The sequence below is a fragment of the Pleurodeles waltl genome, chromosome 8 (assembly GCF_031143425.1).
Source record: "Pleurodeles waltl isolate 20211129_DDA chromosome 8, aPleWal1.hap1.20221129, whole genome shotgun sequence".
NCBI lineage: Eukaryota > Metazoa > Chordata > Amphibia > Caudata > Salamandridae > Pleurodeles > Pleurodeles waltl.
The window spans coordinates 1225938074-1226082252 of record NC_090447.1 but is presented as its reverse complement, the minus strand read 5'-3'; positions in this window follow the sequence as shown (position 1 = coordinate 1226082252).

Here is a 144179-nt window from a genome sequence, read left to right as displayed (position 1 = left end):
AAATTGTCACTAACAGGCTAGTGACCAATTTTACCAATTCACATTGGCATACTGGAACACCCTTATAATTCCCTAGTATATGGTACTGAGGTACCCAGCGTATTGGGGTTCCAGGAGATCCCTATGGGCTGCAGCATTTCTTTTGCCACCCATAGGGAGCTCTGACAATTCTTACACAGGCCTGCCACTGCAGCCTGAGTGAAATAATGCACACATTATTTCACAGCCATTTTTCACTGCACTTATGTAACTTATAAGTCACCTATATGTCTAACCTTTACTTAGTAAAGGTTGGGTGCTAAGTTACTTAGTGTGAGGGCACCCTGGCACTAGCCAGAGTGCCCCCACGTCGTTCAGGGCAAATTCCCCGGACTTTGTGAGTGCGGGGACACCATTACATGCGAGCACTACACATAGGTCACTACCTATGTGTAGCTTCACAATGGTAACTCCGAATATGGCCATGTAACATGTCTAAGATCATGGAATTGCCCCCTCTATGCCATCCTGGCATTGTTGGTACAATCCCATGATCCCACGGGTCTGTAGCTCAGACCCGGGTACTGCCAAACTGCCTTTTCAGGGGTTTCACTGCAGCTACTGCTGCTGCCAACCCCTCAGACAGGTTTCTGCCCTCCTGGGGTCCAGCCAGGCTTGGCCCAGGAAGGCAGAACAAAGGACTTCCTCAGAGAGAGGGTGTTACACCCTCTCCCTTTGGAAAAAGGTGTGAAGGCAGGGGAGGAGTAGCCTCCCCCAGCCTCTGGAAATGCTTTCATGGGCACAGATGGTGCCCATTTCTGCATAAGCCAGTCTACACCGGTTCAGGGACCCCTTAGCCCTGCTCTGGCGCGAAACTGGACAAAGAAAAGGGGAGTGACCACTCCCCTGACCTGCACCTCCCCTGGGAGGTGTCCAGAGCTCCTCCAGTGTGCTCCAGACCTCTGCCATCTTGGAAACAGAGGTGCTGCGGGCACACTGGACTGCTCTGAGTGGCCAGTGCCACCAGGTGAGGTCAGAGACTCCTTCTGATAGGCTCCTTCAGGTGTTGCTAGCCTATCCTCTCTCCTAGGTAGCCAAACCCTCTTTTCTGGCTATTTAGGGTCTCTGTCTCTGGGGATTCCTTAGATAACGAATGCAATGTGAGAAGGTAGCCTCTTTCTAGCCTTGTTACCCCCACTTTTGGCCTGTTTGTGAGTGTATGTCAGGGTGTTTGTCACTGTTTTCACTGTCTCACTGGGATCCTGATAGCCAGGCCTCAGTGCTCATAGTGAAAACACTATGTTTTCAGTATGTTTGTTATGTGTCACTGGGATCCTGCTGGTCAGGACCCCAGTGCTCATAGGTTTGTGGCCTATATGTATGTGTCACTGGGACCCTGTCACACAGGGCCCCAGTGCTCATAGCTGTGCATGTATATGTTCCCTGTGTGGTGCCTAACTGTCTCACTGAGGCTCTGCTAACCAGAACCTCAGTGGTTATGCTCTCTCATTTCTTTCCAAATTGTCACTGACAGGCTAGTGACCATTTTTACCAATTTACATTGGCTTACTGGAACACCCTTATAATTCCCTAGTATATGGTACTGAGGTACCCAGGGTATTGGGGTTCCAGGAGATCCCTGTGGGCTGCAGCATTTCTTTTGCCACCCATAGGGAGCTCTGACAATTCTTACACAGGCCTGCCACTGCAGCCTGAGTGAAATAACGTCCACGTTATTTCACAGCCATTTTACACTGCACTTAAGTAACTTATAAGTCACCTATATGTCTAACCTTTACCTGGTAAAGGTTAGGTGCAAAGTTACTTAGTGTGAGGGCACCCTGGCACTAGCCAAGGTGCCCCCACATTGTTCAGAGCCAATTCCCTGAACTTTGTGAGTGCGGGGACACCATTACACGCGTGCACTACATATAGGTCACTACCTATATGTAGCTTCACAATGGTAACTCCGAATATGGCCATGTAACATGTCTATGATCATGGAATTGCCCCCTCTATGCCATCCTGGCATTGTTGGTACAATTCCATGATCCCAGTGGTCTGTAGCACAGACCCTGGTACTGCCAAACTGCCCTTCCTGGGGTTTCACTGCAGCTGCTGCTGCTGCCAACCCCTCAGACAGGCATCTGCCCTCCTGGGGTCCAGCCAGGCCTGGCCCAGGATGGCAGAACAAAGAACTTCCTCTGAGAGAGGGTGTGACACCCTCTCCCTTTGGAAAATGGTGTGAAGGCAGGGGAGGAGTAGCCTCCCCCAGCCTCTGGAAATGCTTTGTTGGGCACAGAGGTGCCCAATTCTGCATAAGCCAGTCTACACCGGTTCAGGGACCCCTTAGCCCCTGCTCTGGCGCGAAACTGGACAAAGGAAAGGGGAGTGACCACTCCCCTGACCTGCACCTCCCCTGGGAGGTGTCCAGAGCTCCTCCAGTGTGCTCCAGACCTCTGCCATCTTGGAAACAGAGGTGCTGCTGGCACACTGGACTGCTCTGAGTGGCCAGTGCCACCAGGTGACGTCAGAGACTCCTGCTGATAGGCTCCTTCAGGTGTTAGTAGCCTATCCTCTCTCCTAGGTAGCCAAACCCTCTTTTCTGGCTATTTAGGGTCTCTGTCTCTGGGGAAACTTTAGATAACGAATGCATGAGCTCAGCCGAGTTCCTCTGCATCTCTCTCTTCACCTTCTGATAAGGAATCGACTGCTGACCGCGCTGGAAGCCTGCAAACCTGCAACATAGTAGCAAAGACGACTACTGCAACTCTGTAACGCTGATCCTGCCGCCTTCTCGACTGTTTTCCTGCTTGTGCATGCTGTGGGGGTAGCCTGCCTCCTCTCTGCACCAGAAGCTCCGAAGAAATCTCCCGTGGGTCGACGGAATCTTCCCCCTGCAACCACAGGCACCAAAAAGCTGCATTACCGGTCCCTTGGGTCTCCTCTCAGCACGACGAGCGAGGTCCCTCGAATCCAGCAACTCTGTCCAAGTGACCCCCACAGTCCAGTGACTCTTCAGTCCAAGTTTGGTGGAGGTAAGTCCTTGCCTCACCTCGCTGGGCTGCATTGCTGGGAACCGCGACTTTGCAGCTACTCCGGCCCCTGTGCACTTCCGGCGGAAATCCTTTGTGCACAGCCAAGCCTGGGTCCACGGCACTCTAACCTGCATTGCACGACTTTCTAAGTTGGTCTCCGGCGACGTGGGACTCCTTTGTGCAACTTCGGCGAGCACCGTTTCACACATCCTCGTAGTGCCTGTTTCTGGCACTTCTCCGGGTGCTACCTGCTTCAGTGAGGGCTCTTTGTCTTGCTCGACGTCCCCTCTCTCTTCAGGTCCAATTTGCGACCTCCTGGTCCCTCCTGGGCCCCAGCAGCGTCCAATAACGCCAAACGCACAATTTGCGTCTAGCAAGGCTTGTTGGCGTCCTTTCGGCGGGAAAACACTTCTGCACGACTCTCCTAGGCAAGAGGGATCCGTCCACCAAAGGGGAAGTCTCTAGCCCTTTTCGTTCCTGCAGAAACCTCAGCTTCTTCTGTCCAGTAGAAGCTTCTTTGCACCCGCAGCTGGCATTTCCTGGGCATCTGCCCATCTCCGACTTGCTTGTGACTTTTGGACTTGGTCCCCTTGTTCCACAGGTACCCTAGATTGGAAATCCACAGTGTTGCATTGCTGGTTTGTGTCTTTCCTGCATTATTCCTCTAACACGACTTCTTTGTCCTTAGGGGAACTTTAGTGCACTTTGCACTCACTTTTCAGGGTCTTGGGGAGGGTTATTTTTCTAACTCTCACTATTTTCTAATAGTCCCAGCGACCCTCTACAAGGTCACATAGGTTTGGGGTCCATTCGTGGTTCGCATTCCACTTTTGGAGTATATGGTTTGTGTTGCCCCTATCCCTATGTTTCCCCATTGCATCCTATTGTAACTATACATTGTTTGCACTGTTTTCTAAGACTATACTGCATATTTTTGCTATTGTGTATATATATCTTGTGTATATTTCCTATCCTCTCACTGAGGGTACACTCTAAGATACTTTGGCATATTGTCATAAAAATAAAGTACCTTTATTTTTAGTATAACTGTGTATTGTGTTTTCTTATGATATTGTGCATATGACACTAGGTGGTACTGTAGTAGCTTCACACGTCTCCTAGTTCAGCCTAAGCTGCTCTGCTAAGCTACCATTATCTATCAGCCTAAGCTGCTAGACACCCTATACACTAATAAGGGATAACTGGGCCTGGTGCAAGGTGCAAGTACCCCTTGGTACTCACTACAAGCCAGTCCAGCCTCCTACATTGGTTGTGCAGTGGTGGGATAAGTGCTTGAGACTACTTACCACTCTTGTCATTGTACTTTTCATAAGAGAAAAATATACAAAACAAGGTCAGTGTATATACACATAGCCAAAAAGTTTTGCATTTCCTCTTTTCACTCTTTTCTAAGTGCTGAAAAGTACTTCTAAACTTTCAAAAAGTTCTTAAAAGTTTAAAAAGTTTTTTTTCTGTCTTTCCAAAAAGTTCTGAAAAGTTTTTTCTCTTTTTCTATCACTTTAACTCTCTCTAAAAATGTCTGGCACAGGCCAAAATGTTGATCTGTCCAAACTTGTATATGACAACCTTAGCTGGAAAAGAGCAAGGAGTCTCTGTATAGAGAGAGGTTTGAGTGTAGGGAAGAATCCTTCCTTGGAACTGTTACTTAACATGCTTAGAGAACAGGATAAGGCCATAGGTGCCTCATCTGTTGAAAAAGTACCTAATAGTTCTCAATCTGATTCAGGGACTCCCCCAGGAAAAGATTCAGGAAAGAAACTTCCTAGCCTGCCCATTACTAGACAGTCTAGCATAGTTGGTAATGATGATGAGCCACACCATACAAATAGTGTTATCTCACATCATAGCAAAAGCATTTATTCTCACCATACTGGTAGTAATGTTTCTGTTAACCAAGCTGTTAGGGTGGCTTCTGTAAGGGACAGGTCTCCTTCTGTTCATTCCCATCATAGCTCTGTTTCTAGGAATGTCCCTCCCACCAACCCTGATGACAGAATGTTAGAGAGGGAACTCAATAAGTTGAGGGTGGAACAAACCAGACTGAAGCTTAAAAAGCAACAGCTGGATTTGGATAGACAGTCTTTTGAATTAGACAAGGAAAGACAGAAGTTGGGTTTAGATACCCATGGTGGCAGCAGCAGTATTCCCCATAGTCATCCTGCAAAAGAGCATGATTCCAGGAATCTGCACAAGATAGTTCCCCCTTATAAGGAGGGGGATGACATTAACAAGTGGTTTGCTGCACTTGAGAGGGCCTGTGTTGTACAGGATGTCCCTCAAAGGCAGTGGGCTGCTATCCTATGGCTATCATTTAGTGGAAAGGGTAGGGATAGACTCCTTACTGTGAAAGAAAATGATGCCAATAATTTTACAGTTCTTAAGAATGCACTCCTGGATGGTTATGGCTTAACCACTGAACAATACAGGATAAAGTTCAGAGAGACCAAAAAGGAGTCTTCACAAGACTGGGTTGATTTCATTGACCATTCAGTGAAGGCCTTGGAGGGGTGGTTACATGGCAGTAAAGTTACTGATTATGAAAGCCTGTATAACACAATCCTGAGAGAGCATATACTTAATAATTGTGTGTCTGATTTGTTGCACCAGTACCTGGTAGACTCTGATCTGACCTCTCCCCAAGAATTGGGAAAGAAGGCAGACAAATGGGTCAGAACAAGGGTGAACAGAAAAGTTCATACAGGGGGTGACAAAGATGGCAATAAGAAGAAAGATGGTGAAAAATCTCAAGATAAGCATGGGGATAAGGGTAAATCCAAAGATCCCACTTCAAATCTTAAACACTCTTCAGAGGGTGGGGATAAAACAAATTCTTCCTCTTCTTCCCAACCTGCACACATTAAAAAGCCTTGGTGCTTTGTGTGTAAAAACAGAGGCCATAGGCCAGGGGATAAGTCCTGTCCAGGTAAACCCCCTGAGCCTACCACCACTAATACATCAAGCTCTAGTGCCCCTAGCAGTAGTGGTACTTGTGGTGGGACTGCTGGCAACAGTCAAGCAAAGGGTGTAGTTGGGTTCACTTATGGGTCCATAGTGGAAACTGGGGTAATCAGTCCCAAGACAGTTTCTGTCACACCTAGTGGCATTGGCCTTGCCACACTGGCTGCTTGTCCCCTTACAATGGATAAGTACAGGCAGACAGTTTCAATAAATGGTGTTGAGGCCTTGGCCTACAGGGACACAGATGCCAGTTTCACTTTGGTGACTGAAAACCTAGTGGCTCCTGAACAACACATCATTGGACAACAGTATAAGATTATTGATGTCCATAACTCCACTAAGTTTCTTCCCTTAGCTATAATTCAGGTTAGTTGGGGTGGAGTTACTGGCCCTAAGCAGGTGGTAGTATCACCTAGCTTACCTGTAGACTGTCTCTTAGGTAATGACCTAGAGGCCTCAGGTTGGGCTGATGTAGAGTTTTATGCCCATGCAGCCATGCTGGGCATCCCTGAGGAATTGTTCCCTCTCATTTCAAGTGAAATGAAAAAGCAAAGGAGAGAAGGCCTGAAAACTCAGGATCCCTCTCCATCAACAGGTAAAAAGGGTATCACAGTATCCCCTAACCACCCTACCATTCAGGATACCATTCCTGTGGTGGGAGAAACCTCTCCTGGGGTGGCACCTGTTCCAAGGGAATCATCAGCTGGCAAAGCTGTACTCCCTGAGGTGGAAGTACCTCTCTGCGGGATAACTAACATTGGTGAGAAAAAGAGCACCATTTTAGTTAACATGGAGCATCCCTCCAACCCTCCCAGAGAAACTTTAGTGCAGAAACCCTGCACTGCCTCACAACACTTAGGACAGCATCCCTGCCCTAGTGTGGAGCTCATAGGACAGCAACCCTGCCCTGCTCCAACTCAAGAGAAACAGCATCCCTGTTCTCTCTTCCAGCCATATGGACAAAGTTTTTGCCCAGCTATGGCTTTTCTGAGACAGCATCCCTGTCTGGCATTTCCATCACTACAAATAGGTTCAGTGGACAATTCCCACTGCTCTAAACTAAAACTTACTGATAGAAACTCTGAAAATACATCTTCACATTGTTGCTTAGCTAAAAAACTTCAAACAGGGTGGTTTACATCCCCACAGGGAAGTAACCATATAGTGGATGATAAAGGGAGTAACCAGTCTATTGCAGAGCTACTCTCTACTTATCACCACTTAGACAATAAAGTCTCAACTGGCCAAGGTTAGCCTTATTGTCCTTCGTTTGGGGGGGGGGTTGTGTGAGAAGGTAGCCTCTTTCTAGCCTTGTTACCCCCACTTTTGGCCTGTTTGTGAGTGTATGTCAGGGTGTTTGTCACTGTTTTCACTGTCTCACTGGGATCCTGATAGCCAGGCCTCAGTGCTCATAGTGAAAACACTATGTTTTCAGTATGTTTGTTATGTGTCACTGGGATCCTGCTGGTCAGGACCCCAGTGCTCATAGGTTTGTGGCCTATATGTATGTGTCACTGGGACCCTGTCACACAGGGCCCCAGTGCTCATAGCTGTGCATGTATATGTTCCCTGTGTGGTGCCTAACTGTCTCACTGAGGCTCTGCTAACCAGAACCTCAGTGGTTATGCTCTCTCATTTCTTTCCAAATTGTCACTGACAGGCTAGTGACCATTTTTACCAATTTACATTGGCTTACTGGAACACCCTTATAATTCCCTAGTATATGGTACTGAGGTACCCAGGGTATTGGGGTTCCAGGAGATCCCTATGGGCTGCAGCATTTCTTTTGCCACCCATAGGGAGCTCTGACAATTCTTACACAGGCCTGCCACTGCAGCCTGAGTGAAATAACGTCCACGTTATTTCACAGCCATTTTACACTGCACTTAAGTAACTTATAAGTCACCTATATGTCTAACCTTTACCTGGTAAAGGTTAGGTGCAAAGTTACTTAGTGTGAGGGCACCCTGGCACTAGCCAAGGTGCGCCCACATTGTTCAGAGCCAATTCCCTGAACTTTGTGAGTGCGGGGACACCATTATACGCGTGCACTACATATAGGTCACTACCTATATGTAGCTTCACAATGGTAACTCCGAATATGGCCATGTAACATGTCTATGATCATGGAATTGCCCCTCTATGCCATCCTGGCATTGTTGGTACAATTCCATGATCCCAGTGGTCTGTAGCACAGACCCTGGTACTGCCAAACTGCCCTTCCTGGGGTTTCACTGCAGCTGCTGCTGCTGCCAACCCCTCAGACAGGCATCTGCCCTCCTGGGGTCCAGCCAGGCCTGGCCCAGGATGGCAGAACAAAGAACTTCCTCTGAGAGAGGGTGTGACACCCTCTCCCTTTGGAAAATGGTGTGAAGGCAGGGGAGGAGTAGCCTCCCCCAGCCTCTGGAAATGCTTTGTTGGGCACAGAGGTGCCCAATTCTGCATAAGCCAGTCTACACCGGTTCAGGGACCCCTTAGCCCCTGCTCTGGCGCGAAACTGGACAAAGGAAAGGGGAGTGACCACTCCCCTGACCTGCACCTCCCCTGGGAGGTGTCCAGAGCTCCTCCAGTGTGCTCCAGACCTCTGCCATCTTGGAAACAGAGGTGCTGCTGGCACACTGGACTGCTCTGAGTGGCCAGTGCCACCAGGTGACGTCAGAGACTCCTGCTGATAGGCTCCTTCAGGTGTTAGTAGCCTATCCTCTCTCCTAGGTAGCCAAACCCACTTTTCTGGCTATTTAGGGTCTCTGTCTCTGGGGAAACTTTAGATAACGAATGCATGAGCTCAGCCGAGTTCCTCTGCATCTCTCTCTTCACCTTCTGATAAGGAATCGACTGCTGACCGCGCTGGAAGCCTGCAAACCTGCAACATAGTAGCAAAGACGACTACTGCAACTCTGTAACGCTGATCCTGCCGCCTTCTCGACTGTTTTCCTGCTTGTGCATGCTGTGGGGGTAGCCTGCCTCCTCTCTGCACCAGAAGCTCCGAAGAAATCTCCCGTGGGTCGACGGAATCTTCCCCCTGCAACCGCAGGCACCAAAAAGCTGCATTACCGGTCCCTTGGGTCTCCTCTCAGCACGACGAGCGAGGTCCCTCGAATCCAGCAACTCTGTCCAAGTGACCCGCACAGTCCAGTGACTCTTCAGTCCAAGTTTGGTGGAGGTAAGTCCTTGCTTCACCTCGCTGGGCTGCATTGCTGGGAACCGCGACTTTGCAGCTACTCCGGCCCCTGTGCACTTCCGGCGGAAATCCTTTGTGCACAGCCAAGCCTGGGTCCACGGCACTCTAACCTGCATTGCACGACTTTCTAAGTTGGTCTCCGGCGACGTGGGACTCCTTTGTGCAACTTCGGCGAGCACCGTTTCACGCATCCTCGTAGTGCCTGTTTCTGGCACTTCTCCGGGTGCTACCTGCTTCAGTGAGGGCTCTTTGTCTTGCTCGACGTCCCCTCTCTCTTCAGGTCCAATTTGCGACCTCCTGGTCCCTCCTGGGCCCCAGCAGCGTCCAAAAACGCCAAACGCACGATTTGCATCTAGCAAGGCTTGTTGGCGTCCTTTCGGCGGGAAAACACTTCTGCACGACTCTCCTAGGCGAGATGGATCCGTCCACCAAAGGGGAAGTCTCTAGCCCTTTTCGTTCCTGCAGAAACCTCAGCTTCTTCTGTCCAGTAGAAGCTTCTTTGCACCCGCAGCTGGCATTTCCTGGGCATCTGCCCATCTCCGACTTGCTTGTGACTTTTGGACTTGGTCCCCTTGTTCCACAGGTACTTTAGATTGGAAATCCACAGTGTTGCATTGCTGGTTTGTGTCTTTCCTGCATTATTCCTCTAACACAACTTCTTTGTCCTTAGGGGAACTTTAGTGCACTTTGCACTCACTTTTCAGGGTCTTGGGGAGGGTTATTTTTCTAACTCTCACTATTTTCTAATAGTCCCAGCGACCCTCTACAAGGTCACATAGGTTTGGGGTCCATTCGTGGTTCGCATTCCACTTTTGGAGTATATGGTTTGTGTTGCCCCTATCCCTATGTTTCCCCATTGCATCCTATTGTAACTATACATTGTTTGCACTGTTTTCTAAGACTATACTGCATATTTTTGCTATTGTGTGTATATATCTTGTGTATATTTCCTATCCTCTCACTGAGGGTACACTCTAAGATACTTTGGCATATTGTCATAAAAATAAAGTACCTTTATTTTTGTATAACTGTGTATTGTGTTTTCTTATGATATTGTGCATATGACACTAGGTGGTACTGTAGTAGCTTCACACGTCTCCTAGTTCAGCCTAAGCTGCTCTGCTAAGCTACCATTATCTATCAGCCTAAGCTGCTAGACACCCTATACACTAATAAGGGATAACTGGGCCTAGTGCAAGGTGCAAGTACCCCTTGGTACTCACTACAAGCCAGTCCAGCCTCCTACATGCAAGAGCTCATCAGAGTTCCTCTGCATCTCTCTCTTCACCTTCTGCCAAGGAATCAACTGCTGACCGCGCTGGAAGCCTGCAAAACTGCAACAAAGTAGCAAAGACGACTACTGCAACTCTGTAACGCTGATCCTGCCGCCTTCTCGACTGTTTTCCTGGTGGTGCATGCTGTGGGGGTAGTCTGCCTCCTCTCTGCACTAGAAGCTCCGAAGAAATCTCCCGTGGGTCGACGGAATCTTCCCCCTGCAACCGCAGGCACCAAAGAACTGCATTACCGGTACTCTGGGTCTCCTCTCAGCACGACGAGCGAGGTCCCTTGATTCCAGCAACTCTGTCCAAGTGACTCCCACAGTCCAGTGACTCTTCAGTCCAAGTTTGGTGGAGGTAAGTGCTTGCCTCCCCACGCCAGACTGCATTGCTGAGAACCGCGACTTTTGCAGCTACTCCGGCTTCCGTGCACTTCCGGCGGAAATCTTTTGTGCGCAGCCAAGCATGGGTCTACAGCACTCTAACCTGCATTGCACGACTTTCTAAGTTGTCCTCCGGCGGCGTGGGACTCCTTTGTGCAACTTCGGGTGAACACCGTTTCACTCTTCTTCGAAGTGCCTGTTCCGACACTTCTGCGTGTGCTGCCTGCTTCTGAGAGGGCTCCTTGTCTTGCTCGATGCCCCTTCTGTCCCCAGACGCAATTGGCGATATCCTGGTCCTTCCTGGGCCACAGCAGCATGCAAAAACCCTTACCGCACGATTTGCAGCTAGCAAGGCTTGTTGGCTGTATTTCCACAGGAAAACACTTCTGCACGACTCTCCACGGCGTGGGGAATCCATCCTCCAAAGGGGAAGTTTCTAGCCCTTGTCGTTCCTGCAGAATCCTAAGTTTCTACTATCCAGTAGCAACTTCTTTGCATCCACCGTTGGCATTTCTTGGGCATCTGCCCACCTCCGACTTGCTTGTGACTTTTGGACTTGGTCCCCTTGTTCCACAGGTACCCTCGTTTGGAAATCCATTGTTGTTGCATTGCTGGTTTGTGTCTTTCCTGCAGAATTCCCCTATCACGACTTCTTTGTCCTTTGGGGAACTTTAGTGCACTTTGCACTCACTTTTCAGGGTCTTGGGGTGTGCTATTTTTCTAACCCTTACCATTTTCTAATAGTCCCAGCGACCCTCTACAAGGTCACATAGGTTTGGGGTCCATTCGTGGTTCGCATTCCACTTTTGGAGTATATGGTTTGTGTTGCCCCTATCCCTATGTGTCCCCATTGCATCCTATTGTAACTATACATTGTTTGCACTGTTTTCTAAGACTATACTGCATATTTTTGGTATTGTGTACATATATCTTGTGTATATTTGCTATCCTCATACTGAGAGTACTCACTGAGATACTTTGGCATATTGTCATAAAAATAAAGTACCTTTATTTTTAGTATATCGGTGTATTGTGTTTTCTTATGATATTGTGCAAGTGACACTAGTGGTACTGTAGGAGCTTCACTCGTCTCCTAGTTCAGCCTAAGCTGCTCTGCTAAGCTACCATTATCTATCAGCCTAAGCTGCTAGACACCCTATACACTAATAAGGGATAACTGGGCCTGGTGCAAGGTGCAAGTACCCCTTGGTACTCACTACAAGCCAGTCCAGCCTCCTACAATGATTTTTTCGGTCAGTTTGGCTGCGGTTCATCATGTGTTTTCCCCTCCTCTTAACAGTTAGATTGATATCATTGAAGCCAAGCTATATGTTATGTTCATCAACTCAAAAGTTTGTAGTGTATTGATTTGTGGTGTATGTGATCTGTTCTTTCATGCTCCCAAGTGAGAATGTTGCAATTTATCCTCTCGTCAATAGTAACTTTTTCCCTTTACCTTTTATTTATGCAGCTTTCTCAAACTCAAGTAGACAACGACGAGGTCAAACAAGAGGTGAGTCCAGATGCATTGCTTCGTGTTGAGCTCTCAAGTTAATGTTTTACAAATGTTGACAGGCCATCCTGTGTGAACAGGTTAAGCGCTTTAAGTACTTTCAATGTGAAAGTTTGATTTACAACTATAATGGAGTATTACCAGGGCCTTTGGAACTATGCGGTAGGGAACGACCAAATTATGAGGCAGATTATGCTAAATTACCCTACAAAAAATATGAATTATCTTGCTCATTTTGTGATAGTACTACTCCATTATTTTGACATTTTTACACTGTAGGAAAGTAGCCTCTTTCTAGCCTTGTTACCCCCACTTATGGCCTGTTTGTGAGTATATGTCAGGGTGTTTTCACTGTCTCACTGTGATCCTGCTAGCCAGGGCCCAGTGCTCATAGTGAAAACCCTATGTTGTCAGTGTGTTTGTTATGTGTCACTGGGATCCTGCTAGCCAGGACCCCAGTACTCATAAGTTTGTGACCTATATGTGTTCCCTGTGTGGTGCCTAACCGTTTCACTGAGGCTCTGCTAACCAGAACCTCAGTGGTTATGCTCTCTCTGCTTTCCAAGTTTGTCACTAACAGGCTAGGGACTAAATTTACCAATTCACATTGGCACACTGGTACACCCATATAATTCCCTTGTGTATGTACTGAGGTACCCAGGGTATTGGGGTTCCAGGAGGTCCCTATGGGCTGCAGCATTTCTTTTGCCACCCATAGGGAGCTCTGACAATTCTTACACAGGCCTGCCACTGCAGCCTGCATGGAATAACGTCCATGTTATTTCACAGCCATTTACCACTGCACATAAGTAACTTATAAGTCACTTATATGTCTAACCTTCACCTAGTGAATGTTGGGTGCCAAGTTACTTGGTGTGTTGCACCCCGGCACTAGCCAAGGTGCCCCCACATTGTTCAGGGCTAATTCCCCAGACTTTGTGAGTGCGGGGACACCATTACACGCGTGCACTATACATAGGTCACTACCTATGTATAGCGTCACAATGGTAACTCCGAACATGGCCATGTAAAATGTCTAAGATCATGGAATTGTCACCCCAATACCATTCTGGTATTGGGGGGACAATTCCATGATCCCCCGGGTCTCTAGTACAGAACCCAGGTACTGCCAAACTGCCTTTTTGGGGTCTCCACTGCAGCTGCTGCTGCTGTCAACTCCTCAGAGAGGTTTCTGCACTCCTGGGGTCCAGGCAGGCCTGGCCCAGGAAGGCAGAACAAAGGATTTCCTCTGAGGGGGTGTTACACCCTCTCCTTTTGGAAATAGGTGTGAAGGGCTGGGGAGGAGTAGCCTCCCCGAGCCTCTGCAAATGCTTTGATGGGCACAGATGGTGCCCATCTCTGCATAAGCCAGTCTACACCGGTTCAGGGATCCCCCAGCCCTGCTCTGGTGCGAAACTGGACAAAGGAAAGGGGAGTGACCACTCCCCTGACCAGTACCTCCCAGGGGAGGTGCCCAGAGCTCCTCCAGTGTGTCCCAGACCTCTGCCATCTTGGAAACAGAAGTGTTGGGGGCACACTGGACTGCTCTGAGTGGCCAGTGCCAGCAGGTGACGTCAGAGGCTCCTTCTGATAGGCTCTTACCTCTCTTGATAGCCAATCCTCCTAACCTGGTAGCCAAACCTCCTTTTCTGGCTATTTAGGGTCTCTGCTTTGGGGAATTCTTCAGATAACGAATGCAAGAGCTCACCAGAGTTCCTCTGCATCTCCCTCTTCACCTTCTACCAAGGATCGACCGCTGACTGCTCCAGGACGCCTGCAAAACCGCAACAAAGTAGCAAGACGACTACCAGCAACATTGTAGCGCCTAATCCTGCCGGCTTTCTTGACTGTTTCCAGGTGGTGCATGCTCTGGGGGTAGCCTGCCTTCACCCTGCACCAGAAGCTCCGAAAAAATCTCCCGTGGGTCGACGGAATCTTCCCCCTGCTAACGCAGGCACCAAAAGACTGCAACACTGGTCCTCTGGGTCCCCTCTCATCCTGACGAGAGTGGTCCCTGGAACACAGCAACTCTGTCCAAGTGACTCCCATAGTCCAGTGACTCTTCAGTCCAAGTTTGGTGGAGGTAAGTCCTTGCCTCCCTACGCTAGACTGCAAAGCTGTCTACCGCATGATTTGCAGCTGCTCCGGCTCCTGTGCATTCTTCCAGGATTTCCTTCATGCACAGCCAAGCCTGGGTCCCCGGCACTCCATCCTGCAGTGCACAATCTTCTGAGTTGTCCTCCGGCATCGTGGGACTCCCTTTTGTGACTTCATGTGGACTCAGATTCACTTTTCTTCTAAGTGCCTGTTGGGGTACTTCTTAAGATGCTGCCTGTTTCTGTGAGTGCTCCATGGGTTGCTGGGCATCCCCTCTGTCTCCTCCTCCAAAAGGCGACATCCTGGTCCCTCCTGGGCCACAGCAGTACCCAAAAACCTCTACCGCAACCCTTGCAGCTAGCAAGGCTTGTTTGCAATCTTTCTGCGTGGGAATACCTCTGCAAGCTTCACTGCGACGTGGGACATTTGTCTTCCAAAGGAGAAGTCCCTAGTCCTCTTCTTTCTTGCAGAACTCCAAGCTTCTTCCAACCGGTGGCAGCTTCCTTGCATCTACAGCTAGCATTTCCTGGGCTCCTGCCCACTCTCAACACTGTCGCGACTATTGGACTTGGTCTCCTTGTCTTACAGGTACTCAGGTCCGGAAATCCACTGTTGTTGCATTGCTGGTGTTTGTTCTTCCTGCAGAATCCCCCTATCACGACTTCTGTGCTCTCTGTGGGTAGTAGGTGTACTTTACTCCTACTTTTCAGGGTCTTCGGGAGGGGTATTTTTCTAACCCTCACTGTTTTCTTACAGTGCCAGCGAATCTCTACAAGCTCACATAGGTCTGGGGTCCATTCGTGGTTCGCATTCCACTTTTGGAGTATATGGTTTGTGTTGCCCCTATACCTATGTGCTCTTATTGCAACCTATTGTAATTCTACACTGTTTGCATTACTTTTCTTGCTCTTACTTACCTAATTTTGGTTTGTGTACATATAACTTGTGTATATACCTTATCCTCTTACTGAGGATACTCACTGAGATATTTTTGTCATATTGTCATAAAAATAAAGTACCTTATTTTTTGTAACTCTGTGTATTGTGTTTTCTTATGATATTGTGCATGTGATATAGTGGTATAGTAGGAGCTTTACATGTCTCCTAGTTCAGCCTAAGCTGCTTTGCCATAGCTACCTTCTATCAGCCTAAGCTGCTAGAAACACCTCTTCTACACTAATAAGGGATAACTGGACCTGGCACAAGGTGTAAGTACCTCTGGTACCCACTACAAGCCAGGCCAGCCTCCTACATTGGTTGTGCAGCGGTGGGATAAGTACTTGTAACTACATACCACTTTGTCATTGTGTACTTTTCATAAGAGAATCATATACAAAACAGTTCAGTGTATGTACTCTTAACCAAAAAGTTTTGCTTTTCTTCTGTACAACGTTTCACAAAGTTCTGAAAAGTTTTCTAAAACTTCTAAAAGTTTTCTAAAAGTTAGAAAAGTTTTTTTCTCTGTTCTTTAAAAAGTTCTGAAACTTTTTCTTCCTTCTCACTATCTCTAAACCTTTTGCTATCATGTCTGTGGTAGATTCAGCTCTTAAAACTGTCAATACAACTTATGACAATTTGAGTTAAAACAGCCTAAGGAGTCTCTGCTTAGATAGAGGTTTAGTGATAGCAAAGAACCCTACAAAAGAGTTTCTCTTTAACATGCTTATTGTAAAGGATGAGTCCCAAGCAGGCCCATCAGATGAGAGGTTAATAGAAGGTTCCCAGTCTGACTCAGGGGAACACCTCGAGGAAGGTGGGGAGGGTTCTGAACAGGATATGCCCCTAGCAGGACACCCAGTAATGTTGGTAGTAATGGAGGTTCCCATCACAGTAGGGCATCCTTTATTCCTAGAGGCCAAGTTACCAGGGTCCAGGCAGTTAGGGACAGACCCCCCTCTGTAGTTTCCAACTTGCCTTCTGTGTCGAAGCATTTCCAACTCACCCACCCTGAGGATAACTTGTTAGAAAGGGAACTCAAAACGTTGAGGGTTGAAGAGACCAGACTGAAGCTTAAACAGCAACAGCTGGCCTTAGATACGGAATCCCTAGACATTGAGAAGGAGAGACAGAGGTTGGGGTTAGGACCCCATGGTGGCAGCAGCAGTATTCCTGATGGTAATCCTGTTAGAGAGCATGATTCCAGGAATCTGCACAAGATAGTCCCCCCTTACAAGGAGGGGGATGACATCAACAAGTGGTTTGCTGCACCTGAGAGGGCCTGTATGGTACAGGGGGTCCCTCAAAGGCAGTGGGCTGCTATATTGTGGCCACCTTTCACTGGAAAGGTTAGGGTTAGGCTCCTTACTGTTAGAGAAGTGAAGCTAACAATTTTACAGTTTTGAAGGATGCACTCTTGGATGGATTTGGCTTAACCACTGAACAATACAGGATTAAGTTCAGAGACACCAGAAAAGAGTCCTCTCAACACTGGATAGACTTTGTGGACTGTTCAGTGAAGGCCTTGGAAGGGTGGTTACATGGCAGTAAGGTATCTGATTATGAAAGCCTGTAAAATCTTATTCTGAGAGAGCATATTCTGAATAACTGTGTGTCTGAGTTGTTACATCAGTACTTGATAGACTCAGATCTGACCTCTCCCCAAGAACTGGGAAAGAAGGCAGACAAATGGGTCAGAACAAGAGTGAACAGAAAAGTTCATAAAGGAGGTGACAAGGATGGCAAGAAGAAAGATGGTGAGAAATCCCAGGATAAGCATGGGGATAAGGGTAAAACCAAAGATCCTTCTTCAAATCCTAAACACTCTTCAGGGGGTGGGGATAAAACAAATTCTTCCTCTTCTTCACAACACACACACTTCAAAAAGCCTTGGTGCTTTGTGTGTAAAAATAAGGGCCATAGGCCAGGGGATAAGTCCTATCCAGGTAAACCCCCTGAGCCTACCACCACTAATACATCAAACTCTAGTGCCCTTAGCAGTAGTGGTAATAGTGGTGGGACTGCTGGCAACAGTCAAAGTAAGGGCGTAGTTGGGTTCACTTATGGGTCCATCATAGAAACTGGGGTAGTCAGTCCCAAGACAGTTTCTGTCACACCTGGTGGCATTGGCCTTGCCACGCTGGCTGCTTGTCCCCTTACAATGGATAAGTACAGGCAGACAGTTTCAATAAATGGTGTTGAGGCCCAGGCCTACAAGGACACAGGTGCCAGTATAACTTTGGTGACTGAAAACCTAGTGTCTCCTGAACAGCTCATCATTGGACAACAGTGTAGGAAAGTACCATCTTGCCTGGCATGTTACCCCCATTTTTTACTGTATATATGTTGTTTTAGTTGTATGTGTCACTGGGACCCTGCCAGCCAGGGCCCCAGTGCTCATAAGTGTGCCTGACTGTGTTACCTGTGTATATGACTAACTGTCTCACTGAGGCTCTGCTATCCAGAACCTCAGTGGTTATGCTCTCTCATTTCTTTCCAAATTGTCACTAACAGGCTAGTGACCAATTTTACCAATTCACATTGGCATACTGGAACACCCTTATAATTCCCTAGTATATGGTACTGAGGTACCCAGGGTATTGGGGTTCCAGGAGATCCCTAGGGGCTGCAGCATTTCTTTTGCCACCCATAGGGAGCTCTGACAATTCTTACACAGGCCTGCCACTGCAGCCTGAGTGAAATAATGCACACATTATTTCACAGCCATTTTCACTGCACTTAAGTAACTTATAAGTCACCTATATGTCTAACCTTTACTTAGTAAAGGTTGGGTGCTAAGTTACTTAGTGTGTGGGCACCCTGGCACTAGCCAAGGTGCTCCCACATCGTTCAGGGCAAATTCCCCGGACTTTGTGAGTGCGGGGACACCATTACACACGTGCACTACACATAGGTCACTACCTATGTGTAGCTTCACAATGGTAACTCCGAATATGGCCATGTAACATGTCTAAGATCATGGAATTGCCCCCTCTATGCCATCCTGGCATTGTTGGCACAATCCCATGATCCCACGGGTCTGTAGCTCAGACCCGGGTACTGCCAAACTGCCTTTTCAGGGGTTTCACTGCAGCTGCTGCCAACCCCTCAGACAGGTTTCTGCCCTCCTGGGGTCCAGCCAGGCCTGGCCCAGGAAGGCAGAACAAAGGACTTCCTCAGAGAGAGGGTGTTACACCCTCTCCCTTTGGAAAAAGGTGTGAAGGCAGGGGAGGAGTAGCCTCCCCCAGCCTCTGGAAATGCCTTCATGGGCACAGATGGTGCCCATTTCTGCATAAGCCAGTCTACACCGGTTCAGGGACCCCTCAGCCCTGCTCTGGCGTGAAACTGGACAAAGGAAAGGGGAGTGACCACTCCCCTGACCTGCACCTCCCCTGGGAGGTGCCCAGAGCTCCTCCAGTGTGCTCCAGACCTCTGCCATCTTGGAAACAGAGGTGCTGCTGGCACACTGGACTGCTCTGAGTGGCCAGTGCCATAAGGTGACGTCAGAGACTCCTTCTGATAGGCTCCTTCAGGTGTTGCTAGCCTATCCTCTCTCCTAAGTAGCCAAACCCTCTTTTCTGGCTATTTAGGGTCTCTGTCTCTGGGAATTCCTTAGATAACGAATGCAAGAGCTCATCAGAGTTCCTCTGCATCTCTCTCTTCACCTTCTGCCAAGGAATCGACTGCTGCCCGCGCTGGAAGCCTGCAAAACTGCAACAAAGTAGCAAAGACGACTACTGCGACCTTGTAACGCTGATCCTGCCGCCTTCTCGACTGTTTTCCTGGGGGTGCATGCTGTGGGGGTAGTCTGCCTCCTCTCTGCACTAGAAGCTCCATTGAATCCAGCAACTCTGTCCAAGTGACTCCCACAGTCCAGTGACTCTTCAGTCCAAGTTTGGTGGAGGTAAGTCCTTGCCTCCCCACGCCAGACTGCATTGCTGAGAACCGCGTCTTTTGCAGCTACTCCGGCTCCTGTGCACTTTTCCAGGATTTCCTTTGTGCACAGCCAAGCCTGGGTCCACGGCACTCTAACCTGCATTGCACGACCTCCTGAGTTGTCCTCCGGCGGCGTGGGACTCTCTTGTGCAACTTTCACTCCACTTCCTAGTGCCTGTTCCAGCACTTCTCCGGGTGCTGCTTGCTTCTGACTGGGCTCCTTCTCTTGCTGGGCGCCCCCTCTGTCCTCTGACGCAATTGGCGACACCCTGGTCCCTCCTGGGCCACAGCAGCATCCAAAAACCCTAACCGCAAGCTTTGCAGCTAGCAAGGCTTGTTTGCGGTCTTTCTTCAGGAAAACACTTCTGCACGACTCTTCACGACGTGCCACATCCATCCTCCAAAGGGGAAGTTTCTAGCCCTTGTCGTTCTTGCAGAATCCTCAGCTTCTACCGTCCGGTGGCAGCTTCTTTGCACGCACAGCTGGCATTTCCTGGGCATCTGCCCACTCCCGACTTGATCATGACTTTTGGACTTGGTCCCCTTGTTCCACAGGTACTCTCGTCTGGAAATCCATCGTTGTTGCATTGCTGGTGTCAGTCTTTCCTGCAGAATTCCCCTATCACGACTTCTGTGCTCTTTAGGGAACTTCAGTGCACTTTGCACTCACTTTTCAGGGTCTTGGGGTGGGCTATTTTTCTAACCCTCACTGTTTTCTTACAGTCCCAGCGACCCTCTACAAGGTCACACAGGTTTGGGGTCCATTCGTGGTTCGCATTCCACTTCTAGAGTATATGGTTTGTGTTGCCCCAATCCCTATGTGCTCCTATTGCATCCTATTGTGACTATACATTGTTTGCACTGTTTTCTATTGCTATTACTGTATATTTTTGTGTGGTGTACATATATCTTGTGTATATTTGCTATCCTCATACTGAGGGTACTCACTGAGATACTTTGGCATATTGTCATAAAAGTAAAGTACCTTTATTTTTAGTATATCTGTGTATTGTGTTTTCTTATGATATTGTGCAAGTGACACTAGTGGTACTGTAGGAGCTTCACTTGTCTCCTAGTTCAGCCTAAGCTGCTCTGCTAAGCTACCTTTTCTATCAGCCTAAGCTGCTAGACACCCCTATACACTAATGAGGGATACCTGGGCCTGGTGCAAGGTGTAAGTACCCCTTGGTACTCACTACAAGCCAGTCCAGCCTCCTACAATAGGGATCTCCTGGAACCCCAATACCCTGGGTACCTCAGTACCATATACTAGGGAATTATAAGGGTGTTCCAGTATGCCAATGTGAATTGGTGAAATTGGTCACCTGCCTGTTAGTGACAATTTGTATAGAGAGAGCATAACCACTGCGGTTCTGGTTAGCAGCCTCAGTGAGACAGTTAGGCATCACACAGGGAACACATACATATAGGTCACAAACTTATGAGCACTGGGGTCCTGGCTAGCAGGGTCCCAGTGACACATACCAAACATACTGAAAACATAGGGTTTTCATTATGAGCACTGGGCCCTGGCTGGCAGGATCCCAGTGAGATAGTGAAAACACCCTGACATACACTCACAAACAGGCCAAAAGTGGGGGTAACAAGGCTAGAAAGAGGCTACTTTCTCACAGTTGACCTCTGAAGGTTCAAGGTAGGTGACAGGTGTCAAAGCAGTCCTTCCAGGTACAGTAGCAGTGCGGTAGAATGCACAGCAGGTCACAGCAGCAGGCAGTCCTCTGAGAGCCCTCCAACAGGACTAGTGGTGAACTAAAGAGTGGGCCTGAGAGCCCTATTTTTATACCCTGGTGCCCTGCGCCTAGAAACTGGGAGAAGTTTCCAGAAGGGTTCTTTAAAGTTCCAGGAGTTTTCTGCTTCCCCCTGCCTGGCTTCTAGCTGGCTGCAGTGAAAATACAGGGTCATTAAGCCTATTGTGTGGTGGCCTATTAAGGTGTAAGTGGGGCCATGCTTAGTTCCGCCCTCCCATCAAGTCAGTTAATGACTCATTCAAGCTCTGCTAATCCCACTATTGTATGACCACCTGGGGTGAAGTCACAGTCTCCACTGTCAGTTACACCCAGTCAGCTGACCTAGGGCAGGCTACAGGCCCTGAAGGGTAAGGACAGGAAAATGTCAGGTTTCTAAAAGTGGCATTTTCAAACTTGCAATGATAAATTTGATTTTACCATTAACGGGGGGTTATCGTTACATGTTCACAGATATCAAATACAACATATCTACCACCTTTGGTTTAGGAATTAGAACTTATTAAATCTAATAAGGAATCCCCATTGCTACCGTATGGGAGGGATAGGCCCCACAGTCGTGAAAAAATTAATTTGGGAGTTTTTCACCACCAGGACATGTAAATCTAAAAAGTACATGTCCCACATGTAAGAAAGTAACAACTTTCTTGGCATGTTACCCCCATTTTTTACCTGTATGTCAGTATGTTTTTGCCTGTCTCACTGGGATCCTGCTGGTCAGGACCCCAGTGCTCATAGTTTATGGCCCAATGTGTGTGTGTATGTATAGTGCTTGACTGTGTCACTGAGGCTCTGCTAATCTAAACCTCAGTGCTTATGCTCTCTCTGCTTTTAAATTTGTCACTATAGGCTAGTGACTTCATTTACCAATTTCAGTTGGCACACTCGACCCCCCTTATAAGTCCATAGTATATGGTACCCAGGGCATTGGGGTTCCAGGAGATCTTTATGGGCTGCAGCATTTCTTTTGCCACCCATAAGGAGCTCAGACAAACCCTTTCACAGGACTGCCACTGCAGCCTGCGTGAAATAACGCACGTTATTTCACAGCCATTTTCACTGCACTTAAGTAACTTATAAGTCACCTATATGTCTAACCTTCACTTGCTGAAGGTTAGGTGCAAAGTTACTTAGTGTGAGGGCACCCTTGCACCAGCAAAGGTGACCCCACATAGTTCAGGGCCATTTCCCGGGACTTTGTGAGTGCGGGGACACCATTACATGTGTGCACTACATATAGGTCAATACCTATATGTAGCTTCACAATGGTAATTCCTAATATGGCCATGTAAGGTAGATCATGAAATTGTCCCCCCATTACAAATCTGATATTGGGGAGCCAAATCCATGCATCCTGGGGGCTCCATTATGGACCCCCAGTACTGCCAAACCAATTATCTGAGGCTTGCACTGCAGCTACACCTGCTGCCAACTCACAAACAGGGTTCTGCCCTCCAGGGGGTGGGGCAAGCCAGTCTCAGGAAGGCAGAATCAAGCATTTTCTCTGAGAGCAGGGTGTTACACCCTCTCCCTTTGGAAATAAGAGTTACAGGCTGGGGAGGGGTAGCCTCCCCCAGCCTCTGGAAATGCTTTGAAGGGCACAGATGGTGCTCTCCTTGCATAAGCCAATCTACACCAGTTCAGGGACCCCTTGTCCCCTGCTCTGGTGCAAAACTGGACAAAGGAAAGGGGAGTGACCACTCCCCTGTCCATCACCACCGTAGGGGTGGTGCCCGGAGCTCCTTCAATGTGTCCCAGACTTCAGCCATCTTGCTTTGCAAGGTGTGGGGGCACTCTGGAGGGCTCTCAGTGGCCAGTGCCAGCAGGTGATGTCAGAGACCCCTCCTGATAGGTCCTTACCTGATAAGGTAGCCAATCCCCCTCTCAGGGCTATTTAGGGTCTCTCCTGTGGGTTCTCTTCAGATTCTACTTGCAAGTTTCCAGCAGGAATTCTCTGCAGCTACTGCTTCATCTTCTGTCCTCGGATCAACCACAGCCTGCTCCAGGAACCACTGTAACAGCAACAAAGTATCCACAAGGGATACTTTTCTTCTCCAACTTCAGCTTCAGCCAGCAACTGCAACAGTTTCCACGGTTTGCATGCTCTGAGGGCTCCCTGTCTTCACCCTGCACCAGAAGGACCAAAGAAATCTCCTGTGGGGTGACGGAGTCACTCCCATGCTCACGCAGGCACCTTCTAAGTCAACGACCAGTACTCTTGGACTCCTCTCACAGCGACGAGCATGCTCATTGGAACACAGAAGGTGGACCCCATCGACATAGAGTGTCCTGAGGTCCTGCTGACGTAATTTGTAGGAGGTAAGACCTTGCCTTCCCTGAGAGCAACAGTACCCCTGTGCACCACGCCTTCTTCACCTCCTGAGGCCTCTGTGCACTGTTTGCTAAATTCCTTCGTGCACAGCCTGGCCCAGGACCCCAGCACACTATCCTGTGATGCTCAACTCACTGATTTGACCTCTGGTGGCGTGGACCCTTCTTTACAGTGCTGCACCAACCGCATTTTGCCCCTCCTTTGTCCCCGTGTCCTGGGACTCCTGTGGGTGCAGTCTGGTGTCCTGAGGGCTCTTTAAAATGCTGAGAACCCCTGCTTCCTCCTCACAGAGAGTTGAGGCCCCCAGGTGCCTCCTGGGTCCAGCCAACGCCATTTTGATGCAAAATGCAACTTTGTCGTAACCAAGGCTTGTTGGTGACTTCCAACACAAAATCACATCTGCATCTAGCTTCACATCGTGGGACATCCTTTGCATCATGCAGGAACCTGCTGGCATCTTCCTAGGGTGCATTTCTGCATCCAACCGGGCACTCCTGCCCTTCCTGGAACTTCTTTCGACTTCTGAACTTAGTCCCCTTCTTTTGCAGGAATCCAGCAGCTGCTGTTTGCAGACTTGGTTGGTTATTTCAGTAATCCCAATCACAAGGTGTAGTGTGTCCTAAGGAAACTTGCAGTGCTTTACTCCTGCTTTTCTGGGCTCTGGGTTGGGGTAATTTACTTACCTTTACTGTAGTCTTACTCTTCCAGCGATTCTGCACACACTGCACTTGTCTAGGAGGGAATTTGTGATTCGCACTCCACTTTCTTAGTATATGGTTTGTGTTGCTCCTAGACCTATTTTCTCCCATTGTATTCGGTAGCAGTTCCTATTGTTTGCACTATCCTATGTCTAATTACTTACTTTATTTTGGTGCTAGTGTATATATTGTGTATAATACTTACCTCCAGGTGGAGTATTGCCTCTAAGATATTTTTGGTACTGTGTCACCCAAATAAACTACCTTTATTTTTGGTCACACTGAGTATTGTCTTTACTTGTGTATAAGTACTGTGTTACTATAAGTGGTATTGCAGGAGCTTTGCATGTCTCCTAGTTCAGCCTAAGCTGCTCTGCTATAGCTACCTCTATCAACCTAAGCTGCTAGAACACTACTACATTTCACTAATAAAGGATAACTGGACCTGTTATAAGGTGTAAGTACCCAAGGTACCCACTACAAACCAGGCCAGCCTCCTACACCACCCTTTAGTTACACAGCACTCTGCCCTATGGGCTACCTAGGGCCTACCTTAGAGATGGCTTACATGTAATAAAAGGGGATTTTAAGGATTGGCAAGTGGTGTTAAATGCCACGGCAACATGGCAGTGGGATACTGCCTTCAGGCTGCAATGTCAGGCCTTAGACATTTTTAAAAGGCTATAAAAAGTAGTTGGCACAATAAGTGCTGCAGACCCACTGGTAGCATTTAATTTACAAGCCCTGCGTATATGTTATACCACTTTATAAGGGACGTAAATGTAAATTAAATATGCTAATCAGGTATATGCCAATCAAACCATGTTTTTTTTGGGGGGGGGGAGCACAAACACTTTAGTACTGGTTAGCAGTGGTAAAGTGCACAGAGTCCTAAGGTCAACAAGCAAAGATTCAGTAAAAAGTAGGATGAGGAATGCAAAAAGTTTGGTGCTGATACTGTATAGAGGGCCATTTCCAACAACAAGGTTTAGTGAAAAATCTTTTGAGAAGAGGTGCTTCAGTAAAGGATGTCAATAATGAAATGTGACTATTACTTGAAGCTTATAGAAGGAACCACTCTACTTTATCCTTAAAAGATGTTCAACCGTTGCATGCTCGGGATAGAAATGTACTTGAATTAAATAAAAACTTATTTTTTAGAGTTAATTGGAAATTGATGATAAAGATATTCACATTGGGGGATTCACAGCAATCCTGGCTTTTTGTAGTTAATCAAATAGCTTGTGCTAATCTGATATCCATAGTATGTGAGGTAAACCATAAATTTCCTTACTACTATCTACCCTCACAATAGCAAAAAAGGGGCTGCCTTCTAAGCATCCAAACTTCTTTGATGAGTCAGGGTGTAGTTTCAGAACAATAGTAAACGTGAAGCTGGCTCTGACAGTGTACCACCCAATTTTTTTTTGTAAAGTTCAGTATGGTGTGGTCAACTTTTCAGGGTCAGCTCCCTGAAAATTCAGCCAATATTTAGATCATTTTCAAAAGGTGTATTTATGATGACATGGATAATTATAGGATTTTGTTAATTTTAGACACTATTCTAATTTTATTAAGACAATTCTGCTGAAAAGACTCTTCAGCCATTGTACAGTAAGTTTCTGTAGGGGCACTATCACAGACCAGAAATTTTGGGACGAGGCATTCTTTCAGTCAAACCACGAGACTTTAGGTCATTGTTTCACACTATGGGTAATCACTCAGAGGTAGTTCAGTCTTCATTGTGCTCTTTTGTGGACATCTGGGCAGCCTTTCATAGGATAGAACATTCAGCTTTGAGGAGCAAATTACATTTTTTGGCCATTTCACAGGGGCTGCTTTGTATTTTGCTAATTTTTGGAACAGCTGATGAAAGTCAGCTGTCCCATTGTAATTCTATCAGTAATGGCCTAAAACAGGGATCTTCTGGCTCCTTCCTTGTATGCCTGTATTTAGCAGACCTGCCAGAACCTATTAATGTAAAATCAATGTTTTTTCCCCCAAAACGAATTTTAAACACATAGCCTTTGATTGAGAGCAAGGAATCTGTCTTTTGTACTCCATGTTTCCCACACCCACTGACAGATGAGATTTTCTCTCATTTCATGCATTATTGCTGAGGGAATCCTGGTTGGTTTATTTTCCTATGCTTAGTAGTATGATTAAATTGAGCAGGTTGACATGTCTGATCTGAAGTTGCAATCGAATGCTGAAGTGTAGGGAGCCAAACGGATTCTGATGGTGTAGTTTTTCTGGACAAGGGTCCCTCTTCACATTGGGGCCAGGTCAATGTGCTGATTCCCAAATTGGAGACAGAAGTCTGTGCGTGAGAGTCAAAACCAGCACCCATGGGGGTTGCAGAGTGGCCACAATACCTCAGTCTTGAAGTGGATGTCTGAGGTGGTGTATGCGGGCAGCCATGGGACACTACTGTGATGTGAAGCACTCTGCCAGATACCCAGGACAGCCTGGGCACTTTCCTGCCTCACTGGTGCTGGGGGGTGTCAATCATACTAGTTGGTTCTTCTGCAACAGGACTGATGGGTGCTGTAACGGTGATCCAGGTCTACTCATGTGGTCTTGGGGATGAAGGCAGTGAAGTCCCAAGCCATGGTAAGAGATGCTGGAGCCCATCACAGATGGTGGGAACCAGCCCTCAATGCCTTACCCCTTGTTCTGCTTTGCTTCAGACTGTGACGTAACAAAGCCAAAGGAATGCAAAGAATGCAGCACTCTTAGTCTGAATAATGAATGTATTAAGGCACTTCCCAGGTTTTATATACAATAACATGAGTGTTAGAAATGGGGTTTCTGGTTGGCTAGGGTATGCACCTCAGCCAGGCAGAACCTACCCACTCTAATCAGGGCAAGGGATTTACACGTCCAAGATAACCCCTACTCACCCCTTGGTAGCTTGGCACGAGCAGTCAGGCCTATCCCAGAGGCAATGTGTAAAGCGTTTGCACAACACACACAACACACGTGACTCAAAATGTACACCACAAAGTGAACACGACACTGAGCTATGTAAAAATAATCTGTATTGCACAAAACATAATTAGACCAACATTACACGTAAGTAATACCCTGCTACCTTAGCAGTTGTCAGATCGTTACACAGGTTACTAATACTCTGCAAGAATATGCAGTTGTCACTATAGACCACGTAAGTACTCAGGATTCTGCAACATAAGCAGTAGTCAGGAATTACAATAAGAATTATATGCACTTGTCATGAACTGTTCCTAAATACCCATAAGTGGAACTTTAGAGAGTATCTCACAAGTCATACAGATACATATCAGCTAGGCATGCCCGTAAAAGGAACATCAGCACATATATGTAGTGGTAGAAAACACGTAGGAAATCTAAAAACCTCCAAAAGTCTAAACTAGGCTCCTGGAGCCCAGATTCCCTAGAAAGTCCATGATTTCCATAGTAGAGTCACTCCCAGTGCCTAGAAGATAGCCAATGGGGCCCCCGGTGCTCCTATGCGCAAAATGGGGGCCTCTGAGATCTCTTGGGAGAGAGGGGCTGTCTGCACCCTCTCTACAGTGGAAAGAACGGGCCCCTCCAGGGACCAGTTTTCCTGGTGGGGCCCCCCTGGCCTCTAATGGCCCTCGTCAAAGGGGGGAAGGCTAAAGCACCAAAGATTCGAGCAGTAGGGGCTATCGCACCCCTAGCGCAGTGACCGGGGGAAAGGGAACTCCCTTTCTTCCTCACGTTCTGCTTGGAGGGAGGCAGCTGCCCTTGTCTGCGGTGCGGCTGCCTACAAAGGTAGTGAAGGAAACAGGGGCCTCCATTGAGGCTCCTCACCCACTTCCGAATGCGACCGCACCCGGTCCAGTGCGCGAGCCGCTCTGCAGCGTAGAGATTGGTGATGCTGTATGCCCCTGAGGTGCTCCGAAAAGCGCGCGTCAGCCGGGGACACGATGGGAGCGGGCTGGCTCCTTTCTTCACTTTTGAAAGTGCCCCGGGGGCACTAGAGTCAGCGCGATCCTCACGCTAAAGACACAATGCGGTGCCTGGGTTGCGGCGGTGATTTTTGGGGCATTTTAAAAACAGCGCGCTTTAGGAAAGTGCGAGGGCTCTTTTCTAAGCCCGGGCTGCGGCGGTGATCCGGGCAAAAGTGAGTGCTTACAAAGCGCGAGGGCACTTCCCCAAGCCCGGGCTGCGGCGGTGATTCCTGCAGACAAATAAGGTGCCTCGAAGTGCACCTGGGCATCAAAGGGTGCTCTCTCAGCGCTAGGAATTACGCTGAAGGGATCGTTGCAGGGGTCTCAGGGGCCACAGCACCCTGCCCTTGGGAACCAACAGAAACCGGAAGAAGCAAAGGGCTGGTGGGCCCAGCTACAGGCCAGCACAAGGGGTGCAGAGGATGGCAGTTCCTTCTAGTGACCAGGCAGATCACAGGTCAGCACAGCAGCAGCAGTCCAAGTTTGTTTCCTGGTGAGTTCATTCATCAGTGTTCTGTCTCCAGTTTCATGTCCCAAGAGTGTTCACATTGTGGGGAAAATTCCTGTGTACTCATACTAGGGTTACAGTGTGTTTACAATGGTAGGGAGAGGAGGTTCCAGCCAGTTACCAACTGGTTCTGGGAGTGCCCCCTCTCTCCTTTCAGCACAGGCTCCAAACATCAGTGGGGGGTTAACAACCCTATTGTGTGAGGCCAGGGCACAGCTTTTACAAATGCAGGTGTGCCCCGCCTCTCCCTTCTCTCAGCCCAGGAAGGCTTTACAATATGTAGATGCACCTCTGTGTCACCTCCACCCTCCCTGTCTTCAGGCTGTCTGAGAAGTATGCACAAATCCCCAACTGTCAGTCTGCCCAGACGTGGATTGGAGGCAAGCTGCAAAACACCAAAAGTCATAAGCACAGATAAATGCACACTTTCTAGAAGTGGCATTTCTGTGATAGTAATAAAAAATACACCTACACCAGTAAGCAGCAGTTCTCACCACTATCACATCCATACCAAACATGCCTACGCTACCCCTCATAAATCAGACAATACCCCTTACACATAAGGCAGGGTATTTCCAATGCAATTCTATGAGGAGGCAGCACTCACAGCAGTGAGACACCAAGTTAGTCTGTTTGTTACTACCAGGACAGGCCATGCAACATGGCACACATCCTGCCTTCTACATACATGGCACCCTGCCCAAAGGGCTAGCTAGGGCGTACCTTAGGGGTGACTTACATGTAGTAAAAGGAGAGTTCTGGGCCTGGCAAGTAAATTTAGATGCCAGGTCACTGTGGCAGGAAACTGCACACACAAGCCCTGTGCTAGCAGGCCTTAGATAGATTTTTGAAAGGCTACTTCAGTGGGTGGCGCAAGCAGCGCTGCAGGCCCACTAGTAGCATTTAATTTACAGGCCCTAGGTATAGGGATACCACTTTACAAGGGATTTATAGGTAAATTAAATATGCCAATTAGGTATAATCCAATCATACCAAATTTGTAAGGGAGAGCACATGCACTTTAGCCCTGGTTAGCAGTGAAAAAGTACTCAGAGTCAAAACGTCAGCCAACAAAGGTCAGAAAAATAAGGTGCAAAAAGCAAAAAGTCTGGGGAATGACCGTGTAAAAGGGCCAGGTCCAACAATGAGCCTTTATTTCAAATGTAGCAACACATGTGCAGCAAAAATGATCACAGCAATTGGATAATAATAATAATCAAAGAACATGCAATACATCAACAATGAATATTTATGTATATACATATATGCATTGACTACGTATATTTATGCATGCACACATCAAAGTTAGATATTAAGAATAAAAAATGCATCGCCATGGGGCTCGAATCCAATATCATCTTTTGTCTGCCAACGTCAATCTGTGGAACCCGTGCCAGCTGAGACAGAAAAGACCAACCTATATAGGATTACTCTGAGCAATGCGTTCACTCTCAGAGATGAGTTCCTACTCTCTTAGTATCAAGCTTCCCCACCTTATATACTTTAAAGAAACATAAGAGGAAGGTTCCAAAAGCCCCCCTGCTGTTGAGTAAGTTGTGAAATTCAAACGCTGGCTGCACTAGGTCAGTATTGAAAAAACACACCAGAGACTAGCCAGATCCCAAGGTGTATTTCCAAGACTGAGCTGTTCCCTTCTCTATCATAAACATTCTCAGCCTTGAACATTCTTATCAAGGTTTCGTACCCCACATTATGTTCCCTTCCCTAGTGAGAAAAGTGAAAACACGTTAACAAGCTGTGCGCAGGAAAATACCTGCGCCACTCAGTGACGGCGTTTGAAGCTAAGCTAAGCTAAGCACAAAATGAAGTCAGTTGTCAATATGGAGTCGGTGGTTAAATACAGATGTTATTACACCCCTGTACATCAAGAGTACTTGGTGGCAGTCCGAAGCTGTGCCACTGGGAAGGCTATCCCCCTGCTAGATAGAGAGCTGGCATTTTCACCTACTTCTGATGCAAATCATGTGTTAACTGCTGAGTTGCACACAAGGAAGTTGGAATGGCCGGGTCAGCTCCCCTCCCGTCCACTGAATTGGCAACTGTGCCTAAACACAGGGTTCACAACTGGTGGGTCTTTGAACCAAACAGCATCATTGTCAAGTGGAGCCAGGACTCCCTTGTGGTCCTGGCTGTAGGAAAGTACCATCTTGCCTGGCATGTTACCCCCATTTTTCACTGTATATATGTTGTTTTAGTTGTATGTGTCACTGGGACCCTGGTAACCCAGGGCCCCAGTGCTCATAAGTGTGCCTGTATGTGTTACCTGTGTAGTGACTAACTGTCTCACTGAGGCTCTGCTAATCAGAACCTCAGTGGTTATGCTCTCTCATTTCTTTCCAAATTGTCACTGACAGGCTAGTGACCATTTTTACCAATTTACATTGGCTTACTGGAACACCCTTATAATCCCCTAGTATATGGTACTGAGGTACCCAGGGTATTGGGGTTCCAGGAGATCCCTATGGGCTGCAGCATTTCTTTTGCCACCCATAGGGAGCTCTGACAATTCTTACACAGGCCTGCCACTGCAGCCTGAGTGAAATAACGTCCACGTTATTTCACAGCCATTTTACACTGCACTTAAGTAACTTATAAGTCACCTATATGTCTAACCTTTACCTGGTAAAGGTTAGGTGCAAAGTTACTTAGTGTGAGGGCACCCTGGCACTAGCCAAGGTGCCCCCACATTGTTCAGAGCCAATTCACTGAACTTTGTGAGTGCGGGGACACCATTACACGCGTGCACTACATATAGGTCACTACCTATATGTAGCTTCACCATGGTAACTCCGAATATGGCCATGTAACATGTCTATGATCATGGAATTGCCCCCTCTATGCCATCCTGGCATTGTTGGGACAATTCCATGATCCCAGTGGTCTGTAGCACAGACCCTGGTACTGCCAGACTGCCCTTCCTGGGGTTTCTCTGCAGCTGCTGCTGCTGCCAACCCCTCAGACAGGCAGCTGCCCTCCTGGGGTCCAGCCAGGCCTGGCCCAGGATGGCAGAACAAAGAACTTCCTCTGAGAGAGGGTGTGACACCCTCTCCCTTTGGAAAATGGTGTGAAGGCAGGGGAGGAGTAGCCTCCCCCAGCCTCTGGAAATGCTTTGTTGGGCACAGAGGTGCCCAATTCTGCATAAGCCAGTCTACACCGGTTCAGGGACCCCTTAGCCCCTGCTCTGGCGCGAAACTGGACAAAGGAAAGGGGAGTGACCACTCCCCTGACCTGCACCTCCCCTGGGAGGTGTCCAGAGCTCCTCCAGTGTGCTCCAGACCTCTGCCATCTTGGAAACAGAGGTGCTGCTGGCACACTGGACTGCTCTGAGTGGCCAGTGCCACCAGGTGACGTCAGAGACTCCTTGTGATAGGCTCCTTCAGGTGTTAGTAGCCTTTCCTCTCTCCTAGGTAGCCAAACCCTCTTTTCTGGCTATTTAGGGTCTCTGTCTCTGGGGAAACTGGAGATAACGAATGCATGAGCTCAGCCGAGTTCCTCTGCATCTCCCTCTTCACCTTCTGATAAGGAATCGACCGCTGACCGCGCTGGAAGCCTGCAAACCTGCAACATAGTAGCAAAGACGACTACTGCAACTCTGTAACGCTGATCCTGCCGCCTTCTCGACTGTTTTCCTGCTTGTGCATGCTGTGGGGGTAGTCTGCCTCCTCTCTGCACCAGAAGCTCCGAAGAAATCTCCCGTGGGTCGACGGAATCTTCCCCCTGCAACCGCAGGCACCAAAAAGCTGCATCTCCGGTCCCTTGGGTCTCCTCTCAGCACGACGAGCGAGGTCCCTCGAATCCAGCGACACCGTCCAAGTGACCCCCACAGTCCAGTGACTCTTCAGCCCAAGTTTGGTGGAGGTAAGTCCTTGCCTCACCTCGCTGGGCTGCATTGCTGGGAACCGCGACTTTGCAAGCTTCTCCGGCCCCTGTGCACTTCCGGCGGAAATCCTTCGTGCACAGCCAAGCCTGGGTCCACGGCACTCTAACCTGCATTGCACGACTTTCTAAGTTAGTCTCCGGCGACGTGGGACTCCTTTGTGCAACTTCGGCGAGCACCGTTTCACGCATCCTCGTAGTGCCTGTTTCTGGCACTTCTCCGGGTGCTACCTGCTTCAGTGAGGGCTCTTTGTCTTGCTCGACGTCCCCTCTCTCTGCAGGTCCAATTTGCGACCTCCTGGTCCCTCCTGGGCCCCAGCAGCGTCCAAAAACGCCAAACGCACGATTTGCGTGTAGCAAGGCTTGTTGGCGTCCATCCGGCGGGAAAACACTTCTGCACGACTCTCCAAGGCGTGGGGGATCCATCCTCCAAAGGGGAAGTCTCTAGTCCTTGTCGTTCCTGCAGTATTCACAGTTCTTCAGCCTAGTAAGAGCTTCTTTGCACCAACCGCTGGCATTTCTTGGGCATCTGCCCATCTCCGAGCTGCTTGTGACTTTTGGACTTGGTCCCCTTGTTCCACAGGTACCTTTAGACAGGAATCCATCGTTGTTGCATTTCTGATTTGTGTTTTCCTTGCATTCTCCCTCTAACACGACTATTTTGTCCTTAGGGGAACTTTGGTGCACTTTGCACTCACTTGTCAGGGTCTTGGGGTGGGTTATTTTGCTAACTCTCACTATTTTCTAATAGTCCCAGCGACCCTCTACAAGGTCACATAGGTTTGGGGTCCATTCGTGGTTCGCATTCCACTTCTGGAGTATATGGTTTGTGTTGCCCCTATCCCTATGTTTCCCCATTGCATCCTATTGTAACTATACATTGTTTGCACTGTTTTCTAAGACTATACTGCATATTTTTGCTATTGTGTATATATATCTTGTGTATATTTCCTATCCTCTCACTGAGGGTACACTCTAAGATACTTTGGCATATTGTCATAAAAATAAAGTACCTTTATTTTTAGTATAACTGTGTATTGTGTTTTCTTATGATATTGTGCATATGACACTAAGTGGTACTGTAGTAGCTTCACACGTCTCCTAGTTCAGCCTGAGCTGCTTTGCTAAGCTACCATTATCTATCAGCCTAAGCTGCTAGACACCCTATACACTAATAAGGGATAACTGGGCCTGGTGCAAGGTGCAAGTACCCCTTGGTACTCACTACAAGCCAGTCCAGCCTCCTACACTGGCTCTTTCTCATCGAGGCTGCGCTACTACCCCACGTAGCCAGTCTATGGTTGCTCTCAGGTACAGGGGGGTCCAGGTGACAGAGCCTCTTGGGGGCCCAGCTAGGGAGCACACTGCAATTTTGCTCCCCAAGATTCCACACAGTAGGCATTACTTCTGTCTTAGGAGGGCGTTCTTTCTCATCAGACTCATTCTGGGCTCAGGCCAAGGACTGATGGCCATGCCCCCTCCCCCTACATCAGTCTCTTCTGGCAGATCATTCCAATTAGCCTGAGGCCTTGCAAGCTCTAAACCTACCATGTCAGTCGGGTACTGTAGGAGGCTGGACTGGCTTGTACTGAGTACCAAGGGGTACTTACACCTTGCACCAGGCCCAGGTATCCCTTATTAGTGTATAGGGTGTCTAGCAGCTTAGGCTGATAGATAATGGTAGCTTAGCAGAGCAGCTTAGGCTGAACTAGGAGACAAGTGAAGCTCCTACAGTACCACTAGTGTCACTTGCACAATATCATAAGAAAACACAATACACAGATATACTAAAAATAAAGGTACTTTATTTTTATGACAATATGCCAAAGTATCTCAGTGAGTACCCTCAGTATGAGGATAGCAAATATACACAAGATATATGTACACAATACCAAAAATATGCAGTATAGTCTTAGAAAACAGTGCAAACAATGTATAGTGACAATAGGATGCAATGGGGACACATAGGGATAGGGGCAACACAAACCATGTACTCCAAAAGTGGAATGCAAACCACGAATGGACCCCAAACCTATGTGACCTTGTAGAGGGTCGCTGGGACTGTAAGAAAACAGTGAGGGTTAGAAAAATAGCCCACCCCAAGACCCTGAAAAGTGAGTGCAAAGTGCACTAAAGTTCCCCAAAGAGCACAGAAGTCGTGATAGGGGAATTCTGCAGGAAAGACCAACACCAGCAATGCCACAATGATGGATTTCCAGATGAGAGGACCTGTGGAACAAGGGGACCAAGTCCAAAAGTCACAAGCAAGTCGGAGATGGGCAGATGCCCAGGAAATGCCAGCTGTGGGTGCAAAGAAGCTGCTACTAGGCAGTAGAAGCTGAGGACTCTGCAAGAACGACAAGGGCTAGAAACTTCCCCTTTAGAGGATGGATGTCCCACGTTGTGAAGAGTCGTGCAGAAGTGTTTTCCTGAAGAAAGACCGCAAACAAGCTTTGCTAGCTGCAAATCGTGCGGTAAGGGTTTTTGGATGCTGCTGTGGCCCAGGAGGGACCAGGATGTCGCCAATTGCGTCTGGGGACAGAGGGGGCGTCGAGCAAGACAAGGAGCCCTCTCAGAAGCAGGCAGCACCCAGAGAAGTGCCAGAACAGGCACTACGAAGTGGAGTGAAATGGGACTCACCCGAAGTTGCACAAGAGAGTCCTACGCCGCCGGAGGACAACTCAGGAGGTCGTGCAATGCAGATTAGAGTGCCGCGGACCCAGGCTTGGCTGTGCACAAAGGATTTCCGCCGGAAGTGCACAGAGGCCGGAGTAGCTGCAAAAGACGCGGTTCCCAGCAATGCAGTCTGGCGTGGGGAGGCAAGGACTTACCTCCACCAAACTTGGACTGAAGAGTCACTGGACTGTGGGAGTTACTTGGACAGAGTTGCTGGATTCAAGGGACATCGCTCGTTGTGCTGAGAGGAGACCCAGGGTACCGGTAATGCAGTTCTTTGGTGCCTGCGGTTGCAGGGGGAAGATTCCGTCGACCCACGGGAGATTTCTTCGGAGCTTCTAGTGCAGAGAGGAGGCAGACTACCCCCACAGCATGCACCACCAGGAAAACAGTCGAGAAGGCGGCAGGATCAGCGTTACAGAGTTGCAGTAGTCGACTTCGCTACTTTGTTGAAGTTTTGCAGGCTTCCAGCGCGGTCAGCAGTCGATTCCTTGGCAGAAGGTGAAGAGAGAGATGCAGAGGAACTCTGATGAGCTCTTCATTCGTTATCTAAGGAATTCCCCAAAGCAGAGTCCCTAAATAGCCAGAAAAGAGGGTTTGGCTACTTAGGAGAGAGGATAGGCTAGCAACACCTGGAGGAGCCTATCAGAAGGAGTCTCTGACGTCACCTGCTGGCCCTGGCCACTCAGAGCAGTCCAGTGTGCCAGCAGCACCTCTGTTTCCAAGATGGCAGAGGTCTGGAGCACACTGGAGTGGCTCTGGGCACCTCCCAGGGGAGGTGCAGGTCAGGGGAGTGGTCACTCCCCTTTCCTTTGTCCAGTTTCGCGCCAGAGCAGGGCTGAGGGGTCCCTGAACCGGTGTAGACTGGCTTATGCAGAAATGGGCACCATCTGTTCCCATGAAAGCATTTCCAGAGGCTGGGGGAGGCTACTCCTCCCCTGCCTTCACACCTTTTTCCAAAGGGAGAGGGTGTAACACCCTCTCTCTGAGGAAGTCCTTTGTTCTGCCTTCCTGGGCCAAGCCTGGCTGGACCCCAGGAGGGCAGAAACCTGTCTGAGGGGTTGGCAGCAGCTGCAGTGAAACCCCTGAAAAGGCAGTTTGGCAGTACCCGGGTTTGTGCTACAGACCCCTGGGATCATGGGATTGTGCCAACTATGCCAGGATGGCATAGAGGGGGCAATTCCATGATCATAGACATGTTACATGGCCATATTCGGAGTTACCATTGTGAAACTACACATAGGTAGTGACCTATGTGTAGTGCACGCGTGTAATGGTGTCCCCGCACTCACAAAGTCCGGGGAATTTGCCCTGAACAATGTGGGGGCACCTTGGCTAGTGCCAGGGTGCCCACACACTAAGTAACTTAGCACCCAACCTTTACCAGGTAAAGGTTAGACATATAGGTGACTTATAAGTTACTTAAGTGCAGTGGTAAATGGCTGTGAAATAACGTGGATGTTATTTCACTCAGGCTGCAGTGGCAGGCCTGTATAAGAATTGTCAGAGCTCCCTATGGGTGGCAAAAGAAATGCTGCAGCCCATAGGGATCTCCTGGAACCCCAATACCCTGGGTACCTCAGTACCATATACTAGGGAATTATAAGGGTGTTCCAGTATGCCAATGTGAATTGGTGAAATTGGTCACTAGCCTGTTAGTGACAATTTGGAAAGAAATGAGAGAGCATAACCACTGAGGTTCTGGATAGCAGAGCCTCAGTGAGACAGTTAGTCATAACACAGGTAACACATTCAGGGCACACTTATGAGCACTGGGGCCCTGGCTGGCAGGGTCCCAGTGACACATACAACTAAAACAACATATATACAGTGAAAAATGGGGGTAACATGCCAGGCAAGATGGTACTTTCCTACAGGTACTAAGGGGGAAGAGTCAGCCCTGCACCCATATTTTGCCTAAGAACCCTGGGACCGTGGACCGCAAAGCACTGGCCAGGCCCTGTGCATGGGTTCTGTCTGCGAGGGAACTAAGTTTGAGGTTGAGATGCTACTCATGCCATACAGCTTTTAATGTTCCTTACATAGCATCACTAACAGAAACATTGTTATAACTTTTAGTTCCTCTATATAATCAAGTATGATTGTCTTTGTAGCTGTCCACCAGGGCAGTTACCGACCTTACCGGAGTGATCCAAAGACCTCAACACCCCAGCTAGTCAGTAGCAGCGATGGATGGTGAGTGCAAAAGGCAATGACTTAATCAACACACGCTTACGACCCACACATTTATTAATTGCTTTTATCTTTTGGGAGTGTGTTGTATCTTAATACATTTTGCAAACCGTTTAAATAACATTAATAGAAAACATTCTGCTGTACATTCTCATGAAGATTTAAGTACTCTCTTGCTATGTCATCCACCTCTTAATCATCGTTATGGATGTCTAAAGATTTTGCATATGCACATTCTTCTCCATCGTGTGCATGCAGCAAGTGTCATTGTTCCAGAGTCTCATTCTCCATGTTTATCAGATTGTATTAAACATTGTCACACTGAAGCCTATATGCCTTTGGGTTTTACTTTGAGGTGGCATTAGCTCCCAGTATGTCCCTAATTGTTTGTTACCTTATGCACATCAGGAAGCCAGTCCAAAACGTCTTGTTTGAGCCATGTCCTCATTTAATTTCATTTAGCAGCCACTAACAGGAGATAATGTATGTTTTCTATCTGATGGAGGGAGGTCTTTCACATATCCCAGTTGTACAAGGAGTGGGGTGAGTGTAAGCTAGGCGGCTGTAATGTCTGATATGGTCTTGTCCACTTCCTTCTAATAGGTGTGTATGACGGCATAACAGGCGAGGTACAGAACATTTTCCTCTGATTCCCTGCATCTTTCACAGTGTGCTGTTTCTCTCAGACCAATTTTATGCAGCTTCTGTGATGTATGGTATATTTTGTGAGAGTGTATTAATCTATGTTTGTGGTTTAGGGATAGTTCCACCTTATATGCACAACAGTTCTCCTATTGTGAATCTGAAATCTGTGTTTGTAACTCTCCCTTCCATTTCCGTTTACCCAAGTATCTCAGCAAAGTCGCTTCTCACTGTGTTTAGCTAGCTTGCATCTATGAGTGCTGACATTTATGGCCATTATAGTGAATTTGGCCTACTTAATATGCAATTTATAGAACTTGGCCAACTTAAGAAATTCCCTGATTATCAGTACTACATAGACATCTAGCTGCCTTAAATGTAGAGTGATGTAATTGGCATAAAGGGAGATTATTACTGGGGGTGTGGCCAAGATGGTGAACTGGTAGGATGTGCTAAACAGACCTCTATAGCCCTCAGCCCCATAAATCATCCTGAGAACCTATGAACTGACTCCAGGTCACAACACCCCCTGTATGTTGAGAAGGGGCACTGGGAGCCTATCTTGCCTCCTGACAACCTTGTGCGACACCATCAGAATGCATTGGCAGGTGCAACCCTGAACAGTCTGAACACCTAGTCCTGTAGAGGTGTTTGCAACATCTCTGGTGGACATAGTGACACTTATGTGGCCAAACTTTCTCTGGGGAAAAATAGGTGGTGTGGAGACTTTGCTCATCTCCACAGCCCTCCCATGTCTGCCAACAAGATCTTTACCGGAGAGGCGAGGCACCCAACTGACCTTGTGATGAGGTAGGTCGCACCACAAGCCATTAGCGCACTGAATCCTAGACAAAGTTTATGCCGGAAAGTGTAGTACACCAAGACTTTACAAGCCCTCACCTTACTAACACATTCCACCCTTGCCAGCTGCACAGAATCAACCTCCTGTGGGCTGCTACCGGGCTGGTGGTTCCGCTGTGCTGCACTGCTGGCCCCTGTACACCAATTGGCATGTGACCCATATGCCATGAGCACTCAACTTAAGTAAGCGGGCAGAAGCGGTGAAAAGAGACCCACCAAACCCTCATTGAATCAAACAAGATTACTGAAGCAGGATCACGCTGCTGCTGCCCAGCAACCATAGTTCAGAGGGCCCTTCGACAATACATACTGTAGGAGGCTGGACTGGCCTGTAGTGAGTACCAAGGGGTACTTGCACCTTGCACCAGGCCCAGTTATCCCTTATTAGTGTATAGGGTGTCTAGCAGCATAGGCTGATAGATAATGGTAGCTTAGCAGAGCAGCTTAGGCTGAACTAGGAGACGAGTGAAGCTCCTACAGTACAAGTGTCACTTGCACAATATCATAAGAAACACAATACACAGTTATACTAAAAATAAAGGTACTTTATTTTTATGACAATATGCCAAAGCATCTCAGAGTGTACCCTCAGAGTGAGGATAGCAAATATACACAAGTTATATGTACACAATACCAAAAATATGCAGTATAGTCTTAGAAAACAGTGCAAACAATGTATAGTTACAATAGGATGCAATGGGGACACATAGGGATAGGGGCAACACAAACCTTATACTCCAAAAGTGGAATGCGAACCACGAATGGACCCCAAACCTATGTGACCTTGTAGAGGGTCGCTGGGACTATTAGAAAATAGTGAGAGTTAGAAAATTAGCCCTCCCCAAGACCCTGAAAAGTGAGTGCAAAGTGCACTAAAGTTCCCCCAAAGACAAAGAAGTCGTGATAGAGGAATAATGCAGGAAAGACACAAACCAACAATGCAACAACTGTGGATTTCCAATCTAGGGTACCTGTGGAACAAGGGGACCAAGTCCAAAAGTCACAAGCAAGTCGGAGATGGGCATATGCCCAGGAAATGCCAGCTGTGGATGCAAAGAAGCTTCTACTGGACAGAAGAAGCTGAGGTTTCTGCAGGAACGAAAAGGGCTAGAGACTTCCCCTTTGGTGGACGGATCCCTCTCGCCGTGGAGAGTCGTGCAGAAGTGTTTTCCCGCCGAAAGAACGCCAACAAGCCTTGCTAGCTGCAAATCGCGCGGTTAGCGTTTTTGGACGCTGCTGTGGCCCAGGAGGAACCAGGAGGTCGCAAATTGGACCAGGAGAGAGAGGGGACATCGAGCAAGACCAGAAGCCCTCTTAGGAGCAGGTAGCACCCAGAGAAGTGCCAGAAACAGGCACTACGAGGATGCGCGAAACGGTGCTCACCCGAAGTTACACAAAGGAGTCCCACGTCGTCGGAGACCAACTTAGAAAGTCGTGCAATGCAGGTTAGAGTGCCGTGGACCCAGGCTTGGCTGTGCACAAAGGATTTCCGCCGGAAGTGCACAGGGGCCGGAGAAGTTGCAAAAGTCGCGGTTACCAACAATGCAGTCTGGCGTGGGGAGGCAAGGACTTACCTCCACCAAACTTGAACTGAAGAGTCACTGGACTGTGGGAGTCACTTGGACAGAGTTGCTGGATTCAAGGGACCTCGCTCTTCTGATGGATACAACTACCTGTGGATTCCTCACCTAATGAATTCTCCCATGGCGCCAGCATTCGACGGAAATCTTCTTCCTAGCTTCTGCACGTCGACGAGGACGTCACACTAGCCCACGCGACGCCGTCTGACGTCATACAGGCAATAAGAGGTCCTCGCCGACGTGCCGATGACAGTTCCCTTTTTTCCATGCATTCGAAACGGTTATCTTCGAGGGAGCTACTGTTACCTTCGTGGTTACAGTGTATTGTCTGCTGCGTAGTCTTCTCTGCAGTAATAATGTCTCAGAGGAAGTCGGGTTTCAAGCCCTGTCGAGAGTGTGGGGGCAAGATGTCAGTTACAGATCCTCACTCCGACTGTCTATGGTGTTTGAGCTCCGACCACGACGTCTCGACTTGCGATTCATGTCAGCACATGAATCCGAAGGCCCTCAAAGAGCGTGAGGCCAAGTTATTCATGGCAAAGTCAAAGAAGAAGGAGAAACATCGTAAGAAGTTTTCTTCGCCAAGGTCTCACCGGCGTCATCGAGACTCCCGGCGCCGTAGAGACTCATGACGTCATTCCAGCAAGGAGTCTCGTTCGAGGTCGCCTTCGGCTCGGCGTCGGAGGACTTGGGAGGTCAGCCCCACGGTCACGCCGCATCCATCGACGCCGTTGCCCTCTCCGGCGTCACCGACTTCGCCAGGTCAGGCGTCGGTGATTGAGGTGGTGCAGCCTCTTGTGTTGTCTCCGGCGTCGCAGACGTCGAGGCCGGCGTCGGGGTCACCCTCGATCCAGGCACCCCAGTATCCGGCTTTTCCCACTCCTGGAGCCGATAGTACCGCGTTTCTTAATGCGATGTATACCATCTTTCAGCAGATGGCTCCAGGAGCTGCTCCGGCTGGTCCTTCGGGGCCCTTGGCCTTTTCGTTGGGTGATCCTGCGCCTCTTCGGCCGGCACCCTTTATGCCCTTTCTCCCTTTTGGGAATGTGGGCTCGGCGCCGGTGCCGGCGTCGGTGGCCGCTCCGATGGCTTCGGATGTTTCGGCCCCGGAGGTTGCCCTTCCGTCGAAGTCAGGATTTCGCTCTGTGACTCCGGTTGGTCCATCGGCTCCAAGACCTCGTCCTCCGGCTCCTACCTCGGCGCCGAAGCTGCCTGTGGCGCCGGACGCGGCGTCAGATGCTTCTGGAGATCGGCGCCGTTCTTCGACGTCGGCGGAGGCCATGTCGACTCCGCGTATCGAGGAGAGACTTCATTCGAGGAGGCGTGCTCTCCGTCTTTTAGAAGAGCAGGAGTACCAGCGAGTCTTAGAGGAGGGAGAGATTGAGGACTCTGGAGACGGACTACATGGTCTGGATACAGCCAGTGGGCTGGACACTTCCCCTGAGTGGGACCTTTCATCTCCAGGGGAATATACGGAGGAGGCTGCTTCCTTTCATGCTGTGGTGAGGAAGGCAGCAAGCTTTTTGGACCTGCCTTTGCCGGTGGCAGAGGCGAAGCAGAATTTGCTGACAGAGGTATTGCATCCGGCCTCTGCTGCAGCTGAGCCTCTCTTGCCATTTAATGAGGCTTTGCTGGATCCGGTGTTGGAGGTGTGGAAGAAGCCGGTGTCTTCCTCGGCCGTTCATAGGGCTGTGGCCAGGAGGTGTCGAGCTGCACCATCTGACCCTGGCTTTCTCTCTAGACACTCTACGCCGGAGAGCTTGGTGGTGCAAGCCTCCTGTTCCTCAAAGTCAGCGCCTGGTTCCTTCCCGACGGTGCCTGGAGACAGAGACTCCAAGAAACTGGATGCGCAGTCCAAGAAAATATTTTCGTCATGCAGTTTGGCGTTGAAGGCCACCAACGCAACTTGCATTCTGGGGAGATACATCCATGCTCTGATGGATGATATTTCGTCTTCATTTACGGAGCTTCCCCAGGGTCTCTTGGATGTGGTCTCGGACGCCCAGGCTGCCGCGACCCAGATTATCCAGTCTGGGCTGGACACGACCGACTCGGTGGCCAGGGCGATGGGCACAGCTGTGGTGGCAAGAAGACAGGCCTGGCTCCGAAACTCAGGGTTTTCTGCGGATGTGCAGTCGACCCTGCTGGACCTCCCGTTTGATGGGGACAGACTGTTTGGAGCCAAGGCAGATTCGGCCTTGGAACGATTTAAGGAGAGCAGAGCCACAGCCAAATCGTTAGGACTGCAAGCTCCTTCTTCCTCTGCCTCTTCTAGATTTTTCAGGAGGTTTCGGGGATTTGGGTGTGGCTCTTCTTCCTCTTCCTTTCGGGGGAGGTTCCAGCAACCCGCCTCTTCCCTCCCCTATAGGTCATTTAGAGGGAGGGGGAGGGGTGGGGCCCGTACCAGAGGAGCCTCTCAACAGCACTCTGCCTCTTCCTCGTCCTCTGGAGGGGTGCAGCAGGGGAAGCAGCCTTAGGCTTCCACCGTTTCCCACTCACTCCTCTCCTGTAGGGGGAAGATTACAGCATTTTCTCCACAAGTTGAAGTCTATTACAACGGACACTTGGGTTCTCGGCATTGTGGGGAAAGGCTACACCCTTCCCTTTCGGGAGTTTCCACCCCCCATCCCGCCCCGCCCATCTTATTGTTCAGAAGAACACCTCCTGTTGCTAGAACAGGAGGTTCAAGTCCTCCTTTCAAAGGGCGCGGTAGAGTTGGTCCCAGAGCAGGAAAGGGGTCGAGGTTGTTACTCAAGATACTTCCTGATTCCCAAAAAGGATGGTCGGTTGAGACCAATCCTGGATCTGAGGATCTTGAATTGGTTCCTCAAACAGGAAAAGTTCAAGATGCTGACCCTAGTTCAGGTACTTTTGGCGTTGAACAACTAAGATTGGATGGTGTCTGTCGACTTGCAGGATGCTTACTTTCATATCCCGATACTCAAGTCGCACAGGAAGTATCTCCGGTTTGTGGTAGGGTCGCAGCACTATCAGTTTGCGGTCCTCCCGTTTGGTCTTACTTCAGCACCTCGAGTCTTCACAAAGGTGATGTCAGTGGTTGCGGCGGAGCTCAGAAGGAAGGGGATAGCAGTATTCCCTTACTTGGACGACTGGTTGATCAAAGCCAAGTCCCCAGAGCTTGTGTCGCATCATCTGCAGTCAACAACCCAGTTGTTGTTTGACCTGGGCTTTTCGGTGAACGTGCCCAAATCTCACCTGGAGCCCTCTCAGCGCCTCCTGTTCATAGGGGCAGTACTGGATACAACATTGAGTCGAGCCTTTCCTCCGCCTCAGCGGATTCAAGATATTCAGGAATTGGTTCCAATGTTTCGAAATGGAGCGGTAGTTCCAGTCCTCAAGGTCCTTCGTCTGCTCGGTCTGTTCGCCTCCTGCATTCTGTTGGTCACGCATGCTCGCTGGCACATGAGGGCTCTTCAGTGGTGCCTCCGAAGGCAGTGGTCTCAACACAAGGGAGATTTAGAAGGTACTGTCAAGATCTCCAGAGATGCTGCTGTGGAATTGAAGTGGTGGATTGCGGGCAACAATCTTTCACAGGGAAAGCCGTTCGCGCAGTCGCCACCAGTGGCCACGGTCATAACGGATGCTTCCACCCTAGGATGGGAAGCTCATCTGGGGGATCTGGAGATCAAAGGGCTTTGGTCTCCAGAGGAACAGGTGTTTCATATCAATCTGTTGGAGTTACGGGCTGTACGTCTGGCTCTCAAGGCCTTCCTCCCATCCCTTCGTGGTCAGTCGGTACAGGTCCTGACGGACAATACTACCACGATGTGGTACATAAACAAACAGGGAGGAGTAGGGTCGTACCTTCTCTGCAGAGAAGCTCTTCGGCTATGGTCCTGGGCAAAGGACCATCAGATTTGCTTGGTGGCAAATCATCTGGCCGGGGTCTTGAATGTACGTGCGGACAGTCTCAGTCGCCAATTCTCGGCAGACCACGAGTGGCGTCTCCATCCAGATCAAGTCTGTCTAATCTTCCAGATATGGGGGTTTCCTCGGATAGATCTGTTTGCCACTCTAGAGAACGCGCATTGCCCGTTATTCTGCAGCCTCCAGTATCCGATGCAGGGAGCGTTGGGGGACGCGTTTCAGATAACCTGGTGCGACCAGTTGCTTTACGCGTTTCCCCCCATACCCTTGATTCCTCGAGTGTTGAGGAAAATTCGCCAAGACCGGGCCCAAGTCATCTTAATAGCTCCGGATTGGCCAAGGAGGGTATGGTACTCCGACCTTCTCCAACTCTCACTGTGCCCTCCGCTCCGTCTCCCTCTCAGGGCAGACCTCCTCTCGCAGTCGCAGGGGCAGGTTTTACACCCCAACCTCCAGAGTCTGCACCTACATGCTTGGAGATTGAACGGGGCAACCTGAGTTCCTTCTCTCTCCCGCCTGATGTAGTGGATGTTATCTTAGCGGCCAGGCGACACTCCACTAAATCTATCTACGCTAATAGGTGGTCTAAATTTGTTATGTGGTGTGGAGAGAGACAGATTGATCCCTTACATGCTCATCTGTCACATGTTTTGTCTTTTGCACTGTCTCTAGCGCAGAAAGGTTGTGCAGTGGCTACCATTAAGGGTTATTTGTCGGCCTTGTCAGCCTTCATTTGTCTTCCAGACCAACCATCGTTATTTAAATCCCCTATTGTTCTCAGATTCTTGAAAGGTCTTCTGAATCAATATCCTCCAAAACCATTCGTTATGCCTCAATGGGATTTGTCCTTGGTCCTGACTTTCCTTATGGGGTCCCCTTTTGAGCCTATGCATTCTTGCCCCTTAAGGTATTTGGTTATTAAAACAGTATTCCTGGTAGCTATAACATCTGCAAGGAGAGTGAGTGAGTTGCAGGCCTTATCGGTTAAACCCCCTTATACAACGTTTTATGGGGATAAGGTGGTGTTGAGGACCAAGGCTGCTTTCCTTCCGAAGGTTGTTTCACCCTTCCATTTGGCTCAGACAATCACTTTGTCCACGTTTTATCCTCCGCCTCATCCTTCAAAGGAGGAAGAAAGATTACATCGCCTGGACCCAAAAAGGGCGTTGAGCTTCTATATCGACAGAATGAAGGATATCAGGCTGGAGGATCAGCTGTTTGTCGGATACGTGGGCAAGAGGAGAGGAAAGGCAGTCCACAAGAGAACACTCTCCAGGTGGGTTGTTCTTTGCATTAAAATCTGTTACTCTTTGGCAAAGAAGGATCCGCCTGAGGGCATTAGAGCTCATTCCACCAGAGCTAAGTCGGCCTCCTCGGCCTTGGCTAGGGGTGTTCCTGTGGTTGACATCTGCAAGGCCGCAACTTGGTCGTCCCTTCATACTTTTGTGAAACATTACTGTTTGGACTCTGAGGTCAGAAGGGACGGTCATTTTGCACGGTCAGTGCTGCAGGATTTCTTGGTTTGACCATTCAGGCACCCACCACCGGGCGTGGTACTGCTTTGGGACTCTATTCATTAGGTGAGGAATCCACAGGTAGTTGTATCCATCAGAAGAACGAGTTACTTACCTTCGGTAACGATTTTTCTGGTGGATACATTAGCTACCTGTGGATTCCTCACGGTCCCACCCGCCTCCCCGTTGCCTTTTTGGTCTTTCCAAGCAATCCTTGAATGTGCTCCTTTTGGTCTTCAAAGTTGCAATACATTTTGCATATATGATATTTGTATATATGTGTATATTTATATATAAATCTATATATATTGTGTATATACATGATTCGTATGTATAAATATATTTATTTGTTTAAAAAAAAAAAAAAAAAAAAAAAAGAAGGTTATATTAAATCTACAGCTATTTTATTGCAATGTTGTGTGATTTACAATATTAAGAGATGTTGCTTTGCTCTTTCATTGCATTGGGTTATTATTCTCATGCACGTAAAAAATGTTGGTACTGTCATCGGCACGTCGGCGAGGACCTCTTATTGCCTGTATGACGTCAGACGGCGTCGCGTGGGCTAGTGTGACGTCCTCGTCGACGTGCAGAAGCTAGGAAGAAGATTTCCGTCGAATTCTGGCGCCATGGGAGAATTCATTAGGTGAGGAATCCACAGGTAGCTAATGTATCCACCAGAAAAATCGTTACCGAAGGTAAGTAACTCGTTCGTCGTGCTGAGAGGAGACCCAAGGGACCGGTAATGCAGCTTTTTGGTGCCTGCGGTTGCAGGGGGAAGATTCCGTCGACCCACGGGAGATTTCTTCGGAGCTTCTAGTGCAGAGAGGAGGCAGACTACCCCCACAGCATGCACCACCAGGAAAACAGTCGAGAAGGCGGCAGGATCAGCGTTACAGAGTTGCAGTAGTCGTCTTTGCTACTTTGTTACAGTGTTGCAGGCTTCCAGCGCGGTCAGCAGTCGATTCCTTGGCAGAAGGTGAAGAGAGAGATGCAGAGGAACTCTGATGAGCTCTTGCATTCGTTATCTAAAGTTTCCCCAGAGACAGAGACCCTAAATAGCCAGAAAAGAGGGTTTGGCTACCTAGGAGAGAGGATAGGCTAGCAACACCTGAAGGAGCCTATCAGAAGGAGTCTCTGACGTCACCTGGTGGAACTGGCCACTCGGAGCAGTCCAGTGTGCCAGCAGCACCTCTGTTTCCAAGATGGCAGAGGTCTGGAGCACACTGGAGGAGCTCTGGACACCTCCCAGGGGAGGTGCAGGTCAGGGGAGTGGTCACTCCCCTTTCCTTTGTCCAGTTTCGCGCCAGACAGGGCTAAGGGGTCCCTGAACCGGTGTAGACTGGCTTATGCAGAATTGGGCACATCTGTGCCCAAGAAAGCATTTCCAGAGGCTGGGGGAGGCTACCCCTCCCCTGCCTTCACACCATTTTCCAAAGGGAGAGGGTGTAACACCCTCTCTCAGAGGAAGTCCTTTGTTCTGCCATCCTGGGACAAGCCTGTCTTGACCCCACGGGGGCAGAAACCTGTCTGAGGGGTTGGCAGCAGCAGCAGCTGCAGTGAAACCCCAGAAAAGGCAGTTTGGCAGTACCAGGGTCTGTGCTACAGACCACTGGGATCATCGAATTGTGCCAACAATGCCAGGATGGCATAGAGGGGGCAATTCCATGATCTTAGACATGTTACATGGCCATATTCGGAGTTACCATTGTGAAGCTACATATAGGTATTGACCTATATGTAGTGCACGCGTGTAATGGTGTCCCCGCACTCACAAAGTTCAGGGAATTGGCCCTGAACAATGTGGGGGCACCTTGGCTAGTGCCAGGGTGCCCTCACACTAAGTAACTTTGCACCTAACCTTTACCAGGTAAAGGTTAGACATATAGGTGACTTATAAGTTACTTAAGTGCAGTGTAAAATGGCTGTGAAATAACGTGGACGTTATTTCACTCAGGCTGCAGTGGCAGGCCTGTGTAAGAATTGCCAGAGCTCCCTATGGGTGGCAAAAGAAATGCTGCAGCCCATAGGGATCTCCTGGAACCCCAATACCCTGGGTACCTCAGTACCATATACTAGGGAATTATAAGGGTGTTCCAGTAAGCCAATGTAAATTGGTAAAATTGGTCACTAGCCTGTTAGTGACAATTTGAAAGAAATGAGAGAGCATAACCACTGAGGTTCTGATTAGCAGAGCCTCAGTGAGACAGTTAGTCACTACACAGGTAACACATTCAGGCACACTTATGAGCACTGGGGCCCTGGTGAACAGGGTCCCAGTGACACATACAACTAAAACAACATATATACAGTGAAAAATGGGGGTAACATGCCAGGCAAGATGGTACTTTCCTACACAACCCCCCCCCCAAACGAAGGACAATAAGACTAGCCATGACCTGATGAGTCTTCATTGTCTAAGTGGAAATATCTGGAGAGTCCATCTGCATTGGAGTGGCTACTCCCAGGTCTATGTTCCACTGTATAGTCCATTCCCTGTAGGGATATGGACCACCTCAACAATTTAGGATTTTCACCTTTCATTTGTTTTAGCCAAAGTAGAGGTTTGTGGTCTGTCTGAACAATGAAGTGAGTGCCAAACAGGTATGGCCTCAACTTCTTCAGAGCCCAGACCACAGCAAAGGCCTCCCTCTCTATGGCAGACCAACGCTTTTCTCTAGGGGTCAACCTCCTACTAATAAAAGCAACAGGTTGATCCTGGCCCTCAGAATTAAGTTGTGATAGGACTGCCCCTACTCCTAATTCAGATGCATCATTCTGGACATAGAATTTTTTAGAGTAACAAGGGCTTTTCAGGACAGGTGCAGAGCACATGGCCTGCTTCAGCTCCTCAAAAGCTTTCTGACAGTTTGCTGTCCATAATACCTTTTTAGGCATCTTCTTGGAAGTGAGGTCATTAAGAGGGGCTGCAATGGAGCCATAGTTCTTAATGAACCTCCTGTAATTCCCAGTGAGGCCTAGGAAGGCTCTCACCTGAGTCTGAGTGGTAGGGGGAACCCAATCAATAATTGTTTGGATTTTCCCCTGAAGTGGTGCAATCTGTTCCCCACCAACAAGGTGTCCCAGATAAACCACCTTACCCTGCCCTATCTGGCACTTTGAAGCCTTGATAGTGAGGCCTGCCTTTTGCAGGGCCTCCAAAACTTTCCATAGGTGGACCAGGTGATCATCCCAGCTGGAGCTAAAGACAGCTATATCGTCCAAATATGCTGCACTGAAGGCTTCCAGCCCTTGCAGGACTGTATTCACCAACCTCTGAAAAGTGGCAGGTGCATTTTTCAAACCAAAAGGCATTACAGTAAACTGGTAATGTCCTCCAATGGTTGAAAATGCAGTTTTAGGTTTAGCATCTTCTGACAATTTGATCTGCCAATACCCTGCAGTCAAATCAAAAGTGCTTAGATACTTGGCAGATGCCAGTGTATCTATGAGCTCATCTGCCCTGGGTATAGGGTGAGCATCAGTTTTGGTTACCAAGTTGAGACCTCTATAGTCTACACAAAACCGCATTTCCTTCTTTCCATCTTTGGAATGGGGTTTTGTTACAAGTACCACAGGAGTAGCTCATGGACTTTCAGAGTGCTCCACCACTCCTAGTTCTAACATTTTCTGGACCTCTTGCTTTATGCAGTCCCTTACATGGTCAGGCTGCCTATAGATCTTACTTTTGACAGGTAAACTGTCTCCAGTATCTATAGTGTGCTCACACCAAGAAGTGGTACCTGGCACAGTAGAGAAGAGTTCAGAGAATTGATCTAGGAGATTTATGCAATGGTCTTTCTGCTCAGCAGTAAGACAATCAGCCAAAACTACACCTTCCACAAGAGCATCTTGTTCTGTGGAAGAGAAGAGATCAGGTAGAGGATCACTGTCTTCTTCCTGTCCCTCATCAGTTGCCATGATCAGGGTGAGATCAGCCCTGTCATAGTAGGGTTTCAGGCGGTTGACATGGAGCACCCTAAGGGGACTCCTGGCAGTGCCTAAGTCAACCAAATAGGTGACTTCACCCTTTTTCTCAACAATTGTGTGGGGACCACTCCATTTATCTTGGAGTGCTCTTGGGGCCACAGGCTCCAAGACCCACACTTTCTGCCCTGGTTGGTACTGAACCAAAACAGCCTTCTGATCATGCCATTGCTTCTGGAGCTCTTGGCTTGCCTGAAGGTTCTTACTGGCCTTTTTCATATACTCAGCCATCCTTGATCTGAGGCCAAGTATATAATCCACAATATCCTGCTTAGGAGCTTTTAAAGGTTGTTCCCAACCCTCCTTGACAAGTGTGAGTGGACCCCTAACAGGGTGTCCAAAAAGAAGTTCAAAGGGGCTGAAGCCCACTCCTTTCTGGGGTACCTCCCTGTAGGCAAAAAGGAGGCATGGTAGAAGGATATCCCATCTCCTGCGGAGTTTTTCAGGGAGACCCATAATCATACCTTTGAGAGTTTTGTTAAATCTCTCCAACTGTCCATTTGTTTGTGGATGATAGGGTGTAGTGAATTTATAAGTTACACCACACTCCTTCCACATGGCCTTTAAGTATGCAGACATGAAATTGCTTCCCCTGTCTGATACTACTTCCTTTGGGAAGCCCACCCTGGAAAATATTCCCAGGAGGGCCTTTGCCACTGCAGGAGCTGTAGTGGTCCTTAAAGGAATAGCTTCAGGGTATCTTGTGGCATGGTCCACTACCACCAAGATGAATCTATTGCCTGAAGCAGTAGGAGGGTCAAGGGGGCCAACTATGTCAACCCCTACCCTTTCAAATGGAACTCCAACCACAGGCAGTGGAATAAGGGGTGCCTTTGGAGTGCCACCTGTTTTGCCACTGGCTTGACAGGTTTCACAGGACTTACAAAACTCTTTTGTGTCCTCAGACATCCTAGGCCAATGAAACAAGGGAACAAGCCTGTCCCAAGTTTTCATTTGTCCCAGATGTCCTGCTAGGGGAATGTCGTGAGCAAGAGTTAGGAGGAACTTTCTGTACTCCTGAGGGATCACTAATCTCCTGGCAGCTCCAGGTTTAGGATCCCTTGCCTCAGTATACAAGAGATTGTCCTCCCAGTAAACTCTGTGAGAGTCACTGACATCCCCATTAGCCTGTTTGACAGCTTGCTGTCTCAGACCCTCTAATGTGGGACAGGTTTGCTGTGCCACACTCAGCTCCTCTCTGGCAGGCCCCCCTTCACCCAAAAGCTCAGCAGTGTCTGCTTCAAGCTCCTCTGGTGTAGGTTCTGCACAGGGAGGGAATTCTTCTTCCTCAGAAGTAGAATCCACTGTAGAGGGAGGGATAGTAGGAAGTGGTTTGCTTCTACTAGCCCTAGCTTTAGGGAGCACTTGGTCCATTGTTCCAGGATCCAAGCTTCCCTGTCCTTTTTGCTTTTTGGCCTGAGCCCTGGTTAAAGCAAAAATATGCCCTGGGATGCCCCGCATTGCTGCATGGGCCTCCAACTCCACATCTGACCAAGCTGATGTCTCCAAATCATTTCCTAGTAGACAGTCTACAGGTAAATCTCTGGCTACCACAACTTTCTTTGGACCAGTAACCCCCCCCCCAGTTGAGATTAACAACAGCCATGGGGTGGCTAAGTGTGTTGTTGTGAGCATCGGTTACTTGGTACTGGTGACCAAGTAGGTGTTGTTCAGGGTGGACCAGTTTCTCTATGACCATAGTCACACTGGCACCAGTGTCCCTGTAGGCCTGAACCTCAACACCATTTATTAGGGGTAGCTGCTTGTACTTATCTATATTAAGGGGACAAGCAACTAAGGTGGCTAAATCAATAGCCCCCTCATAGACTAACACAGCCTCTGTGGCCTCCCTAACAAGGCCAACCCCAACTAAGTTACCAATAGTGAGCCCAGCTACTCCCTTGGATTGGCTATTAGTAGGTTTGCTCCCACCACCACTGCTATTAGTAGGGACACTAGGTGTAGCAGTAGGGGTTGTAGTGGTAGGAGGCTTGGTGCTTTTCTTTGGACAACTGAGATCTGTTGTCCAATGGCCTTTTACTTTACATAAATAGCACCATGGTTTCTTTTCTTTGTTTTGATTAAAGGAGGATTTGGACCCACCACCCCCACCAGAGTGTTTTTGTGGGCCTGATGAAGACTCATTTTTAGATTTGTCCCCACCCTTGTCTGAAGACTTACCATCCTTCTTTTTGTTGCCATCTTTGTCACCCCCTGTATGAACTTTTCTGTTCACCCTTGTTCTGACCCATTTGTCTGCCTTCTTTCCCAATTCTTGGGGAGAGGTCAGATCAGAGTCCACCAAGTACTGGTGCAACAAATCAGACACACAATTTTTAAGAATATGCTCTCTCAGGATCAAGTTATACAGGCTTTCAAAATCAGTAACTTTACTGCCTTGTGACCACCCCTCCAAGGCCTTCACTGAATGGTCAATGAAATCAACCCAGTCTTGTGAAGACTCCTTTTTGGTCTCTCTGAACTTTATCCTGTATTGTTCAGTGGTTAAGCCATAACCATCCAGGAGTGCATTCTTAAGTACTTTAAAATTATTGGCATCACTTTCTTTCACATTAAGGAGCCTATCCCTACCTTTTCCACTAAATGACAGCCATAGGATAGCAGCCCACTGCCTTTGAGGGACATCCTGTACAACACAGGCCCTCTCAAGTGCAGCAAACCACTTGTTAATGTCATCCCCCTCCTTATAAGGGGGAACTATCTTGTGCAGATTCCTGGAATCATGCTCTTTTACAGGATGACTATGGGGAATACTGCTGCTGCCACCATGGGTATCTAAACCCAACTTCTGTCTTTCTTTCTCTAGTTCAAAAGACTGTCTATCCAAATCCAGCTGTTGCTTTTTAAGCTTCAGTCTGGTTTGTTCCACTCTCAACTTGTTGAGTTCCCTTTCTAACATTCTGTCATCAGGGTTGGTGGGAGGGGCATTCTTAGACACAGAAGAATGAACAGAAGGAGACCTGTCCCTTACAGAAGCCACCCTAACAGCTTGGCTAACAGAAACATCACTACCAGTGTGGTGAGAATAAATGCTTTTGCTATGATGTGAGACAACACTATTTGTATTGTGTGGCTCTTCATCATTACCAACTATGCTAGACTGTCTAGTAATGGGCAGGCTAGGAACTTTCTTTCCTGAATCTTTTCCTGGGGGAGTCCCTGAATCAGATTGGGAACCATTTGCTACTTTATCAACAGATTTGGCCCCTTTGGCCTTATCTTGTTCTCTAAGCATATTAAGCAACAATTCCAAGGAAGGATTCTTCCCTACACTCAAACCTCTCTCTATGCAGAGACTCCTTGCTCCTTTCCAGCTAAGGTGATCATATGCAATTGTGGACAGATCAACATTTTGGCCTGTGCCAGACATTTTTAGAGAGAGTTAAAGTGATAGAAAAAGAGAAAAAAGTTTTCAGAACTTTTTAGAAAGACAGAAAAAAAACTTTTTAAACTTTTAAGAACTTTTTGAAAGTTTAGAAGTACTTTTCAGCACTTAGAAAACAGTGAAAAGAGGAAATGCAAAACTTTTTAGCTATGTGTACACACACTGAACTTGTTTTGTATATTTTTCTCTTATGAAAAGTACAATGACAAGAGTGGTAAGTAGTCTCAAAGCACTTATCCCACCACTGCACAACCAATGTAGGAGGCTGGACTGGCTTGTAGTGAGTACCAAGGGGTACTTGCACCCTGCACCAGGCCCAGTTATCCCTTATTAGTGTATAGGGTGTCTAGCAGCATAGGCTGATAGATAATGGTAGCTTAGCAGAGCAGCTTAGGCTGAACTAGGAGACGAGTGAAGCTCCTACAGTACCACAAGTGTCACTTGCACAATATCATAAGAAACACAATACACAGTTATACTAAAAATAAAGGTACTTTATTTTTATGACAATATGCCAAAGTATCTCAGAGTGTACCCTCAGAGTGAGGATAGCAAATATACACAAGTTATATGTACACAATACCAAAAATATGCAGTATAGTCTTAGAAAACAGTGCAAACAATGTATAGTTACAATAGGATGCAATGGGGACACATAGGGATAGGGGCAACACAAACCATATACTCCAAAAGTGGAATGCGAACCACGAATGGACCCCAAACCTATGTGACCTTGTAGAGGGTCGCTGGGACTATTAGAAAATAGTGAGAGTTAGAAAATTAGCCCTCCCCAAGACCCTGAAAAGTGAGTGCAAAGTGCACTAAAGTTCCCCCAAAGACAAAGAAGTCGTGATAGAGGAATAATGCAGGAAAGACACAAACCAACAATGCAACAACTGTGGATTTCCAATCTAGGGTACCTGTGGAACAAGGGGACCAAGTCCAAAAGTCACAAGCAAGTCGGAGATGGGCATATGCCCAGGAAATGCCAGCTGTGGATGCAAAGAAGCTTCTACTGGACAGAAGAAGCTGAGGTTTCTGCAGGAACGAAAAGGGCTAGAGACTTCCCCTTTGGTGGACGGATCCCTCTCGCCGTGGAGAGTCGCGCAGAAGTGTTTTCCCGCCGAAAGAACCCCAACAAGCCTTGCTAGCTGCAAATCGTGCGGTTAGCGTTTTTGGACGCTGCTGTGGCCCAGGAGGAATCAGGAGGTCGCAAATTGGACCAGGAGAGAGAGGGGACGTCGAGCAAGACCAGGAGCCCTCTCAGGAGCAGGTAGCACCCGGAGAAGTGCCAGAAACAGGCACTACGAGGATGCGTGAAACGGTGCTCACCCGAAGTTACACAAAGGAGTCCCACGTCGTCGGAGACCAACTTAGAAAGTCGTGCAATGCAGGTTAGAGTGCCGTGGACCCAGGCTTGGCTGTGCACAAAGGATTTCCGCCGGAAGTGCACAGGGGCCGGAGAAGTTGCAAAAGTCGCGGTTACCAACAATGCAGTCTGGCGTGGGGAGGCAAGGACTTACCTCCACCAAACTTGGACTGAAGAGTCACTGGACTGTGGGAGTCACTTGGACAGAGTTGCTGGATTCAAGGGACCTCGTTCGTTGTGCTGAGAGGAGACCCAAGGGACCGGTAATGCAGCTTTTTGGTGCCTGCGGTTGCAGGGGGAAGATTCCGTCGACCCACGATAGATTTCTTCGGAGCTTCTAGTGCAGAGAGGAGGCAGACTACCCCCACAGCATGCACCACCAGGAAAACAGTCGAGAAGGCGGCAGGATCAGCGTTACAGAGTTGCAGTAGTCGTCTTTGCTACTTTGTTGCAGTGTTGCAGGCTTCCAGCGCGGTCAGCAGTCGATTCCTTGGCAGAAGGTGAAGAGAGAGATGCAGAGGAACTCTGATGAGCTCTTGCATTCGTTATCTAAAGTTTCCCCAGAGACAGAGACCCTAAATAGCCAGAAAAGAGGGTTTGGCTACCTAGGAGAGAGGATAGGCTAGCAACACCTGAAGGAGCCTATCAGAAGGAGTCTCTGACGTCACCTGGTGGCACTGGCCACTCAGAGCAGTCCAGTGTGCCAGCAGCACCTCTGTTTCCAAGATGGCAGAGGTCTGGAGCACACTGGAGGAGCTCTGGACACCTCCCAGGGGAGGTGCAGGTCAGGGGAGTGGTGACTCCCCTTTCCTTTGTCCAGTTTCGCGCCAGAGCAGGGCTAAGGGGTCCCTGAACCGGTGTAGACTGGCTTATGCAGAATTGGGCACATCTGTGCCCAAGAAAGCATTTCCAGAGGCTGGGGGATGCTACCCCTCCCCTGCCTTCACACCATTTTCCAAAGGGAGAGGGTGTAACACCCTCTCTCAGAGGAAGTCCTTTGTTCTGCCATCCTGGGACAAGCCTGGCTTGACCCCAGGGGGGCAGAAACCTGTCTGAGGGGTTGGCAGCAGCAGCAGCTGCAGTGAAACCCCAGAAAAGGCAGTTTGGCAGTACCAGGGTCTGTGCTACAGACCACTGGGATCATCGAATTGTGCCAACAATGCCAGGATGGCATAGAGGGGGCAATTCCATGATCTTAGACATGTTACATGGCCATATTCGGAGTTACCATTGTGAAGCTACATATAGGTATTGACCTATATGTAGTGCACGCGTGTAATGGTGTCCCCGCACTCACAAAGTTCAGGGAATTGGCCCTGAACAATGTGGGGGCACCTTGGCTAGTGCCAGGGTGCCCTCACACTAAGTAACTTTGCACCTAACCTTTACCAGGTAAAGGTTAGACATATAGGTGACTTATAAGTTACTTAAGTGCAGTGTAAAATGGCTGTGAAATAACGTGGACGTTATTTCACTCAGGCTGCAGTGGCAGGCCTGTGTAAGAATTGTCAGAGCTCCCTATGGGTGGCAAAATAAATGCTGCAGCCCATAGGGATCTCCTGGAACCCCAATACCCTGGGTACCTCAGTACCATATACTAGGGAATTATAAGGGTGTTCCAGTAAGCCAATGTAAATTGGTAAAATTGGTCACTAGCCTGTTAGTGACAATTTGAAAGAAATGAGAGAGCATAACCACTGAGGTTCTGATTAGCAGAGCCTCAGTGAGACAGTTAGTCACTACACAGGTAACACATTCAGGCACACTTATGAGCACTGGGTCCCTGGTGAACAGGGTCCCAGTGACACATACAACTAAAACAACATAAACAGTGAAAAATGGGGGTAACATGCCAGGCAAGATGGTACTTTCCTACACATACTAGTTGTCGCTTGGGGAGACCGGGCAGCTGACTGACCAGTGTGATCCAGTAGTATTGAGTGATCAGCACTGCACTCAAGGTATCTCGCTCCCCTCTTGCTTCCCTTCCCTGCTGTCAGTTGGGTAAATAATGTGCTCTGGAAGGCCCAAACACTCAAACAAATGGGCCTTGTGCACCCATCTTGGGTCCCTGATAAGCCACTGAATACAGATGTTGGCAGCTACATACACCTCCTAGCTTCCTGACCGCTGACAAACACACCAGGAACTCAACTATACCATAGAGACTGGGCATCAGGCTTACTGTCTGTGATAGGGGAGCAGCCACATGTTATAACTTAACTACCAGTCACAACATTGGAGAGGTGCCCCCCAATTCACTCATACTTTTGGGTGACACTGTGACCAGAACAACTGTGAGGCAGCCTATTGTGCTAGAGCAGAGACCTATCAAGTTCCTACAGGGCAAGCACTCCGCATTCTTCTCCATAGAGGCAACCCACAGAGTTCTGTCCCCTCGACATCCAGTGGTGGCTCACCTGTTCAACTACAGAGACCACATCCTCCAGGTCACCCGAGCACGTGGCCCACAGACAGGGGAGGATGTTCAAGTTAACATTTTCCCTGATTATACCTTAGAAGTGCAATGCCAATGGGCATCCTTCCTGCCAGTGAAGCAATGTGTCCGGGATCACAACATCAAATATGCTTTACAATTTCCCACCACACTCTGAATAATCCATGGAGACAACACAGCCTTCTGTGCATCCGCAGAGGAGGCTTGGAACTGGTTGGAGTGCAAAGGAATAGCCTCATCGCCCCAAGAACCAATGAACATCTCAACTGTCTAGATGATGCAACGGCACCACCAGCCACACAAATCACACCCTAGGACGGGACCTTTGAGGGAGAAGGCAGCTATTGAGGGGGCGCGAGATGTGGCAAAAGTAAAGCACAGGGCATCGCCATCATCGCCAGCCCAGACAGATCCTACTGATTCCATTGAGGAACTCCTGCTCACTCACCTGAAGCTTGGTGATAAACTTCTTGGGGGGTAGCCCATGGGTCACCTACAATCACTGGACAAAGTAGTGTAGACACTGATGATTTGATAACACAACCCCCTCTGGTGGGTGAATGTAAACCAGGTGGGGGCGCAGAGAGAGAAACAGGTGAGATCTTATCAACTGTTATGGCTGTGGGCCGCAGACACCTACCCAGCCATTCTGGACATTGCACTGCTGATCATAGTCCCAACTATACACAGAGTGGCTGAAACATTGACTACCTTTAGAACTCACGGTATTGTTGCACTTTAGTGCTATTGGCTAGACACATGTTGGTTTACCTGCCAGGGTTGGGGAGTTGGGCTCCTGTTTTACACCTGTAGGCTTTAAATGTTTCAATTTGTTCATTTAAAGCTCTCCACATAGGTATGCAGGGTATGGGCTGGGCAAGGAATGAGGGTGCGGGATGGGTAGTGGTGAGGGAATTTATGTTGGGGGCTGTGCCTACTAATGACCATTAGAAGAGTACACCTGGTAGTGGTACTGGTATGCAATATGTTATGCTATCCAGGAACGTTGCCGCATTAATCAATACCTATGCAGGCGCAAAATACAGGTAGCTCTCCTACAGAAGACACATTTAGTGCATCCTGATCTCGAAAGCAAGAGTAAACGCTGGCAGAAAATGCTGATGGGAATAATTTATTCAAGATTTACTAGGAGTGCTCTTATATGGGTGGCCCCGGGGACACCACTAGAGGTCGTACATACTGAGATTGACCCATAGGGGAGATATGCGATTCTAGAAGGGATTCTGGATGCATTCCAAATATCATTCATTGCATTATATGCTCCGAAATCTAACCAGGCCCCCTTCCTGCATTCTCTCACCCCTGCTCTCCTCTGGAGTACACTGGCACCATGCAACTGGGGCAGGGACTTCAACTGCGTCCCAATCCTCATTCGTAATCGCTCTCGCCCGCTTGTGCCAGGAACACAATTGATTGCACTTGCTCAACATCTCACATACTCAGTCACACACACTCAAGTAAAAGATGCTTGGCGCAGTTTCCACCCTCTTCACAGGGATTTTTTATTCTATTCCAGTTTACACGACCTTCACACACATATTGATCTCATCTATTGCAGTTCGAAGGCACTCACGAGGGATGCACGAGCGGAATACTTGGGCCTTACCATATCTAACCAGTCCCCCCTCCAGCTCTAACTGTACTGGGGCCAGGGCCGCACCAGTATACCTACTTGGCACCTTCCCACAGATGCCCTTCAATGTGAGGCCTTCCATGCGACACTAGCACAATATGTTATTGAAAACGAGGGCACCTCATCCAATACCAGTACTGAACGGGACACTTTCAAAGTGGTCATGTGAATAAAACGGCATAGCGTACCAAAATAATGATTCGCAAAGAACGTCACATGCTTGAAAGGTTCATCCATACACATGAACAAAGGGTCCTACGTGACTGCTCGGCCGCCGCTGCTCTTGCGAGAGCGTGCCTGGTGCCCATGGGTACATAAGACCAAATGGGTAATTTGAATTGCAGGGACTATTAAACCCGGAAGCACACAGAGGGAGACAGAACAGGCAAAATGCTGGCATTACTTCTCCGCTCTGGTTCCCAAAGGACCCTCATTGTTGTGTTTTGTGGGACAAGAGGCCATTTTCTCCACACCCAAGTGGCTGTGAATGAAGCACTTCATTCCTATTATGAGGAATTATAGCCCGACAAGCAAGCGTATTGACTGCATTGGAATGTTTCTTCACACGTTTTATCTCCCATGGCTCCAGCTGCCCCAATGGGCTGAACTTGAGAGCCCACTGTCTATGCGGAGATCACTGATGCCATAACACAGATGGCATGAGGTAAAACTCCTGATGCAGATGGCTGGCCAATAGAATTATATGCCACTTTTTTTTTTTATCTCTTTATTCATTTTTGTAAAACGTATAACCATCATGAACCATCCCCCCTTCTAACCCCTAAACCGGCACAGATATGTATGCAGGATCAGTATTATAGGTTACAGAAATTGAGTCCGGTGAGGAATTCTATGCCACTTTTAGCTCCACACTCGCCCCTCACTTGTTGAAAATGTACATTTCTCCATGAAGTGCTCCTGACCATCCTCCCAAAATGAGGCAGGGATGCACTACTGAGCAGATCATACCTCCTCGCCTCTTTACTGAACTTTAGGCAAGGTGCTGGCTAACCGATTGATTTCCATAGCCCAAGCTATCATACACCCAGCTAAAAATGGGTTTATACCGGGCGGAATACTTTCCTCAATCTACACCATTACACAAAGTTCTTGGTAGAATGGGAAATTTTTCCGAATTCTTACAGTGGGTGTCACTACTCTGCATTCAACCCCAGGCCAGAATGAAAACAGGTCCCATTATGTCTGATCCATTTACGATTGAATGAGGCACCTGCTAGGGATGCCCCCTATTCACTATAATATTTGTCCTAGCAATGGAACCTTTTGCCTTCTTGCTGAGACAGCATGCCCCCGACTGGGGTATGCAGGTTGACGGCTTTTGGCAAATAATATCGCTATACACTGACAACACCTTGGTCTACATGTGTGATCATCCCTCAGTTCATACAGCTTTTATAAATCTTCAGAGAGTCGTCTGGGCTAAAGGCTAATTGGGCCCAATCTCAACTGGTGTCCTTGATGGCCCTGTTGAGTCGTCCCAACGAGGGGCGCTACCAACTACCCATCTTCCTTAGTTCTGTACCACTATTAAATACCTGAGGGTTCAGGTGTACCACTCTGTTAACGACCTAATTGAAAGAAACATTGGCAAGTCCTTAACCAAGGCACATTCACCCCTCCCATATTGGACATCAGCACCCTTCTCCCCAGTGGGGAGAATGGCCATCTGAAAGGTGTTAATTCCTCCTAGATTCCTTTATTTTTTCTCCAACATGCCAGTGCACCTACCCACTAATTCTTCAGAGACTTATGTGCGCTCCTCACTGTCCTGTATAGAGCAAAGGCCGCTGACGTGTGGCACTCACTAATCTCTGTGCCCCGGGTGGAACGCAGAGGGCTGGGCGCTCTGAACCACGAATATTACTATGAAGTAGCCCAGCTCCAATGGTCCATGCGCTGGTTAGCAGGCCATAACAGAATAGAATTTGGACACTGGTTTGGAGGAGCAGCCTCACTGCAAATATTACAATGTCTGATGGGCTCGGAAGCAGATGTCCTAGGGAGGGATGGGAATGCTCTAATGAAAGTGGCTAAATTCTGTTGGTCCAGGTACTTGTATAAATCGAGGGTATCATGACCATATGCACCTCAGCTCCCTGTATGGGCACTGCCAAACTGCCTTATACTGCAGGAGCGACTGAAGCAGTGGCTTGGACTTATGCTGGGATCACAGTCTGGGGAGACCTGTTCACTGACAAAATGCTTAACACCTTTGATAATCTGGTGGATGATTACGGGATCCCACAAGGTTCCTATCTTTTGTGTGCCACCCTCACACATTAGCTCCACTCCGTCTAGCACAAAACACATGACAAGCCAGAGATATCCCAGCCCCTCCAGGCATTATTGACGCATGGGTGAGGGCACAAGGCTGTAAGACACTTGTAAGTAGCCATACACGTGGATAGGGAGATTCCTTTACTCCCACTAAGTGCCTACTGGGATGAGGCTCTAGCCATCTCGCTGGCAAATAAGCAATAGGCGCAATGCATAGAGGTGTCAAATTTGAGCTCCATAAACACTAGACTAAAATATACGCATTTAACTACCTGCATCACACCTATCCTACACCGGAACGCCTGGCAAGAATGTACCTGGGAACCACTAAACCTGCCCAAGGTTCCACTCTCAGGCCGCTAATTTCATACACATGGTCTAGGATTGCCCTCAACTGTTAGAATATTTGGAAGTGGTGACACAGTTTATCTCAGACACAGTGGGAACATCGGTCCACAGGGGTGGCATGCACTGTCTATTAGAAATTACCTCTCGATCTGCTCTTCGCAAACCAGTCAACAAATGTATTGAACTTGCTATGGTATTGGCGAAGTGGAGAATCACCATGTGCTGGATGATGCCTCCACTCATTGATACGTGGCTCAGGGACCTACGTTCTGGTATACTGGCAAAACAGAAAGCCATGTGTGTAAGAATCTCAGTTTGTACATCTTTTGTTAACCCACCAGAATTGAAAAACTACCTACAAAAGGTGTCCACAAAGAGGAGGCATTAGAACAGGGGCATAAATAGTCTCAAAACTTGTGTTACTAGGAAGCTTGGCAATTACCAATCCACTAATAAAGCTGCATGTATAAATATTTATCCTGAATCAGTTTTTGGCCCAGACTCGGTGGAAGAAAATGCTGAAATTAATAAACTAATTCTTGAAAAGATTAAAGATTTAATTCATACTTGTGTCAGGAAGAAAATTAGAGCCTGCAATATCAATGCTTTCTAATCCCCATTATTGTAAAAATCTAGCTCTTGTGTATGCTAGAACAGCAGAGATGACACCAGTTTGTAAAGCGAATGCTACCTCGGACATGTAAGTTTGTGGCAAGTCGCATTTACATTCACTGAAAGACACCACCGTGGCTGTCTCAATCTCCCTTCCCCCCATCACCACTGGATACATTTTCCCCATCATGGACAGGAATTACCATTGTGCAGGATTTAACCCTGGAAGGCTGCCCTTGCTAAGTTAGGCTAATACAAAGTCTAGTGTGATACCTTTGCAGTAATTGCTCCCACTGTGGCTGGCCCTAGGGCTGAGCAAAGAGGCCAACTGTAATTGACCTTATTATTGAACTACTTGTTGGTGTTTAACCTTTGCAACCTGGCCGAAATTAAGAGTGATTTGCAAACACAAGACCCACCTTTATAAGTTAGGGACTGTAGGAGGCTGGACTGGCTTGTAGTGAGTACCAAGGGGTACTTACACCTTGCACCAGGCCCAGGTATCCCTTATTAGTGTATAGGGTGTCTAGCAGCTTAGGCTGATAGATAATGGTATCTTAGCAGAGCAGCTTAGGCTGAACTAGGAGACGAGTGAAGCTCCTACAGTACCACTAGCGTCACTTGCACAATATCATAAGAAAACACAATACACAGATATACTAAAAATAAAGGTACTTTATTTTTATGACAATATGCCAAAGTATCTCAAAGTGTACCCTCAGTACGAGGATAGCAAATATACACAAGATATATGTACACAATACCAAAAATATGCAGTATAGTCTTAGAAAACAGTGCAAACAATGTATAGTTACAATAGGATGCAATGGGGACACATAGGGATAGGGGCAACACAAACCATATACTCCAGAAGTGGAATGCGAACCACGAATGGACCCCAAACCTATGTGACCTTGTAGAGGGTCGCTGGGACTATTAGAAAATAGTAAGGGTTAGAAAAATAGCCCACCCCAAGACCCTGAAAAGTGAGTGCAAAGTGCACTAAAGTTCCCCAAAGAGCACAGAAGTCGTGGTAGGGGAATTCTGCAGGAAAGACACAAACCAGCAATGCAACAACGATGGATTTCCAAACGAGGGTACCTGTGGAACAAGGGGACCAAGTCCAAAAGTCACAAGCAAGTCGGAGATGGGCAGATGCCCAGGAAATGCCAACGGTGGGTGCAAAGAAGCTGCTACTGGACAGTAGAAGCTGAGGATTCTGCAGGAACGACAAGGGCTAGAAACTTTCCCTTTGGAGAATGGATCCCCCACGCCGTGGAGAGTCGTGCAGAAGTGTTTTCCTGTGGAAATACAGCCAACAAGCCTTGCTAGCTTCAAATCGTGCAGTAAGGGTTTTTGCGTGCTGCTGTAGCCCAGGAGGGACCATGATGTCGCCAATTGCGTCTGGGGACAGAGGGGGTATCGAGCAAGACAAGGAGCCCTTTCAGAAGCAGGCAGCACACGCAGAAGTGCCAGAACAGGCACTTCGAAGAAGAGTGAAATGGTGCTCACCCGAAGTTGCACAAAGGAGTCCCACGCCGCCGGAGGACAACTTAGAAAGTCGTACAATGCAGGTTAGAGTGCCGTGGACCCAGGCTTGGCTGTGCACAAAGAATTTCCACCGGAAGTGCACAGAGGCCGGAGTAGCTGCAAAAGACGTGGTTCCCAGCAATGCAGTCTGGCATGGGGAGGCAAGGACTTACCTCCACCAAACTTAGACTGAAGAGTCACTGGACTGTGGGAGTCACTTGGACAGAGTTGCTGGAATCAAGGGACCTCGCTCGTCGTGCTGAGAGGAGACCCAGAGTACTGGTAATGCAGTTCTTTGGTGCCTGCGGTTGCAGGGGGAAGATTCCGTCGACCCACGGGAGATTTCTTCGGAGCTTCTAGTGCAGAGAGGAGGCAGACTACCCCCACAGCATGCACCACCAGGAAAACAGTCGAGAAGGCGGCAGGATCAGCGTTACAGAGTTGCAGTAGTCGTCTTTGCTACTTTGTTGCAGTTTTGCAGGCTTCCAGCACGGTCAGCAGATGATTCCTTGGCAGAAGTTGAAGAGAGAGATGCAGAGGAACTCTGATGAGCTCTTGCATTCGTTATCTAAGGAATTCCCCAAAGCAGAGACCCTAAATAGCCAGAAAAGAGGGTTTGGCTACTTAGGAGAGAGGATAGGCTAGCAACACCTGGAGGAGCCTATCAGAAGGAGTCTCTGACGTCACCTGCTGGCCCTGGCCACTCAGAGCAGTCCAGTGTGCCAGCAGCACCTCTGTTTCCAAGATGGCAGAGGTCTGGAGCACACTGGAGGAGCTCTGGACACCTCCCAGGGGAGGTGCAGGTCAGGGGAGTGGTCACTCCCCTTTCCTTTGTCCAGTTTAGCGCCAGAGCAGGGCTAAGGGGTCCCTGAACCGGTGTAGACTGGCTTATGCAGAAATGGGCACCATCTGTGCCCATGAAAGCATTTCCAGAGGCTGGGGGAGGCTACTCCTCCCCTGCCTTCACACCTTTTTCCAAAGGGAGAGGGTGTAACACCCTCTCTCTGAGGAAGTCCTTTGTTCTGCCTTCCTGGGCCAAGCCTGGCTGGACCCCAGGAGGGCAGAAACCTGTCTGAGGGGTTGGCAGCAGCTGCAGTGAAACCCCTGAAAAGGCAGTTTGGCAGTACCCGGGTCTGATCTACAGACCCGTGGGATCATGGGATTGTACCAACAATGCCAGGATGGCATAGAGGGGGCAATTCCATGATCTTAGACATGTTACATGGCCATATTCGGAGTTACCATTGTGAAGCTACACATAGGTAGTGACCCATGTGTAGTGCACGCGTGTAATGGTGTCCCCGCACTCACAAAGTCCGGGGAATTTGCCCTGAACGATGTGGGAGCACTCTGGCTAGTGCCAGGGTGCCCTCACACTAAGTAACTTAGCACCCAACCTTTACTAAGTAAAGGTTAGACATATAGGTGACTTATAAGTTACATAAGTGCAGTGAAAATGGCTGTGAAATAATGTGTGCATTATTTCACTCAGGCTGCAGTGGCAGGCCTGTGTAAGAATTGTCAGAGCTCCCTATGGGTGGCAAAAGAAATGCTGCAGCCCATAGGGATCTCCTGGAACCCCAATACCCTGGGTACCTCAGTACCATATACTAGGGAATTATAAGGGTGTTCCAGTATGCCAATGTGAATTGGTAAATTTGGTCACTAGCCTGTTAGTGACAATTTGGAAAGAAATGAGAGAGCATAACCACTGAGGTTCTGGATAGCAGAGCCCAAGTGAGACAGTTAGTCATTACACAGGTAACACAGTCAGGCACACTTATGAGCACTGGGGCCCTGGCTGGCAGGGTCCCAGTGACACATACAACTAAAACAACATATATACAGTGAAAAATGGGGGTAACATGCCAGGCAAGATGGTACTTTCCTACAGGGACAAGGAACTATTATAGAATACATGTTCATTTCTAGGGGTGTAGTTGATCATGTAGTAGCCGGGGCACCATCACAAGTGGGTTTAGCGAGCATAATGTCAATGAACTAAAACCTACTCCACTGACTTTTTGCCAATCACCCCAATGTAAAGGAGTTAGTAACCTGATCCCTAAGGGTGAGGAAGTTAGGCTTAAATGACAGGCGGAAATATTAATTCCCTGCTACCAACTACTGTCTCTGCTAATCTTGGCAGATTCTTGATAATTCCTCAATAGCAGAGCATCTGCCATTGGAAGTGATTGCGGCCTTTGAGAATCTAAATACATTTATTACGTCCCTCCATATTAGCCCTGCTAAAAAATGGTAACTCTACCAAGTCAGGCTGATTTTATAAGGATTGCAGGGATGGCAGTCCATTCCTGTGAGCCACTCTAAATACCAGCCCTGGGGACATGGATCTCATAGCGAAAGCAAGACAGCACTATAAAATGGCTCTAAAAAACATAAATTGGCCCTTAAGGAGGAAGACTAGACCAGCCTCTTAAGTTCATGTTAAGAAAAGGACACTAGAGACTTTTGGCTACTGCGAATGGGAAAAGGCTTACAGAACCCAAAAGTGATGGGTGTGAGGACTCAGGAACAGTGCCTTAACCTTAGTCTATTGCTCAGGAAATATACCATTGCCAAAACTGGTCTTCATGGATTTAAGCAGTGATTTTGACCGTATTATTCACTCTAAATTATGCCTCATCCTTATCCAGATGGGCATACCACAAACTTGGAATTTTAACCCCCATCATGGGGTTTCAGCAATGGTTAGGTGCTGCACTGATGGGGAGTGTAAATCCACGTTTGTTTTGCACTGTGGTCTTTGCCAGGGGTGTGCTTTGCCACAGATCCGGTTTCTCCAATATATATTTGACTTAAATTATTTCCTTATTGCCAAAGGCAAAGATCTACTCATGCTAAACTCTACTCCAGTGCCACCCTTACTTTTAGCTGATGACATCTTATTTTACCGAACACCTGATGGATTATAACTTTTAGTTGAGAACTTTGTACTTTTTATAAGTAACTTGAACTTAGACACAAACACTACTAAAACCCACTTTCTGATGGATACAACTACCTGTGGATTCCTCACCTGATGAATACTCCCATGGCGCCAGCATTTGACGGAAATCTTCTTACTAGTCTCTGCACGTCGACGAGGACGTCACTCTAGCCCACGCGACGCCGTCTGACGTCATACAGGCAATAAGAAGTCCTCGCCGACGTGCCGATGACAGTTCCCTTTTTTCCGTGCATTCGAAACGGTTATCTTCGAGGGAGTTACTGTTACCTTCGTGGTTACAGTGTATTGTCTGCTGCGTAGTCTTCTCTGCGGTAACAATGTCTCAGAGGAAGTCGGGTTTCAAGCCCTGTCGAGAGTGTGGGGGCAAGATGTCAGTTACAGATCCTCACTCCGACTGTCTATGGTGTTTGAGCTCCGACCACGACGTCTCGACTTGCGATTCATGTCAACACATGAATCCGAAGGCCCTCAAAGAGCGCGAGGCCAAGTTATTCATGGCAAAGTCAAAGAAGAAGGAGAAACATCATAAGAAGTCTTCTTCGCCAAGGTCTCACCGGCGTCATCGAGACTCCCGGCGCCGTAGAGACTCACGACGTCACTCCAGCAAGGAGTCTCGTTCGAGGTCACCTTCGGCTCGGCGTCGGAGGACTTGGGAGGTCAGCCCCACGGTCACGCCGCATCCATCGACGCCGTTGCCCTCTCCGGCGTCACCGACTTCACCTGGTCAGGCGTCAGTGATTGAGGTGGTGCAGCCTCTTGTGTTTTCTCCGGCGTCGCAGACGTCGAGGCCGGCGTCGGGGTCGCCCTCGATCCAGGCACCCCAGTATCCGGCTTTTCCCACTCCTGGAGCCGATAGTACCGCGTTTCTTAATGCGATGTATACCATCTTTCAGCAGATGGCTCCAGGAGCTGCTCCGGCTGGTCCTTCGGGGTCCTTGGCCTTTTCGTTGGGTGATCCTGCGCCTCTTCGGCCGGCACCCTTTATGCCCTTTCTCCCTTTTGGGAATGTGGGCTCGGCGCCGGTGCCGGCGTCGGTGGCCGCTCCGGTGGCTTCGGATGTTTCGGCCCCGGAGGTTGCCCCTCCGTCGAAGTCAGGATTTTGCCCTGTGACTCCGGTTGGTCCATCGGCTCCAAAACCTCGTCCTCCGGCTCCTGCCTCGGCGCCGAAGCTGCCTGTGGCGCCGGACGCGGCGTCAGATGCTTCTGGAGATCGGCGCCGTTCTTCGACGTCGGCGGAGGCCATGTCGACTCCGCGTATCGAGGAGAGACTTCATTCGAGGAGGCGTGCTCTCCGTCTTTTAGAAGAGCAAGAGTACCAGCGAGTCCTAGAGGAGGGAGAGATTGAGGACTCTGGAGACGGACTGCATGGTCTGGATACAGCCAGTGGGCTGGACACTTCCCCTGAGTGGGACCTTTCATCTCCAGGGGAATATACGGAGGAGGCTGCTTCCTTTCATGCTGTGGTGAGGAAGGCAGCGAGCTTTTTGGACCTGCCTTTGCCGGTGGCAGAGGCAAAGCAGAATTTGCTGACAGAGGTATTGCATCCGGCCTCTGCTGCAGCTGAGCCTCTCTTGCCATTTAATGAGGCTTTGCTGGATCCGGTGTTGGAGGTGTGGAAGAAGCCGGTGTCTTCCTCGGCCGTTCATAGGGCTGTGGCCAGGAGGTATCGAGCTGCACCATCTGACCCTGGCTTTCTCTCTAGACACCCTACGCCGGAGAGCTTGGTGGTGCAAGCCTCCTGTTCCTCAAAGTCAGCGCCTGGTTCCTTCCCGACGGTGCCTGGAGACAGAGACTCCAAGAAACTGGATGCGCAGTCCAAGAAAATATTTTCGTCATGCAGTTTGGCGTTGAAGGCCACCAACGCCACGTGCATTCTGGGGAGGTACATCCATGCGCTGATGGATGATATTTCGTCTTCATTCACGGAGCTTCCCCAGGGTCTTTTGGATGTGGTCTCGGACGCCCAGGCTGCCGCGACCCAGATTATCCAGTCTGGGCTGGACACGACCGACTCGGTGGCCAGGGCGATGGGCACGGCTGTGGTGGCAAGAAGACAGGCCTGGCTCCGAAACTCAGGGTTCTCTGCGGATGTGCAGTCGACCCTGCTGGACCTCCCGTTTGATGGGGACAGACTGTTTGGAGCCAAGGCAGATTCAGCCTTGGAACGATTTAAGGAGAGCAGAGCCACAGCCAAATCGTTAGGACTGCAAGCTCCTTCTTCCTCTGCCTCTTCTAGAATTTTCAGGAGGTTTCGGGGATTTGGGCGTGGTTCTTATTCCTCTTCCTTTCGGGGGAGGTTCCAGCAACCCGCCTCTTCCCTCCCCTATAGGTCATTTAGAGGGAGGGGGAGGGGTGGGGTCCGTACCAGAGGAGCCTCTCAACAGCACTCTGCCTCTTCCTCGTCCTCTGGAGGGGTGCAGCAGGGGAAGCAGCCTTAGGCTTCCACCGTTTCCCACTCACTCCTCTCCTGTAGGGGGAAGATTACAGCGTTTTCTCCACAAGTGGAAGTCTATCACAACGGACACTTGGGTTCTCGGCATTGTGGGAAAAGGCTACGCCCTTCCCTTTCGGGAGTTCCCGCCCCTCATCCCGCCCCGCCCATCTTATTGTTCAGAAGAACACCTCCTGTTGCTAGAACAGGAGGTTCAAGTCCTCCTTTCAAAGGGCGCGGTAGAGTTGGTCCCAGAGCAGGAAAAGGGTCGAGGTTGTTACTCAAGATACTTCCTGATTCCCAAAAAGGATGGTCAGTTGAGACCAATCCTGGATCTGAGGATCTTGAATTGGTTCCTCAAACAGGAAAAGTTCAAGATGCTGACCCTAGCACAGGTGCTTTTGGCGTTGAACAAGGAAGATTGGATGGTGTCTGTCGACTTGCAGGATGCTTACTTTCATATCCCGATACTCAAGTCGCACAGGAAGTATCTCCGGTTTGTGGTAGGGTCGCAGCACTATCAGTTTGCGGTCCTCCCGTTTGGTCTTACTTCAGCACCTCGAGTCTTCACAAAGGTGATGTCAGTGGTTGCGGCGGAGCTCAGAAGGAAGGGGATAGCAGTATTCCCTTACTTGGACGACTGGTTGATCAAAGCCAAGTCCCCGGAGCTTGTGTCGCATCATCTGCAGTCAACAACCCAGTTGTTGTTCGACCTGGGCTTTTCGGTGAACGTGCCCAAATCTCACCTGGAGCCCTCTCAGCGCCTCCTGTTCATAGGGGCAGTACTGGATACAACATTGAGTCGAGCCTTTCCTCCGCCTCAGCGGATTCAAGATATTCAGGAATTGGTTCCAATGTTTCGAAATGGAGCGGTAGTTCCAGTCCTCAAGGTCCTTCGTCTGCTCGGTCTGTTCGCCTCCTGCATTCTGTTGGTCACGCATGCTCGCTGGCACATGAGGGCTCTTCAGTGGTGCCTCCGAAGGCAGTGGTCTCAACACAAGGGAGATTTAGAAGGTACTGTCAAGATCTCCAGAGATGCTGCTGTGGAATTGAAGTGGTGGATTGCGGGCAACAATCTTTCACAGGGGAAGCTGTTCGCGCAGTCGCCACCAGTGGCCACGGTAATAACGGATGCCTCCACCCTAGGATGGGGAGCTCATCTGGGGGATCTGGAGATCAAAGGGCTTTGGTCTCCAGAGGAACAGGTGTTTCATATCAATCTGTTGGAGTTACGGGCTGTACGTTTGGCTCTCAAGGCCTTCCTCCCATCCCTTCGTGGTCAGTCAGTACAGGTCCTGACGGACAATACTACCACGATGTGGTACATAAACAAACAGGGAGGAGTAGGGTCGTACCTTCTCTGCAGAGAAGCTCTTCGGCTATGGTCCTGGGCAAAGGACCATCAGATTTGCTTGGTGGCAAATCATCTGGCCGGGGTCTTGAATGTACGTGCGGACAGTCTCAGTCGCCAATTCTCGGCAGACCACGAGTGGCGTCTCCATCCAGATCAAGTCTGTTTAATCTTCCAGATGTGGGGGTTTCCTCGGATAGATCTGTTTGCCACTCGGGAGAACGCGCATTGCCCGTTATTCTGCAGCCTCCAGTATCCGATGCAGGGAGCGTTGGGGGACGCGTTTCAGATAACCTGGTGCGACCAGTTGCTTTACGAGTTTCCCCCCATACCCTTGATTCCTCGAGTGTTGAGGAAAATTCGCCAAGACCGGGCCCAAGTCATCTTAATAGCTCCGGATTGGCCAAGGAGGGTATGGTACTCCGACCTTCTCCAACTCTCACTGTGCCCTCCGCTCCGTCTCCCTCTCAGGGCAGACCTCCTCTCGCAGTCGCAGGGGCAGGTTTTACACCCCAACCTCCAGAGTCTGCACCTACATGCTTGGAGATTGAACGGGGCAACCTGAGTTCCTTCTCTCTCCCGCCTGATGTAGTGGATGTTATCTTAGCGGCCAGGCGACACTCCACTAAATCTATCTACGCTAATAGGTGGTCTAAATTTGTTATGTGGTGTGGAGAGAGACAGATTGATCCCTTACATGCTCATCTGTCACATGTTTTGTCTTTTGCACTGTCTCTAGCGCAGAAAGGTTGTGCAGTGGCTACCATTAAGGGTTATTTGTCGGCCTTGTCAGCCTTCATTTGTCTTCCAGACCAACCATCGTTATTTAAATCCCCTATTGTTCTCAGATTCTTGAAAGGTCTTCTGAATCAATATCCTCCAAAACAATTCGTTATGCCTCAATGGGATTTGTCCTTGGTCCTGACTTTCCTTATGGGGTCCCCTTTTGAGCCTATGCATTCTTGCCCCTTAAGGTATTTGGTTATTAAAACAGTATTCCTGGTAGCTATAACATCTGCAAGGAGAGTGAGTGAGTTGCAGGCCTTATCGGTTAAACCCCCTTATATAACGTTTTATGGGGATAAGGTGGTGTTGAGGACCAAGGCTGCTTTCCTTCCGAAGGTTGTTTCACCCTTCCATTTGGCTCAGACAATCACTTTGTCCACGTTTTATCCTCCGCCTCATCCTTCAAAGGAGGAAGAAAGACTACATCGCCTGGACCCAAAAAGGGCGTTGAGCTTCTATATCGACAGAATGAAGGATATCAGGCTGGAGGATCAGCTGTTTGTCGGATACGTGGGCAAGAGGAGAGGAAAGGCAGTCCACAAGAGAACACTCTCCAGGTGGGTTGTTCTTTGCATTAAAATCTGTTACTCTTTGGCAAAGAAGGATCCGCCTGAGGGCATTAGAGCTCACTCCACCAGAGCTAAGTCGGCCTCTTCGGCCTTGGCCAGGGGTGTTCCTGTGGTCGACATCTGCAAGGCCGCAACTTGGTCGTCCCTTCACACTTTTGTGAAACATTACTGTTTGGACTCTGAGGTCAGAAGGGACGGTCATTTTGCACGGTCAGTGCTGCAGGATTTCTTGGTTTGACCATTTAGGCACCCACAGCCGGGCGTGGTACTGCTTTGGGACTCTATTCATCAGGTGAGGAATCCACAGGTAGTTGTATCCATCAGAAGAACGAGTTACTTACCTTCGGTAACGACTTTTCTGGTGGATACATTAGCTACCTGTGGATTCCTCACGGTCCCACCCGCCTCCCCGTTGCCTTTTTGGTCTCTCCAAGCAATCCTTGAGTGTGCTCCTTTTGGTCTTCAAAGTTGCAATACATTTTGCATGTATGATATTTGTATATATGTGTATATTTATATATAAATCTATATATATATTGGGTATATACATGATTCGTATGTATAAATATATTTATTTGTTTACAAAAAAAAAAAAAAGGTTATATTAAATCTACAGCTATTTTATTGCAATGTTGTGTGATTTACAATATTAAGAGATGTTGCTTTGCTCTTTCATTGCATTGGGTTATTATTATTCTCATGCACGTAAAAAATGTTGGTACTGTCATCGGCACGTCGGCGAGGACTTCTTATTGCCTGTATGACGTCAGACGGCGTCGCGTGGGCTAGAGTGACGTCCTCGTCGACGTGCAGAGACTAGTAAGAAGATTTCCGTCAAATGCTGGCGCCATGGGAGTATTCATCAGGTGAGGAATCCACAGGTAGCTAATGTATCCACCAGAAAAGTCGTTACCGAAGGTAAGTAACTCGTTCATATGGTGTATGCCCCCCAGTGTAGTAAAGTTAGGCCTATCTATTTAAAAGGTAATCCTATCACTAGGTTTAAGGCATTCTAGATGTGACTTCAACTCCCAAAACAGTTTTCTGCCTTGTCTCTGCAATTGCCATCTTTGCTTTAGTCACGCCATTGGGCCCTGTTTGATGTATAGTCCAAAGTAGGTAGCAAACCAATACTGTCCCTGTTGGAAATTTATAAGCTGAAATGTCTACCTGTATATGGGGCTGGAATATGGGGCTTTTGAGATTGTGCTTAGCTTCAGTGGAAGGAGAACCATTTTTGCAGATGCTTGCTAGGTGTAGGTCTAGGTAGCCCTAATTATTTTATGCATGTTGGAATTGGGCGTGGCCTAAGTTACCAATTTTGTAGGGCTTGCCCCACTGCTCCCCTGGATCTCAATATGGAGCAACCAAAAACAACATTTAATCATGAAGTTATAATCAATTGCTTGGCGTGCAATCTTGAGCTCAGGATCCGGTGGTTGAATCATATAAAGAAAACAGTGAAAGCTTTAGGAGTAAAGGCTTTATTTACCTCACCTCCTACCATCTCAAGAGGGGAAGCTAGTAAAGTTAAGGAGCTCTATCTGGGGTGGGCAGTCACTGGTAGGGAGGGCAGGGAGATTATGAAGTCTAACCTGAGGGATCTGGTTACCATTCAAAACTTATAGGTGCTGAACCATATCTTTCTTATGTAAATAATGTTTGGGAAACATTATTTCTGACAAAATTTCATGAGGGGACTATCAGATGTCATCTCTGTTTCCGTACAGGCCAATTCAATTTTAAGTTCATCTTACTTTGTCCATGCAATGAATCCTCCCCACAAACTTTGGCTCAATTTCAATTTTTTTAAAAGTTTTATCTACCACCTAGAAGTAAATATTTAGTACCGATTTCTAAAACTTGTGGTTTTTACCAACACAAGCCTGCACCTTATTTTCTCTCTACGTTGCCTGACCATACTGCGGGCTACTCTGTGAGAGTATTTTAAAAAAATGTCTTACACTGGCTCAAGTCTATTGATTTTCTGTTCCGTTTTAGGTTTAAATGCTCTTCATCGTTTTTTTAGAGGTGTTTCTCAAATATGTATTTTAAATGTATTGCCCGGAGCATTTATTTATTACTAATATTAGTTTGTGCACTGTTGGCTGTTAAGATGATAACTGAATTACAAAGTGTATGGTCACATGGCATGATCAAGTTATAATCATGTTCTTATGTCATTTTCTTGGAGATGAAATATTTTTGTATTATGCTTGCTCTTTTATGATTATATGCTTATAATCAATACAGATTTAATGGAATTGACTCTTACGTTATATGAGTGTGTCTGAGCGATAACAGTTTTTTTGTCCTTCTGTGTACCCTGCCATGGATTTCCTTTGATTCTCGGAGTGGAGTGGATTAACTCTGTGTTTTACTCATTATCGCTTTCTGGGTTGTCATTGCCCCGCTGAGCTGTTGCCTTCTGTGAACGCAGGTGCTATCGATTTTGTAGTAGGAACTTGCCCGCTTAGGTTGGACTTGAGACAACTGTGTTTTCCCATTCATGAGGATACACAATTTTGACAGGTACAGCAGGGTTCATAGTATTTTTTTTTGCTTTACCAGGAGGAATTCCCCTCTTGCTGGCTGCACCATGATCATGCGGTCTGGCTAAATGAATGTATGATCACCATGATATTGCAGATCCCTCTGGTCTCTGGCTACTGTGAGCACAGTGTTGCAGTCTTTAAAAATGAAGAGAAATAGAATAATCAGTCTGGTTGACTCCCCACGTGGTGGTCCCGATCCCAGTGATCTTTGTGCCAGTTCTATTTTTAAAAAAAACGTGGTAAATGAGATTTCCGTGAGATGTGTTTGATGAGATTCTCTGTGCTATTCGTCCATGTGGCCAGCGTTCATTGTTTCTGAAATTCCACGAATGCTCACGTTGTTGTGCCGTTCTTAGCGTTCAGGACCTCTTTTTTTTTACCCTTATTACTTCCAACACCTTTTTCCATCTGCTGCAGCTTCTCACTATTACTTTTTGATGCACCCTTAGTGTCTGATGTAACTTGTTCCAATTCTCCAATATGTTCGCTGTGTGTGTGAACGTGTTCATACATATGGTCCATGAGGGAATCAAACTTTTCCATGCCAAGTTTCATTTCCAGCAGCAATGTTCTGAGATCTGGGTCTTTATCTTCTGCCATTTGCGGCTGTTCCCAGTATTCTTGTACAACCAAGTCTGTGCCGTTGTACGCTGCATCTAAAAAGATTTTTTTTTTCTTGCTTTCAGTCATTTTTCTCCTTTGATTAAGCTGGTCAGGAGGATGTTTCTATGGGTCTCCTCACACTCGTTTGCTCTGCAGCACTAGGTATTCTACTATTATTCACATAAAGTGGGCATCATTATTTGGTTGCTGCTCTGTTTCTTAGTTTTGAGGCATGCCACTTGGGAGAATGTTAGTCATGAGAAGTTTTAGAGTTTTGTCTGTGCTTTATTCTCAGTTGCGTTACTGCGGCTCCTTGTTTGCGACAAACTGCAGTTACTTCTGCTCACTGGGCCATATGTAGGCTTCCGTTTGTGCTTGTTTTATTCAGTCAAGCCTTATGTAACACTGATGCAATTGAATTTCACACCCAGCTCACTACAGTGCCCGAGGCATGCTAAGCACTGTTGAGGTCTTCTCTTATGACTTCTCTGAAGCTCAATTTCGCATTCCTGGTCATGGGGTTGGTGGATGCGATTGTTGGCGCAGGTGGTGTGGGGGCCTTATGGTTGTACAGCTCTCAGGTGCAGGTTTGATCTCAATGTTTAGTGCACCCTGGGCTCACCTCTATCCTCACATCTCAGTAAAAATCATCCTCACTGCCCAGTGTTTGCTCAGGGGGCCTGGCTGTGCAGCTCTTCGCTAGCCGTTAGTTTTATGTGTCTCTAATGTGGCACTTATGACTCAAGTGAGGTACTTAGTGTTCTGTTGGGTATTCATCTTGTTCCATCCATAGGTCTGGGTTCTTGCTCATAGCTACCCCATTCTTCCTTCGCCTCCCCCCCAGAGGCTCGCCATTCAGTGGCTCTACCCTGTTGTTAAGGGTGCTACTCGATCATACCAGCAGGGTCCACATACACTTGCAGGGTCACAGCTCTGTTGTGTTTGTCTACAAATCTTGCAGTCCTGGCCTCGAATGTATTATGTCTCCACGACTGCATCCGTCATCCTCACAAGGCTGCTACTTTTATGAGCATTGCGCAGTGTACTAAAATTGTGCTCTTCAGCACTGCTGGGGGTACCCATATGATAAGTATTCTCTTTTCTCAAATGAGTATTACTACTTATTCACTCTGCATAATTATTTAATTAATGTTGCATTCTTTTGGGTGTCTGTTAGGGTCAGATTGTTGTGGTTGTTGATATTTGCCAGATTCCTGACCCCACAAGCAGAGCCTCACAAGTGTGAAGCCATATTACTGCCATGCCCTTTAGCAGGGGCTGCTTGTGACCCACACTTACTGGGAATTTCTCATTCAGGGAAAATAATTGCAATCCCCAGTCATGATCAGAAACATATTTCAGGTAGTCACATGAACAGATCGGATGAAGGGAACTTTGTCCTTCTATCAAGTTGAACATCAGCCTCCAGGGGACACGTAACTGGGTAGGATGGAAGGGTATCATTCATTATAAAAAGCTACATAAATTAAGAATGGCCATCATCCACCACTTACAGATTAGAGAAAGAGCTATTAGTCTTTGAGTCTGTATATTGTCCAGATTGGGTAAGGTTTCTATTATAGAATTAAGTTAAGCCACAGGCTCCACTTCAGGGGGTGCCCTTCCTTTCATTCCTTTAAGTTTCAGTTTTGCAACCATACACCGACCATATACCCCTTTAATCCCAAGACATTGGTTTTGAGGAAGTTGATTGTTGGGTCATGAGAATAGCACTGCTGGGTTGCTAGTCAGCATAGTGTATTGTCAGTCACCAAAGAGGCAGAGGGAGGCTTTCTTGGTTTTAGTGAGATAAATGCATGCAGCACTCTTCGGGATATATTAGCTGTAGAACTACCAAGGTTATCCAAGTAACAAATGGTACAATCAAAACAACCATAACTGGTTAAATGAGCCCTTCACAGTTTTACTGTACATGTGTATGTTTACTTGTTTACTTACATGAGCGTGGCTTATACTTTGAGACAAGTATATGTTACAAACACAATCACCCAGGTATGCATACCTCCTGGAGGAGATTAGGGGAGTGCACCCCCATCCAAATCTGGTATTTGGGCCCCTGCTGCCTTGTATGGCTGGGCATAGAGGGTGATTGCAGAGACACAGGCAGCCCAACCTGGTCCACAATGAAAGAATGGAGAAGCAACCAGAGGCACAACTGAGTTTGATGTAGGAGTTCCAGCCTCACCACTGCTGTAGATGATAGGGGTACCACATTAAACAGTTGTTAAGAGCTGCTGAGGAATTTTGCTTGGTCGGAATGCATTGCATTCGTGCCAAGGCAACCATTCGGTGACTGGAGCTAACTCACTCAACCTCATATGCTCTAATCTGCCATCATGGATGGGCTGACAGGCCGCTCAATTTCTGCTCTGCTGGGTAGGGTGACACTCTTGAGATGAGAGACTTCATTGAAATGTTAACCACTGTTAAGTCCCTGATGGTTCATCCCAGGGTGGAAACTCTTTGCTTGAAACAATATCTGGACATGACAAAGCAGTCCATCCGTAAACTAGCCAAGTACATCCATACAAACAGTGTACAGTACTGGCTAGACTAGCCCTCAAAAGGCCGCGCTGCTCTCAATGTCCACTTTGTGTCCCTGCCTTACCTCGGGGAAGATAGTCTTGTAGAAATGTATAAACTCCAAATGAAAGTCAGAGGAAAACTCCCAGTACCACTGTAATGTTTGTAGATCTACTAAAAAAACAAATTAGACAATTGGATTTCAGGATGCCCACATGATGGATCCTAAAAAAACTGCACTAACTGCAACTCAATAACTGGCGTTTACATGATCACGTCTCCCTGCAGCCTCAGATATGTAGGCATGACAACACGTAAAAAAAACAGATTTGTATCAACAAACATAGAAGTGCAATCAAACATAGAAAGACAGTTACTAAAATGATGAGACACTTCCTTGAAAAGGATCATTCTGAGAATGACCTCAGATGAGTTGTCATAGATCAGCTAGCACCGCACATAGCAAACATTGAGAAATAGCTCTTTTTCATTGAACAGAGATGGATTTACCATTTGGGGACATCAGATACAGGCCCGAAAGAGGAAGTGCAGTGGGCACAACTTTGATGTGTTTCCTTGTAATTAATGCCCTTAGGTTTATTTAAGGTATGTGGCTAATATTATGAAAACCTACAGTCCTCATCTATCTAAGTGATGTAGCCATATGTTACGGCTACATAATGCCTTGCTTCCCAAGATTTAATGCAACATCTCATTACATCACTAGGATGCACGCTCTTGCCCCAGCACACTTGTCCTTTTAATAGCTATGGACAGGTGTGTATTGTTTCCATTATAATGCAGGTTGGGAGCAAGTTAGGTACTATCAATAGGGTCTACCTCTTGATGACATATGTTTTCTGCATATCTTACTCTGAAACTAACTACTCGGGGCACAACAGACTACATGATGGTTACTCTTTTTAAGAATTCTCTTTAAAGGGTCCTAAGGGCACTATAAAGTCCTCTTCAAATTCATAACTAAGTGTGTGCTGTTCATATATATGTGTGTCACGTATCTTTCCACTGACAAATATATGTGATAGCCTCACATGACCAGATGTGTATTATGTAAGCTTGTCTAGCTTTTACAAAAACTTGTTTCATGTTAGTATTTGTTGTAAAAGAAGTTTATTTTTGTGGTAGGTGGATTGTCCTGAATCAAATCATGCTCATATGCACATTCCTGCAGCAGTGACTTAGATTGGGCACCATCCGTTCGATTATACCATCTGAACCTAGGGGTTCTACATGTGTTCTCCTTTATGTTTCCTCAATTGTTTTACTTCCTGCTAATTGGTAGACTGGAATTACAAATTCCTACCATAGATGTAGTGTGTGACTAGAGAGGAGGAGTCCATCACTCTGAACCATGAAGCTCAGTGACACCCCACAATAGATAAGTGGCCTTGGATGGTTATGGCTAACAATATTTCCACTTGCCTGTAAATATATAGTGGCTTTCAGACTACTCATCCTCTAGGCAGTCGCAGATCACGGGTCGCCGAGGGGGCGGCGCCCGGGGGGGGGGGAGGGTTTCTTTTTTTTTTTAAGAAACACTTACCTCTGCTCCTGTGACGCACCACACCATTCCAATGCTCTTCCTTCTCGCTCCTGCACAGGCTCCCAGCCTGCCCTGCGGCCAATCCTGACGCTACTCAAAGCAGCGTCAGGATTGTCTGGGAGCGCCCAGACAGGTCAGGCACTCTCCAGCACGGCACATGCACAGTGAGGGGGAGTGCTGAGAACTCCCCCTCATTGCTCATCACCACCGTGGCCCCGCAACTTTTTCCCCAAAACAATAATAAAAATAGTTTATTATAGTTTTTGGGTAAATGTTTTACAGCTGTTGCTGCTGGCAGGGGAGGGGGTGACGCACCACCCCCCATATGGAGGAGCCGACCCTGTCCTTAGGTGTTATCATGGCACTAAAAATTGCAAAGAGCTCTCAAGTCAGAGTTAGGGGTTTATCCGCTGTATGTCAATGGTATAAAGATTAACCTGGAAAAAGTCAGGTTTTAAATTTTTTTTCTGAAACTGGGTGGCTGTCCATGAGGCGAATGTCAAGAAGTAGTAAGTACCATTGGGCCGCTGCTAGATGAGAAAAGGAGAAGCTCCCTGTTCTTACTTTTTTTGATGTGCATTGTCTTAGTTTCTTCTAGATTGTGAGATCTCAAATTTCAGGTTAGTTTGTAAAATTCTAATTTGGAGCATACAATTACTGGGCCCAATTTGTCGAGTGCCTTGTGTGCAAAGCAGAGACGTTTAAAGTTTGCTCTTTTTGTACATAGGCAGCCAGTGAAGGGTTTTTAAACAAGCAGAGGCTGAGAAAAATATGTTTCTGTTGCAGATTTTTCTGATTGACGCATTCTGGATTACCTGAACACTGAAAAAAGGGTAGCCGACCATGCCCACAGAAAGCTCATTTCCGTAATCCAGTCTAATAGTGACTAGTGCCTGGACTATGGTTCTTTGTCCTTCCACTGGAATCCAGCAGAAGAGCTTTCTCAGGAGTTTGGATAAGGAATTGTCTATTAAGATCCCTAAATGTTGCCACTTTTTTAGAACTAAGCCCAGAACCGTCAGCCACCAGGAGGACTCCCAAATCTGTTGTGCTCCCCCAAAGAGTAGGTTCTCTGTCTTTTCACCATTTCATTTCAAACAGTGTGCCCTCATCCAACCTAACACCTCTGTAAGACAGCTGGTAAGTTTGTCCCTAGTTTCCTGATGTTTTCCCCCTATCGAATTTACCAGCTGGGGTCCCGATTCAAACATGTAAACTTAGACTTTTGTTCTAAACTTAGACCTAATATCTGAGTTTATGACTTTGAGAATTCACAAAGGGCATTTTTGAGTAATATATTTAGGTCCAAATTTGGAGCAGGGATCCGCCCAGACTGCAGACCTAAAGATACTACTCATAAATGCCCTTAGTGAATTTCAAAAGTCATAAACGGAGATCTTTGGTCTAAGTTTAGACCAAACATCTAAGTTTACCTCTTTGAATCTAGTTGGACTCTTGCTGTAGACTGCTGGTTTAGGGATGACAACACCTTTTGTAGGTGACTAAGGCAATCCTACAACAAGTCGGAACTGTCGGCCCAACCCACGCGGCTCAAAAGCAGAACCTCACCAAAAACCCAAACAGTAAAAGGTGATTTGTGGTAGCCTTTACACAAGGACTCTAGAATGTGACGTCTCAGGGTATTCGTGGTGGAATGGAGATTACCCTTTTCTCACATAAGAAACAGGCCTCTGTCACCACAGGCAAGAAAAGGAGATGCAGCAATGTTTTTAATATATTTAATAAAAAAGACTGCAATCTGCAATAAAATGTATGGGCTGCAAAATGTGGGAGAATGCACAGTGCAAGAATCATAATTGTGAAAATGAGAGTTGTGATTACAAAGACCCCCACCATCTTGCAATCAACATAAGGTGTAAAAATCCCTAAGACCCTAGCATGGAGAGCCTAATCTCCAACTCAAAGAGAGCTAGGTGTGATAAACCTATTCTGCCAGTACTGTGTCCATAAGAAGCACCTACCAACCCTCATTACTTTGGAATGCGGCCTCTAGGTCTGACTCCGTGGGGCACGAAGCTTGGGTTGGCATCAAGGCGATATGTAGTATAAATAGTGTTGATGGCATCTGGTTGGAATCCCTCTGATAACCTTGTCTGTGTGAGAGGTTTTTATACAGATCTTGTAGGACCCCTGACTCAGGTATGTTCCCAAACAATAGGTAAGAAGGCATGCTTGGGGTGGGAATTATATCAACAGTTTCCTCCAAAAGTACATTATGTTCCTGTCACACGTAAGTGAGAAAGGGACATGACGTGAATACCAATGCATGTCACTTGTCTTTGACGCTGATAGTGTCGCCTTCACAGAATGGCACTGATAACAGGAAATCAAAACATTTTCCTAACTATAATCATAGCAGCCATCTTGGAAGAAATAATTAAATAAACGCACTAAAAAAGAGCAAGCTAAGTGGGTTAAAAGTCACTATGTGACGGGGGCACAGGCCTGCAAACCAGAAGGCTAAGCAAATTCCTGATTCCCATTAAAACTAAATAGGATCCACCACAGGCCAATGGTGGCATCTGTGTAAGAGCAGACCTCAAGCCTCCATTTCCTGGTAAGTTTTGTGATAGATGAGACATACGCAGTAAAAATAATTGGGCTTAGGAAGGAACCCTGAGGGACTCTGCATATTGATGTGCGGGGAAAATACCTGAAGGTATGTAACTGCAGTGATTGGTTTCTCTTATTTAAAAAAGAGCCAAACCATTTTAGGGCTTTGGAATGGATCCCAATCTCATACATTTTTTCTATCAGTTGATAATGGAACACCGTGTCAAATGCCGCAGGCAGATCTAGTGGGATCAGGACTGTGGCCTTACCCTAATCCTCCTCAACTCTGATATTGTCTAGAATGGTCAGGAAAGTGGATCCTGTGCTATTATTAGTTCTGAATCCCATCTGGAATGGGTCTAACAGGTTATTGTTCCATAGAAAATCAGGAAACTGGGCATTGATTAGCCTTTCCAGCACTTTAGACATATAGGGGAGCAAAGAGATGGGTCAATAGGTCGATAGTTAGATAAAATTGAGACATGATTGTCTGTTGTTTTTGCTAGGGGAAGTACTAAAGCTCATTTCAAGGCATCCGGGTATCCTGCAGTGGCCAGGGATGGATTTAGAGTATCTGAAAGAGACTTCTTGTTGCAGATTTCTTACCTTAGAATTTCGCCCAGGCGTCAGTCTTGGTCCAGAGATTTTTCTTCAAGCAGTACATTAGGTGGTGTCGGTCGACTCCACATTCATCGTTGGTGTAGGGGGTGCCTATATATGACCCGTGACGTCATATATAGCTGCCACGATGCCAACGACAGATGCAGAGTCGACCAAAGCACCTAATAGTGGCAAGGGTACTCCTCAAAGAAAAATCTCTGGATACAGACTGACACCTGGAGGAAATTCATATACAAGGAATCTGCAACTAGAATATGTCTCTACCAAATAATTTGTTACCGAGGGTAAGCAACTTGTTCTTCTGTAATATATGGAACACTCATGTGCTATAGACATTTGAAGTGCTCACGAGTTGGGTGAACACGCTAAGAATGGCGTAGAATGGTGCCAAGGAATTCACTATTGTGAGAAATTGTGTTGTTGGTTGACTTGGGTGTGAGCCCTGGACAAGCAGCAGCCACAATCCCTTGCAGGATGAACCAAAGAAAAATCACATATTTAACCTGTGCTTAACCCTGGGTATATTGGCACAAAAAGCAGTCAGGTTAAACTTTTAGGCAATGTGTTAAGTATTAATGCAATACACAAACAACAACACAGTGAAAACACAAAATGATAAAAATCCCAAACCAATTTAGAAAAATAGAATAACATTTAGTTAATTATTTAACATCAAAACCATCAAACTCCGACAATTAGAACTAGAGTTATGATTTTTTAAAGTTTATGGTTCAAACTAACAAGTCCTCAGTTTTAGGTATTGGCAACATGGGCACCTTTACACCACAACCAAGGGCCCAATGGCAACCTCTTGGTGGTGAAAGACTTACTCAGGCTGATTCAAGTGCAGGTTCAAGATGGTGGAAGCCTGTTATGGCCCTGTGGCTCAGAAGAGGAAACCAGCTAAACTAGTCCTTGGAGCCACTTATGAAATCCTGGGTGCAGGTAGTAATGCAGGGCTCTCCAGCAGGGCCGGCCTCTGAAAGTTCCAAGCAGACTTCAGGCAGCAAAGCAGTCCTTCCAGGTACAGCAACAGACTGGCAGAGTTCACAGTAGACAGTCCTCTGAGAGTCCTTCCACAGTTCCAGTAGTAAACTGAGGAGCAGGTCTGAGAGCCCTATTTTTATACCCTGGTGCCCTGCTCATAGAAGGTGGGTGAAGTTTCCAGAAAGATTCTCTGAGGTTCCATAAATTTCCTGCCTTCCCTATCATGGCTCCTAGCTGGCTACACGGACAATACAGGGTTGTTAAGCCTATTGTTTGGTAGCAGAGCCCAGCCTATTCAGTTGCAGGTGGGGCTGTGCTTAGCTCCACCCTCATCAAGTCAGTTAATGCCCCATTCAGGCTCTGCTTGTCCCCTAGAGTGTGCCTGTCTGAGGGGAATTCACAAGTCCCAGTTGTCAGTTACACCCAGTCATGTGACCTAAGGCCGGTTACAGACACAGAGGGCTAAGGGCAGGAAAATGGCAACATTTTAAAAGTGGCATTTTCAAATGTGATGATAAATCTTACTTTATCATTAAAGAGGGTTTATCATTACAAGTTCATAGGTACCAAACATGAGCTATCTACTACCTCTGGTTTAGGAATTACAACTTATTGATTTCAATAAGGAATCCCCAATGTTAACTTATGAGAGGGGTAGGCCTCTCAGTAGTGAGAAAACACATTTGGAAGTTGTTCACTAGTAGGCCATGTAAAATGAGAAAGTACATGTCCTACCTTTTAATTACACACCACCCTACCCTATGGACTATCTAAGGCCTACCTTAAGGGAGACATATATATAATAAAAGGGGAGTTTAAGGCTGGGCAAAGGGTTTCAAATACAAAGTCGACATGGCAGTGGGACACAACCTTCAGGCTACAATGGCAGGCCTGGGACAAGATTTAAGGTGCTACTTAAGTGGGTGGCCCAATAAGTGCTGCAGGCCCACTGGTAGCATTTACTATACAGACCCTTGGTATATGGTATACCACTTTACAAGGAAATTACATATAAATTAAATATACCAATCAGGTAAACGCCGATAAAACCATTTTTAGGAGCATGAGCACATGCACTTTAGCACTGGTAAGCAGTGGTAAAATGCATAGAGTCCTAAGACCTGTAGGAGGCTGGCCTGGCTTATATTGGGTACTGTGTGGTACTTACACCTTGTGTCAGGTCCAGTTATGCCTTATTTGTAGATTAGAGGTGTTCTATCAGTTTAGGCTGATAGAGGTAGCTATAGCAGAGCAGTTTAGGCTGAACTAGGAGACATGCAAAGCTCCTACTATCCCACTTATATCATATAGTACTAAATCACAAGAAAACACAATACTCAGAGTTACTAAAAATAAAGGTGCTTTATTTTAGTGACAATATGCCAAAAGTATCTCAGAGGATATACTCTCTTAGGGGGTAAGTAATATACACAAAATATACATACAAACCAAAATCAGGTAAGTAACAGTTAGAAAAGTAGTGCAAACAGTGTAGAACACAATAGAATGCAATAGGGAGAAATAGGCCTAGGGGCAACACAAACCATATACTCCAAAAGTGGAATGCGAACCACCAATGGACCCCAGGCCTAGTGTAGTGTGTAGAGGGTCGCTGGGAGTGTAAGAACACACTAAGGGTGTCCAAGATACCCCACCCCAAGACCCTGAAAAGTAGGAGTAAAGTTATCCTACTACCCCAGAAAGACAGTATAGTCGAGATAGGGGATTCTGCAAGGACAACAACTGACTGCAAAGCACTGAAGACGGATTCCTGGACCTGAGGACCTGTAAAGGGAGGGGACCAAGTCCAAGAGTCACGCAAGTGTCAAGTGGGGGCAGGAGCCCACTAAACCCAGAAAGAAGGTTCAAAACAGCTGCCTCCGGGTGGAAGAAGCCAAAGATTCTGCAACAACGGAAGGTGCCAGGAACTTCTCCTTTGGTCAGAAGATGTCCAACGGCGTGCTGGAGGATGCAGAGTTGGTTCCATGCAGAAAGACCACAAACAAGCCTTGCTAGCTGCAAGAGTCATGATGGAGGAATTTGGATGCTGCCAAGGCCCAGGAAGGACCAGGAGGTCGCCCCCTGGAGGAGGAGACAGAGGGGGTGCTCAGCAACACAGAGAGCCCACACAGAAGCAGGCAGCTCCCGCAGAAGCACCTGAACAGGCACTTAGAAGATCTGAGGACGACGGTTAACTCAGAACAACAAAATAGGGTCCCACGACATCGGAGTCCAACTCAGCGAGTTGGGCAATGCAGGACGGAGTGCTGGGGACCTGGGCTAGGCTATGCACAAAGGAAGTATTGCAAAAGTGCACAGAAGCCCGAGCAGCTGCAGTTCACGCAGTACAAAGGATTACTGTTTGGCGTGGGGAGGCAAGGACTTACCTACACCAAATTTGGAGAGAAGGGCCACTGGAATGTCAAAGACACTTGGACCCAGCTCCTGTGTTCCAGGGACCATGCTAGTCAGGATGAGAGGGGACCCAGAGGACCAGTGATGCAGAAGTTTGGTGCCTGCCTTAGCAGGGGGAAGATTCTGTCGACCCACAGGAGATTTATTCTTGGCTTCCAGTGCAGGGTGAAGACAGACAGCCCTTAGAGCACGCACCACCAGGAAACAGTCGAGGAAGCCGGCAGGATGAGGCACTACAATGTTGCTGTTAGTCTTCTTGCTACTTTGTTGTGGTTATGCAGGCGTCCTGGAGCAGTCAGCGGTCGATCCTTGGCAGAAGTCGAAGAGGGAAGTACAGAGGAACTCTGGGGAGCTCTTGCATTCGTTATCTGGTGAGATGCCCGCAGGAGAGACCCTAAATAGCCCACAGTGGAGGATTGGCTACTGAGAAAGGTAAGCACCTATCAGGAGGGGTCTCTGACGTCACCTGCTGGCACTGGCTACTCAGAGCTGTCCATTGTACCCTCACACCTCTGCATCCAAGATGGCAGAGGTCTGGGACACACTGCAGAAGCTCTGGGCACCTCGCCTGGGAGGTGCTGGTCAGGGGAGTGGTCACTCCCCTTTCCTTTGTCCAGTTTCGTGCCAGAGCAGGGCTGGGGGGATCCCTGAACCGGTGTAGACTGGCTTATGCAGAGATGGGCACCATCTGTGCCCATCAAAGCATTTCCAGAGGCTCGGGGAGGCTACTCCTCCCCAGCCCTTCCCACCTATTTCCAAAGGGAGAGGGTGTAACACCCTCTCTCAGAGGAAATCCTTTGTTCTGCCTTCCTGGGACCAGGCTGCCCAGACCCCAGGGGGGGCAGAAACCTGTCTGAGGGGTTGGCAGCAGCAGTAGCTGCAGTGGAGACCCTGGAAAGTTAGTTTGGCAGTACCCGGGCTCTATGCTGGAGACCCGACGATGCATAGAATTGTCCCCCCAATACCAGAATGGTTTTGGGTTGACAATTCCATGATCCTATACATGTTACATGGCCATGTTCGGAGTTACCATTGTGACGCTACATATAGGTATTGACCTATGTGTAGTGCACGCGTGTAATGGTGACCCTGCAAAGTCAGTGGAATTAGCCCTGAACAATGTGGGGGCACCTTGGCTAGTGCCAGGGTGCCCACACACTAAGTAACTTTGCACCTAACCTTCACCAAGTAAGGGTTAGACATATAGGTGACTTATAAGTTACTTAAGTGCAGTGTAAAATGGCTGTGAAATAACGTGGACGTAATTTCCCTCAGGCTGCAGTGGCAGTCCTGTGTAAGAATTGTCTGAGCTCCCTATGGGTGGCAAAAGAAATGCTACAGCCCATAGGGATCTCCTGGAACCCCAATACCCTGGGTACCTAGGTACCATATACAAGGGAATTATAAGGGTGTTCCAGTGTGCCAATGTGAATTGGTCAAATTCGTCACTAGCCTGCAGAGACAATTTTAAAAGCAGAGGGAGCATAAACACTGTGGTCCTGGTTAGCAGAGCCTCAGTGATACAGTTAGGCACCACACAGGGAACACATACAGGGCATACTTTATGAATACTGGGGTCTTGGCTAGCAGGATCCCAGTGACATATAGGCAAAAACAAACATACATACAGTAAAAATGGGGGTAACATGCCAGGCAAGCAAAAATCCAGACAAGATGGATGCAAGCAGGCAAATAGTTTGGGGGAAGACCATCCCAAGGCTGACCAGTCTAACATCTGTGTATAGTTATATATTTTTATGATGTACTTTAATTGCATTATTTTTCTGAATAAAGTTTTTGATTGGTTGATTAATTGAACACATTAAACCGCGATGGGGGTCACTGCACCACTTCTCTTGGACCTTTCATCTTCTTTTGACACATTTGATTATGCCACTTTAATCCAAAGACTCTAAAAAGCATATAGATGATCACTTTGAACTTTTCTGGAAAGGCTTCTCTAGTTAAAGCATTATTGATGATTATTAAGACTGGTGTGGCAGCAAAGGCATTTAAAAGAACGTTCTTGAAGGTTTGTGCTAGATAAGGGTCAGAAAGATAGTCAGCTGGTCTGCTCTCTTTAACAAGATCCACAAATTCAGTTTCTGATAGTTATTTGAAGAATGTAGAGGCAGGGTTAGCCTATCCTCTGTGCAGGTGGTTTTCTTTTGTTTTATATAGGAGTCCAACATGTCTCCTTAGGTTGTGTGATGAATTGCTAGTCTACCAGTAATTTATTAGGAAATGGGATTAGCTCCTTCCGTGCATTTAGATTTCCAAAATTGAGTGAGAATTTTGTACAATTCTTTGTTTGCAAATTTATCATTTTTTAATTCTGCTTGAATAGTACCATTTTAACTGTTTTGATTGACGACTTGTATGTTCTGTTAAGTTTGTGTAGGTGAAGTTAGTCTTGGTTGTTATTTGTTTTGAGCCAGGAGAGTGGCAGCTTTGTAATTTGTTGTTTTATCTTTTTTAGTTCTACCTGTATCCAAGGTATTTGTTTTCTTTTGTCCTGTTTTGTTATTTTAAGTGGCATTAGGATAATATGTACTTCCTAGAGCCACTGATGGAAAGCTTGAACTTAAGTTATTGTGTCTTGATCTGTGCTAGATGATAGTTGTGTCTCTAAATATTCACAATTGAGTTTGTTCCATAGTTGATATGTGGTTGCATGTAAGATGGCCTTAAGAGTGGTGATTTGTACTGTTTTTTGTTGAAAAGGTACCAGATGGTCGTCTGACCATGTGACTGGAGTAATCCTTTAAAAGTTAACTAGTGCTGGATTTGTAAAAAAGGCATACAGGATGTGTCCAGCGATGTGTGTGGGTTTGTGGGTTGTGGATGATCTGTTTAGGCCAGTGATGATAGCTCTTGGATGGGGCACACTGGGTTTGCCAAACCATATGTTTAAGTTATTAAGGGTACATAGGTTGGAGTGTAGTGTCATACGGTTTGTAACTGTCTAGAAATGATTCTGGAAATGTTGCATTGTTAAGTGGTGGTCTGTAAAGAAGGTGAAAGGTATAGGAGGATGTTGGTGTGATGTAGGGCTGCATCTGGTGATGAGGGCCTCACAACTACGTATGAAAACTTTGGTGAGATGTTTTGTTGTTTTAATATACCAGCTAGTTCGCCTTCTCTTTCACCTTTGTGATCTTGTGTGACAGTATGATAGCTTGGAGGAACAGTTTCATGAAATACTAGTCATTTAATTTGATTTTGGTCATCCCCCAACCATGCTTCAGTTATGAAAGGTTAGTTAGGTTGTGTGCCCGTGAGTAGGTCATAGATGTGGTGCTTTTTTTTAGCGAGTGATTGAGCATTTATTAGTAGGCAGTCTAGAGAATGTGTTATGGTGGCGATGTGACTTTTTTCTATAAGAGTGATTGTATTCTTAGGACTAGTAGAAGGTGTATCATTAGTGTTGGTATTAAATGTATCAGGATAGTAATAATGTTGTTTGTCTGTATTGTAATCCTCAGCCAACAGGCTTAGAAGGCATTTTGTTGGGTCTGTGTGTGTAGGTGGAGGAGACGGTGATTGAGAGTGAGTTGGTGGGCTGTGTTATTTTTATAGAATAGTTTTGTAGAACAGACAATGAGATGTGAAGTTGTGAAGAATAGTATGTTGTTTATTTCACTTGCATCTGTTTAGGGCGGAAGGTGGTAGTGGAGCATTTGGGTCATGTTTTAAAGCTCTACATTGTGCAATGGGTGAGAAGAAGATAAATTAGTGTTGTTGCGTTGTGTGTTTGTGTGAAGTGTTGGTTCAGATAGAACATTTGGGACTAAAGTTGTTTAGTATCTGTATAAATGACAAAAATCCAACTTACACAAGCAAAGATACCCATTTTCAAAGATTAAATATTAGAATAGCATTTATAAACATGATAGGTCCAACTGGGGCTATCACAACATCTTGACGGAGCCATTCTCAACAGTCAGACGTCACCCGAGAGGGAGTGGGTGGCGGTCATGGAGTCTCACAGACACCAGGTACAGCACCTTTGGTAAACAATGAGGAAGAAAGAAGTTGCACAGAGTCTGGAAGGTGCGGCGTCACTGGAGCCAGTGCAGTGTTGGTTCCTTACTGCAGCCGGAGAGGTGAGGCATAGATTCTTTACTGTTAGGCAGGGGAAGTGAGATATTGATTCCTTATGGTTGCAGTGAGCTGATGCAGCCTCAGTTGTGAGGTGTTGTTTTTTTTACAAGGCAGGGTCAATGAATCTGGCAGGTTAAGACGTGAGGCGTCTACTTTGCAGCGTCGCAATCACAACATGCGGTCACGTGATGCAGCAGAGTTGGAGCTGGGTGTCACAGACGTCAGTGACACGGCTCTCCAGACTCATGTTGTAGCAGGACTTTGGAGGTACTTCAGCGGTGGCAGGACGGCGGTGGCAGGACTGTGGCGTCAGTCACGGTCATTGCACTCAGTGGGGACTACGGCTCAGGTGCTGGTTTCAAAGTTGCTCAGGAGGCGTTTTACCTGGTTTGTTTTCGGTTTTACCAGAACTCACTTCCAAGGGCCCAGGAACTGGATTTGGCAGCACTTGGCAAGTCAGAGCTCTCAGCAAGAGAGCCTAGGTGCTGGCAGATGAAGTCTTTGATGTCCCTGAGACTTCTTAATAGGAGGAAAGCTCAGTCCAGACCTGTGGAGAACCTTTAGATAGAGGGTGTAGAGTTCAGTCCTTTCACTCTCAGGACAGGTGAAGCAAGCATCAGGCCGGCACAGCAAAGCAACAGGCAGAGTGGCAGTTCCTACTACAGCATCTAGTTCTTCTTCATGGCAGAATGTCCTCAGTCCAGAAGGATTCTAATTTTGTGGGGTCAGAGGTCCAGTACTCATGCCCGTCTTCCTTTGAAGTAGGTAAACTTCAAAGAGAAGACTTTGTAGTGCACAAGACCTTGCCTTTTCCTGCCCTGGCCCCAAAATCACTCCAGTGGGTTGGAGACTGCTTTCTATGAGGAGAGGTACAGCCTCATTTGGGTATAAGAGTCAGCTCCTCCCACCACTCTCGCCCAGAAAGACACATCAGGGTATGCAGGGCACACCTCAACTCCCTTTGTGTTACTGTCTAGAGTTAATTCACAAACTGTTTAACTGTCTTCCTGACCCAGAGGGGTATTCCAGCAGACATGCTAAGGAATAGAACGATTAGGCAAGAAAATGCCTACTTTCTAAAAGTTTCATTTTCAAGCTTACAATTCAAAAAACAACATCACCAAAATATGTTTATTTTATTTGTGAGTACAAAGACCCCCAAATCCGTAGCTCTTTTTACTTCTGATGGGAAATTACACTTAAAAGATATTTCAAGGCAATCCCAATTTTACCGTATGGGAGAGATAAGCCTTGCAATAGAGAAATGCGAATTTAGCAGTATTTCACTATCAGGACATGTAAAACACATAAGTGCAAGTCATACATTTTAAATACTCTGTACCCTGCCCATGAGACTGCCATGGGCCTACCATAAGGATGACTTATATGTAGTAAAAAGGGAAGGTTTGAGCCTTCTAAGTGGGTGCACTTGCCAGAACAGCTTTGGCAGTTTATAACTGCTCACACAGACACTGCAATGGCAGGTCTGAGATGTGTTTATAGGGCTACTCATGTGGGTGACACAATTAGTGATGCAGGACCACTAGTAGCAATTAATTTACAGGCCCTGGGCACTCATAATGCACTTTACTAGGGACTTCCTAGTAAATCAAATATGCCAATCATGGAAAAAACAATCACCAATACCATTTACACAGACAGCACTTACACTTTCGCACTGGTCTGCAGTAGTAAAGTGCTCCAAGTCCTAAAGCCAGCAAAAAGTAAATGCATCACACAATCAAATTAGGAGTTCAGAGGCAAAAGGTTTGGGGATAACCCTGCAAAAAGGGCCATTTCCAACAGTGCATGATGGGAGAGAGGGTTGAGTATAGGGTTGGTAGTGATGGAAAGGGGTGAGTACACAGAGGGACTGTTTTTGAAGGAATTAAGGTTAAGTAAAATGTAGGTTTGTGCTGTACTTGTGATCCGTGGATTTGATAGTGGTATAGGACAGAGTGGTTGTTTGTATGAGAGTCAAGGTGCCATAGTGTGGCAGTAGGGGCAGAAGGATATATAGATATGGTTTGTGAGGTTTTGTTGTGGTTGTTGAGACACTGAAATGTGCCTAGAGTTTGTTTGTTGTAAATGAGCAGTGTATGTTTGCCTACATTGTGTTATTAAGTGTGAGGATGTGGATTGTCTAAGTTAGTTGCTGGTAAATGGAAAACTAGACTTCATTTCTGGCCCTGGGCCCAAGCAGAAAAGGCAACTGCCCTTGTCCTCTCCAACCTTAGCCTCATTGCCATGGGCTGAGATTCCCTGAACTCTAAGGTTAAAAAGCGTTAGTGATCTGGTGACGTCTGGCCAATGGGATCTATAGCCGTAGGAAGCAATCAGAACCTTAGCTCTGTCAGCCAATCGAAACCCAAGCCCACGGTCCAGTAGAAGCCCTAGCCCTAGAAGGCAATCAGAACTTTAGCTCTATTAGCCGTTCAGAACACAGACCCTACGCTCCAAGCCCAATAGAAACCCTAGCCACCAATCAGAACCCAAGGTCTATCATTCAATCAGAACTAAAGCCCTCAACCATAGATCCAAAAGAAACTTTTGAGGGCCACAAGTGTTTTCTCTGAATTCTCCTGCAATAAAATGGACGTGAGCACTTGCATTATAGTTCCTACGTCTGGAAAAAACCTTCTTGTCAATTAACTTCTCCTATGAAATCAGAAGTGTCGGTTACAGTCGAGTCTTTTAAAATATCCTTTTTTGCTAAAGTATATAAATGTGGTTGTGGCTCATCTACTCAATCAGTATATACATGTGCTTGTGACTCATCTACTCAATTAGTTATGGGTATAAATAGATTAAACAGTGGGTCTGTGTAGGAGGCTGGCCTGGCTTGTAGTGGGTACCAGAGGTACTTACACCTTGTGCCAGGTCCAGTTAACCCTTATTAGTGTAGAAGAGGTGTTTCTAGCAGCTTAGGCTGATAGAAGGTAGCTATGGCAAAGCAGCTTAGGCTGAACTAGGAGACATGTAAAGCTCCTACTATACCACTGGTGTCATATGCACAATATCATAAGAAAACATGGTACACAGATATACTAAAAATAAAGGTACTTTATTTTTATGACAATATGCCAAAAGTATCTCAATGAGTACCCTCAGTATGAGGATGAGAAATATACACAATATATATGTACACAAACCAAAATTATGCAGATAATAGCAAAAGGAAGTAATGCAAGCAATGTAAAGTTACAGTAGATTGCAATAGGAACACATAGGTATAGGGGCAACAAAAACCATATACTACAAAAGTGGAATGCGAACCACGAATGGACCCCAAATCTATGTGAGCTTGTAGAGGGTCGCTGGGACTGTAAGAAAACAGTGAAGGTTAGAAAAATAGCCCACCCCAAGACCCTGAAAGGTAGGTGTAAAGTGCACCTACAAACCCCAGAGAGCACAGAAGTCGTGATAGGGGGATTCTGCAAGGAAAACGAACACCAGCAATGCAACAACAGTGGATTTCCAGACCTGAGTACCTGTAAGACAAGGGGACCAAGTCCAAGAGTCGCGACAGTGTCGAGAGTGGGCAGGAGCCCAGGAAATGCCAGCTGAGGGTGCAAGGAAGCAGCCACCGGATGGAAGAAGCTTGGTGTTTTGCAAGAACGAAGAGGACTAGGAACTTCCCCTTTGGAGGATGGATGTCCCACGTCGTGAAGAAGGTGGCAGAGGTGTTCCCACGCAGAAAGACCGCAAACAAGCCTTGCTAGCTGCAAGGGTCGCAGTTAGGGTTTTTGGATGCTGCTGTGGCCCAGGAGGGACCAGGATGTCGCCACTTGGATGAGGAGACAGAGGAGGCGCCCAGCAAGTCAGGGAGCCCTCACAGAAGCAGGCAGCACCCGCAGAAGTACCGGAACAGGCACTTAGAAGAGGAGTGAACCGGAGTCCACCCGAAGTCACAAAAGGGAGTCCCAGGACACCGGAGGACAACCCAGAAGGTTGTGCACTGCAGGTTAGAGTGTCGGGACCCAGGCTTGGCTGTGCATGAAGGAAATCCTGGAAGAGTGCACAGGAGCCGGAGCAGCTGCAAATCACGCGGTACCCAGCAATGCAGTCTAGCGTGGGGAGGCAAGGACTTACCTCCACCAAACTTGGACTGAAGATTCATTGGACTGTGGGAGTCACTTGGACAGAGTTGCTGAGTTCCAGAGACCACGCTCGTCATGCTGAGAGGGGACCCAGAGGACCGGTGTTGCAGTCTTTTGTTGCCTGCGGTTGCTGGGGGAAGATTCAGTCGACCCACTGGAGATTTCTTCAGAGCTCCTGGTGCAAGAAGAAGGCAGGCTACCGCCAGAGCATGCATCACCAGGAAACAGGCGAGAAAGCCGGCAGGATGAAGCGATACAAAGTTGCAGTAGTTGTCTTTGCTACTTTGTTGCGGTTTTGCAGGCGTCCTGAGCAGTCATCATCGATCCTTTGGCAGAAGGTGAAGAGGGAGATGCAGAGGAACTCTGGTGAGCTCTTGCATTCGGTATCTGAAGAATTCCCCAAAGCAGAGACCCTAAATAGCCAGAAAAGGAGGTTTGGCTACCTGGGAAGGAGGATAGGCTAGTAAGAAAGGTAAGAGCCTATCAGAAGGAGTCTCTGACGTCACCTGCTGGCACTGGCCACTCAGAGCAGTCCAGTGTGCCAGCAACACCTCTGTTTCCAAGATGGCAGAGGTCTGGGGCACACTGGAGGAGCTCTGGGCACCACCCCTGGGAGGTGCAGGTCAGGGGAGTGGTCACTCCCCTTTCCTTTGTCCAGTTTCGCGCCAGACCAGGGCTGGGGGATCCCTAAACTGGTGTAGACTGGCTTATGCAGAGATGGGCAGCATCTGTGCCCATCAAAGCATTTCCAGAGGCTGGGGGAGGCTACTCCTCCCCAGCTATCACACCTATTTCCAAAGGGAGAGGGTGTCACACCCTCTCTCAGAGGAAATCCTTTGTTCTGCCTTCGTGGGCCAGGGCTGCCTGGACCCCAGGAGGGCAGAAACCTGTCTGAGGGGTTGGCAGCAGCAGCAGCTGCAGTGGAGACCCCGGAAAGGCAGTTTGGCAGTACCCGGGTTCTGTGCTAGAGACCCGGGGGATCATGGAATTGTCTCCTGAATGCCAGAATGATCTTAGACATGTTACATGGCCATGTTCGGACTTACCATTGTGACGCTATACATAGGTAGTGATCTATGTATAGTGCACGTGTGTAATGGTGTCCCCACACTTACAAAGTCCAGGGAATTTGCCCTGAACGATGTGGGGGCAACTTGGCTAGTGCCAGGGTGCCCACACACTAGGTAACTTTGCACCCGACCTTCACCAGGTGAAGGTTAGACATATAGGTGACTTATAAGTTACTTACGTGCAATGGTAAATAGCTGTGAAATAACGTGGATGTTATTTCACTCAGTCTGCACTGGCAGGCCTGTGTAAGAATTGTCAGATCTCCCTATGGGTGGCTAAAGAAATGCTGCAGCCCATAGGGATCTCCTAGAACCCGAATACCCTGGGTACCTCAGTCCCATATACTAGGGATTTATAAGGGTGTTCCAGTATGCCAATGTGAATTGGTGAAATTTGTCACTAGCCTGTTAGTGCCAATTTTGAAAGCAGAGAGAGAATAACCACTGAGGTTCTGGTTAGCAGAGCCTCAGTGAGACTGTTAAGCATCACACAGGGAACACATACATATAGGCCACAAACTTATGAGCACTGGGGTCCCGGCTAGTAGGGTCCCAGTAACACATAACAAACATACTGACAACATAGGGTTTTCACTATGAGCACTGGGTCCTGGCTAGCAGGATCCCAGTGAGACAGTGCAAACACCCTGACATACACTCATAAACAGGCCAGAAGTGGGGGTAAGAAGGCTAGAAAGAGGCTACTTTCTCACAGTCTGCGTCTGTTCTAAAGGAGTAAGTGAAAATTAAATTAACCTCTACTAATTTCATAATAATATGTGTATATTTATTTAATAACTGTTTTGATGTATTTGTAAATTTATGATTTTTTAGTTCAGTTTGGTTCCAGTTCATTTTGTGTTTCCCCTCCTTGTGCCATTTAAATTTATATCATCGAAGTCAAGCTATAAAAGTGATGTTCATCAAGACAACAGTTTGTGGTGTATTAATTTGTGGTGTAATGTGATCTGCTCTTTCTTCGTCCTAAGTGAGAATGTTGCAAATTTGAGATCCCCTCATCAATAATAACTTTTTCCCTTTACTTTTTATGCATGCAGCTTCAAGTAGACAACGACAAGCTCAAACAACAGGTGAGTCTGTATGCATTGCTCTGTGATGTAAATTGGTTAGGCCCTTTGTCTTCTAATGTGAAGGGTTGATTTATGTGTATAACAGAGTATTACCAGGGACGCTGGAATTATATGACAAGGAAGGACCAAATTATGAGGCAGGGTATGCTAAATTACCATACAAAAATACAAACTATGTGGCATAATGAGGCACATTTTATCACAGTACTACTTCATTATTTGACATTTGTATACATGAACACTGTCCGGACAAAGGTTTCACCTCTTTAGTACCAGTTTGATACCTGAATACAGCAACTGAATGGTGACTAATAAATCTTTATGAAGGGCCGTCCACTTCACAGCAACAAGTGTCACGGCATTTCTAGTAACTTATCTATTTAAGCTAGAAAGCACATGTTTTATTTCAATTTTCAAGTAAAGCAGCAGATAAATGCATTATTGTGTGGATATGTCCACAGGCACAGAACCATATATTTCCAATGGTTTGTAAAATTGCTAGCTTTTTAATGAAGTTGGTTCAATAGCAGGAATTCCAGTTAAGCTTCATAAGTTGTTGAATATTCCTCAGCATCAAGGGAATAATCAATTATTTAAATAGTATGTTTGATTTCCATAAGTTTCCATAGTGTTTTATTCCCTGGCATGATGCAGTGTACAAATAGACTGGCTCCCGGTGAGAATTTTATATCACATTTTTAAAGTAAGGGTCTCTCGAAGAATTTGGATTCTTATCCTGAAATATGCATATGGGTTATGGAGCCTGTGTCAGATTGAAGATGTATGAAATCTGGGTGAAAAATAAGTAAATTTGTTTTTTCAGGAGTCTTGGCTGAGGGAATGTGTAGGAGGCTGGACTGGCTTGTAGTGAGTACCAAGGGGTATTTACACCTTGCACCAGGCCCAGTTATCCCTTATTAGTGTATAGGGTGTCTAGCAGCTTAGGCTGATAGATAATGGTAGCTTAGCAGAGCAGCTTAGGCTGAACTAGGAGACGTGTGAAGCTACTACAGTACCACTTAGTGTCATATGCACAATATCATAAGAAAACACAATACACAGTTATACTAAAAATAAAGGTACTTTATTTTTATGACAATATGCCAAAGTATCTTAGAGTGTACCCTCAGTGAGAGGATAGGAAATATACACAAGATATATATACACAATAGCAAAAATATGCAGTATAGTCTTAGAAAACAGTGCAAACAATGTATAGTTACAATAGGATGCAATGGGGAAACATAGGGATAGGGGCAACACAAACCATATACTCCAAAAGTGGAATGCGAACCACGAATGGACCCCAAACCTATGTGACCTTGTAGAGGGTCGCTGGGACTATTAGAAAATAGTGAGAGTTAGAAAAATAACCCTCCCCAAGACCCTGAAAAGTGAGTGCAAAGTGCACTAAAGTTCCCCTAAGGACAAAGTAGTCGTGTTAGAGGAATAATGCAGGAAAGACACAAACCAGCAATGCAACAACAGTGGATTTCCAATCTAGGATACCTGTGGAACAAGGGGACCAAGTCCAAAAGTCACAAGCAAGTCGGAGATGGGCAGATGCCCAGGAAATGCCAGCTGCGGGTGCAAAGAAGCTTCTACTGGACAGAAGAAGCTGAGGTTTCTGCAGGAACGAAAAGGGCTAGAGACTTCCCCTTTGGTGGACGGATCCCACTCGCCGTGGAGAGTCGTGCTAGGCGCAAATCGTGCGTTTGGCATTTTTGGACGCTGCTGGGGCCCAGGAGGGACCAGGAGGTCGCAAATTGGACCTGAAGAGAGAGGGGACGTCGAGCAAGACAAAGAGCCCTCACTGAAGCAGGTAGCACCCAGAGAAGTGCCAGAAACAGGCACTACGAGGATGCGTGAAACGGTGCTCGGCGAAGTTGCACAAAGGAGTCCCACGTCGCCGGAGACCAACTTAGAAAGTCGTGCAATGCAGGTTAGAGTGCCGTGGACCCAGGCTTGGCTGTGCACAAAGGATTTCCGCCGGAAGTGCACAGGGGCCGGAGTAGCTGCAAAGTCGTGGTTCCCAGCAATGCAGCCCAGCGAGGTGAGGCAAGGACTTACCTCCACCAAACTTGGACTGAAGAGTCACTGGACTGTGGGGGTCACTTGGAGAGAGTCGCTGGATTCGAGGGACCTCGCTCGTCGTGCTGAGAGGAGACCCAAGGGACCGGTAATGCAGCTTTTTGGTGCCTGCGGTTGCAGGGGGAAGATTCCGTCGACTCACGGGAGATTTCTTCGGAGCTTCTGGTGCAGAGAGGAGGCAGGCTACCCCCACAGCATGCACAAGCAGGAAAACAGTCGAGAAGGCGGCAGGATCAGCGTTACAGAGTTGCAGTAGTCGTCTTTGCTACTATGTTGCAGGTTTGCAGGCTTCCAGCGCGGTCAGCAGTCGTTTCCTTATCAGAAGGTGAAGAGAGAGATGCAGAGGAACTCGGATGAGCTCTTGCATTCGTTATCTAAAGTTTCCCCAGAGACAGAGACCCTAAATAGCCAGAAAAGAGGGTTTGGCTACTTAGGAGAGAGGATAGGCTACTAACACCTGAAGGAGCCTATCAGCAGGAGTCTCTGACGTCACCTGGTGGCACTGGCCACTCAGAGCAGTCCAGTGTGCCAGCAGCACCGCTGTTTCCAAGATGGCAGAGGTCTGGAGCACACTGGAGGAGCTCTGGACACCTCCCAGGGGAGGTGCAGGTCAGGGGAGTGGTCACTCCCCTTTCCTTTGTCCAGTTTCGCGCCAGAGCAGGGGCTAAGGGGTCCCTGAACCGGTGTAGACTGGCTTATGCAGAATTGGGCACATCTGTGCCCAAGAAAGCATTTCCAGAGGCTGGGGGAGGCTACTCCTCCCCTGCCTTCACACCATTTTCCAAAGGGAGAGGGTGTCACACCCTCTCTCGGGAGGAAGTTCTTTGTTCTGCCATCCTGGGCCAGGCCTGGCTGGACCCCAGGAGGGCAGATGCCTGTCTGAGGGGTTGGCAGCAGCAGCAGCTGCAGTGAAACCCCAGGAAGGGCAGTTTGGCAGTACCAGGGTCTGTGCTACAGACCACTGGGATCATGGGATTGTGCCAACTATGCCAGGATGGCATAGAGGGGGCAATTCCATGATCATAGACATGTTACATGGCCATATTCGGAGTTACCATTGTGAAGCTACATATAGGTAGTGACCTATATGTAGTGCACGCGTGTAATGGTGTCCCCGCACTCACAAAGTTCAGGGAATTGGCTCTGAACAATGTGGGGGCACCTTGGCTAGTGCCAGGGTGCCCTCACACTAAGTAACTTTGCACCTAACCTTTACCAGGTAAAGGTTAGACATATAGGTGACTTATAAGTTACTTAAGTGCAGTGTAAAATGGCTGTGAAATAACGTGGACGTTATTTCACTCAGGATGCAGTGGCAGGCCTGTGTAAGAATTGTCTGAGCTCCCTATGGGTGGCAAAAGAAATGCTGCAGCCCATAGGGATCTCCTGGAACCCCAATACCCTGGGTACCTCAGTACCATATACTAGGGAATTATAAGGGTGTTCCAGTAAGCCAATGTAAATTGGTAAAAATGGTCACTAGCCTGTTAGTGACAATTTGGAAAGAAATGAGAGAGCATAACCACTGAAGTTCTGATTAGCAGAGCCTCAGTGAGACAGTTAGTCACTACACAGGTAACACATTCAGGCACACTTATGAGCACTGGGGCCCTGGGTTACCAGGGTCCCAGTGACACATACAACTAAAACAACATATATACAGTGAAAAATGGGGGTAACATGCCAGGCAAGATGGTACTTTCCTACAGAATGCCCATACTAATCTATGCGGAAATAGGGTACACTCTAGAGTGGGCTACTAACCCTACTTTCAACCAGCAGAAATTTTTTGTTTACTCTGCTTGGAATTAAATGTTCCTGTTTAAGCTGCGTAAAGCTGTGTGATAGACTTCTCTTTGAACAAGGGGGAAACTACATCTGTGGTGGTAATTAAGATTCTTTGTCAGTTCAGGTTCACCAATGATTTAGGCCTGTTAAACTCCATAACAAACTCTGTAACTTGCCCACTCCCGTTGCCTCGCACCACAGGAAGAGTTTGGGATCATGCAAACCAATCCTCATCCCATGTCTGAGGTAGTAAGAGTCAGATCTTCCATGTCATTGCATCGGGCTACTGTGGGGGCCATTAAGAGGTAATTTAGTAGCGGGTATGTGAAACCTCATGAATATTCTTCAGCAGTGGAAAATGCAGGTGGACGACTTCACGGGGTCTAGTATAATTTTTAATGTGTTCCGTACAGTCTTGCAAAATAGTATCCCAATTCTATGTTGGGGGCTACTTGTGCAGCTGTCTCTTCTCTTCTCTACTGAGGGCTGAGCTCCTGGGGGCTCCACTATGGATTCCCAGTACTGCCAAACCAGCTCTCTGAGGCTTGCACTGCACCTACAGCTGCTGCCACCTCACAGACAAGGTTCTGTCCTCCTGGGGTCTGAGCAGCCCAGTCCCAGCAAGGCAGAGCAAAGCATTTCCTCTGAGAGGAGGGTGTTACACCCTCTCCCTTTGGAAATAGGTGTTACAGGCTGGGGAGGGATAGCCTCCCCCAGCCTCTGGACATGCTTTGAAGGGCACAGATGGTGCCCTCCTTGCAGAAGCCAGTCTACACCGATTCAGGGACCCTTGTCCCCTGCTCTGGTGCGATACAGGACAAAGGAAAGGGGAATGACCACTCCCCTGTCCATCACCACCCTAGGGGTGGTGCCCAGAACTCCTTCAGTGTTTCCCAGACTTCGGCCATCTTGCTTTGCAAGGTGTGGGAGCCTTCTGGAGGGCTCCGAGTGGCCAGTGCCAGCAGGTGACATCAGTGACCCCTCCTGATAGGTCCTTAGCTGATAAGGTAGCCAATCCTCCTGTCAGGGCTATTTAGGGTCTCTCTATTCATATTCTGCTTGCAAGTTTACTACTTCATCTTCTGACATCGGATCAACCGCAGCCTGCTCCAGGAGCCGCTGTAATAGCAACAAATTATCCACAAGCGATACTTTTCCTCTGCAACTTCAGCTCCAGCCAGAAGCTGCAACAGTTTCCAAGGTGTGCACGCTCTGGGGACTCCTTGTCTTCATCCTGCACCAGAAGGACCGAAGAAATCTCCCATGGGGTGACAGAGTCACTCCTCTGCTCAAGCAGGTATCTTCCAAGACAACGACTGGTACCCTTGGACTCCTCTCACAATGACGAGCGTGCTCCTAAGGACACAGAGGGTGGACTCCATCGACATAGACTGTCCTGAGGTCCTGCTGACGCAATTTGGAGGAGGTAAGACCTTGCCTTCCCTGAGAGCGATGATATCCCTGTGTACTGGGTCTTCTTCACCTCCTGAGGCCTATGTGCACTATTTGCTAAATTCTTTCATGCACAGTATGGCCCAGGTCCCCAGCACTCCATCCTGCAACGCACAACTCAGCGTGGGATCTTTCTTTGTTGTGCTGCACCAACCGCAATTTGCACCTCCTTTGTCCCCGTGTCCTGGGACTCCCTTGGGTGCTGTCTGGCATCCGGAGAGCTCTCTAAAGTGTTGAGGGCCCCCTCTTCTTCCCCACATAGAGTTGAGGCCCCCAGGTCCCTCCTGGGTCCAGCCAGCGCCATTTGGATGCAAAATGCACTTTTGTCGTAACCAAGGCTTGTTGGCGACTTCCAACAAAACATCTCGTCTGCACCCATCTTCACTTCTTGGGACATCCTTTGCATCCTGCAGTAACCCGCTGGCATCTTCCTAGGGTGCATTCCTGCAGTCTTCCTCCAACCGGGGACTCTTCTTTTGCACCCTCTTCTGGGTTGGCAGGGGCTCCTGCCCTTCCTGGAATTTCTTTTGACTTCTGGACTTCGTCCCCTTCTTTTGCAGGTCTCCACGTCCAGGAATCCAGCAGTTGTTGGTTGCAGACTTGGTTCGTTCTTGCAGTAATTCCAATCACGAGGTGTAGTGTGTCCTAATGTAATTTGCAGTACTTTACTCCTGCTTTTCTGGGCTGTGGGGTGGGGTACTTTACTTACCATTACTGTATTCTTACTCTCCCACTGATTCTGCACACACTACACTTGTCTAGGGGGAACTCACGATTCGCATTCCACTTTCTTAGTATATGGTTTGTGTTGCCCCTAGACCTATTTTCCCCCATTGCATTCTATAGCATTTCCTATTGTTTGCACTATTCTATGACTAATTACGTACCTCATTTTGGTGTCTAGTGTATATATTGTGTATAATACTTACCTCCAGTAGAAGTATTGCCTGTAAGATATTTTTGGTACTGTGTCACCCAAATAAATACCTTTATTTTTGGTAATACCGAGTATTTTCTTTACTTGTTTATAACTACTGTGTAACTATAAGTTGTATTGCACGAGTTTTGCATGTCTCCTAGTTCAGCCTAAGATGCTCTGCTATAGCTACCTCTATCAGCCTAAGCTGCTAGAACACTACTTCTTCACTAATAAGGGATAACTGGACCTGGTATAAGGTGTAAGTACCCCAGGTACCCACTACAAACCAGGCCAGAAGCCTACACCCCGCCCATTGTATACCCTCTTGTCACGACTACGCCATCTGTGGTGATGATGGAGATTTCCAGTTCATGGTTATCACTTTTTTAGCCAGTAGGAAGGACAAATCTAGTCTAAAGAACAACCCCAGGACACAGTATTTGGCATCTATAATCTCTCTGCGCTTGGTGGCCTTTGTGATTAAACTGAGTACCCCTAGAAAGATTGCAGTGGTGATAGGACCAGACCATGCGCATAAATTTAGCTAGCTGTAGTCTATATTGCGGGCAAATGTTTGCTCCCCCTAAGATAGATCAAATGTAGCCTGTGTGGGATAGAAAGTCTCTATGCAGGCAAATGGAACTCTACGCACCAGAATTAGACATTTCTGGAGATTTTACAGGGATACTCAAGGACTCGGAACCATTCAGAATAAATAAACATCTGCCCCAGTGATTCTTCCCATTTATTTCTTAGCAGCACTAATACTGTGGGAGAATCACGTTGGAAGGTCCTGTAAAGCCATGTTATGAGGCGACTGCCAAGCCCAACATTTTGTAATATATGGAGTAGTGGGTGAGTGTCTGGCACTAGGTCTATGATATTCCAGTGCTGGTGCAGTGTGTGTTTAATGGTGCTTTATAGTAGGAAGGAGCCCCAGGGATGATTGTAGCAGAAAATGTTTCAATTTATTTTAAATGATCGTTTTAAAAATTATATTCAGGTACATTTAGGATAGGAGCATCATTTGCCCACACAGATTATATGTTTGTTTCACTAGAGTATTTTAATTAGATTTTTTAAATTCTAGACATAGGCCCTCATTATGACATTGGCAGTAGGTCCCGCTTACCGCCATGCTGACTGCTGCCAACATACTGCCGGCACGGAGGATTACCGCTACCCATATTATGACATACACATAGCAATCCATCACTATACAGCCACACACACAAGTCCGCCAGCCCAAAGGTCGGTGATAAACTGGCAGTAGCAAAACCCACACAGTTACGCCAACAGAACTACGCCCACAGCATTATGACCCACGAATCACCGCGGCCGGCATTCAACCGCGGTAAACCATTGGCGGTACATACCGCTGCACTTAAAATACACCTACTCAAACAAAACAACACTACTTTGGACAATTCAAACTACACTCACCCGACACACATACACACACCACACCCACATCACTATAAAACACACACTACCCACAACCCTTTATGACTTAAAAAAATTGACAACTTAGAGAGAGAGACACCAAGACCACCCACAGAACCAGAGCCACATAACACCATCACCCATACACCATCCACGCACCTTACAGCACACCCCCTACACATCACCCCACACACCCTCACACACACCACTCATACTACACCCATGGCACCACAATGAAACCCCAGGTTCTCAGAGGAGGAGCTAATGGTCATGGTGGAGGAAATCATCAGGGTAGAGCCACAGCTATTCGGATCACAGGTGCAGCAGACATCCATTGCTAGGAAGATGGAGTTATGGCGGAGAATCGTGGACAGGGTCAATGCCGTGGGACAGCACCCAAGAACAAGGGATGACATCAGGAGGGGGTGGCACGACCTACGGGGGAAGGTGCGTTCCGTGGTAGCAAGACACAAGATAGCAGTACAGAGGACTGGTGGTGGACCCCCACCTCCTCCCCCACAACTAACAACATGGGAGGAGCAAGTCTTGGCAATCATGCATCCTGAGGGCCTGGCAGGAATAGCAGAAGGCCTGGACTCTGGTAAGTCAACTCTTTACTACTTTCATTCCCCCTACCTGCATGCCATCACATATCCCCACCCCTACCCTCACCCCCATCACTCCACCACCTCATATACACCCCACCATCACAACCCACCCATCCCAATACTAAGCCCTGCACGTAACACCAATGCACGGACCCCCATCACAGACCTGCATGGACACCCATCAATAAAGCATGCACATTATAGAGAATCAACTATCCCACAAAATCACTACTCACACAAGGCGCAGCTGACAGGGCAAACACAACCATAGAGGGCAATACACCCATGCACAAGATGTCACACGCAGAAACAATAACACTGCATTTGCATCCCCACAGGTCTCCCACTCAACGTCACCGGAGAGGAGGTGCCAGCAACATCCAGTCCCCCCACAGACGTGGCCCACAGTGATTACAGTAGCTCTGGACACCTGGATCTGGATGACCAACTCGGCCCATCAGGGATCTCCGGACAATCGGTGACCCAGGCACAGTCCCATACCACCACAGAGCCTCCCCCTCAGGAAACACCACCACAGCACACACCTAGCGGGCCCATACCTCCGTCCCCAGGACACATCAATCAGCAGTGTGTCCACCACGACAGGGACCCCAGGCCACCCCACAAATACAGGACGATCAGGGACTTAGGGTCATTGGCAGTGGGCACATAGTTCAGGGGACAGAGGCACAGGACAACAGGGAAGCTGGGAGGACTGCTGTGCGGCAAAGGGGAGGACAGGCCCAGGGAACCGACTCTCCAGGAGGCACTCACCAGCATACTGGGAGCATGCCACCATTCCCAGGAGACGATGGGCCAGATACTGGACAAGTTGCAGGAGACCCAGCGGCTGCAGGAGGGACAGTACCTGGGGAACAGGGAGGACCTGAAGGCCCTGAACACCACCCTGGTCACCATTGCCGGGGTGCTGGCAGACATGGCCAACACGATGAGGGGGGCAGTAGCACACCACCGGGCCCTGACACTAGCCACACCGATGAACAGCCCTCCACCTCACCTGCTGCTAGTGGACATGAGGCCCCGCTACAGGACCAACAGGCTACCAGCACCCCTCCCCCTGCAGAAGGAGAACCACCCCACAAACTGTCCCAGCGATCCAGGCAGAAGCCAGAGAACATTGCCAAGACCCCCGCCAGGAAATAGGACTCTCCTGATTGTCACCATTGTGTCCCACTCTGTCACCCTCTCCACCTTGAACTACCATTGCTCTACTTCCTATGCCCACTTGGACAATGCACCTCTGATAAAAATAGACTGGACTCTATCACCCCAGCCCAGTGCACATACCCCTCTACTCATTGGCACTTTAATAAATACCATTAAATAAAATACAAGTATGGAGTCTGGCAAATGATTGAACTATGTATTTGTTTAACAAGCTTTAAACACTGAGATACAACTGTACAGGAATGTATACATAAGAATGACCTGTAGTAGGCTGCAGTCAACACACCAGGTGCCAGAGGGGGGCACAGGTATCTGAAAATAGAGACGTACAGTAAGTGGCCATAGAATTGGGAGACTCTGCCTGCCATGTACAATGCCCAACACAAAACTCTCAATGTAAAGTGAAGTTACAGTGTCTTACCTGTGTTTCATTGGAAGTACTGTTGTATTATTGCTGTTCTGTTGTCCTCATCCTCCCCCTCTGCCTCTTCATCTTCACTGTCCACAGGGTACACTGCTGCCACACGCCCATCTCCAGCCTCATCCTCCAGCAGAAAATGCACCTGCCGTCTCAAGGCAAGGTTATGCAACATGCAGCATGCCACGATTATCTGGCAGACATTCTTGGGTGAGTAGTACAGGGATCCACCAGTTAGATGGAGGCAACGATACCTGGCCTTCAGGAGGCCAAAGGTACTCTCGATAATCCTTCTTGTCCACCCATGTGCCTCATTGTAATGTTCCTCTGCCCTTGTCCTGCCATTCCCCACTGGGGTCAGTAGCCATGAGATTTTGGGGTAACCAGAGTCACCTGCAAATATTGAGGGATGCCTGTTAGACACACACTAACTCTTGTGGCCAACACCATACCCCATACCCATACACCAGCATCCACCGGGTGAGAACCAGGGCTCACCTTTTAGCCACACCTGGTGCCTCTGGAGTTGAGCCATCACATAAGGGATGCTGCTATTTCTCAGGATAAAGGCATCATGCACAGACCCAGGACACTTTGCACAGATATGGAAGATGTACTGGTCTTCCAGGCACACTATCTGCACATTGATGGAGTGAAAGCTGTTTCGATTTCTGAACACTTGTTCATTTCTCCGGGGGGAGGACAAATGCAATATGTATACCATCAATAGTCCCAGTTTTGTTGGGGATATGTCCCAATGCACAGAAGTCAGCTTTCACTGTGGCCAAATCCTCCACCTGGGGGAAAACAATGTAGCTGCGCATGTGTTTAATGAGGGCAGACAACACTCTGGTCAGCACTATTGAGAACATTGGCTGTGACATTCCTGCTGCCAAGCCCACTGTCACTTGGAAGGAGCCAGTTGCCAAGAAATGGAGCTCAGATATGACTTGCACAAGAGGGGGAATCCCGGTCGGCTGACGGATAGCAGATATCAGGTCAGGCTCCAATTGGGCACACAGCTCTGTGATTGTGGCCCTGTCCAGTCTATAGGTGAGGATAATGTGCCTGTCCTCCATTGTTGCCAAGTCTACCAGGGGTCTGTGCACAGGGGGATGTCTCCATCTCCTGTTCATCTGCAGCAGTTGTAATCTAGGGGCAAAACGGGAACAGCTGGTCAGTATTCCAAATTTCCAAACACTACACTGTATTGCATGTTGGGACTGTAACAGTATATTGTTGTATAGGCCCAAATGTTGCCTATGTGTACTGTGACGCAATTAGGTGCCATGGCCTCCCCTCCCCCCCCCCCAAAGGAGTCCTCCTGTCCTTTGTGGATGGATATGTGGAAATGAGGTAATTCCGCTGACGTTGTGCTTCGTTGCTGGAGGCGGTCGAGTACTGCCGTGCAACTCCTCATTGGTTGTAATTGGGCCCTATGGGTTACATTGGACAATGGTGATGTCTGCCGGCTGTGACGGTATGCACCGCCGTAGACATGACTGCCATTTTCTATCTGTTCACTCACTTGCTACCTGACCTTCAATAGTAGAGGACCTACACTGCAAGTGCTGCTGTGACCTGTGTCTGGAACCGACCATGGCTTGTGTCACTGGGGAAAGGGCCCCTGCCTTCACCACTGCGGAGTTAGAGAGACTGGTGAATGGGGTCCTACCCCAGTACTGAATGCTGTATGGGCCTCCAGACCAACAGGTCAGTACACTGTGAGCACGATGCATGGGGCATGAATGCATGGATTGCTGTGTGTGAGGGCCTTGTGTAGGGGGGTGGGTTGGTGGAAGGGTCCTGGACAGCATGCTGCATGTATGATGGGCAATGTCTGTGCGTAAGAGGATGTGAGGGCTATGGTGGGACATGAGTGTTACAGGCCGGACGGTCTGACTGATACCTTTTTCTCTGTGTATTTTTCTGCAGGTCAGCACCCATCAGAAAAAAGGGTATATGGCGTGCCATCGCCAAGGACGTGTGAACCCTGGAGGTCTACGGCAGGCGGAGCACCCACTGTTGCAAACAGTGGGAGGACTTGAGACGCTGAACAAGGAAGACAGCGGAGGCCCAGCTGGGGATGGTCTCCCAATGAGGAAGGGGTGCCTGTCGAACCCTGACCCCCCTGATGGCCAGCATACTGGTAGTAGCCTATCCAGAGCTGGATGGGCACTTGAGGGCATCACAGCAGCCACAAGGGGGTGAGTACAGTTTCCCAATATACTACTTGCGCGTGGTGGGGTGGTCTCCGGGTGGGGGATGAGGGCCTGTGGCCTGTGTGGGTGGTGGATGTGGGCCTAGGCCAGGCCAGACATTGCAGGGTAGGTCCCATGTTGGGCAGGGTCTGATCTGAACCACCTCCAACCAAGCTAGTAGGCACCCACTTCTGGGCAGGGGTCTGTTGGTCTCAGGTATGCTGCTATTGGCGTTAGGTATTCCTGTCCATGGCCTGGTGACTAGCATTGTGACTGGTTGTGCATTGCCTAGTGTGTAGGGCTGTTCCCTGTGTGTGTGTATGTGTTGTGTACACCAACAATGGTGTTGGGGCAGCCATTGACCAAGTGTATCCTTTGTCTCTTCCCCCCTTTTTGTTTTGTCACCCTGTCCTTGTGTGCATTAGAATCATCTGGCGGAGGAGTAGAGGAACCGGCGACGGAGGGAGCTGCATCCCACAGGGCCCATGAGGTCGAATTCACCGACGGTGGGAGCACCAGTGGGACGGAGGGCGAGGGGAGAACCCCGGCAGAGACAGGAGGGGACTGTTCTGACAGTGATTCCTCTTCCGATGGAACCTCCCTGGTGGTGGCAGACACCTTTGTGCCCCCCCCAACTACAGGTACAGCCATCACCCCCGTACCAACACTGCCCTCCCTGCAGCCTCTCAGCGTGTTTCTTGTGCCCACTCACCCAGGAGGGTGGGCATCTCCTTCGCCCCAGTCACCTCACACCCTGTCCCAGTTAGCCCTGCTGCCCTGAGTGAGGAGGCTATTGACCTCCTGCGATCCATCTCTGTTGGGCAGTCAACCATGTGAATGCCATCTAGGGGCTAGCAGCCCATTTGCAACAAACTAATGCATTCCTGGAGGCCATTCCCTCTGGCATGGCGGCCCAACAAGGATCAACCCAGGCTATGGCCTCCTCTCTGATGGGAGCCATTGTTCCTGCTTCTAGCCTCCCCCCCCTCCAACCAACTTCCTCTACCCAGTCCCATTCCCCTCAACCCCAACCTATCCCAAACACACAGGCAGACCAGCATGCACCCAGGACAACACACAGGAGTGGCTCAGGTAAACACAAGCACCACACATCATCCAATAGGCACTCACACAAACACCATCCAGATGCAGACATACCAACATCCACTGCCTCCACTGTGGCCCCCTCATCCTCCAACTCCCTCCCATTAGTGTCTACACTCACACCTGCATGCACTCTATCCTCATCCACTACCTCCATCACCATCACGCCTATCACTACACACCCCTCACTGGCAGTCAACACCCCCACATCCATGCATATGTCCCCTGTGTCCTCTCCCACTGTGTCGGTGCCCCCTCCGCCCAAAGTACACAAATGCAAGCACTCAGATACCCAACAGCCATCCACCTCACAACAGCATCCAACCTATGCACCCGCACCCGCACCCAAACTCAGCAGACAGACACCTCCTACAACCACTCCCTCTTCCTCAACTCCCAAACCTTCTCCCTCTTCCCGCCCCAATGTCCCTAAGAAGCTTTTCCTCTCCACCGTTGACCTCTTCCCTACCCCTCCCCCCCATTCTTTACGTCAGGCCAGGGTGGTCAGAACCCATGTGACCACCTCAGCCACCCAGTCCACGGCCACAGTAGTGTCGACAGCTTCTGCAGGTGGGAGAGGCTCCAGGGAAAGAGGCAGCCACACTGAAAGTGTGCCTGCACCAGGTGCATCAAGGAAGGGCAAGGAGGCACCACGAGCTGCCAAAGAGAAGGACAAGGAGGCACCACCAGCTGCCAAAGGGAAGGGCAAGGAGGCACTACCAGCTGCCTAAGGGAAGGGCAAGGAGGCACCACCAGCTGCCAAAGGGGAGGGCAAGGGGCTTGCACCAGCAGGCAGAAAGGACAGGAGGCCTGGTGCTGGGACTGATTCTGAGCCCCCACCACCAACCATGGTGGTTCAGCCATCCAAGGCTGCAGGGTATGGGCTAAAGCCTCCCCACTCCACTACCACCAGCACTGCCACCAGAACTGCCACCAGCAGCAGCAGCCCCAGTGGGCAGCAATCCGAGGCTGCAGGTGATGGGCTGGAGCCTCCCCCCAGCACTGCCAGCACCACCAGCACCACTGCCAGCAGCAGCAGCCCCAGTGGGCAGCCGTCCGAGGCTGCAGGGGATGGGCTGGACCCTCCCTGCACTACTGCCAGCACCGCCAGCAGCAGCACCAGTAAGCAGCCATCCAAGGCTGCAGGGGATGGGCTGGAGCCTCCCCCCACCACTGTCATCCCCGACTCCAGCCCCACCACTGCCACCAATGAGCAGCCATCACTGCCAGAGAGCAGTATGTAGTCCTGCCTCCATGGGCTGTAGTGAGTCCTGGACCCTGCAAATCCTGTAGGTGTGACACCCAGGTGAGAGACTGTGACCTTGCACTTCCCTGCATCACAGGGCACAAGGCCCCCTCCAGAACCAGTGGAAGAATCCATCCACTCACCCCATCCTTGCCAGGATGAAGCACACTGGGCACAAGGCCTCCAGAACCAGTGGAGAAGCCATCCACTTGAGAGATTGCAGGCTTGCACTCCTCAGGACCAAGCAGTGGGCAAACCACCCATTAGAGGGACTGTAGCCTTGCACTCCCTAGGACCAAGCAGTGGGCAAACCACCCACTAGAGAGACTGTGGCCTTGCACTCCCCAGGACTAATCAGTGGGCAAACCACCCACTATAGAGACTGTGGCCTTGTACTCCCCAGGACATTGCACAGGGCATGTAGCCCCGTCTATGACCAGTAGCGTTTTACCATCTTCCGGCTGAGGTGCCCCCGCATTCCCCGTACCCCTGAGTTGCCTGTGTATTTTTGATCTGATGCAGTGTTCTCTCCATGTTGTTGCAGTAGTGAGGTGGGGCCTTGGCCTGTGTGTTGTGGCCCTGTGGCCCACGGACATTGAGGACTGGAAAGTGTCCCTCCATTTGTAAATATGTATATACATTTGAATTTGAAGCACATATTTATACTATTTTGTCTTATTACACTCACTTTAATGAGAGGTACGGGGTGGATGTGTCATGTTAGTGCATCTGGTTGTGTGTATGGGGGTGGGGTTGTTGCGTGTGTGTGTGTCACTCTCTCCCCCCCCCCTTTGTGTGCTAGGCGGCAGTACTCACATGGTGGTCTTCGCCGGCGTTGATGTTCGTAATGCAGGAAGAGGTATACAAGCATGGGGAAGATGTGCAACTCGGCCTCCATGGCATCATGGTTGTTCCCTGAGTCTCCAGAGGTGAGTTGTTTCCCTTCTGTTTTCTGTTTCTGCCGTGCTTTTGATTTCATTGGTACCGCCCCGGAAAAGGTGGCGGATAGTCCTGTCTTAATACAGTGGGAGGTACATTGTTTCCCGCCTGGCTGTCGGTGGTTACCGCTGTGGTGCTTGTTGCTACCGCTGTGGCGGTCAGTGTGTTAAAGTGGCTGTCTGTGTGAGCGGTTTCCGCCATGGCCATAATTCCATTTTTGTTACCACCGGCCTGTTGGCGGGATTACCGCTGCATTAGCACCGACCGCCAGGGTTGTAATGAGGGCCATACTGACTATTGATATTTTCAATAGGCAACATAATTTTCTAAACACTCAATTCTAAAAAACAAATGTCACCTCTTTATCTAAATTCTTCCTGTAGAATTTGGACAAAGTAAGTTTACTACTAGATTTTTGTAGGAAAGTGGGGTATTATTTTGTGAGGCTGGTTAGTCTTCTCTATGCAATACCTTCAAGTTACCCCAATTAGATCCTTTGGATTCACACTAATAAATCCATAGCTCAGTACTGCTAGTGTGGCACAGAGCAGACAGGCTTTACTAGAGGAACATGTTTTAAGCATTTCAGAGTACCAACATGGACAATAAGTAATTGACACATCTTGAAAGAAATCCAACTCCAATTTATAAAAATAAAGCAGATTTTACATAATTTTAAAAACAAAACAAAGAAAATCGGAAGAGTATAAAGTGAGTTATGGAATTTTAAAGGAAAAATAAATCAGTGCCTTTAACTGTTGCAAAACAGTAATGTTATGGCCACGGGAAAGCATACTAGTCGTGCTCGGTCACTTGCAAGTTGAGCCCAGTAGAAACCACTGGGGGTTAAGGTGATGTTGGTCCCACGACCAGGCTCTGACAGTGAGTTGAATTTTACCTGGCTTGTAGGGCCCAGGTAAGAGTTGTCCTCATTGTCCCTGGTTCCTGAATGAGGGAGATGTGGATGGTGCGTTTGTGGAAAGGTTTGCAAAATCTCAACAGTCAACTGAGGCAACTGGTTGAAGATGCTGCAGGATTCCCTTGAGGTGCAGAGCTGTATAAAGGTAGTGGTAGCCTGACTAGCCACCACCAAGCTTCGGCAGTATCATGCACAGATTATGGTTCCCTTAACATCCTGTAGTCTGCTGAAAAATAGAAGCCACATTAATTTTTGCTGGAGGTCAGGTTTATGTTTTCCACAATGCACTATACCATTTGCTTTTGGGTGAGCCCTCAGTGGGCACGATGGCAAGTGATTCTTTGGTTTCAAGAGCATTCTTTACCTGCGGGCTGCAGGGGACTAGTACCTCTAGTCCAAAGGAGTTCTGGAGTTGCCTTTGGCTTGCAGAGGGGTTTTCCTTCCTTTTGGAACCAGTCTCTAGTCTGGGACAAGTCAGTCATGCAGTTGGAGGATGGTTGTCACAGGTGCAGGTTATCGTACCTCTGCTTTGTGCAGATCCTGATGTCGCAGACTCATCTCTTCTTTGTCCTTAGTTGCAATTTATGCAGATCTGAGGTTCTGGTGCCAGGGGCGCCCCTTAAGTCCTAGATTTAGGGGCATTAGGGGTGGGGTTGCAAGTAGCCAATGGACTACTAGCCCCAGTGGCTAATCTGACCCTGAGGTGACGACATCTGGGGATATGTGGCACCTTATCTAACCAACACCCTTTATTCTGCCACTTTTAAAAATGGCAAAACTGTTCCTTAGCTGTACAGACCGGAGAGCCTACCATAGGGGAGTGGCTAACCTTCTGGGGGTGTACTCCTCCTGACTACCTAATTTTCCCACCAGCCAGGTTGCAGATGTGCCAGGGGGCAGGGGCTGTCTGATTCTTTCTTCGCAAAGCAGCTGGTTGCATACCAGAGGCAGTTAAAGCTTTGCAGCTCACCAGCCTAGATGTGTCACTTCATTAGCCATGATGTCTGGGGGATGTCCCGCCCAGGAGGGTCACTTTGTTTATGACTCCTGGGAGTGCTCACACTTCCTGAAGGGGAGACAGATTCCTAACTTGGTGGCAGCAGCTTCAGACTGTTAGCCAAGGTGCAGGAAACACTGGGGCAACCAGAATGGCAATCTCTAAGGTAGCCACCTCGGTGCATATCACATTAACTTGATGAGGCCTGTTGTGGGATACTAAACATGTCACTTTTTCAGTAGGACCATAATGGAGCTGGCACCTTTAGGGTGCCCGGCAATATTATCCTATTGCCCCCTGAACACTTGTAGTAGCCCCTAATGGGAAGAGGCTACTATCAGGACATATAAGCCTGCACTTATATGTCCATACTATTAATATAATACACCGTGCCTCATGGGCTCAGGAGGCATACTTTAGGGGTGAGTAAAATATGTTAAAAATAGTACTTTGACCATGCCACTCATGGTGAGTCCAGAGTCGAGTTGGAGCACTTTCACTGCTCCTGCAGTCTACAATGGCAGGCCTGCTGTAATCTCTTGACTTGGGTCACTCAGGGTGGCACCATTAATGTTTAAGGCCCTGGTGACCCCTTATACTCCTGTGTTCTACGTAGCACTGGTACCATTTACAATGGACTTATAAGGAGGTTAAAGTCCTTGCCAATTGTGGTTACCAATTCACATGTATCATATTTTAGAGAGAGAAGACTGGCACCTGGGCCTAGATAACAGGCTCCAGTGCACTGTCAGAGTCATAACCATCAGCACAGGGGACGAAGGTATGGGGTTGACCATACAAAAAGGGCACTTTCCTACAATTGTTAAGTCTTCTATCCGAATTTCAACTTTCTGCATCTCCTATTATAAATGTTGCATTAAGATCTCTGTTGCAATCCTGAAAGCATTTGATGTTCACATACCTTACCTTCGTTGGCCTCCATGGTAAATCAAGTAATTCTTTCTTGACCAGGTATATTGAAAAATCTTCTTTCAATATGTGCTTCAGTAAAGGATGTCAAATAATGGAATTGGTCTATTACTCAAAGCTTATGAAAGGAACCACTTCACTTTATCCTTAGAAGATGTGCAAACGTAGCACGCTTGGTCTAGAAATGTACTTGAATTAAATAGGATTCTATTTTATAGAATAAATTGGAAGTTGATAGAGGTAATTAAACTGGGGGGTTAGCAGCAATCCTGGCTTTCCATAGTTAATTGAATAGCTTGTGCTAATCTGATATCCATAGGCTGTGCTGCTCTCAAGAGCTTTCATTAATACTAGCTACCATTACAATAACAATGTGGTAAAAGAAGGAAACGTCTCTTAAACATCCAAACTTCTTTGGTAACTTAAGGTGTAATTTCAGAACAATAGGAAGCATGAAGCTAGCCCTGCCTATTTACCAACCAAAATCTTATTGTAAAAATGAGAATGGCGTGGCCAACTTTTCAGGGTCAGTTCCATGAAAATTCAGTAATTATTTAGATAATTTTCAAAAGGAGTGTTTGTTGTGCATGCATAATTATAGGTTTATGCCACATTTCAACACTATTCTTAGTTTATTAAAATAGATTGTGCCAAAAAGACTCTTCAGCCATTGTACAGCAAGTTTCGTCACTGGCACTATCACAGATCAGAAATGATGGGACAAGACATTTTTTCAGTAAAACCACTAAACTTTAGATCATTGTTTCAAATTGTGGATGGTCGCTCAGCGGTAGTTCAGTCTTGATGTTGCTCTTTTGTGGACATCTGGGCAGCCTTCTACAGTGATGATCATTCAGCTTTGAGGAGCAAATTACATTACTGGGCCATTCCACAGGGGCTGCTTTGTGTTTTACAAATCATTCCTTGGAATAGCTCATCCAAATGGAAATAGCCGATGAAAGGCAGCTGTCCTACTGTAATTTTATCAGTAATGGCCTAAAACAGGGATGTGTTCTGGCACCATCTCTGTGTGCCCTGCTTGTAGCAGACCTGCTAGACACTATCAATGTAAAACATACTTTTTCTCCCAAGATGAATTTGTGATTCGCAGATGACCTTTTAATTATGTATCATACTCAGGTTCGGTTACAGTAGACGCTAATGATGTTAGAGAACTACTGCCAAATGAATAACATTTCCATCAATATTGTTATGAACAAGACAATTATGTTTCTCCCAAGACTACAAAAACTTCTATGTAGCTGTATGGCTTTTGATCTAGGCTCCGTATTTTGACTTACATGATGTTTGCTACCCATGTTCGGCTGTATTCTTAGTACTTTCCTGCCTCATGGGGGGAGGTGTCATTCATACTAGTTACGTGCCTCTGCAACAAGTGTTGTGAGTGTTGTAACAGGTGATATGGGTCTGATCATATTGTCTTAGGGATTAAGGCAGTGGAGTACCCTGAAACAGGCCAACCCATGGTAAGGGCTGCTGGAGCCCATCACAGATGGTGGGAACCAGGGCTCAATGCCTTACCCCTGTGCATCAAGAGTACTGGGTGGTGGCCCCATGCTGTGTCCTTGGGCTGCCTATCCCCCTGCCAAGATAGAGAGATGCCACTTTCACCTGCTGCTGCAAAGAAGGGAGTTGGAGTGACTAGGGGAAGCTCCCCTCCATCCACTGAAATTACAGCTGTACCCGAACACAAGGGTTTACACCTGGTGGGTGTTTGACCTGAACAGCATCATCATCAAAAGGATCCTGGACTCCTTTGTGGCTCTGGCTCTTTCTCATCCAGGCTGCCCTACCACCACCATAGCCTCTTTGCGGTTGCTCAAACCATGGATGGGTGGTCTTAGGGAGAGATGGGTCCAGATGACAGGGCGTTTAGGGGGCCAGCTAGGGAACACACTGCAATTTGGCTCCCCAGGATTGTGCAGGATAAGCCCTACTTCCCTCTTGGGAGGGCCTTCTTTCTCATCAGGCTTGTTCTGGGCCTTGGCCTAGGACTGATGGCCATGTCCTCCCCACAGCACTGTTCTGCTGGGAGATAATTCCGATGGGCTTGCATCCTTTGATGCATAGAAGGAGAGCTAAGGCCTTGCAAGCTCCGAACCTTGCATGTCAGTCAGGTCCTATGGGGGGAAGAGTCAGCCCTGCACCCATATTTTGCCTAAGCGCCCTCTGCATGGGTTCTGTGTGGGAGACAGCCAAGTTTCAGGTTGAGTTGTCATGCCATATAGCGTGTAATGTTCTTTACATAGCATCACTGACACAAACTTTGTTATAATTTTTAATTCCTCTATATAGTCAAGTTTGATTGTCTTTGTAGCTGTCCACCAGGGCAGTTACAGACCCTACCGGGGTGATCCAAGGACCTCAATAACCCAGCTAGTAGATAGCAGGGACAGTGGTAAGTACAAATGGCAAGGACTTATTCAACACACGCTTATGACCCACACTTTTCAAATGCTTTCATATTTTGGGAGTGTCTTATATCTTAATAAATGTTGTCAACCATCTAAATAGGAATAATATAAAACATTCTGCTGGACATTCTCAGGAAGATTTAAGTATCCACTTGCTTTTGTCATCTCCCTCTTAATCATCATTACGGATGTCTAAAGAGTCTGCACATGCACATTCTTCTCTGTTGTGCGCATGCAGCAAGTGTCATTGTTCCACAGTCTCATTCAGCATGTTTATCAGTTTGTATTAAACATTGTCACATGGAAGCCTTTACGTCTTTGGGTTCCACTTTGAGGTAGCATTAGCTCCCAGTATGACTCCAATTGTTTGCTACCTTTTGCACATCATGAAGCCAGTCCAAACAAAACATTTGATGCTGGTCCACGTCCCATTTCATAGCTACTCTACATTTAGCAACCACTAAGAGGAGCACATGTACGTTTTGTATCTGCTGGAGGGAGGTCTTTCACATATCCCAGTAATATAAGCAGTGGGGTAAGTGTAAGTTGGGTGGCTGTAATGTCGGATGTGGTCATGCCCACTTCCTTCTAGTAGGTGTTTATGATGGCATGGCAGGCAAGATGCAGAACATTTTGCTGTGATTCCCTGCATCTCTCACAGCACGCTGTTTCTCTCAGACCTATTTTGATTAGCTTCTCTGCTGTATGATATATTCTGTGTTGGAATTTAGAGAGTATTTATCTTAAGGACCTAATTTACAAGCCCCTTGTGGGACTCTCCCCTCACTGCAGGAGTTGCGTCAGTTTAACAAAGCAGCTCCAGCAGTGCATCACGTTAGCGCCAACAAATGCATCAGAATTTCTGACGCATCCGTTAAAACATGTGCCATGGAGCGTGGTCCTGTAAATACAGTGAATCCATGGCACATGAGGGGATGAGTGGCAGGTGCTAGAATACTGACTCATCAATGACAATGAATCAATTTCTTGTAAATGAGGTCCTATATTTGTAGTTTAGAAAGTTCTTCCTTCTGCGCACAACAGTTCTCCTAATGAGAATCTGTAATATGCGTTTGTAACTCTTCCTCTCACTTCCATTTGGCCCCAACCTGACATATCGGGACCTTGCCTTGTATTAATTTACATATGCAAGACACTAACATTTGGGTGTAGGATTCCCTAGAATATATTTTGTAATGAACAGAATACTGGCAGTAGGACTGGGAAGTTGGTGTCTCCCTTACAGCAGGCCTCTCTTATTTTAAAATAGAGGAAAACATCCAGTACCATATGTTTGTCATGATCAAGCACAGTCTTAGTTTTTAGAAATGCCCCCCTTTGATAAAGGTCCCCTATGCATGTAAGGTGAAATGATCATTGCTGTTTCCATGCAGTTTGGCAATATGTCAGGTAAATGCTCGGGTTGTAGGCTGACGGGTCGATTCAGAAAGGGCCTCCACCGTGGTAGTCCCGCCCTGTCTGGGGGGGGGGGCTTTGCGACAAGTGCAGAGACCCTTTGTGAATTGGGCCCTTAGGGTGATCTAAGAGCATACAGTGTTGGCAGCCTTGTGAGGTTTGTTTGATTGTTTGTTTCAAGCCCATATTATACATCTTGCAATATCAGTTTCAACCATGATGTGTCTGCTGTTTGCATTGGTGAATTGGTGCTAGGTGTTTTGGAGCTAGGTTTTCAGTTTCGATTGCCACATGTGCTTGGTATGTTGTTGGGAAATGCTAGTAATGTATATATTGTGCTTCAGCACTCAAATAGTTTAGCTCAAAATCAGGTGCCCCCAATCCACCTTGATTGTAGGGAAGTGTCAAGATCTCCCATCTCAGTAGGGGCTGTTTTCCAGACAATGCAAGGAGTGTCAGGCTCAGTCTCTGCCTTGCAAAAAAGCTTTATTTAGCATTATGAGCACATTATTTAACAGTAATAAGTATTTAAGCAAATCATAATTTTTGCTAGTGCTAGGACAGTAGAAGTGGCGGTTTTAACCATTTATCTATTGCCTACTCCGTTTTTACTATGGCAGCACCATAGTTTTTGTATTTTGTATATAATGCCTTAAATGTTTCTCTGCACTTGTATCCCCAGCTATCTTTTCCCACTGTAAGAGGTTATCTCATTTTCATTTATGATTGCTGACAGTCAGGGACATTATATTGGGTTTGGCTTAGTTAATATGCACATCAAAGAACTTGGCAAACTTAAAACATTCCCTAATTCGCTGCACTACATTGTCATCTGGTTGCCTTACATAGAGGGTAATGTCACTGATGTAAAGGGAGTCAAGCCAATGTGAAGTACAGTTCAGCCTTCTCTCCACATGATGGCATCATACCTTGGCTGTGAGTGGTTCCACTGCATGGGTGAAGAGAATAGGTAAAAGGAGGCAGCCCTGACTTTTACCTCTTACTATTTTTATCTAGGTCAGTATCACCCTGTTTTGTTGGACTCTAGCCACTGTGTCATGTAAAGCAGTTTTAACCATCACACAAACGTCCAATGAAGCCCATCTACCCACATGGAACAAATATGGCCAAGTGAGGGAGTTAAATACTTTTGTTAAGTCGAAAAAGCTTGCTGCTGTCTCACTCTCTGGGTCCATATGGTGTAGGACTGCAATCAGTGTAAAAAGATTATGCAATGTGAATCTACCAGGCATAAAACATGATCGACCCGGTCTAATCATGCAAGGTAGTGAGGAGAGTATTCTATTGCTCACATTTTTGGACAACATCTTATTGTCAGCATTTATTAATGAGAGAGATCTGGATGTATTTTGTCAAGGGACTTGCTTGGTTTAAGGATTGTAACCATTGTGACCTCTTTTTGAAATGGGGGGCCAACAGCCTTTTTAAAAATCGGTTTTGTATAAATCCAACAGGCTAGGTGGTAATAGGTGCACATATTCATTATAGAACTGCTCTGGTATCCCACATGGCCAGGGGCTTTATTGTTCAGGAGATGTTTGAAGATTTGGTACTATGTGTGTGTGCTGTTTCCAACCACACCAACACAGTATTGTCAATTTACTGATCTAAATCTGCTGGTTTCAACCTTTCTCTGGAGTTGTACAGTTTTGTGTAGTAGCTATAAACCCATGGACGTCGATTCACCGAAATGCCAGAGGCAATGGAGGTGACATCACATGCCTTTGCCCTCCACTGTAACTCACACAAGCATAATTATACATACACACAAATTCAGGTTTTCATAAAAACTCCCTCTCTCACATAAACAGACTATCAACTGCAAGCATACACACAACATACATTCAAAAGCATTTTTGTACTAACTGTACCTGCTTTGGAAGGGCATATTCCAGTTAATTGTACTCAACTATTATTACACTGATATTGAATAATATATTACTATTCATTATGAGTGTAATAAAAAATTGAAAGAAGACAAAGACAGCAGGACTTGCTTTCGGAGGTCTTAACAGGGCTGGCAGAGTTGTACAGGGCCCATCACCCTCTCCATGCACCTCACCTCTCGCATCTTTTCTCAGGTAGTTGAATTCACCTAGTACAGTGTCTTGGAATTCATCTAGCTTAGACTGCACTTAGCTAGGAATTCTTTGGTGCCCTCTGCAGTATACTGTCTCCCTAGTGCTTTGAGATCTGTCTCAAATCTGGCTAATCAAGTTCTGCTGGTCTTAGGACCCTTTCCTAATTAGCTTTGTACACACCTCTTATAAAAACTTTCTTTGCTTCCTATGGCATTGCAGGAATGTTTACTGTATGCTCATTAGTGGAGGAGTACATTTCTGTCTTGTTGCATATTACCTTATAAAACACTGAATCCCATTATGTTGAACTGTAAAATCACCAGTAGAATGCTTTGTGCACTTACCCAGGAATACTCAATCCATGGAGTACTAGAGAGTCATCTGATAAGGTTCTGGGACAACTCAGATTCTCCTTATACAAATATTCTTGGTTAACAGTGAGTAGTCTAATTTGAACCAAGAATTGCAACACCGTACATGCATGTAGCCTCTCTCATTGCTGGATTTCAGGCATTCCATACATCTACAAGGTGGTTATCAGCAATAACTTACTGTATTTGTTTTGCTGCTAGTGGCAGGGGTGTTTACTTGTGCTTTATCTGACTATTTTTGGGTCTAGTTTTACCTGAAGTCTCCCATCAAGATGACATTCTCTGATGTGTATTTTAGTACACTAAGCTAAACTTCACTGAAAAAGGTCAGTTTGCCTATATTAGGGCCATATTTGCAAACAGTTGTGGTGGGTGTAGAGGGCCATCCGGACTCTCCTATGATTTGTATCCTGTTACGCGCGTCCGGATGAAGCGCGGAACAGAGGCTATAAATAAGGAAGGGGCTGCGCTGACGCAGTTTTCCCTAGTATACCCAACAAAGTGTCTGTGCGTTATTCAGCTGCAGCAGGCAAGGCCATAGCTACACTGGCGATGAGTGGGCCCATGAACCCCGCACCGCGCAGTAGTGGAAAAGGACGAGTTCAGAGCCTACCCGAACGTGCCCGTGATGATCGGTGATTCCGCCCAACCCGGCCCAGCCGTGTGACTGAGGAACGAGTGCCTCATGGTGCCTTGTGGCCTACCGGAAAGGAGCGGGCCCGCCGCTTCACTGGTGAGGGCCGCTGCACGCCTGCCGGGTCACTGCCCCATCTGTGCCCGTCGCGCTGATCGGCGCCGTGTGGTTCGCTGAAGCAGACCCGAGGAAGAAGGAGGCGGCCCTGCCTCGGACGGTGAGTCTGTTTGAGCGCTCCCACCCGAGGCCTGCAGATACCACATGGGGGGGCGGCCGCACGCTAGGAAACTGACGTGCACGCCCGGTTGCCAGGAAACGGCAACGCGAGTACACGGCCGCGCTCCCCTGAGTAAGAGGCGCACTGGCTGGTGTCGGAGCGCCAGAGCTCCGTGTAGTCAATTTCCAGGAGTGGAAGAGTTCCGTGTATGAAAAAAAGGACTAGTGTAAAAATCATAACAAAACACATCCACAACGGGCCCCCACAACAAAGAGAGAAAAAAAAAGGGAAGCAGCAGAGCAGTGAAAAGGGAAACTAGAGCCCCCACAGAGAAAAAAAAAAGAGACTTAACAAAGACAAAAGAAAAAAAAAAGGAAGCAGCAATGAAAAGGGGAACTAGAGCCCCCACAGAGAAGTAGAGGGAAAAAAAACACAACAAATTCTAAAAGGAAAGGTGAACTAAAGGGACATAACCACAACAAGGACACTAGAAAAAAATATATATATAACGAAAAAAAAACAAAAAAAAAAACAATCCAACACTTTAGCAGAAAAGAAGATGAGTGCGCCACAGCTAGATAACTCTCAGCTGCCTGCGCAAGTGAACACCAGTACTCATTCCTCAGTCACCGTGCTGCCCCATTCAGCCAACTGATTGATCCGGCCACTGCAGTGCCAAGATGGCGCCTATGGTTAAATCGTCTAGAAAACTATTTCTGCGCCACAAGAGAAACAGATGAAGCGGTGCGCAGATTCCTCATGCTGCTGATGGGCAGAGACGAGCTGCAAGAGTTATTTGATTCACTCCCAAACACAGGTGGTAAGTCAGATTTTGACGCTGCAGTCGTAGCATTGAACAGACATTTTGACCCACAGCTAAACTCAGACTACGAATGCTTCAAGCTTTGCCATGCTCAACAAACTGATGTTGAGTCAGTGGACATGTTTTACGCGCGGCTGAGAAAGCTAGCAAGTTTGTGCGTAGGGTTTAATCAGCAAGAGGAGATTAGAGCCCAGATCATCCAAGGGTGCCGATCCAACTCCCTGAGAAAACTCATCTTACGCCAGCAAGGCATCTCTCTTGAAGACATACTGATTTTGGCACGATCACACGAACTATTGGCGGTGCGGGCAGATGCCATGGCGGCGGTGAGAGGTCAATCGTTGGCAGCTGGTTCAACCACAAGTCCAATTCAGGTAAAGGAAGAGCAGGTAGAGGCCATTCACACTCGTCCACCATCTGGACGCAGGCCAAACTCTTTCAGGCCCAGTGAACGCACCTGAGGAAGCTGCGGGTATGAACACAGATCAAGGGCGGGGTGCCCGGCAAAAGGGAAAACATGCAACCGGTGTGGCAAAAACAACCATTTTGCTAAAGTGTGCAGGTCAGGAAGAAACAGGCCAGGAGATCAGAAGGGAAAAGACGCCAAAGTTAGGAGTGTGAGTAAAGACAATGATGACTCTAGAGAAAGCACAACTCAATGGATACCCATCTTTGAAGAAGATGAGGACGAAGACATCTTTGTGATCTCGTTCACCGGTGGGAGACAACAAAAGAAGCGACCACCACCAATGAGCAACATACAAGTCAACGGCATGTGAGTAACAGTACTCATCGATACAGGGGCATCCGTTAACGTAATGGATGACACCCTGTTCCGACAGGTGGTCCCGACACCATCTCTTACCCCAACCACCACTAAAATATAGAACTACGACGGTCGAGAGCTGCTTCCTCTGAAAGGCACGGTGGAAGTGTCTGTGACCAGTGGAAGTGTTTCAACGCAAGCAAAATTTTATGTGGTAACAGGAAACCGAGACACACTGTTGGGGTGTCACACTGCAGAGGAGCTGGAATTGGTATTCTTTGCACAACAGCTATATGAGTCTCATGTTGAACAGCTTGTTGGGGAGTTTCTGCAGCTCTTTGAAGGGCTGGGACGGCTAAAAGGCAAACAAATCAAACTTCACATAGACCCAAGTGTCACGCCAGTTGCCTTAAGACACCGCCGTGTGCCGTTTCATTTGCGACCCGCAGTGGAAAAGGAGTTGCAGCTGCTCGAAAGCCAGGGAGAAATTGAAAAGGTGGAAGGGCCAGCACAGTGGGGTTCACCTCTAGTAATAGCTCTAAAACCCAAGCAACCCAGTGCTATTCGTCTGTGTGTCGATATGCGCATACCCAACAAAGCCATCAGGAGAGAGAGAGACACATAACACCCACCATGGATGACATCATAGCAGACCTGAATGGGGCACAGTGGTTTTCGAAACTGGACCTGAATGCTGGGTATCATCAGTTAGAATTGGGTCCCGAGAGTAGAAACATCACCATGTTCTCAACACATGTGGTGCTCTGGTGGTGGAGGAAAGTACCATCTTGCCTGGCAGGTTACCCCCATATTTCACTGTATATATGTTGTTTTAGTGTATGTGTCACTGGGACCCTGCCAGCCAGGGCCCCAGTGCTCATAAGTGTGCCCTGTATGTGTTCCCTGTGTGATGACTAACTGTCTCACTGAGGCTCTGCTAACCAGAACCTCAGTGGTTATGCTCTCTCAGCTTTCCAAATTGTCACTAACAGGCTACTGACCAATTTCACCAATTCACATTGGCATACTGGAACACCCTTATAATTCCCTAGTATATGGTACTGAGGTACCCATGGTATTGGGGTTCCAGGTGATCCCTATGGGCTGCAGCATTTCTTTTGCCACCCATAGGGAGCTCTGACAATTCTTACACAGGCCTGCCACTGCAGCCTGAGTGAAATAACGTCCACGTTATTTCACAGCCATTTACCACTGCACTTAAGTAACTTATAAGTCACCTATATGTCTAACCTTCACCTGGTGAAGGTTGGATGCAAAGTTACTTAGTGTGTGGGCACCCTGGCACTAGCCAAGGTGCCCCCACATCGTTCAGGGCAAATTCCCCGGACTTTCTGAGTGCGGGGACACCATTACACGCGTGCATTATACATAGGTCACTACCTATGTATAGCGTCACATTGGTAACTCTGAACATGGCCATGTAACATGTCTAAGATCATGGAACTGTCACCACAATGCCATTCTGGCATTGGGGAGACAATTCCATGATCCCCCGAGTCTCTAGCACAGACTGACAAACTACCTTTCCCGGGGTTTCACTGCAGCTGCTGCCAACACCTCAGACAGGTTTCTGCCCTCCTGGGGTCCAGCCAGGCTTGGCCCAGGAAGGCAAAACAAAGGACTTCCTCAGAGAGAGGGTGTTACACCCTCTCCCTTTGGAAAAAGGTGTCAGGGCTGGGGAGGAGTAGTCTCCCCCAGCCTCTGGAAATGATTTGATGGGCACAAATGGTGCCCATCTCTGCATAAGCCAGTCTACACCAGTTCAGGGATCCCCCAGCCCTGCTCTGGCGCGAAACTGGACAAAGGAAAGGAGAGTGACCACTCCCCTGACCTGCACGTCCCAGGGGAGGTGCCCAGAGCTCCTCCAGTGTGCTCCAGACCTCTGCCATCTTGGAAACAGAGGTGTTGCTGGCACACTGGACTGCTCTGAGTGGCCAGTGCCATCAGGTGACGTCAGAGACTCCTTCTGATAGGCTCTTACCTGTGTTACTAGCCTATCCTCCTTCCTAGGTAGCCAAACCTCCTTTTCTGGCTATTTAGGGTCTCTGCTTTGGGGAATTCTTCAGATACCGAATGCAAGAGCTCACCAGAGTTCCTCTGCATCTCTCTCTTCACCTTCTGCCAAAGGATCGACCGCTGACTGCTCAGGACGCCTGCAAAACCGCAACAAAGTAGCAAAGACAACTACTGCAACCTTGTATCGCTTATCCTGCCGCTTTCTCGTCTGTTTCCTGGTGGTGCATGCTCTGGGGGTAGCCTGCCTCCTTCTTGCACCAGGCGCTCTGAAGAGATCTTCCGTGGGACGACGGAATCTTCCCCCTGCAACCACAGGCAACAAAAGACTGCATCACTGGTCCTCTGGGTCCCCTCTCAGCACAACGAGCGTGGTCCCTGGAACTCAGCAACTCTGTCCAAGTGACTCCCACAGTCCAGTGACTCTTCAGTCCAAGTTTGGTAGAGGTAAGTCCTTGCCTCCCCACGCTAGACTGCATTGCTTGGTACCGCGTGATTTGCAGCTGCTCCGGCTCCTGTGCACTCTTCCAGGATTTCCTTTGTGCACAGCCAAGCCTGGGTCCCCGACACTCTAACCTGCAGTGCACAACCTTCTGAGTTGTCCTCCGGCGTTGTGGGACTCCCTTTTGTGACTTCGGGTAGACTCCGGTTCACTTTTCTTCTAAGTGCCTGTTCAGGTACTTCTGCAGGTGCTGCTTCCTTCTGTGAGGGCTCCCTGACTTGCTGGATGCCCCCTCTGTCTCCTCACCCAAAATGCAACATCGTGGTCCCTCCTGGGCCACAGCAGCATCCAAAAAACCCTAACTGCGACCCTTGCAGCTAGCAAGGCTTGTTTGCAGTCTTTCTGCGTGGGAACACCTCTGCAAGCTTCTTCACGACGTGGGACATCCATCCTCCAAAGGGGAAGTACCTAGTCCTCTTCGTTCTTGCAGAACACCAAGCTTCTTCCAACAGGTGGCAGCTTCCTTGCACCCTCAGCTGGCATTTCTTGGGCTCCTGCCCACTCTCAACACTGTTGCGACTCTTGAACTTGGTGTCCTCATCTTACAGGTACTCAGGTCGGGAAATCTACTGTTGTTGCATTGCTGGTGTTTGTTCTTCCTGCAGAATCCCCCTATCATGACTTCTGTGCTCTCTGGGGGTAGTAGGTGCACTTTACACCTACCTTTCAGGGTCTTGGGGTGGACTATTTTTCTAACCCTCACTGTTTTCTTACAGTCCCAGCGACCCTCTACAAGCTCACATAGGTTTGGGGTCCATTCGTGGTTCGCATTCTACTTTTGGAGTATATGGTTTGTGTTGCCCCTATACCTATGTGCTCCTATTGCAATCTACTGTAACTTTACATTGCTTGCATTACTTCCTTTTGCTATTATCTGCATAATTTTGGTTTCTGTACATATGTCTTGTGTATATTTCTCATCCTCATACTGAGGGTACTCACTGAAATACTTTTGGCATATTGTCATAAAAATAAAGTACCTTTATTTTTAGTATATCTGTGTATTGTGTTTTCTTATGATATTGTGCATATGACACCAGTGGTATAGTAGGAGCTTTACATGTCTCCTAGTTCAGCCTAAGCTGCTTTGCCATAGCTACCTTCTATCAGCCTAAGCTGCTAGAAACACCTCTTCTACACTAATAAGGGATAACTGGACCTGGCACAGGGTGTAAGTACCTCTGGTACCCACTACAAGCCAGGCCAGCCTCCTACACTCAGGGCATGGGTACATGCCTGGTTACCATGCAGGCGACATCCTCTTCCCACAGTCAATCACACATTCATCAGTTGCTTGCATCACCCCTAGTTGATTGTTACTTCTATTGTGATGTGTGGAGATTTGCGGGTGTATTTGTAATCATATTGATATAGTACGTATTACTCCTGGAAAGGTGACATAGTGGTTTTCAGTGACTAGCCCAGTATTTAGATTGAATAGGACAAGGGAGGGGATGAGGAAACAAAGTGTTATTTATGAGATCATGGCAGTAAAGTGAGGTTTGGGATGAGTCAAAGGAGGGATAGCAGAGGGAAGAGTCTAGAAAGTGTTATTAGAGAGAGCATAGTAGTACAATGGGTTTTGGGAAAAGTCAAAGACCGGACGTAGCGGATACATTGATAGAAATATAGGATGCAACATGCAGTAGTGAACTGGAGAGAGTTTAAGTTTTTTTTTTTTTTTTTCTACAGTAGGAATAAAGTAATAAATATATAGATACATCACTGCATACAAAGGTAGACACGTATATGGAAAATAATAAATAGATATAAAGTTGTAAGTCCCATATGTACATTCATGGATAAATAATTAGAAACTTCAACTTTTAAGAGTTGCTGCACATAAAGCTAATTTATTTATATACTTTTTTTAAAAAGGGAATTTTTATGTTGTTGTTTGGAATTTGTTTATTTATTTATATTTACTACTGCAATTGTATATTACCCTTAATATTCAAATAGTGAAGCAGCTATAGATAAAATTGTAATGATCATGATTAAATATTGTGATAGATAAAATAAAACCAGAGAGCCATAAGTATTTAATCAAATACCATATGTAAACTATACTGTGGCCTATCAGTGATATATACATTTGTTAAACAGACCTATACCAATATCAATATATTTTTAAACCATAAGTAGTTTATATATATGTATATTTGTACAGAGAAATGCATACATCTAGTACATGCATATAATTACATTATACATGTTTACTTACACAGGCATATTCTGTGCATTTTTTGTTTTGATGATGGCGGTCATGTAGGAAAGAGCCAACTCTTTGGCGTAGGACTCATACCATGCTTAGACCACTGGCTTTGGGTGGCAGCACCACAGCTTGTGAGTGACTGAGGTGATCCCACACCGTCTGTTAGCTGTCAGCTTAAACCTTTTGGCTGGCTAGCAGAACCTCACCCAAACCTAGAAGTAAAGGTGATTTGTGGCAGCCTGACTCACGACACTCTTTGACTCCTCAGAGAAATCGTGGTTTGCAGATTTTGCTTTTCTCTTGTTAGCACAGGTCTCATACACTCATAGGCAGAAAAAGAGATGCAGGACAGTTTTTAATGCATTTCTTGAAAGGACTGCAATTTATGATAAAATATTTGCTCTGCGGTTTTTAGGAAAATGAAACATAGCACAGTTAGAATTGTTATCATGAGTGAAAAGTAAATAAACAATCTCAGCATCTTGGAGTAAATATGTGCCTAAAACTGACAAATCTAGCTTTACATAAGAGCATAGTGGTGATAGCCCTAATCTACCTGTACTTAGTCCATGAAAGATACACCTGCAACCAAACCTGAAAACAGTTGTCTGCCCGCCATCTCCTTGGTTGGTTGAAGAGACAGGGCTGAGGTCAGCAAAGTTGTAATGATATGATATACAGCATATGATTGATCCTGTGCCTGGAATAGCCCCTCTAACCTTTTTTGGCCTCTGTGATGTTTTTTCTAATAAAACATGTTGTGTTCTGAGAAGCAGGCCTGACGTGATCTTTTGTCTGAGTGACGGCTGTCTGCGCACTCTTGTGGTGGAAATCCTAGATAGATTATCATGTACAGCCCTAAGCAGCCTTGGGCAGAGGTACACAGTGAAATGTTGTGCCGTGAAAGTAATAACAACACTTTCTTGGAATAGCAGCTGATTAGGGAATATAAAACATCCCCACTAAAAACAGACTATGCTAAAGTGAATACATGAAGATAAAGCATGTAACTGGGTAAAAGGGCACATGCCACAAGCCTAAGCTAAAATATGTGTGCCCAAGCAAGGCTCCAAAATTAACCCATGACATCTTGAGTAGGAGTCTGAAGATAAGATAGTTATCTCTGCATCTAAAGTGTGGGAGCAGTGAATTCCAGACATTGGCTGCTTGAACAGAGAAAGATGTACAACCCATGTTTTTCTGTGCTTAGATTTGGGGCAACTACCCAATCTGGAGCGGAGGTTCCTTTGTTGTATGTATTTATTGATTTTATTCCTGAATAAAAGTGGTCCTGTTCCATGTATTGCTTTGTTGGTGATACAAAGCAGCTTTTTAAGAGGTCCTACTGGCAGCTTGTAATCAATGTAAGGCCCTTAAAACATGGGAGTTGTGGACTGGTGGCTTTACATTTAGGATTTGTCTGACAGCAGAATTCTGAATTCATTATAGTCTTTTCTCAGTAGATAAAGATGTTCCATGGTAGAGACCATTATCGTAATCAAGTTCAAATAGTACAAAAGATAGTAGCTTCGACCTTGTGTGGAAATCTTAGATGGGGGATAATGTGTCAGTCTAGATTTCTTGTTTTGGTGGTGGTGTGACTTTCATTTCAAGAAGAGTGAGTAGTATTCTATGAACTAATAGCAGGTGTATTATTTGTGTTGATATTAACTGAATCAGGATAGCAATAGTGTTGTTTATCTATACTGTAATCCTCAGCCAAAAGGCTTAGAAGGGTTTTATTGGGTCTGTGGGTGCAGGTGGTAGAGATTGTGGTTGACAGTGAGTTGAGAGTGAGTCCGAAGGCTGTGTTATTTTTGTAGGGTAGTCTTTTGTATCATAGATAAGGAGGTGTGAAGTTGTAAGGAGTGGCATGTGGTTTCTTTCATTTGTGTCTGTTACGGCTGGAATGTGTATGGATTAGAGGTGGTGGCGAAGTGTGTGGGTCATGTTTTAAAGCTCTAAATTGTGCAATGGATAAGAAGTGGATGAATGAGTGTTGTGGTGTTATGGTGTTTGTGGTAGTTGTTGGTGAAGATAGAGAAATAATGGACCAAAGTTGGTTTAGGATCTGTATTATGTAGCTAGGAGGTGGGAGTGGATGTTTGTTTCTATTTTGTGATGGAATGTAGTATAAAATTGTATGTGAGATTTTGAAGATCTGGTATATGTGTTATGTTTTGTTTTTGTGGAGTAGTGAGATGAGACAATGACAGTGAATTTCTGTGAAGAATTTTAATATAAAGTACTGTTGGTAAGTGGAAGCTAAATGGTAAGGGAGGTGATGTGCATGGGAGAAGAGGGAATGTGGTGTGTTAGGAGACAGGCAGGGGTTATAAGTATTTGTGTTAGATTTTGGGGCAGGTAATGTGATGGAGTGGAGAGTAAGGACTATTTGGCTGTGTGTTTTTGGTAAAAAGAGGACAGTGTTGGTGAGTGATAGGAGAGAGGGTGGAGTATAGGGTTGTTGGTGATGGAAAGGGGTCTATTAGAAGTAAATAGAGAGTCGAACTTGTATTTTGTATGAAAAAGGAGTGTGTGTTTGAAGGCATTAAGGTTATCATAGTGTGGGTTTGGACAGAGTGGTGGTTTGTGTAAGAGTGGAAGTGCCTTTGTGTGGCATTAGGGAGAGAAGGATATATAGATATGGTGTGTGGGGTTTTGTAATGGTTGTTCTTAGAGTTTGGTTGTTGCAAAGAAATAGTGTGTGTTTGCCTAGATTGTGCTATTATGTTTGAGGATATAGATGGCCTAAGGTGGTTGCTGGTAAATGGAAACTAGCCACCGGAAAAGGAATGACGCATGCTTGCCTTCGACAAATGAAAGCAAGCAGATTTTATTAGGGAAGCCCACGAACCAATAAAAAACACTGATGTGAAGTTGACAGGGCTCCGAGCCCTTTTCTAAATACAAAAGAGTCTCGCTGCGATACGTAAAAAGGACAGCACTTCTGGACCTAGGCCTGACCAGAAAAGGCAGCTACCTTTTTCCCTTCTGCGCTTTCCCTCATCACTCAGGCTGAGATGCCCTGAATCCTAAATAAAATAGCATTAGTGATCAGGTGACTTTCGGCCCATAGGAACCCTAGCCCTAACCCTAGCCGATCTGAGCTTTAGCCCTAAGCCTTGGAGCTAGTGACAGAAACTATAGCCTTAGGAACCTTTCAAAACCCTAGCTCTATCAGCCATTCAGAACCCAAACCCTAAGCACCCAAGCCCAGTAGAAACCTGTCACCAATCAGAACTCTAGCCCTGTCAGTCAACCAGAACTCAAAGCATAAACCCTAGATCCAATAGAAATCCCAGGAACAACCAATAAGAAACCTAAGGAGCATTAACTATAAATCTAAGAGCGTGTACAGGTGTGAGGGGAAGGGGTCAGCCCTGCTGAGATGCCAGAGGCCCAATCGCTAAAGCACAGACTGCTGTGCAGGGGGTAAGGAGGTGCTCCTGAAGTCAGAATCTTTTTGGATACAGACAGGCTCAATAAACACTATACAGTTCCTGTTCAACCCTGTAGGTAAGGCCCAAGTCATAAGCCAATATAAATACTGCTTTTCGTGCATTTAGAAAAAAAAAAATTCCTATCCAAAAACGAGTTTTAAATATACTTTCCAAACATAGGCCCTCATTACAACCTTGGAGGTAAATCCCGCTTACCGCCGTGCAGAAGACCGCCAACACACCGCCGTGGCCGCGGAATTCCGCCACAGCTATTACGACCCACAGCTCAGAATCTGCCAAAATCTAGACACCCACTCAAGTCCGCCACACCAAAGGTCAGTGATAAACTGGCGATTACAAAGTCTCCACCGTCACGCCAACAGGAATACACCCACACTATCACGACCCACGAATCCATGCGGCGGTCTTTCAACCGTGGTATTCCATTGGTGGTACACACTGCCGCGCTCAAAATACACACACATTTACAAAACACAACCACATTGGACAATTCCAAATACACACACCACTCCCACACACCCAATACAATATAAAACACACACTCACATTACCCACAAACCCTTACAACCAAAAATTTGGAAGAACAAAAGAGAGACAGCAAAGCAAAGACCACACCACATACGGAGGCACACAACACCATCACTCATACACCATCCACGCACAAAACCCCACACACCCCTAACCATCACCCCACACATCACAACACACACCACCTCACACATCACCCACACCACCCCATGGCATCGCAAAACACACCAGGTTTTCTGAGGAGGAGCTCAGGGTCATGGTGGAGGAAATCATCCCGGTAGAGCCACAGCTATTCGGATCACAGGTGCAGCACACCTCCATAACTAGGAAGATGGAGCTATGGCGCAGAATCGTGGACAGGGTCAAAGCAGTGGGACAGCACGCAAGAACACGGGATGACATCAGGAAGACGTGGAACGACCTAAGGGGGAAGGTGCGTTCTGTGGTCTCAAGACACCACATTGCGGTTCAAAGGACTGGCGGCGGACCCCCACCTCCTCCCCCACAACTTACAACATGGTAGGAGCAGGTCTTGGCTATACTGTATCCTGAGGGCCTCGCGGGAGTAGCTGGAGGAATAGACTCTGGTAAGTCAAAGCTTTAACTACTTCATCCCCCACCCTACCTGCATGCTATCACATACCCATAGCCCTACCCTCGCCTTCACACCCATCACTCCAACTCCTCACATATGCCCCACTATCACAAACAACACATCCCAACACCAAGCCCTGCATGCAACAACAAAGCATGGACACCCATCACCAATGCATGTCCACTACAGATACCATAAACAATTATCACACAAGGTAATACACAAGAATGTAAGCACTGGGGTACAGGGTCAACCACCCATTGCACACCATGGCACACACAGATGCAATAATCATGCCTTTAGACCCCTGCAGGACCCCTACTCAACGTCACCGGACAGGAGATTCCAGACATGTCCACTCCCCCCACAGAAGAGGCCCACAGTGATGACAGCAGCTCTGTCCAACTGGCTCTAGATGACCAGCCCGGCCCATCTGGGACCTCGGGACAGTCGGTTCCCCTAACACAGTCACAGGCCACCACAGAGCCTCCCCCTCAAGAAACACCAGCACAGCACCCACCCACGTCAAGCAGCGGTGTGTCCACCACTACAGGGAACCCAGGCTAACCCACCACCCCAAGAACATCAGAGACCTAGGGGCAATGGGCACACGGTTCAGGGCACAGAGGCCCAGGAAACAGGGGAACTGGAAGGTCTGCTGTGCGACAGGGGGAGGACAGGCGCAGGGAACCCACTCTCCACGAGGCCCTCTCCAACATCATGGGAGCGTACCATCATTCCCAGGAGACGATGGCAACGGTACTGGCCAAGTTTCAGGAGACCCAGCGGCTGCAGGGGGAACAGTATTTGGGGTTCAGGGAGGGACTCAAATCTATCAACACCACCCTGGGCACCATTGTAGGGGTGCTGAAGGACCTTGTGAACACCAGGAGGGGCACTGTGGCACAACAAGGGGCCCATGACACTAGCCTGGATGATGAACTGCCCACCACCTCCGCCGGCGTTAGTGGACAGGAGGCACTGCCACAGAACCACAACACCAGCACCCCACACCCTGCAGATGGAGAAACACCCCCACAAGCGGTCCCTGAGATCCAGGACAACGACACAGAGAACAATGCCAAGACCCCCGCCAAGAAATGAGACCACCCTGATTGTCATCCTTCTGTCCCACTTTGTCACCCTGTCCATGCTTAAACTGCCCTAGCTCCACTTCCTATGCCCCTTTGGATAATGCACCTGTGAGACAAATAGACTGAACTCTGCCATGGACATTCCTCCACCATCACCCCTGCCCATTTTACAACCCCCTCCACTATTTTGCACTTAAATAAACACCCTTGAATCACAAAACAATCTGTAGTCAGTCTGTTCTATCACAAATGTGTATTTGCAATAACTGAGGGAAATAGCAATGCCCATTGTATTGTCAACATACCTATGTCACACAGCTCTAGTCCATGAGGTAACATAGCAGAGGTCACACAGTGGAACCACATCTGTAAAATCGAAAGGGAAAGTGACAAATCAGGGTCCATACACTGGGTGAAAGTGACAGACAGCTGAGAGGTAGAACAATTTTATCAGATGTAGGAGGCAGTGATGTCTTCTTACCTGTGTCTCACTGGAAGTATTGCTGGATCACAGTGTTTCTGTTGTCTATGTCCTCTTCTTCTGCCTCCTCTTCTTCACTGTCCATAGGCTCCACAGCTGCCACAATACCTCCTTCTGGACCATCCTCCTGCAGAAAAGGCACCTGTCGTCGCAAAGCCAAGTTGTGCAGCATACAGCAGGCCACGATGATCTAGCACACCTTCTTTGGTGAGTAGTATAGGGAACCACCTGTCATATGGAGGCACCGGAACCTGGCCTTCAGGAGGCCGAAGGTCCTCTCCATAACCCTCCTAGTTCGCACATGTGCCTCATTGTAGTGTTCATCTGCCCTTGTCCTGGGATTCCTCACTGGGGTCACACCTATTAGCCACACACGGTGCCTCTGGAGTTGCCACATCACATAAGGGATGCTGCTATTCCTCAGAATTTAAGCGTCATGCACTGAGCCAGGAAACTTGGTGTTCACATGGGAGATGTACTGGTCGGCCAAACTCACCATCTGCACATTCATAGAATGGTAACTCTTCTGGTTTCTGTACACCTGTTCACTCCTGCAGGGGGGTACCAATGCCACATGTGTCCCATCAATGGCACCTATGATGTTGGGGATATGTCCCAGGGCATAGAAGTCACCTTTCACTGTAGGAAAATCCTCCACCTGAGGGAAAACGATGTGGCTGCGCATGTGTTTCAGCAGGGGAGACAACACTCTGGACAACACGTTTGAGAACATAGGGTGGGACATCCCTGATGCTATGGCCACTGTAGTTTGAAAAGACCCACTTGCCAGGAAATGGAGTACTGACAGGACCTGCACTAGAGGGGGGATTCCTGTAGGATGGCGGATAGCTGACATCAGGTCTGGCTCCAACTGGGCACACAGTTCCTGGATTGTGGCATGATCAAGTCTGTAGGTGACTATTACATGTCGCTCTTCCATTGTCAACAGGTCCATCAGCGGTCTGTACACCGGAGGATGCCGCCATCTCCTCACCTGCCCCAGCGGATGTGCTCTATGGATGAAAACAGCGATCAGAGGGTCAGCCAACACTGAGGTACTAAAAAAACAACTTTATTGTACACATTTGTCAATCCGCTATGTGCCTGTCTTAGTTTGTATGCAAGGCCTAGATATGTCTGACGCCTGAAATGGCGGCTTCCTGACATGCAATGTGGGACAAGGGGATATGAGGTAACTGCGCTGTCGTTGTACACCGTCACAGTAGGCGGTTGAAGACCACGGCACAATCCTGCATTGGTTAACATTGGACCCTTTGGGTCCCAGGAGCCAATGACGATGTACGCCTGTGGCGACGGTACACACCGCCGCGGACGTAACCGCCATTTTCTGCCTGTTCACTCACTTGATACCTGATCTTCGACAGGAGAGGACCTACACTGCAAGTGCTGCTGTGACCTCAGTCTGGAAGCGATGATGGCTCATGTGTCTGGGGAAAGGGCCCCTGCCTTCACTTCGGAGGAGTTGGATAAACTAGTGGATGGGGTCCTCCCCCAGTACACGCTACTCTACGGTCCTCTAGATGAACAGGTGAATACACTGTGAGCATGCTGTATGGGCAATGCCTGTTTGAAGTGGTGTGGATGGGAGATGGGGGGGATGAGGCCTGCATGATCCGACGGTGAGTGTATGTGCGTCAGAGCAAGAGTGGGAATGTGGGCCAATGACTATGACGGTCAGGACGGTTAAAGTTTTTCCTTTTCCCCTGTACTATTCCTGTAGGTCAGCGCCCACCAGAAGAAGGATATTTGGCGTGCCATCGCCAAGGACGACCGGGCCTTTTGGTCCACCACAGAAGGAGCACCCACTGCCATAAAAGATGGGAGGACATTCGCCGCTGGAACAAGAAAACAGCGGAGGCCCAGCTGAGGATGGCCTCCCAACGTGGGAGGAGTGCCCGTCGCACCATGACCCCCCTGATGTTCCGGATCCTGGCGGTGGCGTATCCGGAGTTGGATGGGCGCTTGAGGGCATCACAGCAGCCACAAGGGGGTGAATAAAGTCACATCCATCTGACTCTGAGGGCATTCGAGGTGTCTGGGTGGGGAAGTGGGCTGTGGGTTCCCCTAGGCTGGGGCGAGCCTTGTAGGCAAGGTCTCTTTGTGAGGCAGGCTAAGTGGCACCCCAACCCCACCAGTAGTAAGAGCCATCTACACCTAGTCAGGCTCCTGTGACTTCGATGTGTGCAGCAATCGGGCATAGGCCATGTACCCCATGTCACTGTGATGAATTAGGGAACTCCAAGTGCATGGCGTAGTGCAGAGGGTTGCTGTGTCTGTAGTGTCTGCCAACGGTAGCGGTATTGCATGAACTGAACATGTCTTCCTACTTTCTTTCCCCCCCTTTTTGTGGTCTCCCTGTTCTTGTGTGCATTAGCATCATCAGGCGGAGGAGCAGTGGCACAGGAGCAGGAGGGAGCTGCATCCCACATGGCCCTGGAGGACGAGACTACGGAGTCCGAATTCACCAGTGGGACGAAGGGCGAGGGGAGCTCCACAGCAGGGGCTGGAGCAGAGGCCAGCGAACCGACTCCTTTACAGGTATAGCCGCCACCCCCCCTACCAGCACTGCCCTCCCAGTAGCCCCTCAGCGCGTGCCCTGTGGCCACTCACCCAGGAGGGTGGGCGTCTCCTTTGCCCCATGCACCTCAAGCCCTGCCCCAGTCAGCCCTGCTGCCCTCAGTGAGGAGGCCATTGACCTCCTGAGATCCCTCACTGTTGGGCAGTCTACCATTCTGAATGCCATCCAGGGTGTAGAGAGGCAGTTGCAACAGACAAATGCATACCTGGAGGGCATTCATGCTGGCCAGGCAGCCCAACAGCGAGCATTTCAGACTCTGGCCTCAGCACTGATGGCAGCCATTGTCCCTGTGTCCAACCTCCCCCCTCCAACTTCCTCCACCCAGACCCAATCCCCAGTACCTCAGCCTATCCCAAGCACACCATCAGACCAGAATGCACACACCTCAACACACAAGGGAAGCTCTGTCAAACATAAGCACCACACATCCCACAGGCACTCACACAAGCATCATAGCCATGCACACATACCAACATCCACTGCCTCCACTGTGTCCCCCTCCTCCACGTCTCCCTCCTCCCTCCCAGTCTCGTCTCCACTCACACCTGCATGCACTACATCCTCAGCCACTACATCCATCACCAGCACGCCCATCACCACACACCGCTCACGTGCAATCACCACCCCCACTACCATCCACAGATTCCCTTTGTCCTCTACCAGTGTGTCTGTGAGCCCTCCTCCCAAAGTACACAAACGCAGTCACACACCCACCCAACAGCCATCCACCTCACGACAGCCTCTAGCCCATGCACCTTCACCCAAAGTCAGCAAACGAACACCTCCTACAACCACTACCTCTTCCTCCACTTCCAAACTCCCTCCATCTACCCATCCCAGTGTGTCTAAAATACTTTTCCTGTCAAATCTTGACCTCTTCCCTTCACCTCCCCCACCCCTTCCATCCCCTAGGGCCCGCCTTTCCAGGTCCCCACCCAGCACCTCAGCCACCACATCACCGGGCACAGTGGGGCCTGCAGTAACCGGATTCTGGAGTGCGCCAAGCAGCAGGGCTGCCAGTGTCCCAAGGAGCGAGGCCAAGGACATTCGCCCACCTCCAAAGCAGAAGAAGTTGCCCACATCCCGGAGGGAGAAGGCCAAAACACCTGCCACCAAGGGCTCAGGAAGGACAACAGTTAGGAGTGGCAAGACAGCTGCGCCACCATCCAAGTTGGGGAAGGGCCTGAACAAGAAAGGCAAGTCAACATCGCCGTCAACCTGCACGGTGGACAAGACCGCCACCGGCACCGCCACATGCACTGCCACCACGGGCACCGCCGCCAGCACCCAAGCTACTGAGCCCTTCACCAGCACCGCAGGCACTGTGCCCTTCAGCAGCACCGAGGTCAGTGAGCCCGCCACTCATGACATCGCCGCCAGCACCGAGGTCAGTGAGCCCCCCATCAGCACCACCGCTCATGACACCGCCGCCAGCACCGAAGTCAAGTGAGCCCCCCGCCAGCACCACCGCTCATGACACCACCGCCAGCACTGAGGTCAGTGAGCCCCCCACCAGCACCGCCGCTCATGACACCGCCGCCAGCACGGAGGTCAGTGAGCCCCCCACCAGCACCGCTGCTCAATGACCGCCGCAAGCACCGACGCTACTAAGCCCGCCGCCAGCACCGCCAGCAGCCACGCCACATCCTGAGCCAGTGGCACCACCGCAGACATGGCTCCCATCCCCAATCGTCATTCGTACGAGGCTGGTGGTCAGCTCCATGGGCCTGGGCAGCTTCCATGTTGCCCCACCGTCAGTGGACTGTCACATCCACTACCTCAGTCCTTGGCAGGATGAAGCACTCTGTGCACCAAGCCCCCTCCAGAACCAGTCCCTGGCACGATGAAGCACTCTGGGCACAAAGCCCCCTCCAGAACCAGTGGAGAATCACATCCACTACCTCAGTCCTTGGCAGGATGAAGCACTCTGGGCACCAAGCCCCCTCCAGAACCAGTGGAGAATCACATCCACTACCTCAGTCCTTGGCAGAATGAAGCCCTCTGGGCACCAAGCCCCCTCCAGAACCAGTGGTGAACCACATCCACTACATCAGTCCTTGGCAGGATGAAGCACTCTGGGCACCAAGCCCCCTCAAGAAACAGTGGTGAAAGGCATCCACTACCTCAGTCCTTGGCAGGATGAAGCACTCTGGGCACCAAGCCCCCTCCAGAACCAGTGGTGAAAGGCATCCACTACCTTAGTCCTTGGCAGGATGATGCACTCTGGGCACAAAGCCCCCTCCAGAACCAGTGGAGACTGTTATCCATTTGAGAGACTGTGGCTGTGCACTCCCCAGGATAAAGCAGTGGGAAAACCACCCACTGGATAGACTTGAGAGACTGCGCCTTTGCACTCCCCAGGATAAAGCAGTGGGCAACCCACCCACTTGAAAGACTTGAGAGACTGTGGCTTTGCACTCCCAGGATAAAGCAGTGAGCAAACCACCCACTGGAGAGACTTGAGAGACTGTGGCTTTGCACTCCCCAGGATAAAGCAGTGGGCAACCCACCCACTTGAAAGACTTGAGAGACTGTGGCTTTGCACTTCCCAGGATAAAGCAGTGGGCAAACCACCCACTGGAGAGACTTGAGAGACTGTGGCTTTGCACTCCCCAGGATACATCAATGGGCATGGAGCCCCCTCGTGGAGCTTGCGTTATGCACTCATCCGGCTGAGGTGCCCCCCCTTCCCTTCCCCCTGAGGTGCCTGTTTTATTTCGATCTGATGCCCCTGCAGTGTTCTCTCCGTTTCGATCGGGTATCTTGTGTGGGCCTCGCCCATGCATTTTGGGCCCAGTGGTCCACGGACTATATAGGTGCAGTACCTGGACTTGAATTCTTAATGTGTACATATTTGTTTATAGTGTATATACATTTTTGAGTAATGGTTTTTTATTGATTACATTAGTTCAAATAATTTCCTTTTGTCCTTGCATTCTTCCGGGGGGGTGTAAATGTAATGTTGCAGCATGCATTTGTGTGTGTGTTGTTGTGGGTGAGGGTGGAGGTGGGGGTGTTGCTTGTGTGTGTCACTCTCTTTGCCTTCCCTCCTCCCCCCTCCCCTGTGTCGTAGGTGCTGTACTCACCGTGATCGTCTCCGGCGTCGGTCGTGCTCCTGGTAGAGGAGCAGGAAGACAATCGCAGGGAGTATTTGGAGCTCAGGCTCCATGGCGTCCTGGTTCCTAGTGGGGTGTGTAGAGGGGAGTGTTTTCCCTTCCAAGTCCTGTTTCCACCGTGTTTTTGTTCACATTGAATCCGCCCCGGAAAAGGTGGCGGATTGGCCTGTCATGATACAGTGGGCAGTACATTGTCTTCCGCCTGTCTGTTGGCGGTGACCGCCATGCTGTTTGTTTGTACCGCCGTGGCGGTCGGAGTGCTAAAGTGGCTGTCTATGTTGGCAGTTTCCGCCATGGTCGTGATTCCATTTTTTTTCCGCCTGCCTGTTGGTGGTCTTACCACCGCTTTAACACCGACAGCCAGTGTTGTAATGAGGGCCATAGTCTGGTAGGGCTTAGGGATCTACTGTGCCTTCTTAGCATGTTAAAAGGTGGGGGTAGTTGCCTTCTAGTAGCCTTAGCACAGCTTAGGAGAAAACCGGGAGAGAAATTTAAACAGTCTTAGGAAGAATAAAAAGTACAATTTGCTTAAAAACCAAGAGGCGAATTTAAACAGTCACTGGTAGAGTAAAAGAGCAGTTTTAAAGTTTCAAACTGCACAGCACAAAGTCTGTGTTCTTACCAAGTTCCTTTGTCCTTGGTAACTGGGCTGTTTAAGGCTCAGAGAAGCTGGGGGTTCAAAACTATGTGGGGCTGTCACAAAGTTGATCAGAAATCTATAAGGCAATGCTTACTGGGAATCTATCCTGTTTTGGTGAATATTGCTAACGTAAACTCATGTTGGTCTTTGTTAGAAATTGGGTTTCTCGTTGGCAGAGGTATGCACCCTGCCCAAGCAAGAACCACAACCCTAATTAGGGTAAGCCAGATACACACCATAAATTACTTCTGCTCAGCTTGGCCAAAGCAGTCAGGCTTCATTTATGAGACAAGGTCTAAAGTATTTGTGTAACACTTTAAACAGTAAAACAGCGACAACACCACACAAAAATAATCAACACCAGGTTAGTAAAATAAAGCTTCATTTATTGAACAAAACAAGACCAAAACAACAAAACTCCAAAAAGTAGAAGTCAAGATATACATTTTTAAAGAATATCTGCAAATATAGGCCCATATTTATGAAAAATGTCACACAACTGCGCTAACTCTGTTATGCGTAATTTTTTAGAATGACAGCTAACGCCACTCCCTAACGGCATCTGTGCACTATATTTATAAAATGACGCACAATAGCACTAAGGAATGGCATCAGGGGAAATGGTGCGAGTGGGCCAGAAATGATGTTAAGCTGGTTAGCTGGAAAATATCTGCTGATAGCCTAGTGTCATGTTTTTGACGTGCAAGCAGCCAAAAAATATGGAATGGGCTCCCTACTCCTGTAGAGTCCCTGTGGTGTGGGTGGTGGTGTTGCTGTGGGTTGGGGTTGTCATCTTTGGGCCCACTGGCCTACCTGCACTTTAATGCCTGGTCTGACCAAGCGTTAAATAATGATGCTAAACGGGCTTAGCGCCATTATTTACGCCCGCCTCACAGTTGCACATCGTTTCTGCGTCAGGTGTTAAATATGGCGCTGGGGGGCTAGCGTCATTTTAAAGAAAGGAATGCCTACCTTGCATCTCATTGACGCAAGGTGGGTTGGCGCTTCCCAAAAATGGCACTAACTTCAGAACTTTAATGCTAGACGGGTCTAGCATCAAAGTATAAATATGGAGTTAAGTTAGCGCCGCTTTAGCATCAAAATGGATGGCACTAAGGCAACGCTAACCCTCCATAAATATGGGCCATAGTGCTTAGAAATATAAAATGCCAACTGGGCTATATGGTCATGCTAGCCAGAGGTAAATTCTAAAGTTCAGGCCGACCGCAATGAGCCATGGTCCGTCTGCTGGGACCAACCTTGTCCTGCTGTTAAAGTAGCTTGTATGATTGTGTGTTGACTTTGAAGATCTGATGGTGCAGTTTCTGAGCCTTGCAGTTAGTGCTGCAATGTCTTTGTCCGCAGTGGTGATCCATTAGCACTGGGCAGATTTGCGGTAGTTCTGATCAGGGCAATGACGTCAATGCTGTAGCAGAGTTGAGTGAAGTCTTTGATGTTCCTGAGACTTCAGAAGAGGAGGCAAGTCAGCAAGCCCTCAGAGTAACTTTAGTTCTGTGGATTTAGAGATGCAGGTCCAGTCCTTCTCACTCTCAGCAAGGAGGGTAGTGTGCAGCGGAACAGACACAGCAAAGCTGGATTCTAACAAAGTCCAGCAGAGTTCCAGCAGAGCAACAGTCCCTTCAGTGGCACAGCAGTCCTTTTCGTGGCAGAATGTTCTTGTGTTCAGAAGTGTACTGATTTGGTAGGGTCAGAAGTCCAATTCATTTGAGTGGGGGAAACTTCAAAGTCACTTTGAAGTGCACCAAGTCCTTGCCCTTTCTGACCTGGCTCTAAACACACTACACGGGGTTATGCAGCCCTTTGTAATGGCTCTGGACACAGCTCATTCAGGGGTAAGTGTCTAATTCAGTTTGGTGGACGGGTTACGCCGTCACAAATGTGATGGGTATACCATCTGCTGTATTATGGTCTCCATAAGCTATTATGAGATTATAATAAGGTGGATATCTGTAATGTTTGTGACGGAGTAACCTCCTCTGCCAAACTCTAAATCAGGGCCTAAGTGTCCCCTCAGGATGCGCCATCAACATGCAGATGGCCCATCAGGCACAGCTATGCTCCCTTTGTGTGGTTGGCTGTCAGGGGTGAATGCACAAGAGCCAAGCTGTCACCCACCCAGATGTGTATTTAGAGACAGGCAGAAGGCATTAGATGATTTAAAGTAAGAAAATGCCAACTTTCTTAAAAGTGCAAAAGGATCGGATGATGGACAGAATGCAGAACAAATTAAACATGTACCCCCAGTCACACATCTGGGCTTAATTCTTCAGTTTTTTTTTTAAATGCCATGCCACTACATTTTTGACGCAACCATATCCAAATCAGTCTTGTCCCTGCTCCCCATGAGAACAGTCTAGCCCAAAGTGCAAGGCAAGGTCCTCCCTGGAACAGAAACAAACATCCTGGGACCGATTTCGGGATAACACCCCTCAGCATCCAGACTAGCTTAGAGTTTTTCGCTACATGGACATGTAAATCATAAATGTACATGACCAACCTTTTAAATACAATGTACACAGCCCTTGGGGCTGTCCAGCGCCTACCCTATTGATGATTTACATGTATTAAAAAGAAAGGTGTGGGCCTGGCAAGAGGGTCCACTTGCCAGATTGCCATGGCAGTTTAAAAGTGCACACACAGGCTCTGCAAAGGCAGGCCTGAGTCATGTTAAAAGGGCTACTCAAGTGGGTGGCACAATCAGTGCTGCAGCCCCACTAGTAGCATTTATTCAGCCCCTGAGCACATGTAGTGCAACTTAATAGGGACTTATAAGTTAAGTAAATATGCCAATTGTGGATATGCCAGTGGTAACATGTTTTAGTCAAAGAGCACATGAAGTTTAGCACTGGTCAAGAGTGGTAACATGACCAGGATCTGAAAGCCAGCAGAAATGAAGTCACCAAACAGGTCAGAAGGCAAAAAAGTCAGGGGAAACCACTCAAAGTATGCCAGGTCTAACAGTCTTTATACATATTTGACGGTTTGGGAGCTGCTTGGAGAAGGAAGGTTGGTATGATAAATAATAGGATGCTCAGTAATGGCGTACTGAAAATAATATTCTAATGTGTATCCGTTCCGTTGCTTCTCTTTTGCATCCTATCACCATGATGACTTCACAGTGAATGAGCACTTAAATCAAAGCATGAAGAAGCAATTCTAACAGAAACAAGTACAAGCAACGTCAATACGTCAATACGTCCGCATTGGCTGCATTGTTTTGGCATGGCCACTGTAAACGTTAATTAGTGCAAGGCCCTCACCAACATCTAAATTTTTTTTTTTTAAATGCACTGATTAATTGCAAAATAAAGTTTTTCTCTCAAAAAGCGTACATTGCCATTGTAGTCTCCGGCACTGAAGATAAATGCATTACATATTGATGAGCTACTTTTGGAAGAGCAAAGTGCAGTCACTCGCTGCAAAGTTAGCCAGTGGTGGATGTGGGCAGATCCATTGCCCTTGTACTGTATGCTGTAGTGGCCTGAAGAAGGTGAATAACAACAGAAGAATGCATGAAGAGGGCTAGCTGAAACCCACTGAAAGCCCCTTTATGTAAATTACAGATACACCTATTTAGTAAATATCAACATGTTTTTGGTAACGTCATACACAAAAGCGGGATTTTTAATTGTTGTCACTCACCCTAGCCATACATTATCTCAGAGTAACAGTTCAATAGTTTTGCGCAGGTAAACATACTCATATATGGCTGTATGGGTTGTCCAGCAATTTATTGATGCCACCTTGGTAGAGGTGATGTTTCAGTTAATTACCCAAACACTCCAACAAACAGATTCACCCATCCATTCACTGACAAATGTTTTCATGCACCCACTCACACATCCATACAGACACTCACTCCTCCATCTGTGCACCAAGTTCCTCTCCCATAGAAACACCCAGTCATCTGTCCATGAATCGAACCATTAATCAATTATCACAGCCACATATTCACAGTCCACGCAACCACAAATACAAACAATTCCACCGATAAAGAATCACTTTCACTAATTACAAAACCAATACTACTTTGGTAATTGCTTGCTATATGTGTG